The 139,066-nt window shown below is 58.5% G+C and overlaps 4 protein-coding genes and 5 pseudogenes across 4 annotated transcripts; 2 read left to right on the forward strand and 7 right to left on the reverse strand.

Annotated features, from left to right (window-relative positions):
- Nucleotides 1-18,653: 18,653 nt before the first annotated feature.
- Nucleotides 18,654-26,179, reverse strand: LOC132084827 (Fc receptor-like protein 4; annotated as a pseudogene).
- Nucleotides 26,180-27,470: 1,291 nt separating this feature from the next.
- On the forward strand, nt 27,471-30,773 carry LOC132084828 (Fc receptor-like protein 6). The gene is made up of 12 exons (XM_059490080.1): nt 27,471-27,492; nt 27,664-27,722; nt 27,828-28,025; nt 28,454-28,541; nt 28,677-28,940; nt 29,041-29,084; nt 29,169-29,319; nt 29,554-29,856; nt 29,940-30,023; nt 30,388-30,409; nt 30,499-30,578; nt 30,664-30,773. Exons 1-12 carry the CDS (start codon nt 27,471-27,473, stop codon nt 30,771-30,773), a joined length of 1,425 nt encoding a protein of 474 aa, XP_059346063.1.
- Nucleotides 30,774-44,079: 13,306 nt separating this feature from the next.
- LOC132084829 (low affinity immunoglobulin gamma Fc region receptor II-like) lies at nt 44,080-55,154 on the reverse strand. Its single transcript, XM_059490081.1, has 14 exons — nt 55,124-55,154; nt 54,437-54,457; nt 54,118-54,348; nt 53,641-53,895; nt 52,344-52,613; nt 51,952-52,254; nt 51,781-51,864; nt 51,391-51,412; nt 51,221-51,300; nt 51,052-51,135; nt 50,436-50,458; nt 45,469-45,546; nt 44,779-44,918; nt 44,080-44,098 (listed from the first exon to the last, which is right to left on the reverse strand). The coding sequence occupies exons 1-14, from the start codon at nt 55,152-55,154 to the stop codon at nt 44,080-44,082; spliced, it is 1,641 nt and encodes a 546-aa protein (XP_059346064.1).
- A 1,044-nt stretch (nt 55,155-56,198) lies between these two features.
- LOC132084830 (Fc receptor-like protein 4) lies at nt 56,199-62,449 on the reverse strand (annotated as a pseudogene).
- Nucleotides 62,450-72,171: 9,722 nt separating this feature from the next.
- Nucleotides 72,172-83,319, reverse strand: LOC132084831 (uncharacterized; annotated as a pseudogene).
- Nucleotides 83,320-86,885: 3,566 nt separating this feature from the next.
- Nucleotides 86,886-90,121, forward strand: LOC132084832 (Fc receptor-like protein 4). The gene is made up of 12 exons (XM_059490083.1): nt 86,886-86,960; nt 87,049-87,069; nt 87,175-87,372; nt 87,801-87,888; nt 88,024-88,287; nt 88,388-88,431; nt 88,517-88,667; nt 88,902-89,204; nt 89,288-89,371; nt 89,736-89,757; nt 89,847-89,926; nt 90,012-90,121. Exons 1-12 carry the CDS (start codon nt 86,886-86,888, stop codon nt 90,119-90,121), a joined length of 1,440 nt encoding a protein of 479 aa, XP_059346066.1.
- A 14,434-nt stretch (nt 90,122-104,555) lies between these two features.
- On the reverse strand, nt 104,556-110,838 carry LOC132084833 (Fc receptor-like protein 4). The gene is made up of 11 exons (XM_059490084.1): nt 110,788-110,838; nt 109,946-110,000; nt 108,522-108,542; nt 108,203-108,433; nt 107,707-107,971; nt 106,937-107,205; nt 106,573-106,860; nt 106,417-106,486; nt 105,828-105,849; nt 105,688-105,750; nt 104,556-104,567 (listed from the first exon to the last, which is right to left on the reverse strand). The coding sequence occupies exons 1-11, from the start codon at nt 110,836-110,838 to the stop codon at nt 104,556-104,558; spliced, it is 1,347 nt and encodes a 448-aa protein (XP_059346067.1).
- A 26-nt stretch (nt 110,839-110,864) lies between these two features.
- Nucleotides 110,865-116,145, reverse strand: LOC132084834 (Fc receptor-like protein 4; annotated as a pseudogene).
- Nucleotides 116,146-116,242: 97 nt separating this feature from the next.
- On the reverse strand, nt 116,243-123,165 carry LOC132084835 (Fc receptor-like protein 4; annotated as a pseudogene).
- Nucleotides 123,166-139,066: the final 15,901 nt, after the last annotated feature.

The raw sequence follows: 139,066 nt of genomic DNA on the forward strand, positions 1-139,066 counted from the left end.
CACTGAGAAAGGCAACTACACGTGTGAGAGACCCGGCACTGGGCTCAGCCCTCCTGTGACAGTCTCAGATGGTGAGGGGCATTTGGGTGTCCCTATCCTGGCACCAACATTGACCCCGGGGCTCTGGGTGGGCTCTGCTCCATGAGTCACCTCCTGTGTCACCAGAGCCTGTCCCCTACTCTGGGGGCATCCCAGAGCATCCCAGTGCTGGCAGACCCTGTTTGTGGATTTGGGGATCCAAGGTGTGCTGTGTGTGAGCCAATATGGGGGTTGCGATGGCATTGGGACCTGCCAGGTCCCTGCAGTGTAACAGGAGCCCTGTGTCCCACAGCCCCATTGGTGCTGCAGGTGCCGGCACAGGCACTGCTGGAGGGGGACACGGTGACACTGCGCTGCCGGCGATGGCGATGGCGGGACAACCCGGTCAGCTCAGTGTCCTTCTACCACGAGGAGAAGAAACTTCAGGAGCTCCGCGATGGGACTGAGCTGTCCCTGTCCCCTCTGCAGCTGCAACACAGCGGCAGCTACAGCTGCAGGGGCTGGGTGAAATCCACGGTATCACGAGGATGGGAGAAGTCGGAATCAGTGACAGTGACAGTGCATGGTGAGCATTCCACAACTGTCACTCTAACCCCCCCACAGCCCGTCCCTAGTGACTCGGGCTCACAAATCTCCCTCCCCTCTCCTTTCCAGAGCTTTTTACGGCGCCGGTGCTGGAAGTTCACTCTGAGCCCACCAATGGTTCCCCCCTGACTCTCAGCTGCCTCAGCAACCCCAGCCCCCTGCGGCCCCGAGCCCCCCTCCTGCACGTGTTCTACCGGGACGAGCAGGTGCTGGGGGGCCCACAGGGGTGCCCACAGCTGCTGGTGCCCGCCGTGGGGGTCTCCCACTCGGGGAATTACAGCTGCGAGATGCGCTCCGAGGGGGGGACCGTGCGGAAGAGCAGCGCCCGGCTCCGTGTCACGGTGCACAGTGAGTGCGGGGATGGGCACGGGGAGCCTTCACTGCCTCTTTGGGTGCCCCGCCTGGGTACCTCCATTACTGCCCCATTCCCCCCATCCCTCACTGCGTCCATTCACCCATCTCTGAGTCAACCCCACCCCTCTCTGCTGTTTCCCCACAGTCCCCGAGTCCCACCATACCCTCTCTGGGTCTCCATACCCGCACTGGGGTCCTCCCATCTCCCGCTCCATGTGTTCCCTCATTAAACCCCCCATCCTTCCTTGGGGTACCTATCCAAGCCCCTCCCCCCCTCCCCCCGCAGCTCTGAACCTCCTCTTGTCTCCCTCACCGGGATCTCCCTGCCCCTCCCTGACCTTCCCCCAAGTCCTTCAATGTCCCTGGTGTCACCCCCTCCCGCAGGGGTTCTGCCCTCGGGGGTGTCTCTGTCAGCACAGCCTTGTGCTGAGCTGCACGGTGGCCACAGGGACAGGTCACCTGTCCATTTCCTGGTACCCGGGAGGGCTCAGGGGCACCACTTGGCACGGGCTCCACCTGGAGCTGCACCACACTGGGGACAATGGCAGCGGCCACTGCCAGTGCGGGGACAGCATGGCTGAGAGTGTCCCCCTGAATGTCAGTGTCCTTTGTGAGCGGGACCCTCCGACTTGGGGTGACCCCACCCATGGCACCCCCACCCACCTCACCAGGTGCCAGCCCTGTCTGTGTCCCCACAGTGCCCGTGGCCAATTCCACCATCACCCTCAGTCCCCTGTCACACCTGGTGCGCTCAGGAGACAACGTGATGCTGCGCTGCTCGGTGCAGGTGGGCTCAGCCCCTGTCACCTTCACCTGGCTGCACAATGGGCAGGAGGTGGCCCAGGGTCCCCTCCTGGAGCTCAGGGACATCAATGTGGGACATTCGGGCACCTACCAGTGCATGGCCACCAACCAGCTGGTGGGACATGATGGGCTCCGTCTGTTCCGGGCACTCAGCCCAGAGCTGGCCCTGGAGGTGACAACTGGCTCACCCTGGGTCACAGGTGAGGTCAGAGGTAGGGTTACCAGGGAGTGCAGGGCCCCTGGGGTGATGGACGATCCTGATATGTCCCCCTCTGTTTCTTGCAGTGGCCGCAGGGGTCGGTTGGGCCCTTTTGTTCCTGCTCCTGCTTGTGGGTGTCATTGTGGCCTGGCACCAGTGGCACCGTGTGGGTGGGTGACAATGGGGGGATGAAGGTTGTGGAGAGAGGTGGGAACGTGCCCGAGAAGGGGGGCCATAGGGCGGCACACAGAGCCTGTAAACTGGGAGAGGCTGAGCCCACAATGACCATTGCTCAGAGCCCTGGGAGCTGTTGGAGGGTCCTGAAGGGTGTTGGTGATTCTGTCAAGGGTCTCCCTCTCTGCCAGGCTCATGGTTCTCGGGGCTCAGGGTGTTGGTGCATGTGGGGTGGTTCAGGGATATTAGGGGGGCATCAGGGATACTGGGGTGCCTGGGGAGAATTGTGTGTCTGGTGGTGGTTCGGCATTTCCAAGGGTGGATGGGGGCCCCTGGGTGTCCAAAGTCACCCCTCCAGTTTTCCTTTGCAGATGCCAGGAAGCACCAGCAAAGGTGAGTGCAGCCTCCAGCCATGATACACCTTTTACCCAAACTCCCAACACCTCCCATCCCCTTCCACACACCCCCTTATTCCTACAGGGCTCCCCCAGACCCCCTGGCACTCCCAGTGGAGGATCCTCAGGCGACGTACATGGAGCTGCAAAGGCAACCGTGGGAATGCAGCGACATCTATGACAATCTACACCAAAAGTTGTGATGCTCTGGGAAGTGGGAGGCACTCGGTGACACTGGGAGTGCTCCCTCCATGGCTCCTGTGATTGCCCATCCTTCCAAGGGAGGTGGTCATGGCCCAGGGGGAGGCTACACACAGGGCACCCTCTACTCCCCATTTCCTCTCCCTGTAACCCCAAGGGCTCCCCCATCCCTTTGCTCGTACCTGCAGGGGCTCCCCAGCCCCATCCAAGTGCCCAAGTACCCTCAGAGAGTGCCCCATTCTCTCCTCACAGTGCTTGCAGTTCACCCAGGGCTTCCCCATTCTGCCTCCCTCTACCCCTGTCCCATCCTGCTGTAAATGGGGGAGTCGGGGAGGATTCTTGCTAAAAGGTTTCTAAGGTGAAAATGAAGTACAAAAGTGGCAATATTATATCTGAGAAGAATTTATTGATAAAGGAGGATAAGCGTTCGTACCAAAGGGGGATAGGAGGGAGCAGAAAGGGACAAGGATAGAGAGAGAAACAGAAGACAGGACAGTGTTACCTCAAGAAGCCCAGGCGCTCTGTGGGCATCAGCTCAGCAGAAGAAGTGTGTGTGCTGCAAGCCAGGGTGAGCCCACATGGCTTTTGTGAGTGGCTGGGTGTGATTTCCAAGCGCAGGCACCTGCGTGTCTCTGGCATGGGCCAGCGATGGCTGCAGGCTGGCTGCTGCGGGCTGGCTGCGGGCTGGTGCTGCGGCACTGGTGGCTCTGGGCTGGCTGCCGCGGGCTGGGGCTGTGGTGGGCAGGTGCAGCAGGCTCGGTGCTGTGGGCAGCATGGGAAACACGGCAGAGGCAGCGGGTGGGTACAGGCAGTATCCGCTCCATCGGGGAAGCAATGAAGGAACGTCCAGGAAGAGCAGGAATGAGCTGCCTCATGGAAGTAGCACAGCAGGAAAGAATGGATAGAGGCAGGGGAGAAGGACCACTGAGAGAAAAGGCAAGGGAGGGGATTGTCAATGATATTTTTACCGGGTGTCCAGGAGGAATGATGCATCTGACCCCAACTTATCAGAAGGGTTATTAAGTGCTTTATTATACTATATAATTGTATATTATATTACATTACACCTAAACTGAATCTGCCAAGCACTCAACTTCATCCACTGCACATAATCTCATGACTGTCAGCCAACAGTCCCCTCACACACACACCTGGATTCAACTGGTCAGTGAATCAAAACTCTCACACCAGAATCTAATTAGCAATTCCCCTTCAGGTAAACAATCTTCCACAATGCATTCCACCTGTGAACAACACAGGAGCAGAAAATGAGATAAGAATTGTTTGGATCATTCTTTGCTTCTCTCACTGCTTCTCTCAGGTTCAGAGAATGTGAATCCCACAGGGGAGGAGGGCCAAACTGACCCTCCAAGCGAGCCCCTGATCCCTCCTAGAAACCCCAAGCAAAACACTCCTGTTTTGTCATAGTTACCTGCTTTTATTTGCAAAGTCACCTCCCACAGCCTGATTTCCTGGGCATTTTTTCATAGATATTTTTCCTCGGGCATCTGTCCCACCAGCCAGTGGGGGTCACTCATTGCCCGATCACTGAAGCTTTCTCTCCGCTGATCGTCTGTTGTGTGAAGCCTTGCAACGGACAGGGTTCCCAGCACATGTACAACCACAGAGTCATTATTCACCTCATGTGTAGCATATGTTGAGACATAAATCAAAATCAGATTTGATCCTCTTAACCCCAGTGTGCTTAGTGGCTCTTCAGTCCCCATCCCAGTGCTCCCAATGAGGTGGCTTACTGGTGCCCATCCCAGTTGCAAGGGGGCACAGGACTGGTTCCCAGCTCCTGGGACAAAAATGCATCTCTTTGGTTAAACTGGCAGAAATGGTGTTTCTTTGTTCAGCTCTGACAAGGAAGCTGAGCAAATGGGGAACCTCCCTTGGAATGGAAAATACCACCACCTTCTCTCTCAACTATTATAATTCTGAAAATACAGGGCTTTTAGGTAAAGATGTGGGAACAGGAATAACAGTTCTTTACTGGTATGTATTGTGAGAAACAAGTTAATGGAAGTTGACTTTTACTGGATATTATATGAATTGATATTACATTATTGATTATACTGTTGAATAAATATTGCAATGTTGTTCAGATAGTGAAAAGTATTGTGGAGTGGCTGATGTTGTTGTGGTGGCCATCCAAGGTTGGGGCCCAGCCATGGCCCAGCCCCACTGCACAGGGATGGCCATTGCCCAGCCCTGCTCTGCCCAGCCCCAGGTGGAAGCCAGCACCTGAGGGTCCCCCCTGCCTCCTTTGCTTTGATTCTGGCAGCTTTAGAGCTGCTGATGAGGTGAGAATTCTGTGGGGGAAAAAGGCCTGCCTGTGGTTTGCTCAGCCCTGCAAGAAGCACAAAACCCAAAGGGAGCCCAAGCAGTGGCTCTGAGAGGGGCCTCTAATGGTTTTCAGAGCAGGGCTGGCTGGAAATCGCCCCCGTGCAGGGGCAGCTGTGAGGAACCAGTCCAGAAATGCAGCAATTGATCATTTTGTGCCTTTGCAGCAAGGGTTTGAGATTGCCCCAAGGACCCTGCATATCCTGCAACACTCTGCTCAACAACTTGACTGGTTCCCTCCTCCTTCCTGCTTCAAACCTGCAGCCCTTTAGAATGGCCTGGGACGAGTGTTTGGCTTTTGGCTGTGGCTGCCAGACAGGAGGGAAAAGTGTGGAAATATCGAGCTGTGGCTCTGCGCCAGAGCTGTGGTACGGCTGTGGGGAGTGATCCTGTGTGGATTCCAGGTTTCCCCAAAGCTGCTCAATCCCTGCCCTCCTCACCTGAGTGAAAGGCTGTGGGTTGGCAGGAATTGTGGTTTCAAGACACCCCAGGGGCTGCTGTGGACCCAAGATGAGCCTGAGACCAGGCGCTGCCTTCCTTCTATTTGGGATCATGGAGAGCAGCAACGCGTGCTGCGCAGGGTGTGTGCCTGGCCCCGGGACACTGCTACGCTGCCAGTGTGCACTGGGATCCAAGCTGCTGCCTTGGCGGCTTCTGCCCGCTGCCGGTGGTGGTGCTGGGAGCGATTGGTGCCCGTGAGTTTGCAAAAGGAGTGATTTCCCCTCCTCCCTCCTATCCAAGGCCGCCATGTCCCCTGAGGGGATGGAGCTGGACCGGGGCGCCCCCTGCTTAGTGGGAGCGCTCCTTACAGCGCCCCCTGCTGGCTGCGGTTATAACTGCCACAGAAACCAACAGCGCTGAGCGGGAGGGAAAGTTCTGGGTTGTGTTGTTTGTTCTGTTCTGGTTTATAAATTTCCCACTACAGAGCTGCTATTCCTTTTCCTACACTTTGGCCTGGAAGCCAGATCATCTTTGAAATTAAAAAAAGTTTCTGAGATGGGTTTCTTTCCATTCCAGGAAATTTTCCCAGTTTCCTTGGCAGATATTTCTCATTTAAATGAGTCGCCAACTTCTGGGTTCCAGTGTGGATGCGACAGACACCTCATGAGCAGATAGGGTCAAGGACTTGGCCACCTCATGCTCTGCCTTTTAAGCCAGTTGTGTCACCAAGGGCCCTCTCCCAAAGTGGCTCTTCTGGTCACCTGGCTACTCAGGAGCTGGCTTTATCTAAGTGTCATGCTGTCCCCAGTATGCCATGGCTGACAGATGATTACAGCACGTTCCCATGGATATCACTGGTGTCCTGCAGTCGCCCATGGGGCCCTGGCAGCTCTGTGTGGATCACCTGGGGGTGCTTGGGGGGAACAGTAAGAGACACCTGGCTTGGGGTGATATCCATGGGTGACATGTCCATGTCCCCACCCATCCCCCATACTCACCCCCTGCCCCCTCATGTCCAGCTCCTCCCCCACCTCCAGGGGATAAGGGGGTTCTGGGGGACCCTGTGGGGATAAGGGGGTGTCTGAGGGGTGTCTGGGGAAGGGGTCAGGGAGAGTCATGGCTGGAACTCCCCACTCACCTGTCCTGGGATTTCCTGAGAGCTGCAAGAAAAAGAGGATGAGGTGATCATGGGGTCCCCTAGGTCCCAACCCCACCTGGGACATTTAAATGCCCACTGGAGCCCTGAGCCCCCACCAGACACTGATTTCTACTGGACTGCCAGGCCCCTGCACCCAAACCACTCCTGAGGAGCCCCAGAATGCTTGAGGCACCCAGGTACTCGAACTCCCTCCCCAAGAACCCTGAACCCCTGAGCACCCCTCAAGCCTCAAGGAACCCCAAGAATGGAATGCGGGGAAGACCCCAAACTGTTCCAGGATCCCTGAAGAGCTCTCAACATCCCTGCACAACTCTCCAACACTTCCCTAAAAAACCCCCAGGAGAGCCCAGTGACATCCCAATATTGCTCAAGGCCCTTCCTGGCACAGCCCAGGACCCTCCAAAATGCCCCCAAACCTGTGAGCACCCCAAGCAAAGGTCACTGGGGGCTTAGCTTCCTCCAGCTCAGGGGCTTTGGGTGATGCCCCAACTGCACCCCCAGTGTGTGGGGCTTCCCCCCAGGTCCTGTAGGACCTCATCCACCTCCTATGTCACCCACCCCGGTGGTGCCACCAGTGACAGCCCCCGACGACAGCCAGGAGCAGGAACAGGAGGGTCCCGCCAACTTTCACAGCCACTGCTGGGGACAGAGGGGACGCATTGGGGTCATCCTGAACTGCAGGAGTCCTGAACACCCTGTGTGACCTCACCTGTGACCCAGGGTGAGCCAGGTGTCACCTCCAGGACCAGCTCTGGGCTGAGTGCCTGGAACACGTGGTGCCCGTCCTGTCCCAGCTGGTTGGTGGCCATGCACTGGTAGGTGCCCCACATCGATGTCCCTGAGCTCCAGGAGGGGACCCTGGGTCACCTCGTGCCCATTGTGCAGCCAGGTGAAGGTGACAGGGGCTGAGCCCACCTGCACTGAGCAGCGCAGGGTCACGTTGTCACCTGCACGCATCTGGTGTGCCAGGGGACTGGGGGTGATGGTGGCATTGGCCACGGGCACTGTGGGGACAGAGACAGGGCTGGCACTGGGCGAGGTGGGATGGGGGTGCCATGGGAGGGGTCACCCCCAGTCCAAGGGTCCTGCTCACCCAGGACGGTGACATTCATGGAGTCACTCTCGGCCACGCTGTCCCTGTCACTGACCCGGCACCAGTACTGGCCGCTGTCATTGTCCCCAGCATGTCCCAGCTCCTGGTGGTGGCTGGTGCCCAGCAGTGCCCCCGAGCCCTCCCGGTGCCAGGAGAAGGGCAGGAGGCCTGTCCTCACAGCCACCTCAGAGCTCAGCACTAGGCTGTCCCCCAGTGCCACCTGTCCCCCCGGTGGCTGCACTGACAGGGACACCCCCGAGAGCGTGACCCCTGTGGATGGACCCAGAAGGGATTGGGGACCCAGGAAGGATGGGGGACACGGGAGGGAAAGGAAGGGATTGGAGGGAAGCAGAGAGGATCCCAGTGAGCAGAAGGGGACCCTGGGAGGCAGGTTGGGACCCAGGGACAATGGTGAGACCCCATGGAAAGGTGCAGAGACCCAGGCAGGGATGGGGAACTAAAACAGAGACTGAGGAGACTCAGGGAATGATTTGGGGTTTATAGATAGGCCGGAGGACCCATGGAAGGAAGGCAAACCAGAGGGTGGAGCAGGGATCTTGGAAAGGGTGGGGAATCCAGGGAGGGATGGGGAGGACAAAGAGAGGGATGAGGGATCAGGAGGGGGAACTGGGCAGTCATGGGGGAAACCAGGAGGGACTTGGGAAATTTTGTATGACCCAGGGAGGAGTAAAGAGAGGCATGAAGGATTCAGGCAGTGATAGGAAATCCTTGGAGGATGTTGGGCTTCCCTGTCCCCATCGTTGCACTCACTGTGTACTGTCACTGTCACCGTCTTTGACACCCTCCACTTTTACACCACTTTGCTCACCCGGCCCTCACAGTGGTAGTTGCCGCTGTGGTGCTGCTGCAGAGGGGACAGGGACAGCTCGGTGCCATCACGGAGCCCCTCCAGTTTCTTCCCCTTATGGTAAAATGACACCGAGGTGACCGTGTTGTTCCACCAGCTCCGGCAGCGCAGTGTCACTGTGTCCCCCTCCAGCAGCATCTGTGCTGGCATCTGCAGCACCAGCTCGTCTAGGGGACAGAGGGGTCCTGTCGTACCTGATTGCACTGAGACCCCCCAATTGGGTGCACCAGGGGTCCCCAGTTCCATCAGGATTCCCCCACAGTGGGATGTTCTGGGATGTCCCCAGAGCAGGGGACAGCCTCTGGCCACACAGGAGGTGACCCATGGAGCAGAGCCCACCCAGAGCCCTCGGGGTCCCTGCAGGTGCCAGCCTGGGGACACCTGAAGCCCCCTCACCATCTAAGACTCTCACAGCAGGGGTACACCCAGTGCCAGGTCTGTCACACGTGTAGGTGCACTCTTGGTGACAGTGAGGCGGTCCTGTCCCTGCTGCCCCCAGTGCTGCCCGTCCTTGTACCAGGTGGTGGCACTGGCAGTCCCTGAGCCCTGGCAGATAAGTGTCATCCGGTCCCACAGCACCGCCGGCCTCCAGGGGGGCTCCACCAGGAGCTGGGTGGTCTGGGCACCTGTGGGTGACAAGGGACACCAGCCTGCCAGGTCCAGTGTGGGGCTGGGGACAGCAGGGTGGGGACATGGCACCCCCCGAGGACTCACCAGTGAGGCTGAGGGTCTGGGCTGGAAGGGAGAAGGGACAGGGCTCAGTGGGGGTGGCACTGCAGAGAAAACAGCACAGGGGCAAGGGGTGTGGGGGCTGTCTCCAAACTGTCCCTTTGGGGAAAGCAGTTCTTGTTGGAAAGTGTGTCTGGGTGGTCCACAAAATTTTCAGAGTGGCAGGGGGACATGCATGTGTCACAGCCACCCGTGCACCACATCCCTGTGGCACAGACATCTTGGGACCATGGACACTGAGGCCACCCCAGGCTGAGGCAGAACATGGGGACAATGTGGACACCCTGGGCATGAGGACATCATAGACAGAGCCCATGCTGGCCCAGGTCACCCCCACCAGCTCATGATCCCATCCCCATGGCCACATCCTCACTGTTCTTGTCCCCTTCTGTCCCTGCATCCCAGTTCCCTTGTCCCTACCCCCAGAGCTCCCTGAGCCCAAAGGTGCCAGTCCCCACACTCCTGTCCCCACATTCCTGTCCCCACATCCCCAAATTCCTGCCTCCCTCTTCCTGTCCCCAAAGCCACCCTACATCCCCAGTCACTGTGGATGTCACAGGTCCACTGTGGGTTACATGGACTGGCTCTGCTGGCTTTGGGGACCTCAGGGGACCCTGCAGACCCCCTGTGCCCCCTCCCCTCCCCATCCCTGGGGTGTCAGGCCCGTGCCTGGGGCACTCACCCCACAGGAGCAGTGCCACCTTCCCGGCCATCCCGGTGTCCCCAGCCATGTGCACTGGCTGTCACTCGCTGCTGTGGCCACCGCTCCCCTGGCTGGCGGCTCTTCGGATGAAGGGGAAGGAAGCAAGGTCACGTCCAAATGCAGGTGGCCCTTGGTGGGGGCAGGGTGCCAACGAGCTGGGCACAGGCTGGGGACAAGGCTGCTAAATCTGGGGACATGGTGGGGGATGGTGTTGCCAGGAGTAGGGGGCTCAGGGGATGTGGGGAGCCAAGGATGGGTGTCCAGGAGAATGGGGGTCCAGGGGAATTGGGGTCTCCATGCCTGGGGGCATTCAGGGATCGGGGTGCTGTGGGAACATGGTCCCCAGGGATTTGGGGTCATGGCATGTGGGTTGGGGGTGCAGGGGGAAAATGGGGACCCTCGGGAATAAGGGTTCTGGGGGAAGAAGCAGCCCATGGGATGGGATCAAGGCAATGGTGGTGCTGGGCAATGGCAGTCCTGGGATGGGGGTCCCCAGGGAGGAGAGAAACCAAGGCAATGGGGGTCCCATGGTTGGGTTGCCAGGGGAATGGGGGTTTCTGGGATGGGCAGTGGCTGGGTGGGCACAGGGGTCACAGCTCCTTCCCTGGATGACTCAGATTTTAGGGTGACCCACAGACTAGCAAAGCCAACCTGGGGTGCTTGTTTCCTGTGCAGCCATCACATGGGGGGTCCTGGATAGCTCTGCCTCTGTGCCCTCCCCCACCCTTGAATTTTTCCTCTCTTTATTTCTCTTATTTCTTTATTTTCCTCACTTTTGTGGCAGGGGCCCTTACCCCCAGTTCTTGGCTCAGCAATCCCAGGGAGCACCTGAGCAGGGAGTTGGTTGGGGGGAGACAGGGGAGGGGAAAAATTTGGGTTAGGGCGTGCCAGGAAGGGTGGGGAGGCTGTGAGTGATGGAGGTGTTGGGCTGTGCCCTCTCAATAGTTTCACTTTCTTTTCCTTGGAAAAGAAGGAAGCGGCCGTTCGTGCTGAGAGTCAGATGGGAAAGGGAGGGGGTTCTGTCCTGGGGAGGCACATCCAGGAGGGTCTTGTCCTAGGAGCATCCTGTCCCAGGGGTGGCACATCCTGGGACCCCTGTCAATGCAAGGGTGGGGCCCAGCCATGGCCCAGCCCCACTGCACAGGGATGGCCATTGCCCAGCCCTGCTCTGCCCAGCCCCAGGGGGCAGCCAGCACCTGAGGGTCCCCCCTGCCCCATTGGCTTTGATTCTGGCAGCTTTAGAGCTGCTGCAGAGGTGAGAATTCTGTGGGTGGAAAAAGGCCTGCCTGTGGTTTGCTCAGCCCTGCAAGAAGCACAAAACCCAAAGGGAGCCCAAGCAGTGGCTCTGTGAGGGCCTTTGATGGTTTTCAGAGCAGGGCTGGCTGGAAACTCCCCCTGTAGGGACAGCTGTGGGGGAACCAGTCTGGAAATGCAGCAATTGATCATTTTGTGCCTTTGCCCTAGGGACTGGGAGAGCCCCAGAACTACTGCAAATGCCACAAAAATCTGCTCAACAACCTGACCTGGACCCTCCTCCTCCTCCCTGCCTTGCTGTGGATGGACAGTGGCCGCATGCCCCGCACCCACCACAGCTGCTCTCTCACTGCCCTCCGCACCTGGATGGGGAGAGAAAATTGAGCAAAGGGTTCCTGGGTTGAGACAAGGACCAGGAGAGATCACTCATCAAATCCTGTCATGGGTAAAACTGCTTATGATTTAGAGATATGAATTGAATTTATTGCTGACAATATCAGAGCAGGATGAGGATAAGACAAATAAACCCTTCAATACACCTTCCCCCTCTTAAGAATAACTATGTAGTCATTGGCTTTCTCTATTATATTGTTTTTTTTTCAAAAGGTTTTGGTACAATACAGTTTGTAATCACTTTTTAACTGCTTTTGATACACCACAATTTGTCTGCCCTTTTACCCTAATCCCTGTGTAGAACATATATTTTAGTGTGATAAATAATATAGTTTAGGCTCACACAAAAGATCTAGATAGAGACAATGTGCTGTGTAATATAACATTAACTGTTGCAGAAGTAGCTAATGCCTTTATTTGTGTAACTAAGTGACAATGATAAGAATAACTCAGATAATTTTATGAAATAGCTAATGTTGATTTAATGTACTGGTGGAGTATCTCATCTTTATGAGAAGAACACATTGAACAGTAGCAAGTGGAAAAACATCAAAATAGAGAGTGCAAAGAGGAATTTACCCCTGACTCTTCCATTATCAAGAACTATCATACCACAGAACAGGGGGACCTTGTGAGGACATAAAATATGTAACTTTAATCTGCACTATGGCATGTACTTTATGAAAATGAATCAAGGGTCAAACCAAGCAAAAGGATTCCTGGAACATGTGAACTGGAAGGAATGTTTGAATATGTATAACCCTCCTGAGTATGTATTTCACCAATACAATAAAAAAGGATGTAAGGAGAATTGTTGTAGTTAACCGGGTGCCTCTGGCATTTGCCGAGCACCCAGCAGGCTGTTTACTGTCCCTTTTATCCCTTATTAAACATTTAGAAATTTGAAAGAGTGAGCCTTGTTTCTCACACAGTTTGACCAAAAAATTGTATTTGGGTACAATGGGAGGGAAAAACGTTGTGTGCTCCCTCAGCACTGGAAGGGTAAATGAGGAGCCCTGTGGGGTGTTGTGAAGAGGCAGAAGAGACCCCTGAGGGGAATCGATGCCCCCAGTGCCCCCCAGTGCCCTCAGTGTCACAGCACATCATCGTAGTCCCGGGGTCCCGTTGTCCCTCGTGGGGTCCCGACAGCTCCGTGTTGGTCACTTGTGGATCCTGAGGTGGGGCAGGGCTGGGGGACACCCGTGGGGACCCTGAGAGTGACACCGGTGCAGACTTGGGTGGGGGTGACACTCGTAGGTGACATGTCCCTGTCCCCCCCTGTACCCATCCTCTGCCCACTCGGTTCACAGCCCCCTCCCCCGGGGGGGGGTGGTCTAAGGGGGATGGGGAGGGGGAAAGGCGGAGTCCCAGCCCGAGCCCCCCACTCACCTGTCCTGGAGCTTCCTGGTGGCTGCAAGGGAAAGGGCAGGAGGTGACCAGGGGGAGCCCAAGATCCCTGAACCTTCCTGGGACCTCAGCAGCTCCAACCACCCACGGGACCCCCAAATCCCCACTGCAGCCCCAATTCCCAATGGACCCCCGATTCCCCCTGAACACGCTGATCACTTCTGAATCTCCCAGAACTTCTGCATCACTGCAGTGCCCCCAGTCCCCCTGTTGCCCACAACCCTCTGTGTCCCGAGTACCCCAAGCCTGGCAGGGAGGAGGACCCCCAAAACACCACCAGGACCCAAAAAGATCCTCCAACAACCGTGCACAGCCCTCCAGCACCTCCCCAAACAGTCCAGGATCTCCCAATGCACCACAATGTTTCTATGTTCCTCAAAGTCCATCTGGGGATGGCCCTGGAACCCAACAAAGACCCGCCAAGTTCCCCCCAAATCCCCCAGGACCCCCAGCCGAGGTCACTGCAGGCTCAGTGTCCCCCAGCTCAGGGGCCCTGGGTGCTGCTGATCTCTGTCCCCACTCTGGGGGATTCCCCTCAATCCAGGACCCTCGTCCCCCATTGTCACCCACCCCGGCGGTGCCACCAGTGACAGCCCCCGATGACAACCAGGAGCAGGAGCAGGAACAGGAGGGTCCTCCCGAAATTCACAGGCACTACTGGGGACAGAGGGGGACACACTGAAGTGACCCTGAAACATGGGGGTCCAGAACACCCCGGTGACCCTGTGTGACCCCACCTGTGACCCAGGGTGAGCCAGACGTCACCTCCAGGGCCAGCTCTGGACTGAGGGCCCGGAACACGCGGTGCCCGTCCTGTCCCAGCTGGTTGGTGGCCACGCACTGGTATGTGCCCGAACGTCCCACATCGTTGTCCCTGAGCTCCAGGAGGGGACCCCGGGCCACCTCCTGCCCATTGTGCAGCCAGGTGAAGGTGACAGGGGCTAAGCCCACCTGCACTGAGCAGTGCAGGGTCATATTGTCACCCGCACGCATCTGGTGTGACAGGGGACCGGGGCTGATGGTGGCATTGGCCGCGGGCACTGCGGGGAAAGAGACGGTGCTGGCACCTGGTGAGGTGGAATGGGGTTGCTGTGGGTGGGGTCACCCCCAGCCCGAGGGTCCCACTCACCCAGGACGGTGACATTCAGGGTGTCACTCTTGGCCACGCTGTTCCCGTCACTGACCCGGCACCTGTACCGGCTGCTGTCATTGTCCCCAACGTGGTGCAGCTCCAGGCGGGGGCCGGTTCCCAGCAGTGCCCCTGAGCCCTCCCGGTGCCAGGAGAAGGTCAGAGGACCTGTCCCCACGGCCACCGCACAGCTCAGCACCAGGTGGTCCCCAAGTGCCACCTGTCCCCCAGGGGGCTTCACCAACAGGGACACCCCCAAGGGCGGGACCGCTGCATGAGAGTGGGACAGCAGGGGACAGTGAGGGACCCGGGGGGGGTATCAAGGAGGGGCAGGGGAATTCCAGTGAGGGGGAGGGGGTGCATAGAAAGGAACCCCGAGAGATGATAAGGGGGTCAGGGAGGGAACACCTGGAGAGGGAGGTGGGCAACACCAGGAAGGGTACGGGGACCATGGGAGGGGATGGTGAGACTTGGGCAATGTGCAGAGACCTGAGAGAGGGGTGGAAGGACCCAGGGATGAGGAAGGGGACCCAACGAAGGATGGAGGGAAACACAAGCCAGGAATGGGGGAACCTAAGGAGCAACCCGGGGCAGCGATGGCAAACACAGAAAATGCACCAGGGAAGGATGAGGGTACCCATGTACGGGCTAAGGGCCCCAGGGAGACACCCGAGAAAGGATGGGGGGGGCAGAGAGGGATCTGGAAAAGGTTGGGTGCCCCAGAGCAGGCGTCAGGGAGGGCTGGGAGATGCCAGGCACTGTGGGGGACCCAAGGCATCTGTGGGGTTCTCCGTGCCCATCCCCACACTCACTGCTCACCATGATGAGGAGCCGGTTGCTGCTCTTCTGCACTGACCCCTTCTGGGAGTGCACCTCACAGCCATAATTCCCTGAGGGGGAGACCCCCACGGAGGGCACCAGCAGCTGCAGGGACCCCTGTGGACCCCCACCACCTGCCCATCCCGGTAGAACACGTGCAGGAGGGGGGCTCGGGGCCGCAGGGGACTGGGGCTGCTGAGGCACCTGAGAGTCAGGGGCGAGCCCTCAGTGAGCTCACGGGGACCTCAAGCAACCGAGAAGAGCTCAGGGCAGGAGAGGAGAGGTGAGGACTGTGAGTCTGAGTGCACTGGGAAGTGGCTTTGGGGTTTTCAAGATATTGGGGTTCCAGCCGTGTGGGTGCTCACCATGCACTGTCACTGGTGCTGACCGTGACTGCCAAGACCCTACCACGCCATCACATTGGTAGCAGCCGCTGCGGTGCAGCTGCAGAGGTGAAAGGGACACCTTGGTCCTCCTGAGGGAACTCCCGAGATCCTTCTCCTTCCGGTAAAATCGCACCCTGGTGAGATGGTTTTCCTGCCGGCACTGGCAGCGCAGTGTCAAGGTGTCCCCCTCAAGCAGTGCCCGCGCTGGCACCTGCAGCACCAGTGGGTCTGTGGGACAGGAAGGTCACATCTCACTGATGAGACTGGTCTGAGGTGGGTGCCCATAGCACCGGGGATATGTGGGTGCACTGGGGTGCTCTGGGATGCACTGGGATGTCCCTGTGTGCAGGGCACAGGCTCTTGTCACACGAGGGGTGTGAGGCCACCTACGGAGTGGAGCCAACCCTGACCGCTCTGGGGCCCCCATGATCATTCAAGGTCTCCCCTCACCATCTAAGACTGTCAAGGTGGGGCTGCGCCCAGTGCCGGGTCTGTCACACCAGTAGGTGCCACTCTCAGCGACAGTGAGGCGGTCCTGTCCCTCCTGCCACCAGCGCTGCCTGTCCTTGTACCAGGTGGTGGCACCAGCAGTCCCCGAGCCCTGGCAGGTCAGTGTCACCCGGTCCCACAGCACTGCTGGCATCCAGGGGGGCTCCACCACGAGCTGGGTGGTCTGGACACCTACGGGTGACAGGGGACACCAGCCTGCCCGGGCGACGATGGAGCTGGGCACAGCAGGGTGGGGCCATGGCATCCCCTGAGGACTCACCAGCGAGGCCGAGGGTCTGGGCTGGAAGGGAGAAGGGACAGGGCTCAGTGGGGGTGTCACCATGGGGACAGAGGCACATGGGGTACAGGGTGTGGTGGCTGTCCCCAAACTGTCCTCATGGGGACAGATGCTCTTGTGGGAAAGTGTGTGGGTGGTCTCCAAAAGTCTGGACAGGCAGGGGGACATGTCTGTGTCACAGCCACCCGTGCACCACATCCATGTGGCACAGACACCTTGGGAACAGGGACATGGAGGCCACCCTGGGCTGAGGCAGAACATGGGGACACTGAGAACACCCCGGGCATGAGGACACCACAGACACAGCCCATGCTGGCCCAGGTCACCCCCACCAGCTCATGATCCCATCCCCATGATCTCATCCCCATGGCCACATCCTCACTGTTCTTGTCCCCTTCTGTCCCTGCATCCCCGAATTCCCTTGTCCCTATGTCCAGAGCTACCTGTGCCCAAAGGTGCCAGTCCCCACATTCCTGTCCTCACATCCCCATCCCCAAATTCCTGCCCCCTCTTCCTGTCCCCAAAGCCATCCTACATCCCCAGTCCCACCAAGGTCCACTGTGGGTAACATGGACTGGCTCTGCTGGCATTGGGGACCTCAGGGGACCTTACAGACCCCCTGTGCCCCCTCCCCTCCCCATCCCTGGGGTGTCAGGCCCGTGCCCGGGGCACTCACCCCACAGGAGCAGCGCCACCTTCCCGGCCATCCCGGTGTCCCCAGCCATGTGCACTGGCTGTCACTCGCTGCTGTGGCCACCGCTCCCCTGGCTGGCGGCTCTTCGGATGAAGGGGAAGGAAGCGAGGTCATGTCTGTCCCCACGTGTAGGTGGCCCTTGGTGGGGGCAGGGTGGCCACAAGCCGGGCACAGGCTGTGGGCAGGATGAGGACAGGATGGGGACAGGGTGGGGGATGGTGCTTCCAGGAGTGGGGGCCTCAGGGGATGTGGGAACCAAGGATGGGTATCCAGGAGAATGGGGGTCCAGGGGAATTGTGTTCTCCATGCCTGGGGGGATTCAGGGATGGGGGTGCTGTAAGAACATGGTCCCCAGGGATTTGGGGTAATGGCATGTTGCAGGGTTGGGGGTGCTGGGGGAAAATGGGGACCCTCAGGAACAGGGGTTCTAGGGGAAGAAGCAGCCCATGGGATGGGATCAAGGCAATGGTGGTGCTGGGCAAGGGCAGTCCTGGGATGGGGGTCCCCAGGGAGGAGAGACCAAGGCCATGGGGGTCCCATGGTTGGGTTCCCAGGTGAATGGGGGTACCAGGGATGGGCAGTGGCGCAATGGACACAGGGATCTCAGCTCCTTCCCTGGGTACTTCAGATTTTGGGTGACCAACAGCCTAGCAAAGCCAGCCTGGGGTGCTCATTCCCTGGTCAGAAACACATGGGGGTCCTGGATAGCTCTACCTCTGTGCCCTCCCCCATCCTTGAATTTTTCCTCTCTTTATTTCTCTTTGTTGCTTATTTTCCTCACTTTTGTACCATGTCTCCTCACCCCCATTCCTGACTTAGCAATCTGAGGGAGCACCTGAGCAGGGAAGGGGTTGGAGGGACCAGGGGGGACGTAAAATGGGGAGTGGGGAATGCAGGGATGGGTGGGGAGGCTGTGGGTGATGGAGGTGTTGGGCAATGCCTCCTCAACACTTTCACTTTCCTTTTCCTGGCCAAGAAAGAAGAGGCCGTTGGTGCTCAATTTCAGATGTGAAAGTGGGGGGTTCTGTCCTAGGGTAGCACATCCAGGGGCTCCTTTCCTGGGAGGATCCTGACCCAGGGGTGACACATCCTGGCATGGGGTGTCCTGTCCCCATGGGTGGCACTTCTAGAAATGTCCCTGCACATTCCTGGCTGAGTGCCTGTCCCAGGGGTGGCACATCCTGGGGACCCCTGTCAATGCAAGGCTGGGGCCCAGCCATGGCCCAGCCCCACTGCACAGGGATGGCCATTGCCCAGCCCTGCTCTGCCCAGCCCCAGGTGGCAGCCAGCACCTGAGGGTCCCCCCTGCCCCCTTGGCTTTGATTCTGCAGCTTTAGAGCTGCTGCAGAGGTGAGAATTCTGTGGGGGGAAAAGGCCTGCCTGTGGTTCGCACAGCCCTGCAAGAAGCACAAAACCCAAAGGGAGCCCAAGCAGTGGCTCTGTGAGGGCCTTTGATGGTTTTCAGAGCAGGGCTGGCTGGAAACTCCCCCTGCAGGGGCAGCTGAAAGGGAACCAGTCTGGAAATGCAGCAATTGATCATTTTGTGCCTGTGCCCAAGGGACTGAGAGAGCCCCAGAACTACTGCAAATCCCACATCAATCTGCTCAACAACCTGACCTGGACCCTCCTCCTCCTCCCTGCCTTGCCATGCATGGACAGGGGCCGCATGCCCTGCACCCACCACAGCCACTCTCTCACTGCCCTCCACACCTGGGTGGGGAGAGAAAATTGAGCAAAGGGTTCCTGGGTTGAAACAAGGACCAGGAGAGATCACTCATCAGATCCTGTCACAGTTAAAACTGCTTATGATTTAGAGATATGAATTGAATTTATTGCTGACAGAATCAGAGCAAGATAAGGATAGGTCAAATAAACCCTTCAATACTCCTTCCCCCTATTATGAATAACTTTGTAGTCATTGGCTTTCACTATTATATTGGTTTTTCCAAAATATTTTAATGTAATATAGTTTGTAATCAGTTCTTAACTGCTTTTGATACACTACAGTTTGTTTGCCTTTTTACTGTAATCCCTGTGTAGAACATATTTTTTAGTGTGATAAACATATTATAATTTAGGCTCTCCCAAAAGATCAAGATAGAGACAATGAGCTGTGTGTTACAACATTAACTGTTGCAGAAGTAGCTAAAGCCTTTATTTGCGTAACTAAGTGACAATGATGAGAATAAGTAAAATAATTTTGTGAAATAGCTAATGGTGATTTAATGTACTGGTGGAGTATCTCATCTGTATGATAGCAACACGTTGAAAAGTAGCAGGTAAATAAACATCAAAAGAGAGAATGTAAAGAGGAATTTACCACTGACCGTTCAGTTATCAAGAACTGTCAAACCACAGAACAGGGGGGCCTTGTGAGGACATAAAATATATAAATTTAATCTGCAGGATGACATGTACTTTATGAAAATGAATCAAGGGTCAAACCAAGCAAAAGAATTCACAGAACATTTGAACTGGAAGGAATTTGAATTTGTGTAATCCTCCTGAGTATGTATTTCACCAATACATTGCAAAGCTATGTAAAGAGAATTGCTATAGTTATCCATGGTCCTCTGGCAGTTTCCAAGCACCCAGCAGGCTGTTTACTGTTCCTTTTATCCCTTATTAAACATTTACAAATTTTAAATAGTGAGCCTTGTTTCTCACGCAGTTTGACCAAAAAAATGAATTTTGAGTACAATAAGAGGGAAAAATGTCGTGTTCTCCCCCAGCACTGGTAGGGGGAATGAGGAGCCCTGTGGGGTGCTGTGAAGCAGAAGAAGAGACCCCTGAGGGGAATCAATGCCCCCGAGTACCCCCATGCACCCCAGAGTCACAGCACATCATCGTAGTCACGGGGGTCCCGCTGTCCCCCGTGGGGTCCCGACAGCTCTGTGTTGGTCACTTGTGGATCTCGAGGTGGGGCAGGGCTGGGGGACACCCATTGGTACCCTGAGAGTGACACCGGTTGTGGGGACCTGGGTGGGGGTAACACATGTTGGTGATGTGTCCCTGTCCCCCCCTGTACTCACCCTCTGCCCACTCAGTGCCCATGATGTGGGTGTTGAGCACAGCCCCCTCCTCTATGGGGGGTTCCTGTGGGGATAAGGGGGGTCTGGGTGGTGTCGGGGGAGGGGGAAAGGGGAGTCCCAGCCTGAGCTCTCCACTCACCTGTCCTGGAGCTTCCTGGCAGCTGGAAGGGAAAGGGGAAGGGGTGACCATGGGGACCCCAGGACCCCTGAACCTTCCTGGGACCTTGGCAGCTCCAACCACCGACTGGACCCCTAAATCCCCACTGCATCCCCGAATCCCAATGGACCCCTGATTCCCCCCAGACACTCTGAGCACCCCTGAACCCCCCCAGAACTTCTGCACCACCACAGTGCCCCCAACTCCCCTGATGCCCCCAACCCTCTGAGTCCCCAGAACCCCAAGTCTGGCAGGGAGGGGCACCCCCAAACTCCCCCACATCCCCAGAAAGATCCCCCAACATTCCTGCACATCCCTCCAGGACCTCCACAAACCCTCCAGGATCTCCCTGTGCCATGCTAATGTTCCTTAAAGCCCACTCAGGGAAGGCCCTGGAGCCCAACCAAGACCCTCCAAATTCCCCCCAAATCCCTCAGGACCTCCAGCTGAGGTCACTGCAGGCTCAGTGTCCCCCAGCTCAGGGGCCCTGGGAGCTGATCTCTGACCCCACTCTGGGGTCTCCCCCTCACTCCAGGACCCCCATCCCCCCCCATTGTCACCCACCCCTGTTGTGCCACCAGTGACAGCCCCTGATGACAGCCATGAGCAGGTGGAGGAACAGGAGGGTCCTGCCGACATTCACAGCAACTGCTGGGGACAGAGGGGACACATCGGAGTCACCTAAACCCTGGGGGTCCTGAACCCCTGGTGACCCTGTGTGACCCCACCTGTAATTCCTGATTCCTCCCAGGACGAGCCAGGTGTCACCTCCAGGGCCAGCTCAGGGCTGAGTGCCTGGAACACGCGGTGCCCGTCCTGTCCCAGCTGGTTGGTGGCCATGCACTGGTAGGTGCCCGAATGTTCCACATTGATGTCCCCGAGCTCCAGGAGGGGACTCCGGGCCACCTCCTGCCTGTTGTGCAGCCAGGTGAAGGTGACAGGGGTTGAGCCCACCTGCACTGAGCAGCACAGGGTCACGTTGTCACCTGCACGCACCTGGTCTGACAGGGGATGATGGCTGATGGTGGCATTGGCCACGGGCACTGTGGGGACACAGATAGGGCTGGCACCAGGCGAGGTGGGATGGGGGAGCCGTGGGTGGGGTCATCCCCAGCCCGAGGGTCCTGCTCACCCAGGACGGTGACATTCAGGGTGTCACTCTCGGCCACGCCGTTCCCAACACTGACCCGGCACCGGTACTGGCCGCTGTCATTGTCCCCAACGTGGCGCAGCTCCAGGCGGGAGCTGGTGCCTAGCAGTGCCCCCGAGCCCTCCCGGTGCCAGGAGAAGGACAGGGGACCTGTCCCCACAGGCACTGTGCAGTTCAGCACCAGGCGGTCCCCGAGTGCCACCTGTCCCCCGGGGGGCTGCACTGACAGGGACACCCCCGAGGGCGGGACCCCCGCGGGAGAGTGGGACACCAGGGGACAGTGAGGAACCCGGGGGGGGTGTCAAGGAGGGGCAGGGGAATTCCAGTGAGGGAGAGGGGGTGCAGAGATTGGGGAGGGGGACTTAGGAACCCCGAGAGATGATAAGGGGGTCAGGGAGGGAACAACTGGAGAGGGAGGTGGGCAACACCAGGAAGGTTACGGGGACCATGGGAGGGGATGGTGAGACTTGGGCAATGTGCAGAGACCTGAGAGAGGGGTGGAGGTACCCAGGGATGGGGGAGGGGACCCAATGAAGGATGGAGGGAAACACAAGCCAGGAATGGGGGAACCTAAGGAGCAACCCGGGGCAGCGATGGCAGGACACAGAAAATGCACCAGGGAAGGATGAGGGTACCCATGTACGGGCTGGGGGTCCCGGGGAGACACCCGAGAGAGGATGGGGGGAGCCTGGGGGGGATCTGGAAAAGGTTGGGTACCCCAGAGCAGGCGTCAGGAAAGTCTGGGGAGTGCCAGGCAGTGTGGGGGACCCGAGGCATCTGTGGGGGCTCCCCGTGCCAATCCCCACACTCACTGCACACCATGACAAGGAGGCAGTTGCTGCTCTTCTGCATGGAACCCCCCTGGGAGTGCACCTCACAGCCATAATTCCCTGAGTGGGAGACCCCCACAGTGGGCAGCAGCAGCTGCGGGGACCCCTGGGGGCCCCCCACCACCTGCCCATCCCGGTAGAACACGTGCAGGAGGGGGGCTCGGGGCCGCAGGGGCTGGGGGTGCTGAGGCACCTGAGAGTCAGGGGGGACCCCTCAGTGAGCTCACAGGGACCCTCCAGCACCGGCAGAGAAAAGAGCTTTGGGAAGGAGAGGAGAGTCTGAGTGCACTGGGAAGTGGCTTTGGGGTTGTCAAGATATTGGAGTTCCAGCCGTGTGGGTGCTCACCATGCACTGTCACTGGTGCTGACCGTGACTGCCAGGACCCCACCAAGCCCTCACATCGGTAGTGGCCGCTGCAGGTGAGGTGGTGCAGCTGCAGGGGGACAGGAACAGCGCAGTCCTCCTGAGGGACCCCCTGACATCGTTCTCCTCACGGTAAAATTGCACCCTGGTGAGATGGTTGTCCTGCCGGCACCGGCAGCGCAGTGTCAAGGTGTCCCCCTCCAGCAGTGCCCACGCTGGCACCTGCAGCACCCGCTGGCCTGTGGGACAGGAAGGTCACATCTCACTGATGAGACTGTTCTGGGGTGGGTGCCCATAGCATGGGGACATGCGGGTGCTCTGGGGTGCTCCGGGGTGCACTGGGATGTCCCTGTGTGCAGGGCACAGGCTCTTGTCACACGAGGGGTGTGAGGCCATCCACGGAATGGAGCCCACCCTGACTGCTCTGGGGCCCCCATGATCATTCAAGGTCTCCCCTCACCATCTAAGACTGTCAAGGTGGGGCTGCGCCCAGTGCCGAGTCTGTCACGTGTAGGTGCCACTCTCGGTGACAATGAGGCGGTTGTGTCCCTCCTGCCACCAACGCTGCCCGACCTTGTACCAGGTGGTGGCACCGGCAGTCCCCGAGCCCTGGCAGGTCAGTGTCACCCGGTCCCACAGCACCGCTGGCCTCCAGGGGGGCTGCACCAGGAGCTGGGTGGTCTGGGCACCTGTGGGTGACAGGGGACACCAGCCTGCCAGGGCCAGTGTGGGGCTGGGGACAGCGGGATGGGGCCATGGCATCCCCCGAGGACTCACCAGTGGGGCTGGAAGGGAGAAGGGACAGGGCTTAGTGGGGGTGTCACCATTGGGACAGAGGCACATGGGGTACAGGGTGTGGTGGCTGTCCCCAAACTGTCCTCATGGGGAGAGATGCTCTTGTGGGAAAGTGTGTGGGTGGTCCCAAATGTAAGGACAGGCAAGGGGATATGTCTTTGTCACAGCCACCCGTGTACCACATCCCTGTGGCACAGACACCTTGGGAACAGGGACATGGAGGCCACCCTGGGCTGAGGCAGAACATGGGGACACTGTGGACACCCCGGGCACAATGACACCAAAGACACAGCCCATGCTGACCCAGGGGACCTCCACCAGCTCATGATCCCCTCCACGTGATCCCATCCCCGTGGCCATATCCTCACAGTTCTTGTCCCTGCATCCCAGTTCCCTTGTCCCTATCCCCAGAGCTCCCTGAGCCCAAAGGTACCAGTCCCCACATTCCTGTCCCCACATCCCCATCCCCAAATTCCTGCCCCTCTTCCTGTCTCCAAAGCCACCCTACATCCCCAGCCCTACCCAGGTCCACTGTGGGTAACATGGACTGGCTCTGCTGGCATTGAGGACGTCAGGAGACCCCACAGCCCCCCTGTGCCCCCTCCCCTCCCCATCCCTGGGGTATCATGCCTGTGCCTGGGGCACTCACCCCACAGGAGCAGCGCCACCTTCCCGGCCATCCCGGTGTCCCCAGCCATGTGCACTGGCTGTCACTCGCTGCTGTGGCCACCGCTCCCCTGGCTGGCGGCTCTTCGGATGAAGGGGAAGGAAGCGAGGTCACGTCTCACCCTCATGCGTAGGTGGCCCTTGGTGGGGGCAGGCTGGGGAGAGGCTGGGGACATGGGTGGGTGGGACAAAATGGGACGTGGGGTTCCCAGGAGTGGGGAACTTGGTGGTTTTGGGGGAGGCAGGAATGGGGTCACTGGTAAATGGGGTCCTGAGGAGGGGGAATATCCAGCAATGGGGGTGCCATTGGAATGAGCGTCTCCATATCTGGAGGGACTGAGGGATGGGAGTCCCAGGGGAATGTGGGCTCCAAGGATTTGAGTTCATGGGATGGGAGAATGGAGGGTTCTAGGAAGATTTCAGGGGATGGAATGAACGGGAAGGGGTTCCTTGGGAATGGGGTACTGGGCCATGGAGATCCTGGGGAATGTCAGTACCAGGATGGGGGCTGCAGAGAGAGTGGGACATAAGGAATGGAGGTCCGATGTTTCCATTCCCGGGGGAATGGGGGTGCCAGGGATGGGCAGTGGCTGGGTGAGCCCATGGGTTGCAGCTCCTTCCCTGGGTACTTCAGATTTTGGGGTGACCCAGAGCCAGAACCACCACCACTCGGTGCCGGTGTCCAGGGGGTCACCCCAGAGAGATTCTGAGCTGCTCTGGGTCTGTGTCCCCCTGCCTCCAGTGATTTTTCCCTCTCTTTATTCCATTTCCATCATTTTACCCCTCAATTTCACAGCCCCCCAGTTCGTGCCTTGATGGTCCTTGGGGGCACCTGGAGCAGGGAACAGGCTGGGGGAAGCCCAGGCTGGGGGAAGCCCAGGGTGGGGGAAGCAGGGGTGAGGTGTGTGCAGGGAGGGCTGGGGAGGCTGTGGGGGGTGGGGGAGTGCAGCTTTCACCCCCCAACACTTTCACTTTCTGTCTCCCACAGAAGAAGGAAAAGGCCATTTGACACCTTTCTCACATGGGGGGGAGGGTTCTGTCCTTAGGGGGCACATCCAGGGGGCTCCTGTCCCGGGGGGATCCTGTCCCAGGGGGGACACAGGCTGGGGAAGAGGTTCCTGTCCTGGAGCTTGGCAGCTTCTGAGGGGTCCAGACTTCTCCATTCTTGCTCGTCCCCTGCTGGATCTGAGCCAGCAAGAGCAGCTGGGGAACGGAGCCCAGAGCAGGAAGGAGCTCCCAAACTCCTGCTCCTGGAAGCCAGTGGCCATCCAAGGGTGGGGCCCAGCCATGGCCCAGCCCCACTGCACAGGGATGGCCATTGCCCAGCCCTGCTTTGGCCAGCCCCAGGTGGCAGCCAGCACCTGAGGGTCCCCCCTGCCCCCTTGGCTTTGATTCTGGCAGCTTTAGAGCTGCAGCAGAGCTGAGAATTCTGTGTTGGCAGAAAAGGCCTGCCTGTGGTTTGCTCAGCCCTGCAAGAAGCACAAACCACAAAGAGAGCCCAAGCAGTGGCTCTGTGAGGGTTTTTGATGGTTTTCAGAGCAGGGCTGGCTGGAAACCGCCCTCTGCAGGGGCAGCTGTGACGCAACCAGTCTGGAAATGCAACAATTGATCATTTCATGCCTTTGCCCAAGGGACTGAGAGAGTCCCATAACTACTGCAAAGACAACAACAATTGGGCTCCTTTTGGGTTTTTGTGCTGCTGTAAGGGCAGAGGAAACCGCAGGCAGGCCCTTTCCGCCCACGCAGAATTCTCACCTCTGCAGCAGCTCTAAAGCTGCCAGAATCAAAGCCAAGGGGGCAGGGGGGACCCTCAGGTGCTGGCTGCCACCTGGGGCTGGGCAGAGCAGGGCTGGGCAATGGCCATCCCTGTGCAGTGGGGCTGGGCCATGGCTGGGCCCCACCCTTGCATTGACGGGGGTTCCCAGGATGTGCCACCCCTGGGACAGGCACCCAGCCAGGAATGTGCAGGGACATTTCTGGAACTGCCACCACCTGGGACAGGACCCCCCCATGCCAGGATGTGTCACCCCCTGGGACAGGATCTCCCCAGGACAGGACCCTCCTGGATGTGCCCCCCAGGACAGAAACTCCCCCTTTTCCCATCTGACTCTTAGCACAAATGGCCTCTTCCTTCTTGTCCAGGAAAAAGAAAGTGTAGAGAGGACACAGCCCAACACCTCCATCCCCAAAATCTCCCCCTCCCTCCCTGAAGCCACTGCTCCGCATTTTCGCTCTCCCCTGGGTGCCCCCAACCCCTTCCTTGCTCAGGTGCTCCCCGGGATTGCTGAGCCAGGAACCTGGGCTGAGGGGACATGGCACAAAAGTGAAGAAAAAAAGGAAAAAAGAGAAATAAAGAGAGGAAAATTCAAAGGCAGGGGAGGGCGCAGAAGCAGAGGTACCTAAGACCCCCATGTGATGCCTGCCCAGAAAAGGAGTACCCCAGGAGGGGCAGTGCTGGGCCCTCGGTCACCCCAAAATCTGAGGGATTCAGGGAAGGAGCTGAGACCCCTGTGGCCATCCAGAAACTGCTCATCCCTGGCAGCCCCCATTGTCCTGGAAACCAACCATGGGCGCCCCATTCCTTAAGTCCCACCTTGACTGGGACCCCCATCCCAGTACTGATATTCCCCAGGATCTCCATGGCCCAGCACCCCATTTCCAAGGAACCATCTCCACTTCTTTCCATTCCCCGAAATCCTCTGTCCTCCAGGACCTTGATTCTCCCAGGACGCCCATTCCCACGGGACTCCCATTCCCCAGCGTCCCCGTCTCATGGCCCCAAACCCCTGGAGCTCACGTTCCCCCAGGACTCCCATCCCTGAGTCCCCCCAGCCCTGGGCAACCCATTCCCTTGGCCCCTCCATCCCCAGTGATTCCCCCTCCTCAGGACCTCCATTCCCCAGGACACCCATCCCCACGTCCTCAAACCCACCAAGCCCCCCACTCCTGGGAACCCATATCGCACCTTGCCCCACCCAGCCTTGTCCCCATCCTGTCCCCAGCTTGTGGCCACCCTGCCCCCACCAAGGGCCACCTACACATGGGGACGGACATGACCTCGCTTCCTTCCCCTTCATCCAAAGAGCCGCCAGCCAGGGGAGCGGTGGCCACAGCAGCGAGTGACAGCCAGTGCACATGGCTGGGGACACCGTGATGGCCGGGAAGGTGGCGCTGCTCCTGTGGGGTGAGTGCCCCAGGCATGGGCCTGACACCCTGGGGATGGGGAGGGGAGGGGGCACAGGGGGCTGTGAGGTCCCCTGACGTCCCCAATGCCAGCAGAGCACAGAGCCCAGTGTGACCAGAGTTGTGGGGTGGCTTTGGGGACAGGAACACAGAACAGGAACAAAGAACTCAGATGTGGGGACAGGGGGATGGAATGTGGGGACAAGGATGTGGCAGAAGGAACCTTGGAGCTTGAGCAGCTGTGGGGACAGGGACACAAAGATGTTGGGACAGGGACAACAGGACCGGTACCATGTGCTTGGGCCATGAGTCCAGGTGCCATTGGAATGCGACGATGGGCACAGGGCCATGGGGATGTGGGTATGGGGCTGGCAGGGGTAACCTGTGCCAGAATGGCGCCCCATGCATGAGCATGGCTTGACTGCTGTGTCCCTGTCCTTGAGATATCTGTGCCATGCCAGTGCCCCCACTCAGACTGTTTGGCAACAGCCCCTAAACCCCATGCCTCTGTGCCTCTGTCCCTGTAGTGCCACCCCCAACCAGCCCTGTCCCTTCTCCCTTCCAGCCCAGACCCTCGGCCTCGCTGGTGAGTCCTCGGGGGATGCCATGGCCCCACCCCACTGTCCCCAGCTACCTGGTGGTCCAGGCAGGCTGGTGTCCCCTGTCACCCGCAGGTGCCCAGACCACCCAGCTCCTGGTGGAGCCCCCCTGGAGGCCAGCGGTGCTGTGGGACGGGGTGACACTGACCTGCCAGGGCTCGGGGACTGCTGGTGCCACCATCTGGTACAAGGATGGGCAGCGTTGGTGGCAGGAAAGGCGTGATCACTTCACTGTCACTGAGATTGGCACCTACACGTGTGAAAGACCCGGCACCGGGCTCAGTTCTCCCGTGAGAGTCTCAGACGGTGAGGGGGATTTGGGAGTCCCAAGCCTGGCATCCATGGGGTGTCTGAGGGCTCTGAGTGGTCTCTGCTCCATGGGTCACCTGCTGTGTGACCAGAGCCCGTCCCCTGCTCTTGGGAAATCCCAGAGCATCCCAGTGTAGAGGGACCCCCATGTTAGAACTGGGGACCCCTGATGCTCTGGGTGTGACATAATGGGAGGGTTCTGGTGCCATTGGGTGTGACAGGACCCCTCTGTCCCCCAGACTGGCTGGTGCTGCAGGTGCCGGCGTGGGTGCTGCTGGAGGGGGACACACTGACACTGCGCTGCCGGGGCTGGTGGAACAACACGGTCACCTCGGTGTCCTTCTACCGCAAAGGGAAGGAACTGAGGGAACTCCGTGATAGTATAAAGCTGTCCCTGTCCCCCCTGCAGCTGAGCCAAAGCGGCAACTACAGCTGCAGGGGCTGGGTGGGATTCTGGGGGCTGCAGGAGTCACCGCAGGTGACAGTGACAGTGCAAGGTGAGCATCCATGAGCATCCCAGTGTGGGGGAACCCGTGTTGGAATTGGGGATCCCTTGTACACTGGGTGTGACCCAATGGGGGGATCCCCATTCAAACGGGACCCTGTTGTGACAGGACCCCCCTGTCCTGCAGCCCGGTTAGAGTTGCGGGTGTCAGCACGGGAGCTGCTGGAGGGGGACACGGTGACACTGCATTGCCAGCGCTGGCGGGACTATCCTGTCACCAAGGTGCGATTCTTCCATGGAGACAAGGAGGTGGAGGCGTCCCGTAGTGGGACCAAGCTGTTGTTGTCCCCTCTGCAGCTGCACCACAGTGGAAACTACAGCTGCAGGGGCTTGGTGGATTCCAAAATGTCATTGTGGGCACAGTCAGCACCAGTGACAGTGACAGTGCACGGTGAGAACCCCCATGGCTGGAACTCCAATATCCTGACACCCAAAAAGCCACTTCCCAGCACACTCAGAGTCACAGTCCTCACCTTCCCTCTCCCATCCAGAGCTCTTCTCAGTGCCTGTGCTGGAGGGTCCCCTCGAGCCCATCGTGGGGTCCCCCCTGACTCTCAGCTGCATCAGCATCCCCAGCCCCCTGCGGCCCCGAGCCCCCCTCCTTCACGTGTTCTACCAGGATGGGCAGGTGGTGGGGGGCCCTCAGGGGTCCCCGCAGCTGCTGGTGCCCGCCATGGGGGGCTCCCACTCAGGGAATTACAGCTGCCAGGTGCGCTCCGAGGGTGGGGCCGTGCAAAAGAGCAGCGCCTGGATCCACATCACAGTGCACAGTGAGTGTGGGGATGGGCACAGGGAGCCCCCAGAGACGCCCCGAGTGCCTCCAGGTTGGAGGAGACCTCCAGGTCTTCCTGACACCTTTCTTGGGTCCCCCCACCTCTCTCCTGTGTCCTTCACCCCTCCCTGATGTGACCTCATCCCCAACATCCCCCATCCCCTTGTCCCTATACCCCCATACCAGGTGCCAGCCCCTCCCTGTGGCCTCAGCCCTGTCTTTGTCCCTGCAGTGCCTGTGGCCAATGCCACCATCACCCCTGGTCACCTGTCACACCAGATACATGCAGGTGACAACGTGACCCTGCAATGCTTGGTGCAGGTGGGCTCAGCCCCTGTCACTTTCACCTGGCTGCACAACGGGCAGCAGGTGGCCTGGGGTCCCCTCCTGGAGCTCAGGGACATCGATGTGGGACATTCAGGCACCTACCAGTGTGTGGCCACCAACCAGCTGGGACAGGACGGGCACCGCGTGTTCCAGGCCTTCAGCCCTGAGCTGGCCCTGGAGGTGACAACTGGCTCACCCTGGGTGACAGGTGGGTTCACACAGGGTCACCAGGGAGTGCAGGACCCCTGGGGTGATGGGTGACACTGATGTGTCCCACTCTGTTTCTTGCAGTGGCTGCAGGGGTCGGTGGGGCCCTTTTGTTCCTGCTCCCGCTTGTGGCTGTCATTGTGACCTGGCACCGGAGGCACCGTGTGGGTGGGTGACAATGGGGGGACAGGGGGTCCCAGGAAGCAGTAGAGGCCCCCAGAGTTGGGGAGCGATAGGGAAGCACGCACAGCCTAAAAATTGTGATCTTGCCTGGGCATCCTGTATAGTATGGTTAGGTGCTGGAGAGTCCTGCATGGATGTTGGGGTTCTTTCAGGGGTCCTGAGGGTGATGGGTTTTCCTGTCCCTGAACAGCCTCACGTTCTTGAGGCTGACTTGGCTGGGGGGTTTGGAGAGGTCCATGATTTCTGGGGGTCTTTGGGGATGATTGCAGGTCCCATGGGAGTTCAGGAATACTGAGAGGGTTCAGGGTCCTGGGACCCCACAGTCACCTGTCCACTTCTTCCTTTGAAGCTGCCAGGAAGAACCAAGAAAGGTGAGTGGGGAGCTCAAACCACAGTCTTCCATTGTACCCCAATCCCCAAGACTCGCATTCCCTCCCCCACATTCCATTTATTCCCTCAGGGCCCCCCCGGATCCCCTGGCCCCCCCAGAGGAGGGAGAGGTGCTGTACACACACGTCGTGGTCACCAAGAGGGCAGGGGGTGAGTACAGGGGGGACACACACAGAGGGACACGTCACCCACGAGTGTCACCCCACCCAGATCCCACAGCCCGTGTCTCTCGCAGCGTCCCCCCATGCCACCACCCTCCAGGATCCCCAGGTGACCTACGTGGAGCTGCGGGGACCCCAGGGGCGACTGCAAGAACCCGGTGACATCTACGGGAATGTGCTGTGACACTGGGGGTAACTGGGGGGCACTGGGGGTCCCCACCCATGGGCACCCACTCGTCTGTGTGCTGTCACCAAAACTACCCCTCTCCCTCCTTGTGGAAGCACAAGGATCCCAAAGGGCTGAGAGAAGAACAATTTCATGAAACAGAAACAAGAGAGAATAAAACCAACAGCAACAGCAACAAGGTTCAGAGTCAAAATGGTCACACAAGGAACGATTACCAGGGAAAGCCACAACAAGGAACAAACCCCAGATATTTCCCTCAGCATGGCCTGGACCTTCCTTGCTCTGAGGGCCAAAGTGGCCTTCAGGAGGCTCTGGATTCTCTTGTTCCCTGTCCCAAACCCCTTCTCTGCCATGTTCCCCTACACGATGATGCCACGAAAGTCCTGCGGGGGTTGCGGAGCCTTGCCCTTTTCCCAGGGCAGTCAGGATCAGGCCATGGCACAGGGTGGGCTGTCAGAGACAGGAAAAGTTTCATGTCTGAAGACATTTTGGAACAGCTGTGTGTGGTAGGGGTGGGTCAGGCTTTGCTTTCGGTGAGATAGGGCCCCGTCCGTCCATCAGTCTGTCAGCCATGGCACACTGGGGACAGTGTGACGCTCTGCCAAAGCCAGCCCCTGAGTGGCCGTGTGACCAAAAGTGCCACCTGTGGAGAGGGCTCTTGGTGGCCCAACTGGCTTAAAAGGCAGAGTGTGAGGTGACCAAGTCCCTGACCCTGTCTTCTCTTGAGGGGTCAGTCCCATCCACACTGGAACTCAGGTTTTGGCAACTCGTTTAAATGAGAAATATCTACCAAGGAAAGTGGGAACGTTCCTGGAATGGATAGAACACCCATCTCTAAAATTTTTTTTGTTTCATTTCAAAAATGATTTGGCTTTCAGACCAAAAGTGTAGGAAAAGGACTACCAGCTCTTCACAGGGAAATTTATAAACCAGAACAGAACAAACAACACAAACCCAGAACTTCCCTCCCTCTCAGCGCTGTTGGTTTTTGTGGCAGTTATAACCGCAGCCAGCAGGGGGCGCTGCAGGGAGCACTCCCGGCCAGCAGGGGGCGCCCCTCCAGCTCCATCCCCTCAGGGGCCATGGCGGCCTCGGACGGGAGGCAGGAGGGGAAATCGCTCCTTTTGCAAACTCACGGGCACCAATCGGTCCCAGCACCACCACCGCCAATGGCCAGAAGCCGCCAAGGCAGCAGGTTGGATCCCAGTGCCCACTGGCAGCGTAGCAGTGTCCCAGGGCCTGGAACATGCCCTGCAAAACGGCCCGCAACCACTGTCTATGATCCCGAATGGAAGGAAGGAAACACCTGACCCCAGGCAGGTCTCGGGTCCACAGCAGAACCTCTGGTGGCTTTACACCACTATTCCTGCAGATCCTCAGCCTTTCACCCCCTTTTCCTCTTTCAGCCCTGTCACATCCACTCTGGAAATGTTGAATTGCCCTGGAATATTGAGGAAAGCTGGTGCTCTGTGCTGGCTCTGCCCGGGCTCCTCAGGGGGCTCCAGAGCACATTTGGCGTTCCTGCTCATCCTGGGCCACTGCTGGTTCTGACACACCATCTGCAGGGGGAGGAAGAGGAGATGGAGAGCAGAGCCGCAGCTCCAAGGGCTCTGCAGCTGCTGCTGGAGTGCAGGGACAGCCTTGGCTGGGAGCTGTGCCTTGGGAGGGAAAAATGGGAAGAAAACTGGAGCTGGTTGCACTAATGCCCCTGTTCTGCTCTGGGACCTGCAGGCCATTAAGGAGGTGCTATAATTGGTGCTGGGGTTCCTCAAGTTCAGCCATGCTTCTAAAACATCCCTGTGCACAAACACAGGGTTCTGCTGCCTCTCCCAGGCATTTTGGGATCCTGCAGCTGAGGCAGCAGCAGCTGGAGCAAGTAGGCCACTGGAACAGCACCTGGCCATGGAGAGGAGCAGGAGTGCCGGGAATTCCACAGGGTGCTCAGAAGAGGGCCAAAGGGCACCGCTTGCCATGCCTGCTTCCCCCAGATTTTGGGACAGAGCAGTGACACCCATCTGGCTCCCAAACCCCTCCGGGCTTGGGCACAGCCTCACAGGAGGTCCCGGCCAGGCCTTGGGGGATGATTTGGGTGCTCCAGGGATTGTTCCCAACAAAGGGCAGCGCTCCAGGAGCAGTGGGCACATCCCGAAGGAGCAGCCCGGGGCTGCTGGAGCCCGAGTGCTGTGGGCAAGGACGGTTTGAGGGAGCCGGGCCCCGCTCAGCCAGCGCTGCCCCAGGAACGTCTCATCCTGCTGGAGCTCGGCAGCCTCTGCCAGTGCCGGCCCCGGGGCTGTCGGGGAGCGCGGCCGGAGGGGCCGCAGGGCAGCGGGTGGGAGGGGCCGGGATGGAGGGACCGGGACCCCACTGGGGAACCCCGAGCATGGAGGGAGCGAAACGGCGGAGGGGAGACCCCGGGACAGGGGGGAGCAGAGACCCTGCGGTGGGGTCTGCGGAAAGGAGGGACCGCAATGGTGGTCCCGGAGCACTGGGAAGGGGCTCAGGTGCCATCGCACTGACAGTGCCAGGATGGTCACGGGGTGTCAGAATCGACTGTGACAGCATGTCCAAAGCCACTGTCGCGATGTGTCGGGACCGAGCGTAGCCAGGGTAAGGCCCTCACAGCTCTGGGAAGTGGAGGGGTACCCTGAAAGGAGTGCAGCCGGGGATGGGGCAGAGCCCTGTCTATTCTCCGTGCCCTGTGCACGTGAGGAGGGCAGGGATGGAGCAGCTTTGGGAACACCTGGAATCAAGACACGGTCACTCCCCACAGCTCCACAACAGCAGCAGGGCACAACCACTGCTGGATATTTCCACACTTTTCCCTCTTGTCTGGCAGCTGACCCAGAACTCTGTGGCAGCCACTCTCTGGTCACAGAGAGCAGCAAGCACAACTTTCCCAGGCCTTGTCCTGGTGAAGGCCATGAGAAGATCAGTGAAAAGAATGAGAAACAATTCTTATCTTCACTTGCTGCACCTATTGTTTTGAACATGTGAAATGTGTTATGGAGATTTGTTTACCAACAGGTGATTTCTTAATTGGCCCCTGGTTATGGTGTTTTAATTACAATGACCAATTAGGTTAAAGCTGTATTGGACTGTCTGCAAGGGCAATGAGTTTCTTAATAAGTATAGTACATTAAAGTGATTGATCAGCCTTCTGGAATCATGGAGTCAGTGCTAATTATTAATTGGCAGGGACCCAAGCTACAACAGAGCTGAAACATTCTTTCTGGGATGTTCCAAAAGGCTGCTGCTTTTGTTCAAGAAGGAGGTCCAGGTCAGGTTTTTGAGGAGATTACTGTGGGATTTGCAGTAGTTCTGGATTTCACTCAGCCCCTTGGGAAAAGGGACAAGATAATCAACTGCTGCATTTCTAGACTGGGTCCCCCACAGCTGCCCCTGCAGAGGCAGCTTCCAGCCAGCCCTGCTCTGAAAACCATCAGAGGCCCTCACAGAGCCACTGCTTGGGCTCCCTTAGGGTTTTGTGCTTCTTGCCGGGCTGAGCAAACCACAGGCAGCCCTTTTTCCACCCACAGAATTCTCACCTCTGCAGCAGCTCTAAAGCTGTCAGAATCAAAACCAAGGGGGCAGGAGGGATCCTCAGGTGCTGGCTGCCACCTGGGGCTGGGCAGAGCAGGGCTGGGCAATGGCCATCCCTGTGCAGTGGGGCTGGGCCATGGCTGGGCCCCACCCTTGGATGGCCACTGTTTCAAGGAGCAGGAGTTTGGGACCTCCATTCCAGGGCTCCATTCCTCAGCAGCTCTTTCTGGCTCAGATCCTGCAGGGGATGAGCAGGAATGGAGAAGTCTGGACCTGCCCAGAACTGCCAAGCTCCAGGACAGGACCCTCTTCCCCAGCATGTGTCTGCCCTGGGACAGGATCCCCCCAGGACAGGAGCCCCCTGGATGTGCCCCCCCAGAACAGAGCGCAACCCACCCCCCCCCATCCCCATGTGACACACAGCACAAACAGCCTCTTTCTTCTTCTGCAGGACAGAGAAAGTGTTGGGGGGGCACAGCCAGACACCCCCATCCCCCACAGCCTCCCCAGCCCTCCCTGCAGACCCCTCACCCTTGCTTGCCCCACCCTGGGCTTCCCCCAGCCCATTCCCTGCTGAGTTGTTTCCCAGAATCATCAAGGAACAAACTGGGGTGTTTTGAAATTGAGGGATCAAAGGAAGGAAATGGAAATGAAGAGACAAAAAAGCCCCTGGGAGCTGGGGGCACACACCCAGAGCACCTTGGACTCTCCCTGGGGTGATCCCCAGGCCATCGGAACACTTTGGGAGCTGTGCTGGGCTGTGGGTCACCTAAAGATCTGAGGCCCTTAGCGAAAGTGGCTCCAGCCCATGGGCCCACCCAGCCACTGCCCATCCCTGGCACCACATTCCCCTGGGAACCCAACCATGGGAACCCCATTCCTTCGGTCCCCCTGTCCCGGGGACCCCCGTCCCAGTATTCGCATTCCCCAGGATCTCCATGGCCCAGGACGTCATTCTCCAGGAACCCTCTCCCATTCATTACATCCCCTTAAATCCTCCTTCCTCCAGAACCTTGATTCTCCCAGGACCCCTCATGCCCACGGGATGCCCCACTCCACTGGTACCCTCATCCCAAGGAGAACCATCCATCACCTGACCCCAAATCCCTGGAACCCTCATTGTTCTGGGACTACCATCCTTGAGTTCCCCCAGCCCTGGACAGCCCACTTCCCATGGCATCTCCATCCCTGGTGACTCCCCCTCTTCAGGACCACAATTCCCAGGGACCCCATCCCTTGGGACCCGTCCCTGGCCCTCCAAATACCCTGTGCCACTCAGTCCTGGGATCCCCATGTCCCACTGTGTCCCACCCAGCCTTGTCCCCAGCCTGTCCCCACCCTCCCACAGCCTGTGCCCAGCTTGTGACCACCCTGCCCCCACCAGGTGCCACCTATGCATGAGGATGAGACCTGACCTCTCTTCCTTCCCCTTTGGCCAAAGAGCCACCACTCAGGGGACAGCCACCCCTGGCAGCGAGTGACAACCAGTGCACATGGCTGGGGACACCGGGATGGCTGGGAAGGTGGCACTGCTCCTGTGGGGTGAGTGCCCCGGGCACGGGCCTGACACACTGGGCATTGACCCCAGTGAGGCAGAGACCAGTGGGGAGGGGGCATAGAGGGATTGCAGGGTCCCCTGGGTCCCCAGTGTCAGCAGGGCATGGAGCCCAGTGTGACCAGACTTGTGGGATGGCTACGGGGCCAGGAACAGGGGAACTGGGATGTGGGGACAGAAAGAGGGGAATAGAGATGTGGGGACAAGGAAGTGGCAAAAGGAACCTTGGGGCCGGGACAGCTGTGAGGACAGGGACACAGGGATGCAGGGACAGGGACAAGGGCCACATATCATGTAATGGGCCATGGGGAGAGGTGCCATTGAGATGGGGTCATGGGCACAGGGCCATGGGGATGTGGCCATGATGACAGGTGCTTTAAGTCTGGTGGAGGTGACCTGTGCAAACATGGGGTGTCCACAGTGTCCCCATTTCCTCTGTCAGCCCATGGTGACCAAGATGTCTCTGTGCTCAAGATGTCTGTGCCACAGCAGTGTTCCTGTGGGGACAGTTTGGGGACAAACACCTCACCTTGTCCCCTGGGTGGTGCTGTCCCTGCAGTGCCACCCCCACCCAGCCCTGTCCCTTCTCCCTTCCAGCCCAGACCCTCGGCCTTGCCGGTGAGTCCTCGGGGGATGCCAGGTCCCTACCCCACTGTCCCCAGCCCAGAGCTGGCCCTGGCAGGCTGGTGTTCCCTGTCACCCACAGGTGCCCAGACCAGCCAGCTCCTGGTGGAGCTGGCGGTGCTGTGGGACCGGGTGACACTGACCTGCCAGGTCTCGGTGACCAGTGGTGCCACAACCTGGTACCAGGATGGGCAGCTATGGTAGCAGGAGGGACCTGCCAACTTCACTGTCACCGAGGGTGGCACCTACATGTGTGACAGACCTGGCACCGGGCTCAGCTCCCCCATGAGAGTCTTAAATGGTGAGGGGGGTTTGGGTGTCCCCAGCCTGGCACTGTGGGGATCCTGATGGCTCTGGGTGGGCTCCGCTCCATGGGTCACCTCCTGTGTGACCAGAGCCTGTCCCCTGCTCTGGGGATGTCCCAGAGCATCCCAGTGTGGGGGAAACTGTGCTGGAATTGGGGATCCCTGGTGCGCTGGGTGAGACCCAATGGAGGGATCCCCATGAAAAGGGGATATTCCGGTGTGACAGGACCCCTCTCTCCCAAAGCTTGCTTGGTGCTGCATGTGCTGGCAGAGGAGCTGCTGGAGGGGGACACGGTGACACTACGCTGCCAGAGCTGGCAGGACATGTCGGTCACTGAGGTGTGATTCTACCATGAGGACAAGGAGGTGGAGAGGTCCCTCACTGGGACAGAGCTGTCCCTGTCCCCTCTGCAGCTGAACCACAGTGGCTGCTACAGCTGCGTGGGCTTGGTGAGCTCCAACGTGTCATAGTGAGTGCTCTCGGCAGCAGTGACAGTGACAGTGCACAGTGAGCACCCCCACGGCTGGAACTCCAATCTCCTGACACTCCCAAAGCCACTTCCCCGCAGATTCAGAGTCACAGTCCTCACCGCCCCTCCCCTTCCCAGAGCTCTTCTCGGTGCCGGTCCTGGAGGGTCCCCCAGAGCCCACCGAGGGGTCCCCCCTGACTCTCAGCTGCATCAGCACCCCCAACCCCCTGCTGCCCCTAGCCCCCCTCCTGCACGTGTTCTACCAGGACGTGCAGGAGATGGGGGGCCCATAGGGGTCCCCACAGCTGCTGGTGCCCACTGTGGAGGTCTCCCACTCGGGGAATTACAGCTGCCATGTATGCTCCAAGGGTGGAGTTGTGTGGAAGAGCAGTGCCTGGCTCCGCATCACGGTGCGCAGTGAGTGCAGGGATGGGCATGGGGACCCCCTAGAGCCTCCGTGGGTCCCCTGCCTGGGGACATCAATGTCATCCACACACCTTTCTTGTGTACCTCTGTCTCTTCCCTGTGTCCCCTCAGCTCTCCATGGTGTGACCCCATCCCTGATATCCCCCATCACACCCATCTCCCCCATCCTTATCCCCCCACACAGGCTGCCAGACCCTCCCTGTGGCCTCAGCCCTGTCTCTGTCCCCACAGAGCCTGTGGCCAATGCCACCATCATCTCCGGTCCCCTGGCACACCAGGTTTGTGCAGGTGACAACGTTACCCTGCGCTGCTGGGTGCAGGTGGGCTCAGCCCCTGTCACTTTCATCTGGCTGCACAAGGGGCAGGAGGTGGCCCAGGGTCCCCTCCTGGAGCTCAGGGACATCAATGTGGGACATCTGGGCACCTACCAGTGCATGGCCACCAACCAGCTGGGACAGGACGGGCACCGCATGTTCCGGGCACTCAGCCCAGAGCCAGCCCTGGAGGTGACACCTGGCTCACCTTGGGTCACACAGGGTCTCCGGGGTGTTCAGGTCCCCCAGAGTTCAGGGTAACCCCAATGTGTCCCCTTCTGTCCCCAGCAATGGCTGTAAATGTTGGCAGGACCCTTCTTTTCCTTCTCCTGCTCCTGGCTGTCATCAGGTGCTGTCACTGGTGGCACCACTGGGGTGGGTGACAATGGGGGGGATGGGGGTCCTAGAGTGAGGGGGAGCCCCCAGAGTGGAGGCAGAAATAGGGATCTGGTGGGAACCAGGGCTGCAGTGGGGATTTGGGGATCCCGTGAGTGGTTGCAGCTGCCGAGGTCCCAGGAAGGTTCAGGGGTCCCAGTGTCCCCACGGTCACCCCCTCCCCTTTCCCTTGCAGCTGCCAGGAAGCCCCAGGACAGGTGAGTGGGGGGCTCGGGCTGGGACTCCCCTTTCCCCCTCCCCAAGCACCATGCAGATGCCCCCCTCCCCACCGGATCCCCCCGGAGCAGGGGGCTGTGCTCAACACCCACATCATGGGCACTGAGCGGGCAGTGGGAGAATTCCAGGGCGGGACAGGGACACATCACCAACATGTGTCACCCCCCAACCAGGTCCCCACAACCAGTGTCTCTCTCAGGGTCCCCACAGGTGTCCCCCAGCCCTGCCCCACCTCGGGATCCACAAGTGACGAAGGTGAAGCTGTCGGGACCCCAGGAGGGGCAGCGGGACCCCTGTGACTACGAGAGCGTGCTGTGACACTGGGGGCACTGGGGGCCATTGGGGGCATCGATTCCCCTCAGGGGTCTCTTCTTCCTTTTCACTGCACCCCATGGGGCTCCTCATTCCCCCTACCAGTTTTGGAGGAGCACACAACGTTTTTCCGTCTTATTGTACTCAAAATTCAGCTTTTTGGTCAAACTGTGTGAGAAACAAGGCTCACTCTGTAAATTTCTTAAATGGTTAATAAGGGATAAAAGAGTCAGTAAACAGCATGCTGGGTGCTTGGCAACTGCCAAAGGCACATGGATAACTACAGCAATTCTTCTTACATACCTTTTTATTGTATTGGCGAAATACATACTCAGGAGGGTTATACATATTCAAACATTCTTTCCAGTTCACATGATCTGGGAATTCTTATGCTTGGTTTGAGCCTTGATTCATTTTCATGAAGTACATGCCAAACTGCAGATTAAATTTGTGTATTTCATGTCCTCACAAGGCCCCCCTGTTCTGTGGTTTGACAGTTCTTGATAGCCCAAGAGTCAATGGCAAGTTCCTCTTTGCATTCTCTTTTTTGATGTTTATTTATTTGATACTTTTCAATGTGTTCTCATACAGATGAGATACTCCAGCAGTACATTAAATGAACAATACCTATTTCAAAAATTATCTGAGTTATTCTCACCGTTGTCACTTAGTTACACAAATAAAGGCATTAGCTACTTCTCCAACAGTTAATGTTGCAATGCACATTGTCTCTGTCTTGATATTCTGGGAGAGCCTAAACTATAATGTATTTATCACACTAAAATATATGTTCTACACAGGGATTAGGGTAAACAGGCTGACAAATTGTCAAATCAAAAGCAGTGAAAAACTGATTACAATCTGTATTATATCAAAATAATTTGGAAAAACCAATAGAATAGGGAAAGCTTATGACTACATTGTTATTCACAACAGGCAGAATGTGTATTGAAGGGTTTATCTGACTTCTCCTTATCCTGCTCTGATTTTGTCAGCAATAAATTCAATTCATATCTCTAATTCCAAGGCAGTTTTGCCCATGACAGGATTTGATGAGTGATCTCTCCTGGTCCTTGTGTCAACCCAGGAACCCTTTGCTCAATTTTCTCTCCCCATCCAGGTGTGGAGGGCAGTGAGAGAGCGGCTGTGGTGCGTGTGGGGCATGCGGCCACTGTCCATTCACGGCAAGGCAGGGAGGAGGAGGAGGGTCCAGGTCAGGATGTTGAGAAGATTGGTGTGGGATTTGCAGTAGTTTTGTGGTTCTCTTAGTCCTCTACCAAGAGGAGCAAATGATCAATTGCTGTATTTCCAGACTGGTTCCCCACAGCTGCACTTGCAGGGGGTGGTTTCCAGCCAGCCCTGCTTTGAAAACCATCAAAGGCCCTCACAGAGCCACTGCTTGGGCTCCCTTTGGGGTTTGTGCTTCTTGCAGGGCTGAGCAAACCACAGGCAGGCCTTTTTCCACCACAGAATTCTCACCTCTGCAGCAGCTCCACACACCCAGAGCCCCTCAGAATATGTCTGGGGTGACCCCCAGGCCACCAGCGTCTGGTGGAGGCTGTGCTCAGCCCTGGGTCACCCCAAAATCTGAGGAACTCAGGGAAGGAGCTGGGACCTATGGGTCCACCCAGCCACTGCTCATCCCCGGCACCACCATCCTCCTTAAAATCAAATCATGAGTACCCCATTTCTTATATCCCTACCCTCTCTGAAACCCATATTCCAGTAGAGATATTCCCCAGGAACTCCATGGCCCAGGAGCCCTAATTCCCATGGAACCCTCACCTACTCATTCCATCCCCTGAAATCCTCCTTTCCCCAGGACCTTGATTCTCTCCGGAACCTCCCATTCCCACGGGAACTCCCATTCCCCCAGCATCGCCGTCCCATGACCCCAAATCCCTGGAGCCCAAGTCCCCCTGGGACTCCCATCCCTGAGTCCCCTCAGCCATGGCAACCCCATCCCCAGTGACTCCTCCTCCTCAGCTCCCCCATTCCCAAGGACCACAATTTCTTAGGGACCCCCCATTCCCCTGGACACCCATTTCTGGGACCCCAAACCCCCTGAGCCCCACCCTCCTGGGAACCACATGTCCCACTGTGTCACCTCCAACATTGTCCCCATCCTCTCCCCTCCCTGCCCACAGCCTGTGCCCAGCTTGTGGCCACCCTGCCCCACCAATGGCCGCCTATGCATGACGTGACCTCGCTTCCTTCCCCTTTGGCCAAAGAGCCACGACCCAGGGCACAGGCACCCCTGGCAGTGTGTGACAGCCAGTGCACATGGCTGGGGACACCGGGATGGCTGGGAAGGTGGCACTGCTCCTGTGAGGTGAGTGCCCTGGGAACGGGCCTGACACCCTGGGCATGGGGAGGGAAGGGGGCACAGGGGGTTGTGGGGTCTCCTGAGGTCCCCAATGCCAGCAGTGCCAGTCCATGATACCCACAGTGGACCTGAGTGGGAACAGGGATGTAGGGTGGCTTTGGAGACAGGAACAGGGAGGCAGGAATTTGGGGATGGGGATGTGAGGACAGGAATTTGGGGACTGGCATCTATCGGCTGAGGTATCTCTGTGGATAGTGAGAAGTAAACGGGAATACAGGGACTGGAGGGGACAAGAACGGTGAGGATGTGGCCATGGAGATGGAATCATGAGCTGGTGGGGGTGACCTGGGCCTGCATGGGCTGTGTGTGCGGTGTCCTCAGGCCCAGGGTGTACACAGTGTCCCCATGTTCTGCCTCAGCCCAGAGTGGCCTCAGTGTCCCTGCTCCCAAGGTGTCTGTGCCTCATGGATGTGGTGCATGGGTGACTGTGACACAGACAAGTCCCCCTGCCTCTCAAAATCTTTTAGGGAGCACTCCCATACACTTTCTCAAAAGAACTGCTGTCCCCATGGGGACTGTCCTCACACCCTGTAACCCTGTCTGCTGTCTCCCTTGTTCCACCCTCACCCAGCCCTGTCCCTTCTGCCTTCCAGCCCAGACCCTCGGCTTTGCTGGTGAGTCCTTGGGGGATGTCATGGCCACACCATGCTGTCCCCAGCACCCTGCTGGCCCTGGCAGGCTGGTGTCCCCTTTCACCCACAGGTGCCCAGACCACCCAGCTCCTGGTGGAGCCCCCCTGGAGGCCGGCGGTGCTGTGGGACTGGGTGACACTGACCTGCCAGGGCTCGGTGGTCGCTGGTGCCACCACCTGGTACAAGGACGGACAGCACTGGTGACAGGGACAGAACACCGTCCGTGTCACCGAGACTAGCCACTACACGTGTGACAGACCCGGCAGTGGGCTCAGCCTCCCCGTGAGAGCCTCAAACGATGAGGGGATGTTTGGGTGTCCCCAGGCTGGCACACGCAGGCACCCCGAGGGCTCTGGGTTGGCTTCGCTCCATGGGTCACCTCCTCTGTAACCAGATCCTGTCCCCTGCTCAGGAGACATCTCAGAGCATCCAAGTGTGGGTGGAACTCGTTTTGGAATCGGGGAGCCCTGTGCACAGGGTGTGACCAAATGGGGGTGTCCCAGTGCTCTCCACCAGACTGGCTGGTGCTGCAGGTGCTGGCACAGGCACTACTGGAGGGGGACACGGTGACACTGCGCTGCCGGGTCTGGCGGGACAGCACGTTTGCCTCGACGTCCTTCCACCGAGAGGAGATGGAATTGGGGGTGCTCCGTGGTGGGACCGAGCTGTTCCTGTTCCCTCTGCAGCTGCACCACAGTGGCCACTAAAGGTTCAGGGCCTGGGTGGGATCCTGGGGGTGGCAGGAGTCAGCGCCAGTGACAGTGACAGTGCAGGGTGAGCACCCTACAGCCACCACCCTGACACCCCCACAGCCCCTCCCCAGAGACTCGGGTTCTCAAATTCCCCTCTCCTCCCCTTCCCAGAGCTCTTCTCGGTGCCGGTGCTGGATGGTCTCCCTGAGCCCACCGTCGAGTCCCCCCTGACTCTCAGCTGCCTCAGCACCCCCAGCCCCCTGTGGCCCCGAGCCCCCCTCCTGCATGTGTTCTGCCAGGATGGGCAGGTGGTGGGGGGCCCGCAGGTGTCCTTGCAGCTGCTGGTGCCCACTATGGGGGGCTTCTCCTCGAAGAATTCCATCTCCGAGGGTGGGGCCATGCCGAACAGCAGCGCTCGACTCTGCATCACGGTGCCCAGTGAGTGCGGGGATGGGCATGAGGAGTGCCCAGAGAGCCCCCAGGTCCTCTGGTTGGGCACCTCCATGTCACCCTGAAATATTTCTTTTGTCTCCCCACATCTGCCCTGGGTCCCCTCACTCCTCCGCGATATGACCCCATCTCCAACATCCACCACCACACCCATCCTCCTGTCCCTATCCCCCCACATCAGCTGCCAGCCCCTCCCTGTGCTCTCAGCCCTTTCTGTGTCCCCGCAGTGCCCGTGGACAATGCCATCATCACCCCCAGTATCCTGGAGGTGACACCGCCAGACACAGGGACACACAGGGACACAGGTGGGGTCACTCAGGGTCACCAGGGAGCACAGGACCCTTGGGGTGATGGGTGATCCTGATGTGTCCCCCTCTGTTTCTTGCAGTGGCCGCAGGGGCCAGTGGGGCCATTTTGTTCCTGCTCCTGCTCGTGGGTGTCATTGTGGCCTAGCACCGGTGGCACTGTGTGGGTGGGTGACAATGAGGGATGGGGGTCATGGAGAGGGGTGTGAAGGCCCCCAGAGAAGGGGGGCCCTAGGGCGGCAACCACAGCCCCTGGCTTGGGAGGGGCTGAGCCCCCAGTGACCATGGCTCAGAGCTGTTGGAGGGTCCTGCAGGGATGTTGGGGATTCTATCAGGGGTCCCCTCCTGCCAGGCTCGTGGTTCTGGGGGCTCAGGGTGTTGGTGCAAGTGGGGTGGGTCAGGGATATTGGGAGGGCATCAGGGATACTGGGGTGCCTGGGGAGAATTGTGTGTCTGGTGGTGGTTCAGCAATGCCAAGGGTGGATGGGAGCCCCTGGGTCTCCAAAGTCACCCCTCCAATTTTCCTTTGCAGATGCCAGGAAGCACCAGGAAAGGTGAGTGCAGCCTCCAGTCATGATACACCTTTTACCCAAACTCCCAGCACCTTCCATCCTCTTTCCCACACCCCCTTATTCCCACAGGGCCCCCCCAGACCCACTGGCACTCCCAGTGGAGGATCCTCAGGCGACGTACGTGGAGCTGCAAAGACAACCGTGGGAACCCAGTGACATCTATGACAATCTACACCAAAATTTGTGATGCTCTGGGAAGCGGGAGGCACTGGGTGACACTGGGAGTGCTTCCTCCATTGCTCCCGTGATTACCCATCCTTCCAAGGGAGGTGGTCATGGGTCAGGGGAAGGCTTCACAGGGCACCCTGTGCTCCCCATTTCCTCTCCCAGTACCCCCCAGTACTCCTCCATCCCTTTGATGGTACCTGCAGGGGCTCCCCAGCCCCATCCAAGTGCCCAAGTACCCTCAGGGTCTGCCCCATTCTCTCCCCACTACTGTGCTTGCAGCGCACCCAGGGCTTTCCCATTCCCCCTCCCACTACCCCTGTCCCATCCCACTGGAAAAGTGGGAGTCAGGGAAGATTCTTGCTGAAAGGTTTCTCATATGAAAATGAAGCACAAAGATGGCAATATTATATCAGAGAACTGTTTATTGATAAAGGACGGTAAGGGTTTTTATCGAAGGGGGAGAGAAGAGAGTAGAAAGGGACAAGGGTAGAGAGAGAAACAGAAGACAGGACAGCATTACCGCAAGAAGCTCGGGCGCTCTGTGGGCATCAGCTGGGCAGATGGAGTGTGTGTGCTGCAAGCCAGGGCGAGCCCACATGGCCTTTGTGAGTGGCTGGGCGTGATTCCCAAGGACGGCACCTGCGTGTCTCTGGCATGGGCGAGCGATGGCTGCAGGCTGGCTGCTGCGGGCTGGCTGCGGGCTGGTGCTGCGGCACTGGTGGCTCTGGGCTGGCTGCCGCGGGCTGGGGCTGCGGTAGGCAGGTGCAGCAGGCTCGGTGCTGTGGGCAGCACGGGAAACACGGCAGAGGTGGTGGGGGGTGCAGGCAGCATCCGCTCCATTGGGGAAAGCAATGAAGGAATGTCCAGGAGGAGCAGGAATGAGCTGCCTCATGGAAGCAGCGAAGCAGGGAAGAATGGGTGTGGACAGGGAAGAACGAGCACCTGGAGGAAAAGGCAAGTGGGGAAGTATCAGTGATATTTTTGCCCAACAGCTGGGAGGAATGATGCATCTGACTTCATCTTATCAGAAGGCTAATTAAGTACTTTATGATACTGCATTATTCTATATTATATTACATTACATCTAAACTGAATCTGCCAAGCACTCAACTGCATCCACTGCACACAATCTCATGACTGTCAGCCAACAGTCCCCCCACACACACATACACCTGGATTCAGCTGGTCAGTGAATCAAAACACTCACACCAGAATCCAATCACCAATTCCCTTCAGGTAAACAATCTTCCACCATGCATTCCACGTGTGTACAACACAGGAGCAGAAAATGAGATGATAATTGTTTGGATCATTCTTTGCTTCTCTCACTGCTTCTCTCAGGTTCAGAGAATGTGAATCCCACAGGGGAGGAGGGCCAAACTGGCCCTCCGAGCGAGCCCCTGATCCCTGCAAGAAACCCAAAGCAAAACACTCCTGTTGTGACACAGCTAGCTGCTTTTATTGGCAAAGGCTCCTCCCACAGCCTGATTTCTGGGGCATTTTTTCATAGATATTTTTCCTCGGGCATCTGTCCCACCAGCCAGTGGGGGTCACTCATAGCCTGATGTCCTGGTTTAGGACAAATTAGGGGAAATCTCCAAAAGGGAGTCCCCCAAAACAAAACAAACCTCCAACCACCCCTCCCCCAATACCGGGTTCGGGAAGGAATTTCTCGGAGGAGCAAAGTGGAAAACAAAACCTATTTATTTACAAGTAACAAAAGAACACTCCCCAACACAAGAAAAGCAAAGAAACCAGGCTGTGTTGTGAAGGGCGCTGAGCTTCTCTCGCAAACTCCGGGGAGGGTCCTGGACGTCTCAGGTCAGGTCCGGAGCCGGTCCAGTATCTTCAGGGGAGGGTAAGAAAAGAGGGAACGAAAGAAAAGGAAAAAAAAAACAGCGCAGAAAGCAGGAAGCAAGCAAGCAAGCAGCTAGCCAAGCCAAGCAGCCAAAAGCCAAAAGCAAAAGTGCCCGGTCACACTCCCTCCTCTCTTCCCCGCCCCGCCGCAGCAAGACGGCCGGGGTGGGGGGAAGAGAGAAAAGGCACAGCTGCCAGACACAACACACGATATTGGGATAAAGGCTGTCACCCCATGACACCCGATCACTGAAGCTTTCTCTCCCCTGATCGTCTGTTGTGTGAAGCCTTGCAAGGGACAGGGTTCCCAGCACTTGTACAACCACAGAGACATTTTTCACATCATGTGTAGCGTATGTTGAGACATAAATCCAAATCAGATTTGATCTTCTTAACCCTAGTGTGCTTAGTGGCTCTGCAGTCCCCCTCCTAGTGCTCCCAATGAGGTGGCTTACTGGTGCCCTTCCCAGTTCCAAGGGGGCACAGGACCTGGTACCCTGCTCCTGGGACAAAAATGCAGCTCTTTGGTTAAACTGGCAGAAATGGTGTTTCTTTGTTCAGCTCTGACAAGGAAGCTGAACAAGGGGGGAACCTCCCTTGGAATGGAAAATACCACCCCATTCTCTCTGAACTATTATAATTCTGAAATTACAGGGCTTTTAGGTAAAGATGTGGGAACAGGAATAACAGTTCTTTACTGGTATGTATTATGAGAAACAAGTTAATGGAAGTTGACTTTTACTGGATATTATATGAATTGATATTACATTATTTATTATACTGTTGAATAAATATTGCGATGTTGTTCAGATAGTGGAAAGTATTGTGGAGTGGCTGATGTTGTTGGGGTGGCCATCCAAGGCTGGGGCCCAGCCATGGCCCAGCTCCACTGCACAGGGATGGCCATTGCCCAGCCCTGCTCTGACCAGCCCCAGGTGGCAGCCAGCACCTGAGGGTCCCTCCTTGCCTTCTTGGCTTTGATTCTGGCAGCTTTAGAGCTGCTGCAGAGGTGAGAATTCTGTGGGAGAAAAAGGCCTGTCTGTGGTTTGCTCAGCTCTGCAAGAAGCACAAAACCAAGAAGGAGCCCAAGCAGTGGCTCTGGGAGGGTCTTTGATGGTTTTCAGAGCAGGACTAGCTGGCAAAACCCCCTCTAACTGCAGCTGTAAGAGAACCAGTCCAGAAATGCAGCAATTGATAATTTTGTCCCTTGCAGCAAGGGTCTGAGATAGCCCCAAAAGCCTTGCATATCCCGCAAGAATCTGCTCAACAACCTGACCAGTTCCCTCCTACTTCCTGCTTCAAACATGAAGCCTTTTAGAATGGCCTGGGAAGAGTGTTTGGCTTTTGGCTGTGGTTGCCAGACAAGAGGGAAAAGTGTGGAAATATCAAGCTGTGGCTCTGGCTACAGCTGTGGTGGGGCTGTAGGGAGTGATCCTGTGTGGATTCCAGGTTTCCCCAAAGCTGCTCCATCCCTGCCCTCCTCACCTTAGTGAAAGCCTGAGGGATTACAGGAATTGGGGTGTAAAGCTACCAGAGGTGCTACTGTGGACCCGAGATGAGCCTGAGATCAGGCGCTGCCTTCCTTCCATTCAGGATCATGGAGAGCGCTCATGGGTGTTGGGTAGGGCATGTGCCTGACCCTGGGACACTGCTACACTGCCAGTGGGCACTGGGATCCAACCTGCTGCCTTGGCAGCTTCTGCCCGCTGCCGGTGGTGGTGCCGGGAGCGATTGGTGGTTGTGAGTTTGCAAAAGGAGTGCAGGTCTTGGCTGGAAGGGAGAAGGGGCAGGGCTGGGTGAGGGTGACACTCCAGGGACAGTAGCACGGGGGCATGGAGTGTGGGGCTGTTCCCGAAAGGTCTCAGTGGGGGCAATGGTGTGGCACAGATGTCTTGAGGACAGGGACACAGCAGCCAACCCTTGCTCAGGCATGGAGACCCTGTGCTGGGACAGGTCACCCCTGCCAGCCTCACAGCCACATCCCCATGGCCCTGTGCCCATGGTCCATTTCTGAGGGCACGTGTCCCCATGGCCCACCAACATGGTGTTTTTCCCCTTATCCCTGTCCCTGCATTCCTGTGTTCCTGTCCTGGTCCCCACAGCTGCCCCAGCCCCAAGGTTCCTTCTGCCATATCCTTGTTCCCACATCTTCATCTCCCTGTCCCCACATTCCTGTCTCCTGTTTCTGTCCCCAAAGCTACCCCAAAACTCTGGTCACACTGGGCTCCATGCCCAGCTGGCATTGGGGACCTCAGGGGACCCCACAGCCCCCTCTGTCCCCTCACCTCCCCATCCCTGGGATGTCAGGCCCTTGCCCGGGGCACTCACCCCACAGGAGCAGCGCCACCTTCCCAGTCATCCTGGTGTCCCCAGCCATGTGCACTGGCTGTCACTCACTCCTGAGGTGGCTGTCCCCTGGCTGGTGGCTCTATGGCCAAAGGGGAAGGAAGCAAGGTCAGGTCTCACCCTCATGCGTAGGTGGCACCTGGTGGGATTAGGGTTGCCACAAGCTGGGGACATGCTGTGGGCAGGGTGGGGACAGGATGGGGACAAAGCTGGGTGGGACACAGTGGGACATGGGGTCTCCAGGAATGAGGTCTCAGGGGGTTTGTGGATGTGGGGATGTGTGTCCAGGGGAATGGGGGGTCCCAGGGATGGGGTCCCTGGGAACGGGGGTGCTGAGGAGTTAGAGTCACTGGGAATGGGGGTCCCCACAGCTGAGGGGTCACAGGGATGGGAGTGCCAGAGGAACATGAGTTCCGGGGATTTGGGGTGATGGTATGTGGATGCTGGGGGAATGGGGGATCCTGTGGGAATGGGGGTCCTGTGAAAATCAAGGTCCTGTGGGAAGGGAATTTTAGGGATGGGATGAACAACAGAGGGTTCCTTGGGAATGAGGTATCCTGGGCCATGAAGATCCTGGGGAATGTGAGTACTGGGATATGGGTTCCAGAGAGGGGGAGACATAAGAAATGGGGTACCCATGATTTGATTTCCAGGGGAATGGAGGTGCCAGGGACGGGCAGTGGCTGGGTGGGCCCATGGGTCTCAGCTCCTTCCCTGGGAGCCTCAGATTTTGGGGTGATCCAGAGCCCAGCACAGCCCCCACAAGGCGTCGGCAGCCTGAGGGTCACCCAAAACAGATTCCGAGGGGTTCTGGGTCTGTGAAGCTCCTGGAGCAGAGGTGAGAATTCTGTGTGGGGACAAAGGCCTGCCAGTGGTTTGCCCAGCACTGCAAGAAGCACAAACTGCAAAGGCAGCCCAAGCATTGGCTCTGGGAGGGCCTTTGATGGTTTTCAGAGCAGGGCTGGCTGGAAACCACCCCCTGGGAGGGGCAGCTGTGAGGGAACCAGCCCGGAAATGTGGCAATTGATCATTTGTTCCTCTTCGTAAGGGGCAGAGGGAACCACAAAACTACTGCACAATCCACAACATTCTGCTCAACATCCTGACCTGGACCCTACTTCTTTAACAAAACCTGCAGCCTTCTGGAACCTCATGGAAAGAATGTTTGGGTTTGGGATGTGTCTGCCAGATAAGAGGATGAAGTGTGGAAATACCAAGCAGGGGCCATGCCCACAGCTGTGTTGGACCTCTGTGGAGTGACCCGTGTGGATTCCAGGTTTCCCCAAAGCTTCTCCATCCCTGGCCTCCTCACCTGAGTGAAAGGCTCAGGGTTTGCAGGAATTGTGGTGTAAAGCCACCAGAGGTGCTGCTGTGGACCTGAGACCTGCCTGGGGTCAGGTGCTGACTTCCTTCCATTCGGGATCATGGAGAGCAGTCTCAGGTGTTGCTCAGGGCATGTGCCTGACTCCGGTGGTGGTGCCGGGAGTGATTGGTGGCCGTGAGTTTGCAAAAGGAGCGATTTCCCCTCCTGCCTCCCGTCCGAGGCTTCCATGGCCCCTGAGGGGATGGAGCTGGGCCGGGGCGCCCCCTGCTGGCCGGGAGTGCTCCCTGCAGCGCCCCCTGCTGGCCGCGGTTATAACTGCAAAAAAAAACAACAGCGCTGAGCGGGAGGGAAAGTTCTGGGTTTGTGTTGTTTGTTCTATTCTGGTTTATAAATTTCCCAGTAAAAAGCTGTTATTCATTCTCCAACACTTTGGTATCCCCATAATCTTGGAAATTAAAAGAAATTTAGAGATGGGTCTTCTTTCCATTCCAGGTACATTCTCACTTTCCTTGGCAAATATTTCTCATTTAAATGCGTTGCCAACTCCTGGGTTCCCGCTTGGATGCGACAGACACCCCAAGAAGGGACAGGATCAGGGACTTGGGCACCTCATGCTCTGCCTTTTAAGCCAGTTGGGCCACCAAGGGCCTTCTCATCAGATGGCACTTCTGGTCACCTGGCCACTCCGGAGCTGGCTTTGGTAGAGCATCACACTGTCCCCAGAGTGCCACAGCTGACAGACTGATGGAAAGATGGAGCCCTGTCTCACCAAATGCAGGACCTGACCCACCCCTGCAACACATAGGGGTGCAAGACAGAGGTGTGAAGACATTTTATGTGTGCAACACATAAAATGTCTTCAGACATGAAACTTTTCCTGTCTCTGACACCCCACCATGTACCATGGCCTGAACCCGACTGCCCTGGCAAAAGGGGAGGCTCTGGAACCCCCACAGGGCCTTTGTGACATCCTCGTGTGGGGAACACAGCAGAGGAGGGGTTTGGGACAAGGGACAAGAGAATCCAGAACCTCCTGAAGGCCACTTTGGCCATCAGAGCAAGGAAGGTCCAGAGCCCTGCCAGGTTCTTCTGGTGGAGGAAACGTGCTTGGACGAGTGTTTGGGGTTTGTCCCTTTTTGGGTGCTTTCCCTGGAAATATTTCCTTGTGTGACCATTTGGAGTCTGAACCTTGTTGCTGTTGCTGTTGGTTTTATTCTCTCTCGTTGCTGTTTCAGGAAATTGTTCTTTCAGCCCTTTGGGATCCTTGTGCCCCCAGAGGGAGGCAGAGGGGCAGTTTTTACTGGCAGCACACACACGAGTGGGTGCCCATGGGTGGGGGCCCACAGTGTCCTCCCAGTGTCACAGCACATTCCCACAGATGTCACCGGGTTCCCGTGGTCGCCCCTGGGGTCCCTGCAGCTCCGTGTAGGTCACCTGGGGATCCTGGAGTGTGGTGGCACGGGGCGACACTGCGAGAGACACGGGCTATGGGATCTGGGTGGGGTGGCACTCGTGGGTGATGTGTCCCTCTGCGTTTGTCGCCCCCGTACTCACCCCCTGCCCTCTTGGTGACCATGACCTGGGTGTACAGCACCTCCCACTCCTCTGGGGGAGCCGGGGGATCCGGGAGGGCCCTGAGGGAATAAAGGGGATGTGGGGGAGGGGATGGGAGGTCTTGGGGGTTGGGGTAAAATGGGAGAATATGGTTTGAGCCCCCCACTCACCTTTCCTGCTGCTTCCTGGTGGCTGCAATGGAAGCAGGGGAGGAGTGACTGTGGGGTGCAAGGGCCCTGAACCCTCTCAGGCTTCCTGGACCCCTTCAAGACCTCCAAGTATCCCTGAAGCCCCCCAGAATCTATGAGCCTCCCCAGTGTCCCCAGACAACTCACACTCAAGAACCCAAATCCCAGGAGGGACAGAGACTTCCCCAAAAACTCCCAGGGCCTTAGAAAGAATCCCCAACATCCCTGCAGGACCATCCAGCACCTCCTAAAACCCTACAAGACCTCTAGCCAAAGTCACAATTGTCGTGCTGTGGGTATTTCCCTATGGTTTCTCCAATTCTGTGGGCCTCTACAGCACGCTGGAACCCCCATGCCCCCATTGTCACCCACCCACACTGTGCCATCGGTGCCAGGTCACAATGACACCCACGAGCAGGAGCAGGAACAAAAGGGCCCCACTGACCCCTGCGGCCACTGCAAGAAACAGAGGGGGACACATCAGGGTCACCCATCACCCCAGGGGTCCTGTACTCCCTGGTGACCTCACTTGTGTCACCCCACCTGTGACCCAGGGTGAGCCAGCTGTCACCTCCAGGGCCAGCTCCTGACTGAGTGCCCGGAACACGCGGTGCCTGTCCTGTCCCAGCTGGTTGGTGGCCACGCACTGGTATGTGCCCGAATGTCGCACATCGATGTCCCTGAGCTCCAGGAGGGGACTCCGGGACACCTCCTGCCCGTGGTGCAGCCAGGTGAAGGTGACAGGGGCTGAGCCCACCTGCAGTGAGCAGCACAGGGTCACGTTGTCCCCTGCATGCACCTGGTGTTCCAGGGGGCCGGGAGTGATGGTGGCATTGGCCACGGGGACTGCGGGGACAGAGACAAGGCTGGCACTGGGCGAGGTGGGATGGGGGTGCTGTGGGTGGGGTTATACCCAGCCCGAGGGTCCTGCTCACCCAGAACGGTGACATTCAGGGGGTCACTCTCAGCCACGCTGTTCCCGTCACTGACCCGGCACCGGTACTGGCCGTTGTCATTGTCCCCAATGTGGCGCAGCTCCAGGCGGGGGCCAGTGCCCAGCAGTGCCCCCGAGCCCTCCCGTTGCCAGGAGAAAGTTAGAGGACCTGTCCCTATGGCCACCTCACAGCTCAGCACCAGTCGGTCCCCGAGTGCCACCTGTCCCCCAGGGGGCTGTGCTGACAGGGACACCCCTGAGGGCGGGACCCCTGCAGGAGAGTGGGACAGCAAGGGACAGTGAGGGACCCGGGGGTTGTCAAGGAGGGGCAGGGGAATTCCAGTGAGGGAGAGGGGGTGCCGAGATTGGGGGAGGGGGGCTTAGAAAGGAACCCCGAGAGATGATAAGGGGGTCAGGGAGGGAACACCTGGAGAGGGAGATGGGCAACACCAGGAAGGGTACTGGGAACTTGGGAGGGGATGGTGAGACTTGGGCAATGTGCAGAGACCTCAGAGAGGGGTGGAGGGACCCAGGGATGAGGGAGGGGACCCAACGAAGGATGGAGGGAAACACAAGCCAGGAACGGGGGGACCTTAGGAGCAACCCGGGGCAGGGATGGCAGGACACAGAAAATGCACCAGGGAAGGATGAGGGTACCCATGTACGGGCTGGGGGTCCTGGGGAGACACCCGAGAGAGGATGGGGGGAGCCAGGGGAGGATCTGGAAAAGTTTGGGTGCCCCAGAGCAGGCGTCAGGGAGGGCTGGAGGGTGCCAGTCAGTGTGGGGGATCTGAGGCCTCTGTGGGGTATGGGGAGGGATGTGAGAATGGGGATGGGGAGAATAGGGTAGTAATGGAGGTACCCAGGCGGGACACCCGAGGAGGCAGTGAGGGCTCCCCGTGCCCATCCCCACACTCACTGCACACCGTGACGAAGAGCCGGTTGCTGCTCTTCCGCACGGTCCCCCCCTGGGAGTGCACCTCACAGCCATAATTCCCCGAGTGGGAGACCCCCACAGCGGGCACCAGCAGCTGCGGGGACCCCTGTTGGCCCCCCACCACCTGCCCATCCCGATAGAACACGTACAGGAGGGGGGCTCCGGGCCGCAGGGGGCTGGGGGTGCTGAGGCAGCTGAGAGTCAGGGGGGACCCCACAGAGAGCTCGCGGGGACCCTCCAGCTCTGGGACCGAGAAGAGCTCTGGGAAGGAGAGGAGAGGTGAGGACTCTGAGTCTGAGTGCACTGGGAATGGGCTTTGGGGGTGTCAAGATATTGGAGTTCCAGCCGTGGGGCTGCTCACCATGCACTGTCACTGTCACTGCTGCTGACCGTGACTGCCAGGACCCCACCAAGCCCTCACATCTGTAGTGGCCACTGTGGTGCAGCTGCAGAGGTGAAAGGGACAGCACAGTCCCCTTGAGGGACCTCCTGAGATCCTTCTTGTCCTGATAAAATTGCACCCTGGTGAGATGGTTTTCCTGCCGGCACCGGCAGCGCAGTGTCAAGGTGTCCCCCTCCAGCAGTTCCTGTGCTGGCACCTGCAGCACCAGCTGGTCTGTGGGACAGGAAGGTCACATCTCACTGATGAGACTGTTCTGAGGTGGGTGCCCATAGCACCGGGGACATGCGGGTGCTCTGGGGTGCTCTGGGGTGCACTGGGATGTCCCTGTGTGCAGGGCACAGGCTCTTGTCACACGAGGGGTGTGAGGCCATCCACGGAATGGAGCCCACCTTTAATGCTCTGGGGCCCCCATGATAATTAAAAGTCTCCCCTCACCATCTAAGACTGTCAAGGGGGGGCTGTGCCCAGTTCTGGGTCTGTCACATGTGTAGGTGCCACTCTTGCTGACAGTGAGGCGGTCCTGTCCCTCCTGCCTCCAACGCTTCCGGTCCTTGTACCAGGTGGTGGCACCGGCAGTCCCCGAGCCCTGGCAGGTCAGTGTCACCCAGTCCCACACTACTGCTGGCCTCCAGGAGGGTTCCACCAGGAGCTGGGTGGTCTGGGCACCTGCGGGTGACAGAGGACACCAGCCTGCCAGGGCCAGTGTGGGGCTGGGGACAGCGGGGTGGGGCCATGGCATCCCCTGAGGACTCACCAGCGAGGCCGAGGGTCTGGACTGGAAGGGAGAAGGGATAGGGCTCAGTGGGGGTGTCACCATGGGGACCGAGGCACACGGGGCACAGAGTGTGGTGACTGTCCCTAAAGTGTTCCCGTCAGGACAGATGCTCTTGTGGGAAAGTGTGTGGGTGGTCTCCAAAAGTCTGGACAGGCAGGGGGACATGTCTGTGTCACAGCCACCCGTGTACCACATCTATGTGGCACAGACACCTTGGGAACAGGGACGCCGAGGCCACCCCGGGTTGAGGCAGAACATGGGGACACTGAGAACACCTCAGGCATGAGGACACCATGGACTCAGCCCATGCTGGCCCACGTCGGCCCCACCAACTCATGATCCCATCCCCATGATCCCATGCCCATGGCCACATCCTCATGGTTCTTGTCCCTGCATCCCAGTTCCCTTGTCCTTATCCCCGGATCTGCCTGAGCCTAAAGGTGCCACTTCCCACATTCCTGTCTCCCCATCCCCATCCCCATCACCAAATTCCTGCCCCCTCTTCCTGTCCCCAAAGCCACCCTACATCCCGAGTCACACCCAGTTCCACTGTGGGTAACATGGACTGGCTCTTCTGGCAATGGGGGCCTCAGGGGACCCCACAGACCCCTGTGCCCCCTTCCCTCCCCATCCCCAGGGTGTCAGGCCTGTGCCCAGGGCACTCACCCCACAGGAGCAGCGCCACCTTCCCGGCCATCCCGGTGTCCCCAGCCATGTGCACTGGCTGTCACTCGCTGCTGTGGCCACCGCTCCCCTGGCTGGCGGCTCTTCGGATGAAGGGGAAGGAAGCGAGGTCACTTCTTGACCTCGTGCGTAGGTGGCCCTTGGTGGGGGCAGGGTGGGGACAGGCTGGGGACACGGGTGGGTGGGACAAAATGGGTCATGGGGTTCCCTGGAATTGGGAATTTGGTGGTTTTGGGGAGGCAGGAATGGGGTCACTTGTAAATGGGGTCCTGAGGAGGGGGAATATCCGGCAATGGGGGTTCCATTGGAATGAGCGTCTCCATACCTGGGGGGACTGAGGGATGGGAGTCCCGGGGGAATGTGGGCTCCAAGGATTTCAGTTCATTTGATGGGAGATTCGTGGGTCCTAGGAAGATTTCAGGGGCTGGAATGAAGAAGAAGGGGTTCTTTGGGAATGGGGTGCTGGGCCATGTAGATCATAGGGAATGTCAGTGTTGGGATGGGGGCTGCAGAGAGAGTGGGACATAAGGAATGGAGGTCCCATGTTTCCGTTCCCAGGGGAATGGGGGTGGCAGGGATGGGCAGTGACTGGGTGAGCCCATGGGTTGCAGCTCCTTCCCTGGGTGCTTCAGATTTTGGGGTGATCCAGAGCCAGCATCACCCCCACATGGTGCCGGTGTCCAGGGTGTCACCCCAGAGAGATTCTGAGCTGCTCTGGGTCTGTGTTCCCCAGCCTCCAGTGATTTTTCCCTCTCTTTATTCCATTTCCATCATTTTACCCCTCAATTTCACAACCGCCCAGTTCGTGCCTTGATGGTCCTTGGGGGCACCAGGAGCAGGGAACAGGCTGGGGGAAGGCCAGAGTGGGGGAAGCCCAGGCTGGGGGAAGGCCAGAGTGGGGGAAGCAGGGATGAGGGGACTGCAGGGAGGGCTGGGGAGGCTGTGGGGGTTGGGGGAGTGCAGCTTTTACCCCCCAACACTTTCACTTTCTGTCTCCTGCAGAAGAAGGAAAAGGCCATTTGAAATCTTTCTCACATGGGGGGGAAGGGTCCTGTCCTTAGGGGGCACATCCAGGGGGCTCCTGTCCTGGGGGGATCCTGTCCCAGGGGGGACACATGCTGGAGAAGAGAGTCTGGTCATGCAGCTTGACAGCTTTGGGGGGGTCCAGACTTCTCCTTCTTGCTCGTCCCCTGCTGGATCTGAGCCAGCAAGAGCAGCTGGGGAATGGAACCCAGAGCAGGAAGGAGCTCCCAAACTCCTGCTCCTTGAAGCCAGTGACCATCCAAATGGTGGGGCCCAGCCATGGCCCAGCCCCACTGCACAGGGATGGCCATTGCCCAGTCCTGCTCTAGCCAGCCCCAGGTGGCAGCCAGGACCTGAGGGTCCCCATTGTCCCCTTGGCTTTGATTCTGGCAGCTTTAGAGCTGCTGCAGAGGTGAGAATTCTGTGGGGGCGGAAAAGGGCTGCCTGTGGTTTGCACAGCTCTGCATGAAGGACAAAACTCAAAGACAGCTCAAGCAGTGGCTCTGTGAGGGTCTTTGATGGTTTTCAGAGCAGGGCTGGCTGGAAACCCCCCCGGCAGGGGCAGCTGTGGGGGAACCAGCCTGGAAATTCAGCAATTGATCATGTGTTGCTCTTGGTAAGGGACTGAGAGAACGTCAAAATTACTGAAAATCGCACAACAATATGCCAACAACCTTCCTGGGAACCTCCTTCTTGAACAAAATCTGCAGCCTTGAGGAACCTCATGGAAAGAATGCTTAGATTCTGACTTTGTCCACAAAAATAGAGAGAAAAGTGTGGAAGTATCGGTCAGTGGCTCTACCCGTGGCCGTGGTGGGGCTGTGGGGAGTGATCCTGTGTGGATTCCAGGGGTCTCCAAAGCTGCTCCATCCGTGCCCACCTCACCTGAGGAAAAGGCTGAGGGTTTGCAGGAATTGTGGTGTAAAGCCACCAGAGGTTCTGCTGTGGACCCGAGACCTGCCTGGGGTCAGGTGCTGCCTTCCTTCCATTGGGGATCATGGGGAGCAGTCTCAGGTGTTGTGCAGGGCGTGTGCCTGGCCCCAGGACACTGCTACACTGCCAGTGGGCACTGGGATCCAACCTGCTGCCTTGGCGGCTTCTGCCTGCTGCTGGTGGTGATGCTGGGAGCGATTGGTGCCCGTGAGTTTGCAAAAGGAGCGATTTCCCCTCCTGCCTCCCATCCGAGGCCGCCATGGCCCCTGAGGGGATGGAGCTGGACCGGGGCGCCCCCTGCTGGCCGGGAATGCTCCATGCAGCGCCCCCTGCTGGCCTGGAGTTCTCACTGCGGCGCCCCTGCTGGCCACGGTTGTAACTGCCAGAAAAATTAACAGCGCTGAGCGGGAGGGAAATTTCTGGGTTTGTGTTGTTTGTTCTTTTCTGCTTCATTAATTTCCCAGAAAAGAGCTGTTATTTCTTTTCCTACACTTTGGCCTGGAAGCCAGAACACATTTGAAATTAAAAAGAGTTTCTGAGATGGGTTTCTTTCCATTCCAGGAAGTTTTCCCAGTTTCCTTGGCAGATATTTCTCATTTAAATGAGTTGCCAACTACTGTGTTCCAGCGTGGATGCAACAGACACCCCATGAGCAGATAGGGTCAGGTTCTTGGCTACCTCATGCTCTGCCTTTTAAGCCAGTTGTGTCACCAAGGATCCTCTCCCCAGGTGACACTTCTGGTCACCTGGCTACTGAGGAGCTGGATTTGTCAAAGTGTCACGCTGTCCCCAGTGTGCCATGGCTGACAGATGATGGAAAGACGGGGCTCTGTCTCACTGAAAGCAAGGTCTGACCCACCCCTGCCACACAGATCTGTTCCAAAATGTCTCCAGACTTCAAATTTTTCCTGTCTTTGGCACCTCACCCTTTGCCATGGCCTGATCCCAAATGCCCTGGGCAAATGGGAGGCTCAGGAACATCCTCAAGGCCTTTGTTAGATCCTGGTGTCGGGAACATGGCAGAGGAGGGGTTTGGGACAGGGGACAAGAGAATCCAGAGCGTCCTGAAGGCCACTTTGGCCATCAGAGCAAGGAAGGTCCAGGGCTCTGCCAGATTCCTCTGGTGGAGGAAACGTGATGGGGGGGGAAGTGTTCGGGGATTGTTCTTTGTTGGTGGCTTTCCCTGGAAATCGTTCCTTGTGTGACAATTTTGAGTCTGAACCTTGTTGCTGTTGGTTTTGTTCTTTCATTGCTGATTCAGGAACTGTAAGACTTTTGGGATCTTTGTGCCTCCATGGGGAGCGGTAGGGAAAGGGGCAGCAGCCCCTTGCTTTTAGTGGCAATCCAGAACTGGAGAATCCCATTCCTAAAGCCCCACTAAGCTGAACAAACACCATCGCTGCCAGTTTAACCAAAAAGATGCATTTTGGACTAAATAAGAAGGAAATGGGTCCAGCGTCCCCTGGCACTGGGAGGAGCCTGGGGAGCCTTGGGTGTACTGGGATCAGTGGGAGGGGGAAAGGGGAGCACTGGGTGCCCTGGGCAGCCCCCCCTGACTCATGGTCATCACCCCAGGCAGGATGGGCCACCACGGGAGCCATGGGACGGGGACTCCCAGTGTCCCACATTGTCACAGCACGTTCCCATGGATGCCACTGGTGTCCTACAGTCGCCTGTGTGGTCCTGGCAGCTCTGCGTGGGTCACCTGGGGATCCTTGGGGGGGACAGGAAGAGACACCTAGCTTAGTGTGACACCCATGGATGACATGCCCATGTCCCCACCCATCCCCCATAGTCACACCCTGCCCCCGCATGTCCAGCCCCTTTCCTCACCTCCAGGGGATAAGGGGGTTTTGGTGGGTCCTATGGGAATAGGGGGCGTCTGAGGGGTGTCTGGGGAGGGGGTCAGGCAGAGTCATGGCTGGAACTCCCCACTCACCTGTACTGGGATTTCCTGCGAGCTGCAACAAAAAGAGGATGGGGGGATCGTGGTGTCCCATGGGCCCCAACCCCACCTGGGACCTTTAAATGCCCACTGGAGCCCTGAGCCCCCACCAGACACTGATTTCTACTGGATATCCCGGCCCCTGCACCTCAAAGCACCCCTGAGGAGCCTCAGAACACCTGAGCCACCCAGGTACTCCAACGCCCTCCCCAGGAACCCTTAACCCCTGAGCACCCCTCAAGCCTCAAGGAACCCCAAGAATGGAATGCAGGGAAGCCTCCAAACTGCTCCAGGATCCCTGAGGAGCTCTCAACATCCCTGCACAACTCTCCAACGCCTCCCTAAATGCCCCCAGGAGATCACAGTTCCTCAAGGCCCTTCCTGGGACAGACCAGAACCCTCCAAAAAGCCCCTAAACCTGTGAGCACCCTAAGCAAAGGTCATTGGGGGCTCAGTTTCCACCAGCTCAGGGGCTTTGGGTGATGCCCCAACGACCCCCCCAGTGTGTGGGGCTTTCCCCCCAGTTCCTGTAGGACCTCGTTCCCCTCCCATTGTCACTCACCCCGGTGGTGCCACCAGTGACAGCCCCCGATGACAGCCAGGAGCAGGAGCAGGAACAGGAGAGTCCTGCCGACATTCACAGCCACTGATGGGGACAGAAGGGGACACATTGGGGTCACCCTGAACTGCAGGGGCCTTGAACGCCCCAGTAACCCTGTGTGACCCCACCTGTGACCCAGGGCAAGCCAAGTGTCACCTCCAGGGCCCGCTCTTGGCTGAGTGCCTGGAACACACGGTGCCTGTCCTGTCCCAGCTGGTTGGGGGCCACGCACTGGTAGGTGCCTGAATGTCCCACATCGACGGCTCTGAGCTCCAGGAGCGGATCCTGGGCCACCTCCTGCCCATTGTGCAGCCAGGTGAAGGTGACAGGGGCTGAACCCACCTGCAGTGAGCAGCGCAGGGTCACATTGTCACCTGCACGCACCTGGTGTGACAGGGGACTGAGGGTGATGGTGACATTGGCGACAGGCACTGTGGGGACAGAGACAGGGCTGGCATCTCGCTAGGTGAGAAGGGGGTGCTGTGGGTGGGGTCATCCCCAACCCGAGGGTCCCGCTCACCCAGGACGGTGACATTCAGGGGATCACTCTCGGCCACGCTGTCCCCGTCGCTGACCCAGCACCGGTACTGGTCGCTGTCATTGTCCCCAACGTGGTGCAGCTCCAGGTGGGTGCTGATGCCCAGCAGTGCTCCTGAGCCCTCCCGGTGCCAGGAGAAGGACAGGGGACCTGTCCTCACAGCCACCTCACAGCTCAGCACCAGGCTGTCCCCCAGTGTCACCTGTCCCCCGCGTGGCTGCACTGACAGGGATACCCCTGGGAGTGGGACATCTGTGGATGGGCACAGAAGGGATTGGGGACCCAGGAAGGATGGGAGACACGGGAGGGAAAGGAAAGGATTGGAGGGAAGCAGAGAGGATTCCAGTGAGCAGAAGGGGACCCTGGGAGGCAGGTTGGGACCTAGGGACAATGGTGAGACCCCATGGAAAGGTGCAGAGAGCCAGGCAGGAACCACAAGAGAGACTGAGGAGCCTCAGGGAATGATTTGGGGTTTATAGATAGGCCGGAGGACCCATGGAAGGAAGGGAGAGCAGAGGGTGGAGCAGGGACCTTGGAAAGGGTGGGGAATCCAGGGAGGGATGGGGAGGACAAAGAGAGGGATGAGGGATCAGGAGGGGGAACTGGGCAGTCATGGGGGAAACCAAGAGAGACTTTTTGGGTGACCCAGGGAGGAGTAAAGAGAGGGATGAAGGATTCAGGCAGTGTTAGGAAATCCTTGGAGGATGTTGGGCTTCCCTGTCCCCATCGTTGCACTCACTGTGTACTGTCACTGTAACCTTCTTTGACACCCTCCACTTTGACACCACTTTGCTTACCCGGCCCTCACAGTGCTAGTTGCTGCTGAGGTGCTGCTGCAGAGGGGACAGGGACAGCTCGGTGCCATCATGGAGCCCCTCCAGTTTCTTTCCCTCATGGTAAAATGACACCGAGGTGACCGTGTTGTTCTGCCAGCTTCTGCAGCGCAGTGTCACCGTGTCCCCCTGCAGCAGCGTCCGTGCTGGCACCTGCAACACCAGCCCTTCTAGGGGACAGAGGGGTCCTGTCGTACCTTATGGCACTGAGACCCCCTATTGGGTGCACGAGGGGTCCCCAATTCCAAAAGGGTTCCCCCACAGTGGGATATTCTGGGTTGTCACCAGAGCAGGGGACAGGCTCTGGCCACACAGGAGGTGACCCATGGAGCGGAGACCATCCAGAGCCCTTGGGGTCCCCGCTGGTTCCTGCCTGGGGACACCTGAAGCCCTCTCACCATCTAAGACTCTCACAGCAGGGCTACGCCCGGTGCTGGGTCTGTCACAGGTGTAGGTGCCACTCTCGGTGACAGTGAGGCAGTCAGGTCCCTCCTGCCCCCAGCGCCGTCCATCCTTCTACCAGGTGGTGGCAATGGCGGTCCAAAAGCCCTGGCAGGTGAGTGTCACCCGGTCCCACCACAGAGCCGGCCTCCAGGGGAGCTCCACCAGGAGCTGGGTGGTCTGGGCACCTGTGGGTGACAGGGGACACCAGCCTGCCAGGGCCAGCGTGGGGCTGGGACAGCAGGGTGGGGCCATGGCATCCCCCGAGGACTCACCAGCAAGGCTGAGGGTCTGGGCTGGAAGGGAGAAGGGACAGGGCTCAGTGAGGGTGGCACTGCAGGGAAAACAGCACAGGGGCAAGGGGTGTGGGGGCTGTCCCCAAACTGCCCCTCTGGGGAAAGCAGTTCTTGTAGGAAAGTGTGTCAGAGTGGTCCCCAAAAGATTTGGAGAGGCAGGGGAACATGTCTGTGTCACAGCCACCTGTGCACCACATCCCTGTGGCACAGACACCTTGGGACCATGGACACTGAGGCCATCGTGGGCTGAGGCAGAACATGGGGACACAGTGGACACCCCGAGTAAGAGGACACCGCGGACACAGAACATGCTGGCCCAGGGGCTGCCCACCAGCTCATGATCCCATCGCCATGATCCCATCCCCATGGCCACATCCTCACTGTTCTTGTCCCTTTCTGTCCCTGCATCCCAGTTCCCTTGTCCCTATTCCCAAAGCTACCTGAGCCCAAAGGTGCCAGTCCCCACATTCCTGTCCCCCCATCCCAGAATTCCTTCTCCCTCTTCCTGTCCCCAAAGCCACCCTACATCCCCAGTCACACCAAGGTCCACTGTGGGTAACATGGACTGGCTCTGCTGGCATTGGGGACCTCAGGGTACCCTGCAGCCCCCCTGTGCCCCCTCCCCTCCTCATCCCAGGGGTGTCAGGCCCGTGCCCAGGGCACTCACCCCACAGGAGCAGTGCCACCTTCCCGGCCATCTGGGTGTCCCCAGCCATGTGCACTGGCTGTCACTCGCTGCTGTGGCCACCGCTCCCCTGGCTGGCAGCGTTTCGGATGAAGGGGAATAAAGCAAGGTCATGTCCGTCCCCAAGTGTAGGTGGCCTTTGGTGGGGGCAGGGTGGCCAAAAGCTGGGCACCGGCTGGAGATAAGGTTGCATAATCTGGGGACATGGTGGCGGATGCTTTTGCCAGGAGTGGGGGGCTCAGGGGATGTGGGGAACCAAGGATGGGTGTCCAGGAGAATGGGGGTCAAGGGGAATTGTGGTCTCCATGCCTGGGGGCATTCAGGGATGGGCGTGCTGTGGGATCAGGGTCCCCAGTGATTTGGGGTCATGGCATGTGGGTGCCAGGGTTGGGGGTGCAGGGGGAAAAAGGGGACCCTCGGGAATAGGGGTTGTGGGGGAAGAAGCAGCCCATGGGATGGGATCAAGGCAATGGTGGTGCTGGGCAATGGCAGTCCTGGGATGGTGGTCCCTGGGGCGGAGAGACCAAGGCAATTTTGATCTCATGTTTAGGGTTCCCAGGAGAATGGGGATGTCAGGGATGGGGAATGGCTGGGTGGGCACAGGGGTCACAGATCCTTCCCTGGCTTCCTCAGATTGTGGGGTGGCTCAGAGCCTAGCACAGCCCCCACCCTGGGGCACCCCAGGGCTGTCTGGGGATGCTCTGGGGCTCTGCCCAACTCATCCCTGGGTCAGGTTCCCAGTTTCCTGACTCAGCCATCCCAGGCAACACCTGATGCCCTATTGGTTCAGAAAAAATTACACATCTGTAGAATAAAAGCAAAGATCTTTCCCACACAATTTTCCCCCTAATATAGAACATACTCAGCAAAAATCAAACCGACAAGGTATAAAATGCTCAGGTTTGTAGAATTCTTTTAAAAGTTTCTCACTCAACAAGTCACTCACAGTAAAAACACAAAAAAATCACAATGAAATGAGTCTTTTTGGTTCCCTGTAGGAGCCCATTGGTGCATTTCCCAGCAGTGTTTGCTTGTGGATAAAACAGGGTGTGGAATCTCCCTGACTGTCCAACAGCTCCATGTGATTGTTCCCTGCCTGCTGGGCAGCAACCCAGCCCTGAAGGAAGCCTTTTCTTGGGCCATATTTAGGAACTCTCCCCATTTTGCTCATTCCCACCCTGAAACTTGATTGACTTCCCTTAAAGGAAGGGAGGAAGCTCTGTCCATCCTTGGGACAGTGCACAGGAATCTGTGGAAATGCCTGTGTGTGCCTCAGGGTCTGATTACCTGGTAAATCCACTCCAGCCTGCCCTGAATTCCCCTGCCTGGGCACTCCCCGCTCCTGCTGCGACACTCCTGCTCCCCAGCCCCTCGTGTGCAGCCCCTGCACAATATTTCCACACTTTTCCCTCTCCTCTGGTGTGCACATCCAGAACCCAAAAATTCTTTCTGGGAAGTTCCAAATAGCTGCAGGTTTTGTTCAAGAAGGTGGGTCCAGGTCAGGTTGTTGAGCAGATTGTTGTCATTTTTGCAGTAGTGCTGGGTCTCTTTCAGTTCCTTAGGGAGAGGGACAAAATAATTAATTGCTGCATTTCTGGACTGGTTCGCTTGCAGCTGCCCCTGCAGGGGGGGTTTCCAGCCAGCCCTGCTCTGAAAACCATCAAAGGCCCTCACAGAGCCACTGCTTGGGCTCCCTTTGGGGTTTTGTACTTCTTGCAGCAGCAAACCACAGCTCAGCTCATCGTGTGGGGGGGCCTTTTTCCACCCACAGAATTCTCACCTCTGCAGCAGCTCTAAAGCTGCCAGAATGAAAGCCAAGGGGGCAGGGGGGACCCTCAGGTGCTGGCTGCACCCTGGGGCTGGCTAGAGCAGGGCTGGGCAATGGCCATCCCTGTGCAGTGGGGCTGGGCCATGGCTGGGCCCCAGCCTTGCATTGACAGGGGTCCCCAGGATGTGCCACCCCTGGGACAGGCACCCAGCCAGGAATGTTCTGGGACATTTCTGGAACTGCCACCCCTGGGAACAGGACCCCCCATTATATGACGTGTCACCCCCTGCGACAGGATCCCCCAGCTGAACTCCAGAGGAGAGACCTTAGAGCACAGAAGCCCCCTGTATGTGCCCCCCCAGAAACAGAGAATGCCCCCTTTTCCCATCTGACTCTCAGCACAAACAGCCTCTTCCCTCTCCTCCAGGACAAAGGAAGTGAAAGTGTTGAGCAGGCACAGCCCAGCACCTCCATCCCCCAAATACTCCTCACCCTTCCCTGCACCCCCTGCTCCCCATTTCCCCCCTCTCCTGGGTCCCCCAACCCGTTCCCTGCTCAGGTGCACCCCAGGATTTCTGATCCAGGAACCGGGGGTGAGGGAATATGGCAAAAAGTAAGAAGAATAAGGAAAAAAGAGAAATAAGGAGAGGAAAAAGTCAGGGGCAGGTGAGGGCACAGAGGTCGAACTACCCAGGACCCCCATGCAATGCCTGGCCAGGAAACAAACACCCCAGGGGTGATTATGCGGGGCCTAGCCTCACCCCAAAATCTGAGGCACCCAGGGCAGGAGCTGTGACCCCCATGTTCCCTCCCACACTGCCCAACCCTGGCACCCCCATTCTTCTGGGACCCCAACCTTGGAACCCAATTTCCTTCAGCCACCCCTTCCCTGAGACCCCCATCCCTGGACTGCAATTCCCCAGGATCTCCAATCCCAAGGAACACCATCCCAGTAATTCCAGTCCCTGGGACACCACTGCCCTTGGGGACCTTGATTCCCCCAGGACCACCATTCTCACAGGGTCCCCCTTTCCCCTGGCACCCCCATTTCATGATCACAAATCCCAGGAGGCCACATTGTTCTGGGACCCTCATCCCCAAGTCTGAGTCTACCCAACCCTTGGGACCCCCGTTTACCTGGGACCCCATCCCTGGGCACCCCATTCTCCTGGACACTCATCCCTGGCTCCCTACACAGCCTTAGACTCCAAATTGTGGCAACACAATGTCCCCACCATGTCCCACCATCCCCCACCATGTCCCCAGATTATGCAGCCTTGTCTCCAGCCTGTCCCCATCCTGTTCCCACCCTGCCCCCACCAAGGGCCACCTACACGTGGGGACAGACGTGACCTCGCTTCCTTCCCCTTCATCCGAAGAGCCGCCAGCCAGGGGAGCAGTGGCCACAGCAGCGAGTGACAGCCAGTGCACATGGCTGGGGACACCGGGATGGCCGGGAAGGTGGTGCTGCTCCTGTGGGGTGAGTGCCCCGGGCATGGGCCTGACACCTGTGGAATGGGCTGTGGTGAGGCAGAGAGTGGTAGGGAGGGGGCACAGGGGGGCTGTGAGGTCCCCTGAGGTCCCCAATGGCAGCAGAGGCAGAGCAGGGCATGGAGCTCAGTGTGAGCAGAGATTAAGGGTGGCTTTAGGGACAGAAATAGGGGAACTGGGATGTGGAGACAGGAGAAGGGGGATAGAGATGTGGGGACAAGTATGTGGCAGAAGGATCCTTGGGGCTTGGGAACTGTGGGGATAGGGAGAGGGGAACAGGGATACATGGACATGCAATGGGGCCATGTAACATGCAGATGTCACCTGGCCATGGGGAAAGGTGCCATTGGAATGGGATCATGGGCATATGGCCATGGGACTTGGCCGTGGGGACAGGTGCTGTAGGGGTGGTGGAGGTGGGCAGTGCAAACATAGGGTTTCCACAGTGTCCCCATGACCCTCACCCAGCCCTGTCCCTTCTCCCTTCCAGCCCAGACCCTCAGCCTCACTGGTGAGTCCTCGGGGGATACCAGGTCCCCACCCTGCTGTCCCCAACCCTGCAATGGCCCTGGCAGGCTGGTGTCCCCTGTCACCCACAGGTGCCCAGACCACCCAGCTCCTGGTGGATCCCCCCTGGAGGCCGGCGGTGCTGTGGGACCGGGTGACACTGACCTGTCAGGGCTCGGGGACTGCTGGTGACACCACCTGGTACAAGGATGGGCAGCGCTGGTGGCAGGAGGGAGGCAACAACTTCACTGTCACTGAGAGTGGCACCTACACTTGTGAGATACCTGGAAGTGGGTGCAGCCCACCCGTGAACGTCTCAGATGGTGAGGGTAGTTTTTGTCCCCAGCTTGGCACCCACGGGAACCCCGAGGATGCTGGATGAGCTCTATTCCATGGGTCACCCTCTGGTGTGACCAGAGAGTTTCCCCTATACAGGGGGACATCCCAGAGCATCCCACTATGGGTGGACCCTCGTGTTGAAATTGGGGAAACCTGGTGTGCTGGCTTTGACCCAATATTGGGGTCCTGATGATGTGATGGCATCAGGAGACCTCCTGTGATATGACGGTACCCCTCTGCCCCCCAGACCAGGTGGTGCTGCAGGTGCCAGCGCGGGCACTGCTGGAGGGGGAAACGTTGACACTGCGTTGCCGGTACAGGCAGGAAAAGTCGGCCCCTCCGGTGTTCTACCACGAGGAGACGGAACTGAGACTGCTCCACAATGGGACCGAGCTGTCCCTGTCCCCTCTGCAGCTGAAACACAGCGGCCGCTACCGCTGCAAGGCCTGGGTGAACAAAGGGGTATCACAGGGATGGGAGGAGTCAGTGCCGGTGACAGTGACAGTGCATGGTGAGTACCTCACAGCCGCCACCCCGACAGCCCCATAGCACCTCCCCAGGGATTCGGGGTCACTGTTTCCAAAGGCCCCCATTTCCTTTCCTGAGCTTGTCTTGGGACCAGTGCTGGAGGGTCCCCCCGAGCCCCCCCAGGGGTCCCCCCTCACTCTGAGCTGCCTCAGCACCCCCAGCCCCCTACGGCCCCGAGCCCCTCTTCCTGTACCTGTTCTACCAGGACGGGCAGGTGGTTGGGAGCACACAGGGGTCCCCGCAGCTGCTGGTGCCCGCCGTGGGGGTCTCCCACTCAGGGAATTCCAGCTGCCATGTGCACTCCGAGGGTGGGGCCGCGCGGAAGGGCAGCACCCGGCTCCGCGTCACAGTGCACAGTGAGTGCGGGGATGGGCACAGGGAGCCCTCACAGCCTCCTCTAGTCCCCTTTCCTGGGCATCTCCATGTCCCCCGGACACCATGCTTGTGTCCCCCGCCTCTGCCCTGAGTCCCTTCACCCCTCTCTGGTGCGACCCCGTCCCCAACATCCCCCATCACACCCACCCCCCTTGTCCCGACCCACCCACACCAGCTGCCAGCCCCTTCTGTGCTCTCAGCCCCATCTCTGTCCCCACAGTGCCTGTGGCCAATGCCACCATCACCCTTGGTACCCTATCACACCAGGTGCGTGCAGGTGACCCTGTGACCCTGCGCTGCTTGGTGCAGGTGGGCTCAGCCCCTGTCACCTTCACCTGGCTGCACAATGGGCAGGAGGTGGCCCAGGGTCCCCTCCTGGAGCTCAGGGCAGTCGATGTGGGACATTCGGGCACCTACCAGTGCATGGCCACCAACCAGCTGGGACAGGACAGGCACCGCATGTTCCGGGCACACAGCCCTGAGCTGGCCCTGGTGGTGACAACTGGCTCACCCTGGATCACAGGTGAGGTCAGAGGTGGGGTCACCAGTGAGTGCAGGACCCTTGGGGTGATGGGTGATCCTGATGTGTCCCCCTCTGTTTCTTGCAGTGGCCGCAGGGGTCGGTTGGGGCCTTTTGTTCCTGCTCCTGCTCGTGGGTGTCATTGTGGCCTGGCACCAGTGGCACTGTGTTGGTGGGTGACAATGGGGGGATGAAGGTCGTGGAGAGAGGTGGGAACGCGCTTGAGAAGGGGGGCCATAGGGTGGCACACACAGCCCCTAAACTGGGAGAGGCTGAGCCCCGAATGACCATTGCTCAGAGCCCTGGGAGCTGTTGGAGGGTCCTGCAGGGATGTTGGTGATTCTATCAGGGGTCTCCCTCTCTGCCAGGCTCAGGGTTCTCGGGGCTCAGGGTGTTGGTGCATGTGGGGTGGTTCAGGGATATTCGTGGGGGCATCAGGGATACTGGGGGGCCCTGGGGAGAATTGTGTGTCTGGTGGTGGTTCAGCATTCCCAAGGGTGGATGGGGGCCCCTGGGTCTCCAAAGTCACCCCTCCAGTTTTCCTTTGCAGATGCCAGGAAGCACCAGGAAAGGTGAGTGCAGCCTCCAGCCATCATACACCTTTTACCCAAACCCCCAGCACCTCCCATCCCCTTCCACACACCCCCTTATTCCCACAGGGCCCCCCCAGACCCCCTGGCACTCCCAGTGGAGGATCCTCAGGCAACATACATGGAGCTGCAAAGGCAACCATGGGAATGCAGCGACATCTATGACAATCTACACCAAAAGTTGTGATGCTCTGGGAAGTAGGAGGCACCTGGTGACATGGGGGGTGCTCCCTCCATGGCTCCTGTGGTTGCCCATCCTTCCAAGGGAGGTGGTCATGGCCCAGGGGGAGGCTACACAGGGCACCCTGTGCTCCCCATTTCCGCTCCCAGTACCCCCAAGGGCTCCCCCATCCCTTTGCTCGTACCTGCAGGGGCTACCCAGCCCCATCCAAGTGCCCAAGTACCCTCAGGGACTGCCCCATTCTCTCCCCACAGTGCTTGCAGTACACCCAGGCCTTCCCCATTCTGCCTCCCTCTACCCCTGTCCCATCCCACTGGAAAAGGGGGAGTTGGGGAGGATTCTTGCTGAAGGGTTTCTCAGATGGAAATGAAGCAAAAAAGTGGCAACATTATATCTGAGAACTGTTTATTGATAAAGGATGGTAAGGGTTATTATCGAAGGGGGAGAGAAGAGAGTAGAAAGGAAAAAGGATAGAGAGAGAAACAGAAGACAGGGACAGCGTTACCTCAAGAATCCCGGGCGCTCTGTGACCATCAGCTCGGCAGATGGAGTGTGTGTGCTGCAAGCCAGGGCGAGCCCACATGGCTTTTGTGAGTGGCTGGGCATGATTTCCAAGGACGACACCTGCGTGTCTCTGGCATGGGCGAGCGATGGCTGCAGGCTGGCTGCTGCGGGCCGGCTGCGGGCTGGTGCTGCGGCACTGATGGCTCTGGGCTGGCTGCCGCGGGCCGCGGCTGCGGTGGGCAGGTGCAGCAGGCTCGGTGCTGTGGGCAGCATGGGAAATGCAGCAGAGGCGGCGGGTGGGTACAGGCAGCATCTGCTCCATCAGGGAAGCAATGAAGGAACGTCCAGGATGAGCAGGAATGAGCTGCCTCATGGAAGCAGCAAAGCAGGAAAGAATGGATAGAGGCAGGGGAGAAGGACCATTGAAAGAAAAGGCAAGGGAGGGGATTGTCGATGATATTTTTACCAGATGTCCAGGAGGAATGATGCATCTGACCCCATCTTATCAGAAGGGTTATTAAGTATTTTATTATACTATATTATTCTATATTAGATAACATTACATCTAAACTGAATCTGCCAAGCACTCAGCTGCACTCCACTGCACACAATCTCATGACTGTCAGCCCACAGTCCCCACACACACACACCTGGATTCAAATGGTCAGTGAATCAAAACTCTCACATCAGAATCCAATCACCAATTCCCTTCAGGTAAACAATCTTCCACAATGCATTCCACGTGTGAACAACACAGGAGCTGAAAATGAGATAAGAATTGTTTGGATCATTCTTTGCCTCTCCCGCTGCTTCTCTCAGGTTCAAATAATGTGAATCCCACAGTGGAGGACGGCCAAACTGACCCTCTGAGTGAGCCCCTGACCCCTGTATGAAACCTAAAGCAAAACACTCGTGTTTTCTCAGTTATCTGCTTTTATTGGCAAAGTATCCTCCCACAGCCTGATTTCCCGGGCGTTTTTTCATAGATATTTTTCCTCGGGCATATGTCCCACTAGCCAGTGAGGGTCACTCACATCCCGATCACTGATGCATTCTCTCCCCTGATTCTCGGTTGTGTGAAGCCTTGCCAGGGACAGGGTTCCCAGCACATGTACAACCCACAGAGTCATTTTTCACCTCATGTGTAGCATATGTTGAGACATAAATCAAAATCAGATTTGATTCTCTTAACCCCAGTGTGCTTAGTGGCTCTGCAGTCCCCATCCCAGTGCTCCCAATGAGGTGGCTTACTCGTGCCCATCCCAGTTCCAAGGGGGCACAGGACCTGGTTCCCTGCTCCTGGGACAAAAATGCATCTCTTTGGTTAAACTGGCAGAAATGGTGTTTCTTTATTCAGCTCTGTCAAGGAAGCTGAACACGGTGGGAACCTCCCTTGGAGTGGAATATACGACCCCCTTCTCTCTGAACTATTATAACTTTGAAATTACAGGGCTTTTAGGTGGGAACACTAATAACAGTTCTTTACTGGTATATATTGACAGAAACAAGTTAATGGAAGTTGACTTTCACTGGATATTATATGAATTGATATTACATTATTGATTATACTGTTGATTAAATATTGCGATGTTGTTCAGATCGTGAAAAGTATTGTGGAGTGGCTGATGTTGTTGTGGTGGCCGGGAGTGCTCCCTGCAGCGCCCCCTGCTGGCTGCGGTTAGAACTGCCACAAAAACCAACAGCGCTGAGCGGGAGGGAAAGTTCTGGGTTTGTGTTGTTTGTTCTGTTCTGGTTTATCAATTTCCCAGCAAAGAGGTGTTATTCCTTTTCCTACACTTTGGCCTGGAAGCCAGATCATTTTTGAAATTAAAAAAGATTTCTGAGATGGGTTTCTTTCCATTCCAGGAATTTTCCCAGTTTCCTTGGCAGATATTTCTCATTTAAATGAGTTGCCAACTTCTGGGTTCCAGCGTGGAGGGGACAGGCACCCCATGAGCAGATAGGGCCAGGGACTTGGCTACCTCATGCTCTGCCTTTTAAGCCAGTTGGGTCACCAAGGGCCCTCTCCCAAGCTGGCACTTCTGGTCACCTGGTTACTCAGGACCTGACTTGGGCAGAGCGTCACACTGTCCCCAGCGTGCCATGGCTGACAGATGATGGACATTTGGGGCCCTGTCTCAGCAAAAGCCAGGTCCGGCCCACCTCTGCCACACACAGCTTTTCCAAAATGTCTCCAGACTTCAAATTTTTCCTGTCTTTGACGCCTCACCCTGTGCCATGTCCTGATTCTGACTGCCCGGGAAAGGGGGAGGCTCAGGAACCTCCTCAGTGCCTTTGTGAGATCCTGGTGTGGGGAACATGGCAGAGGAGGGGTTTGGGACAGGGGACAAGAGAATCCAGAGCCTCCTGAAGGCCACTTTGGCCATCAGAGCAAGGAAGGTCCAGGGCTCTGCCAGATTCCTCTGGTGGAGGAAACGTGATGCGGGGGATGTGTTCGGGGATTGTTCTTTGTTGGTGGCTTTCCCTGGAAATCGTTCCTTGTGTGACAATTTTGAGTCTGAACCTTGTTGCTGTTGGTTTTGTTCTTTCATTGCTGATTCAGGAATTGCCAGACTTTTTGGATCTTTGTGCCTCCATGGGGAGCGGTAGGGAAAGGGGCAGCAGCCCCTGGGTTTTAGTGGCAATCCAGAACTGGAGAATCCCATTCCTAAAGCCCCACTAAGCTGAACAAACACCATCGCTGCCAGTTTAACCAAACAGCTGCATTTTGGACTAAATAAGAAGGAAATGGGTCCTGTGTCCCCTGGCACTGGGAGGAGCCTGGCAAGCCATGGGTGTACTGGGAGCACTGGGATGGGGAAAGGGGAGCACTGGGTGCCCTGTGCAGCCCCCCCTGACTCATGGTCATCACCCCAGGCAGGATGGGCCAAAACGGGAGCCATGGGACAGGGACTCCCAGTGTCCCACATTGTCACAGCACGTTCCCATGGATGTCACTGGTGTCCTGCAGTCGCCTATCTAGTTCTGGCAGCTCTGCGTGGGTCACCTGGGGGTCCTTGGGGGGGACAGTAAGAGACACCTGGCTTGGGGTGACATCCATGGATGACATGCCCATGTCCCCACCCATCCCCCATACTCACTCCCCGCCCCCTCATGTCCAGCCCCTCCCCCACCTGCAGAGGATAAGGGGGCCCTGTGGGGATAAGGGGGGGTCTGAGGGGTGTCTGGGGAGGGGATCAGGGAACATCCATGGCCGGAACTCCCCACTCACCTGTCCTGGGATTTCCTGAGAGCTGCAAGAAAATGAGGATGGGGTGATCATGGGGTGTCCTGGGCCCCTACCCCACCGGCGACCTTTAAATGCCCACTGGAGCCCTGAGCCTCCACCAGACACTCCACCAGATTTCTACTGGACTGCCAGGTCTTGGCACCCCAAAGCACGCCTGAGGAGCCCCAGGACACCTGAGCCACCCAGGTACTCCAACCCCCTCCCCAGGAACCCTGAACCCCTGAGCACCCCTCAAGCCTCAAGGAACCCCAAGAATGGAATGCAGGGAAGCCTCCAAACTGCTCGAGAATCCCTGAAGAGCTCTCAACATCCCTGCACAACTCTCCAACACCTGCCTAAAAGCTCCCAGGAGATCCTAGTGACACCCCAATATTCCTCAAGGCCCTTCCTGGCACCGCCCAGGACCTTCCAAAAGGCCCCCAAAGCTGTGAGCACCCTAAGCAAAGGTCACTGGGGGCTCAGCTTCCTCTAGGTCAGGGGCTTTGGGTGATGCCCCAACAGCCCCCCCAGTGTGTGGGGCTTCCCTCCAGTTCCTCTAGGACCTCATCTTACTCCATTGTCACCCACCCTGGTGGTACCACAAGTGACAGCACCCGGTGACAGCACCCGATGACAGCCAGGAGCTGGAACAGGAGGGTCCTGCTGACATTCACAGCCATTGCTGGTGACAGAGGGGATACATTGGAGTCACCCTGAAATACAGGCGCCCAGAACCCCCCAGCAACCCTGTGTGACCCTACCTGTGACCCAGGGCCAGCTCAGGGCTGAGTGCCAGGAACACGCGGTGCCCTTCCTGTCCCAGCTGGCTGGTGGCCACGCACTGGTAGGTGCCCGAATGTCCCATACGGATGGCCCTGAGCTCCAGGAGGGGCCCGCGGGCCACCTCCTGCCCGTTGTGCAGCCAGGTGAAGGTGACAGGGGCTAAGCCCACCTGCACTGAGCAGTGCAGGGTCATATTGTCACCCGCACGCATCTGGTGTGACAGGGGACCGGGGCTGATGGTGGCATTGGCCGCGGGCACTGCGGGGAAAGAGACGGTGCTGGCACCTGGTGAGGTGGAATGGGGTTGCTGTGGGTGGGGTCACCCCCAGCCCGAGGGTCCCACTCACCCAGGACGGTGACATTCAGGGTGTCACTCTCGGCCACGCTGTTCCCATCACTGACCCGGCACCTGTACCGGCCGCTGTCATTGTCCCCAACGTGGTGCAGCTCCAGGCGGGGGCCGGTTCCCAGCAGTGCCCCTGAGCCCTCCCGGTGCCAGGAGAAGGTCAGAGGACCTGTCCCCACGGCCACCGCACAGCTCAGCACCAGGTGGTCCCCAAGTGCAACCTGTCCCCCAGGGGGCTCCACCAACAGGGACACCCCCAAGGGCGGGACCCCTGCATGAGAGTGGGACAGCAGGGGACAGTGAGGGACCCAGGGGGGTGTCAAGGAGGGGCAGGGGAATTCCAGTGAGGGGGAGGGGGTGCATAGAAAGGAACCCCGAGAGATGATAAGGGGGTCAGGGAGGGAACACCTGGAGAGGGAGGTGGGCAACACCAGGAAGGGTACGGGGACCATGGGAGGGGATGGTGAGACTTGGGCAATGTGCAGAGACCTGAGAGAGGGGTGGAAGGACCCAGGGATGAGGAAGGGGACCCAACGAAGGATGGAGGGAAACACAAGCCAGGAATGGGGGAACCTAAGGAGCAACCCGGGGCAGCGATGGCAAACACAGAAAATGCACCAGGGAAGGATGAGGGTACCCATGTACAGGCTAAGGGTCCCAGGGAGACACCCGAGAAAGGATGGGGGGGGCAGAGAGGGATCTGGAAAAGGTTGGGTGCCCCAGAGCAGGCGTCAGGGAGGGCTGGGAGATGCCAGGCACTGTGGGGGACCCAAGGCATCTGTGGGGTTCTCCGTGCCCATCCCCACACTCACTGCTCACCATGATGAGGAGCCGGTTGCTGCTCTTCTGCACTGACCCCTTCTGGGAGTGCACCTCACAGCTGAAATTCCCCGAGGGGGAGACCCCCAGGGAGGGCACCAGCAGCTGCAGGGACCCCTGTGGACCCCCACCACCTGCCCATCCCGGTAGAACACGTGCAGGAGGGGGGCTTGGGGCCGCAGGGGACTGGGGCTGCTGAGGCACCTGAGAGTCAGGGGCGAGCCCTCAGTGAGCTCACGGGGACCTCAAGCAACCGAGAAGAGCTCAGGGCAGGAGAGGAGAGGTGAGGACTGTGAGTCTGAGTGCACTGGGAAGTGGCTTTGGGGTTTTCAAGATATTGGGGTTCCAGCCGTGTGGGTGCTCACCATGCACTGTCACTGGTGCTGACCGTGACTGCCAAGACCCTACCACGCCATCACATTGGTAGCAGACGCTGTGGTGCAGCTGCAGAGGTGAAAGGGACACCTTGGTCCACCTGAGGGAACTCCCGAGATCCTTCTCCTTCCGGTAAAATCGCACCCTGGTGAGACGGTTGTCCTGCCGGCACCAGCAGCGCAGTGTCAAGGTGTCCCCCTCAAGCAGTGCCCGCGCTGGCACCTGCAGCACCAGTGGGTCTGTGGGACAGGAAGGTCACATCTCACTGATGAGACTGGTCTGAGGTGGGTGCCCATAGCACCGGGGATATGTGGGTGCACTGGGGTGCTCTGGGATGCACTGGGATGTCCCTGTGTGCAGGGCACAGGCTCTTGTCACACGAGGGGTGTGAGGCCACCTACGGAGTGGAGCCAACCCTGACCGCTCTGGGGCCCCCATGATCATTCAAGGTCTCCCCTCACCATCTAAGACTGTCAAGGTGGGGCTGCGCCCAGTGCCGGGTCTGTCACACCAGTAGGTGTCACTCTCGGCGACAGTGAGGCGGTCCTGTCCCTCCTGCCACCAGCGCTGCCTGTCCTTGTACCAGGTGGTGGCACCAGCAGTCCCCGAGCCCTGGCAGGTCAGTGTCACCCGGTCCCACAGCACTGCTGGCATCCAGGGGGGCTCCACCACGAGCTGGGTGGTCTGGACACCTACGGGTGACAGGGGACACCAGCCTGCCCGGGCGACGATGGAGCTGGGCACAGCAGGGTGGTGCCATGGCATCCCCCAAGGACTCACCAGCGAGGCCGAGGGTCTGGGCTGGAAGGGAGAAGGGACAGGGCTCAGTGGGGGTGTCACCATGGGGACAGAGGCACATGGGGTACAGGGTGTGGTGGCTGTCCCCAAACTGTCCTCATGGGGACAGATGCTCTTGTGGGAAAGTGTGTGGGTGGTCCCCAAAAGTCTGGACAGGCAGGGGGACATGTCTGTGTCACAGCCACCCGTGCACCACATCCATGTGGCACAGACACCTTGGGAACAGGGACATGGAGGCCACCCTGGGCTGAGGCAGAACATGGGGACACTGAGAACACCCCGGGCATGAGGACACCACAGACACAGCCCATGCTGGCCCAGGTCACCCCCACCAGCTCATGATCCCATCCCCATGATCTCATCCCCATGGCCACATCCTCACTGTTCTTGTCCCCTTCTGTCCCTGCATCCCAGTTCCCTTGTCCCTATGTCCAGAGCTACCTGTGCCCAAAGGTGCCAGTCCCCACATTCCTGTCCTCACATCCCCATCCCCAAATTCCTGCCCCCTCTTCCTGTCCCCAAAGCCATCCTACATCCCCAGTCCCACCAAGGTCCACTGTGGGTAACATGGACTGGCTCTGCTGGCATTGGGGACCTCAGGGGACCTTACAGACCCCCTGTGCCCCCTCCCCTCCCCATCCCTGGGGTGTCAGGCCCGTGCCCAGGGCACTCACCCCACAGGAGCAGCGCCACCTTCTCGGCCATCCCGGTGTCCCCAGCCATGTGCACTGGCTGTCACTCGCTGCTGTGGCCACCGCTCCCCTGGCTGGCGGCTCTTCGGATGAAGGGGAAGGAAGCGAGGTCACATCTTGTCCCCACGTGTAGGTGGCCCTTGGTGGGGGCAGGGTGGCCACAAGCCGGGCACAGGCTGTGGGCAGGATGAGGACAGGATGGGGACAGGGTGGGGGATGGTGCTTCCAGGAGTGGGGGGCTCAGGGGATGTGGGAACCAAGGATGGGTGTCCAGGAGAATGGGGGTCCAGGGGAATTGGGGTCTCCATGCCTGGGGGGATTCAGGGATGGGGGTGCTGTAAGAACATGGTCCCCAGGGATTTGGGGTAATGGCATGTGCGTTGCAGGGTTGGGGGTGCTGGGGGAAAATGGGGACCCTCAGGAACAGGGGTTCTAGGGGAAGAAGCAGCCCATGGGATGGGATCAAGGCAATGGTGGTGCTGGGCAAGGGCAGTCCTGGGATGGGGGTCCCCAGGGAGGAGAGACCAAGGCCATGGGGGTCCCATGGTTGGGTTGCCAGGTGAATGGGGGTACCAGGGATGGGCAGTGGCGCAATGGACACAGGGATCTCAGCTCCTTCCCTGGGTACTTCAGATTTTGGGTGACCAACAGCCTAGCAAAGCCAGCCTGGGGTGCTCATTCCCTGGTCAGAAACACATGGGGGTCCTGGATAGCTCTACCTCTGTGCCCTCCCCCATCCTTGAATTTTTCCTCTCTTTATTTCTCTTTGTTGCTTATTTTCCTCACTTTTGTACCATGTCTCCTCACCCCCATTCCTGACTTAGCAATCTGAGGGAGCACCTGAGCAGGGAAGGGGTTGGAGGGACCAGGGGGGACGTAAAATGGGGAGTGGGGAATGCAGGGATGGGTGGGGAGGCTGTGGGTGATGGAGGTGTTGGGCAATGCCTCCTCAACACTTTCACTTTCCTTTTCCTGGCCAAGAAAGAAGAGGCCGTTGGTGCTCAATTTCAGATGTGAAAGTGGGGGGTTCTGTCCTAGGGTAGCACATCCAGGGGCTCCTTTCCTGGGAGGATCCTGACCCAGGGGTGACACATCCTGGCATAGGGGGTCCTGTCCCCATGGGTGGCACTTCTAGAAATGTCCCTGCACATTCCTGGCTGAGTGCCTGTCCCAGGGGTGGCACACCCTGGGGACCCCTGTCAATGCAAGGCTGGGGCCCAGCCATGGCCCAGCCCCACTGCACAGGGATGGCCATTGCCCAGCCCTGCTCTGCCCAGCCCCAGGTGGCAGCCAGCACCTGAGGGTCCCCCCTGCCCCCTTGGCTTTGATTCTGCAGCTTTAGAGCTGCTGCAGAGGTGAGAATTCTGTGGGTGGAAAAGGCCTGCCTGTGGTTCGCACAGCCCTGCAAGAAGCACAAAACCCAAAAGGAGCCCAAGCAGTGGCTCTGTGAGGGCCTTTGATGGTTTTCAGAGCAGGGCTGGCTGGAAACTCCCCCTGCAGGGGCAGCTGAAAGGGAACCAGTCTGGAAATGCAGCAATTGATCATTTTGTGCCTGTGCCCAAGGGACTGAGAGAGCCCCAGAATTACTGCAAATGCCACATCAATCTGCTCAACAACCTGACCTGGACCCTCCTCCTCCTCCCTGCCTTGCCGTGCATGGACAGTGGCCGCATGCCCCGCACCCACCACAGCCACTCTCTCACTGCCCTCCACACCTGGGTGGGGAGAGAAAATTGAGCAAAGGGTTCCTGGGTTGAAACAAGGACCAGGAGAGATCACTCATCAGATCCTGTCACAGTTAAAACTGCTTATGATTTAGAGATATGAATTGAATTTATTGCTGACAGAATCAGAGCAAGATAAGGATAGGTCAAATAAACCCTTCAATACTCCTTCCCCCTATTATGAATAACTTTGTAGTCATTGGCTTTCACTATTATATTGGTTTTTCCAAAATATTTTAATGTAATATAGTTTGTAATCAGTTCTTAACTGCTTTTGATACACTACAGTTTGTTTGCCTTTTTACTGTAATCCCTGTGTAGAACATATTTTTTAGTGTGATAAACATATTATAATTTAGGCTCTCCCAAAAGATCAAGATAGAGACAATGAGCTGTGTGTTACAACATTAACTGTTGCAGAAGTAGCTAAAGCCTTTATTTGCGTAACTAAGTGACAATGATGAGAATAAGTAAAATAATTTTGTGAAATAGCTAATGGTGATTTAATGTACTGGTGGAGTATCTCATCTGTATGATAGCAACACGTTGAAAAGTAGCAGGTAAATAAACATCAAAAGAGAGAATGTAAAGAGGAATTTACCACTGACCGTTCAGTTATCAAGAACTGTCAAACCACAGAACAGGGGGGCCTTGTGAGGACATAAAATATATAAATTTAATCTGCAGGATGACATGTACTTTATGAAAATGAATCAAGGGTCAAACCAAGCAAAAGAATTCACAGAACATTTGAACTGGAAGGAATTTGAATTTGTGTAATCCTCCTGAGTATGTATTTCACCAATACATTGCAAAGCTATGTAAAGAGAATTGCTGTAGTTATCCATGGTCCTCTGGCAGTTTCCAAGCACCCAGCAGGCTGTTTACTGTTCCTTTTATCCCTTATTAAACATTTACAAATTTTAAATAGTGAGCCTTGTTTCTCACGCAGTTTGACCAAAAAAATGAATTTTGAGTACAATAAGAGGGAAAAATGTCGTGTTCTCCCCCAGCACTGGTAGGGGGAATGAGGAGCCCTGTGGGGTGCTGTGAAGCAGAAGAAGAGACCCCTGAGGGGAATCAATGCCCCCGAGTACCCCCATGCACCCCAGAGTCACAGCACGTCATCGTAGTCACGGGGGTCCCGCTGTCCCCCATGGGGTCCCGACAGCTCTGTGTTGGTCACTTGTGGATCTCGAGGTGGGGCAGGGCTGGGGGACACCCATTGGTACCCTGAGAGTGACACCGGTTGTGGGGACCTGGGTGGGGGTAACACATGTTGGTGATGTGTCCCTGTCCCCCCCTGTACTCACCCTCTGCCCACTCAGTGCCCATGATGTGGGTGTTGAGCACAGCCCCCTCCTCTATGGGGGGTTCCTGTGGGGATAAGGGGGGTCTGGGTGGTGTCGGGGGAGGGGGAAAGGGGAGTCCCAGCCTGAGCTCTCCACTCACCTGTCCTGCAGCTTCCTGGCAGCTGGAAGGGAAAGGGGAAGGGGTGACCATGGGGACCCCAGGACCCCTGAACCTTCCTGGGACCTTGGCAGCTCCAACCACCGACTGGACCCCTAAATCCCCACTGCATCCCCGAATCCCAATGGACCCCTGATTCCCCCCAGACACTCTGAGCACCCCTGAACCCCCCCAGAACTTCTGCACCACCACAGTGCCCCCAACTCCCCTGATGCCCCCAACCCTCTGAGTCCCCAGAACCCCAAGTCTGGCAGGGAGGGGCACCCCCAAACTCCCCCACATCCCCAGAAAGATCCCCCAACATTCCTGCACATCCCTCCAGGACCTCCACAAACCCTCCAGGATCTCCCTGTGCCATGCTAATGTTCCTTAAAGCCCACTCAGGGAAGGCCCTGGAGCCCAACCAAGACCCTCCAAATTCCCCCCAAATCCCTCAGGACCTCCAGCTGAGGTCACTGCAGGCTCAGTGTCCCCCAGCTCAGGGGCCCTGGGTGCTGCTGATCTCTGACCCCACTCTGGGGTCTCCCCCTCACTCCAGGACCCCCATCCCCCCCTATTGTCACCCACCCCTGTTGTGCCACCAGTGACAGCCCCCGATGACAGCCATGAGCAGGTGGAGGAACAGGAGGGTCCTGCCGACATTCACAGCAACTGCTGGGGACAGAGGGGACACATCGGAGTCACCTAAACCCTGGGGGTCCTGAACCCCTGGTGACCCTGTGTGACCCCACCTGTAATTCCTGATTCCTCCCAGGATGAGCCAGGTGTCACCTCCAGGGCCAGCTCAGGGCTGAGTGCCTGGAACACGCGGTGCCCGTCCTGTCCCAGCTGGTTGGTGGCCATGCACTGGTAGGTGCCCGAATGTTCCACATTGATGTCCCCGAGCTCCAGGAGGGGACTCCGGGCCACCTCCTGCCTGTTGTGCAGCCAGGTGAAGGTGACAGGGGTTGAGCCCACCTGCACTGAGCAGCACAGGGTCACGTTGTCACCTGCACGCACCTGGTCTGACAGGGGATGATGGCTGATGGTGGCATTGGCCACGGGCACTGTGGGGACACAGATAGGGCTGGCACCAGGCGAGGTGGGATGGGGGAGCCGTGGGTGGGGTCATCCCCAGCCCGAGGGTCCTGCTCACCCAGGACGGTGACATTCAGGGGGTCACTCTCGGCCACGCCGTTCCCAACACTGACCCGGCACCGGTACTGGCCGGTGACACCGCTGTCATTGTCCCCAACGTGGCGCAGCTCCAGGCGGGAGCTGGTGCCTAGCAGTGCCCCCGAGCCCTCCCGGTGCCAGGAGAAGGACAGGGGACCTGTCCCCACAGGCACTGTGCAGTTCAGCACCAGGCGGTCCCCGAGTGCCACCTGTCCCCCGGGGGGCTGCACTGACAGGGACACCCCCGAGGGCGGGACCCCCGCGGGAGAGTGGGACACCAGGGGACAGTGAGGGACCCGGGGGGGGTGTCAAGGAGGGGCAGGGGAATTCCAGTGAGGGAGAGGGGGTGCAGAGATTGGGGAGGGGGACTTAGGAACCCCGAGAGATGATAAGGGGGTCAGGGAGGGAACACCTGGAGAGGGAGGTGGGCAACACCAGGAAGGTTACGGGGACCATGGGAGGGGATGGTGAGACTTGGGCAATGTGCAGAGACCTGAGAGAGGGGTGGAGGTACCCAGGGATGGGGGAGGGGACCCAATGAAGGATGGAGGGAAACACAAGCCAGGAATGGGGGAACCTAAGGAGCAACCTGGGGCAGCGATGGCAGGACACAGAAAATGCACCAGGGAAGGATGAGGGTACCCATGTACGGGCTGGGGGTCCCGGGGAGACACCCGAGAGAGGATGGGGGGAGCCTGGGGGGGATCTGGAAAAGGTTGGGTACCCCAGAGCAGGCGTCAGGAAAGTCTGGGGAGTGCCAGGCAGTGTGGGGGACCCGAGGCATCTGTGGGGGCTCCCCGTGCCAATCCCCACACTCACTGCACACCATGACAAGGAGGCAGTTGCTGCTCTTCTGCATGGAACCCCCCTGGGAGTGCACCTCACAGCCATAATTCCCTGAGTGGGAGACCCCCACAGTGGGCAGCAGCAGCTGCGGGGACCCCTGGGGGCCCCCCACCACCTGCCCATCCCGGTAGAACACGTGCAGGAGGGGGGCTCGGGGCTGCAGGGGCTGGGGGTGCTGAGGCACCTGAGAGTCAGGGGGGACCCCTCAGTGAGCTCACAGGGACCCTCCAGCACCGGCAGAGAAAAGAGCTTTGGGAAGGAGAGGAGAGTCTGAGTGCACTGGGAAGTGGCTTTGGGGTTGTCAAGATATTGGAGTTCCAGCCGTGTGGGTGCTCACCATGCACTGTCACTGGTGCTGACCGTGACTGCCAGGACCCCACCAAGCCCTCACATCGGTAGTGGCCGCTGCAGGTGAGGTGGTGCAGCTGCAGGGGGACAGGAACAGTGCAGTCCTCCTGAGGGACCCCCTGACATCGTTCTCCTCACGGTAAAATCGCACCCTGGTGAGATGGTTGTCCTGCCGGCACCGGCAGCGCAGTGTCAAGGTGTCCCCCTCCAGCAGTGCCCACGCTGGCACCTGCAGCACTAGCTGGCCTGTGGGACAGGAAGGTCACATCTCACTGATGAGACTGGTCTGGGGTGGGTGCCCATAGCATGGGGACATGCGGGTGCTCTGGGGTGCTCCGGGGTGCACTGGGATGTCCCTGTGTGCAGGGCACAGGCTCTTGTCACACGAGGGGTGTGAGGCCATCCACGGACTGGAGCCCACCCTGACTGCTCTGGGGCCCCCATGATCATTCAAGGTCTCCCCTCACCATCTAAGACTGTCAAGGTGGGGCTGCGCCCAGTGCCGAGTCTGTCACGTGTAGGTGCCACTCTCGGTGACAATGAGGCGGTTGTGTCCCTCCTGCCACCAACGCTGCCCGACCTTGTACCAGGTGGTGGCACCGGCAGTCCCCGAGCCCTGGCAGGTCAGTGTCACCCGGTCCCACAGCACCGCTGGCCTCCAGGGGGGCTGCACCAGGAGCTGGGTGGTCTGGGCACCTGTGGGTGACAGGGGACACCAGCCTGCCAGGGCCAGTGTGGGGCTGGGGACAGCGGGATGGGGCCATGGCATCCCCCGAGGACTCACCAGTGAGGCCGAGGGTCTGGGCTGGAAGGGAGAAGGGACAGGGCTTAGTGGGGGTGTCACCATTGGGACAGAGGCACATGGGGTACAGGGTGTGGTGGCTGTCCCCAAACTGTCCTCATGGGGAGAGATGCTCTTGTGGGAAAGTGTGTGGGTGGTCCCAAATGTAAGGACAGGCAAGGGGATATGTCTTTGTCACAGCCACCCGTGTACCACATCCCTGTGGCACACACACCTTGGGAACAGGGACATGGAGGCCACCCTGGGCTGAGGCAGAACATGGGGACACTGTGGACACCCCGGGCACAAGGACACCAAAGACACAGCCCATGCTGACCCAGGGGACCTCCACCAGCTCATGATCCCCTCCACGTGATCCCATCCCCGTGGCCATATCCTCACAGTTCTTGTCCCTGCATCCCAGTTCCCTTGTCCCTATCCCCAGAGCTCCCTGAGCCCAAAGGTACCAGTCCCCACATTCCTGTCCCCACATCCCCATCCCCAAATTCCTGCCCCTCTTCCTGTCTCCAAAGCCACCCTACATCCCCAGCCCTACCCAGGTCCACTGTGGGTAACATGGACTGGCTCTGCTGGCATTGAGGACGTCAGGAGACCCCACAGCCCCCCTGTGCCCCCTCCCCTCCCCATCCCTGGGGTATCATGCCCGTGCCTGGGGCACTCACCCCACAGGAGCAGCGCCACCTTCCCGGCCATCCCGGTGTCCCCAGCCATGTGCACTGGCTGTCACTCGCTGCTGTGGCCACCGCTCCCCTGGCTGGCGGCTCTTCGGATGAAGGGGAAGGAAGCGAGGTCAGGTCTCACCCTCATGCGTTGGTGGCCCTTGGTGGGGGCAGGCTGGGGAGAGGCTGGGGACATGGGTGGGTGGGACAAAATGGGACGTGGGGTTCCCAGGAGTGGGGAACTTGGTGGTTTTGGGGGAGGCAGGAATGGGGTCACTGGTAAATGGGGTCCTGAGGAGGGGGAATATCCGGCAATGGGGGTGCCATTGGAATGAGCGTCTCCATATCTGGAGGGACTGAGGGATGGGAGTCCCAGGGGAATGTGGGCTCCAAGCATTTGAGTTCATGGGATGGGAGAATGGAGGGTTCTAGGAAGATTTCAGGGGATGAAATGAACGGGAAGGGGTTCCTTGGGAATGGGGTACTGGGCCATGGAGATCCTGGGGAATGTCAGTACCAGGATGGGGGCTGCAGAGAGAGTGGGACATAAGGAATGGAGGTCCGATGTTTCCATTCCCGGGGGAATGGGGGTGCCAGGGATGGGCAGTGGCTGGGTGAGCCCGTGGGTTGCAGCTCCTTCCCTGGGTACTTCAGATTTTGGGGTGACCCAGAGCCAGAACCACCACCACTCGGTGCCGGTGTCCAGGGGGTCACCCCAGAGAGATTCTGAGCTGCTCTGGGTCTGTGTCCCCCTGCCTCCAGTGATTTTTCCCTCTCTTTATTCCATTTCCATCATTTTACCCCTCAATTTCACAGCCCCCCAGTTCGTGCCTTGATGGTCCTTGGGGGCACCTGGAGCAGGGAACTGGCTGGGGGAAGCCCAGGGTGGGGGAAGCCCAGGGTGGGGGAAGCAGGGGTGAGGGGTCTGCAGGGAGGGCTGGGGAGGCTGTGGGGGGTGGGGGAGTGCAGCTTTCACCCCCCAACACTTTCACTTTCTGTCTCCCGCAGAAGAAGGAAAAGGCCATTTGACACCTTTCTCACATGGGGGGGAGGGTTCTGTCCTTAGGGGGCACATCCAGGAGGCTCCTGTCCCGGGGGGATCCTGTCCCAGGGGGGACACAGGCTGGGGAAGAGGTTCCTGTCCTGGAGCTTGGCAGCTTCTGAGGGGTCCAGACTTCTCCATCCTTGCTCGTCCCCTGCTGGATCTGAGCCGGCAAGAGCAGCTGGGGAATGGAGCCCCGGGCAGGAAGGAGCTCCCAAACTCCTGCTCCTTGAAGCCAGTGGCCATCCAAGGGTGGGGCCCAGCCATGGCCCAGCCCCACTGCACAGGGATGGCCATTGCCCAGCCCTGCTTTGGCCAGCCCCAGGGGGCAGCCAGCACCTGAGGGTCCCCCCTGCCCCCTTGGCTTTGATTCTGGCAGCTTTAGAGCTGCAGCAGAGCTGAGAATTCTGTGTTGGCAGAAAAGGCCTGCCTGTGGTTTGCTCAGCCCTGCAAGAAGCACAAACTACAAAGAGAGCCCAAGCAGTGGCTCTGTGAGGGTTTTTGATGGTTTTCAGAGCAGGGCTGGCTGGAAACCGCCCTCTGCAGGGGCAGCTGTGACGCAACCAGTCTGGAAATGCAACAATTGATCATTTCATGCCTTTGCCCAAGGGACTGAGAGAGTCCCATAACTACTGCAAAGACAACAACAATTGGGCTCCTTTTGGGTTTTTGTGCTGCTGTAAGGGCAGAGGAAACCGCAGGCAGGCCCTTTCCGCCCACACAGAATTCTCACCTCTGCAGCAGCTCTAAAGCTGCCAGAATCAAAGCCAAGGGGGCAGGGGGGACCCTCAGGTGCTGGCTGCCACCTGGGGCTGGCCAGAGCAGGGCTGGGCAATGGCCATCCCTGTGCAGTGGGGCTGGGCCATGGCTGGGCCCCACCCTTGCATTGACAGGGGTTCCCAGGATGTGCCACTCCTGGGACAGGCACCCGGCCAGGAATGTGCAGGGACATTTCTGGAACTGCCACCACCTGGGACAGGACCCCCCCATGCCAGGATGTGTCACCCCCTGGGACAGGATCTCCCCAGGACAGGACCCTCCTGGATGTGCCCCCCAGGACAGAAACTCCCCCTTTTCCCATCTGACTCTTAGCACAAATGGCCTCTTCCTTCTTGTCCAGGAAAAAGAAAGTGTAGAGAGGACACAGCCCAACACCTCCATCCCCAAAATCTCCCCCTCCCTCCCTGAAGCCACTGCTCCGCATTTTCGCTCTCCCCTGGGTGCCCCCAACCCCTTCCTTGCTCAGGTGCTCCCCGGGATTGCTGAGCCAGGAACCTGGGCTGAGGGGACATGGCACAAAAGTGAAGAAAAAAAGGAAAAAAGAGAAATAAAGAGAGGAAAATTCAAAGGCAGGGGAGGGCGCAGAAGCAGAGGTACCTAAGACCCCCATGTGATGCCTGCCCAGAAAAGGAGTACCCCAGGAGGGGCAGTGCTGGGCCCTCGGTCACCCCAAAATCTGAGGGATTCAGGGAAGGAGCTGAGACCCCTGTGGCCATCCAGAAACTGCTCATCCCTGGCAGCCCCCATTGTCCTGGAAACCAACCATGGGCGCCCCATTCCTTAAGTCCCACCTTGACTGGGACCCACATCCCAGTACTGATATTCCCCAGGATCTCCATGGCCCAGCACCCCATTTCAAAGGAACCATCTCCACTTCTTTCCATTCCCCGAAATCCTCTGTCCTCCAGGACCTTGATTCTCCCAGGACGCCCATTCCCACGGGACTCCCATTCCCCAGCGTCCCCGTCTCATGGCCCCAAACCCCTGGAGCTCACGTTCCCCCAGGACTCCCATCCCTGAGTCCCCCCAGCCCTGGGCAACCCATTCCCTTGGCCCCCCCATCCCCAGTGATTCCCCCTCCTCAGGACCTCCATTCCCCAGGACACCCATCCCCACGTCCTCAAACCCACCAAGCCCCCCCCTCCTGGGAACCCATATCACACCTTGCCCCATCCAGCCTTGTCCCCATCCTGTCCCCAGCTTGTGGCCACCCTGCCCCCACCAAGGGCCACCTACACATGGGGACGGACATGACCTCGCTTCCTTCCCCTTCATCCGAAGAGCCGCCAGCCAGGGGAGCGGTGGCCACAGCAGCGAGTGACAGCCAGTGCACATGGCTGGGGACACCGGGATGGCCGGGAAGGTGGTGCTGCTCCTGTGGGGTGAGTGCCCCAGGCATGGGCCTGACACCCTGGGGATGGGGAGGGGGCACAGGGGGCTGTGAGGTCCCCTGACGTCCCCAATGCCAGCAGAGCGCAGAGCCAAGTGTGACCAGAGTTATGGGGTGGCTTTGGGGACAGGAACACAGAACAGGAACAAAGAACTCAGATGTGGGGACAGGGGGATGAAATGTGGGGACAAGGATGTGGCAGAAGGAACCTTGGAGCTTGAGCACTTGTGGGGACAGGGACACAAAGATGTTGGGACAGGGACAACAGGACCGGTACCATGTGCTTGGGCCATGAGTCCAGGTGCCATTGGAATGCGACGATGGGCACAGGGCCATGGGGATGTGGGGATGGGGCTGGCAGGGGTAACCTGTGCCAGAATGGCGCCCCATGCATGAGCATGGCTTGACTGCTGTGTCCCTGTCCTTGAGACATCTGTGCCATGCCAGTGCCCCCACTCAGACTGTTTGGCAACAGCCCCTAAACCCCATGCCTCTGTGCCTCTGTCCCTGCAGTGCCACCCCCACCCAGCCCTGTCCCTTCTCCCTTCCAGCCCAGACCCTCGGCCTCGCTGGTGAGTCCTCGGGGGATGCCATGGCCCCACCCCGCTGTCCCCAGCTACCTGGTGGCCCTGGCAGGCTGGTGTCCCCTGTCACCCACAGGTGCCCAGACCACCCAGCTCCTGGTGGAGCCCCCCTGGACCCCAGCGGTGCTGTGGGACCGGGTGACACTGACCTGCCAGGGCTCAGGGACTGCTGGTGCCACCATCTGGTACAAGGATGGGCAGCGGTGGGGGCAGGAAAGGCGCGATCACTTCACTGTCACTGAGATTGGCACCTACACGTGTGAAAGACCCGGCACCGGGCTCAGTTCTCCCGTGAGAGTCTCAAATGGTGAGGGGGATTTGGGTGTCTCCAGCCTGGCACCCACGGGCTGTCTGAGGGCTCTGAGTGGTCTGTGCTCCATGGGTCACCTGCTGTGTGACCAGAGCCCATCCCCTGCTCTTGGGAAATCCCAGAGCATCCCAGTGTAGAGGGACCCCCATGTTAGAACTGGGGACCCCTGGTGCTCTGGGTGTGACATAATGGGGGGATCCTGGATCCATTGGGTGTGACAGGACCCCTCTGTCCCCCAGACTGGCTGGTGCTGCAGGTGCCGGCGTGGGTGCTGCTGGAGGGGGACACACTGACACTGCGCTGCCGGGGCCGGTGGAACAACACGGTCACCTCGGTGTCCTTCTACCGCAAAGGGAAGGAACTGAGGGAACTCCGTGATAGTATAAAGCTGTCCCTGTCCCCCCTGCAGCTGAGCCAAAGCGGCAACTACAGCTGCAGGGGCTGGGTGGGATTCTGGGGGCTGCAGGAGTCACCGCAGGTGACAGTGACAGTGCAAGGTGAGCATCCATGAGCATCCCAGTGTGGGGGAACCCGTGTTGGAATTGGGGATCCCTTGTACACTGGGTGTGACCCAATGGGGGGATCCCCATTCAAACGGGACCCTGTTGTGACAGGACCCCCCTGTCCTGCAGCCCGGTTAGAGTTGCGGGTGTCAGCACGGGAGCTGCTGGAGGGGGACACGGTGACACTGCATTGCCAGCGCTGGCGGGACTATCCTGTCACCAAGGTGCGATTCTTCCATGGAGACAAGGAGGTGGAGGCGTCCCGTAGTGGGACCAAGCTGTTGTTGTCCCCTCTGCAGCTGCACCACAGTGGAAACTACAGCTGCAGGGGCTTGGTGGATTCCAAAATGTCATTGTGGGCACAGTCAGCACCAGTGACAGTGACAGTGCACGGTGAGAACCCCCATGGCTGGAACTCCAATATCCTGACACCCAAAAAGCCACTTCCCAGCACACTCAGAGTCACAGTCCTCACCTTCCCTCTCCCATCCAGAGCTCTTCTCAGTGCCTGTGCTGGAGGGTCCCCTCGAGCCCATCGTGGGGTCCCCCCCTGACTCTCAGCTGCATCAGCATCCCCAGCCCCCTGCGGCCCCGAGCCCCCCTCCTTCACGTGTTCTACCAGGATGGGCAGGTGGTGGGGGGCCCTCAGGGGTCCCCGCAGCTGCTGGTGCCCGCCATGGGGGGCTCCCACTCAGGGAATTACAGCTGCCAGGTGCGCTCCGAGGGTGGGGCCGTGCAAAAGAGCAGCGCCTGGATCCACATCACAGTGCACAGTGAGTGTGGGGATGGGCACAGGGAGCCCCCAGAGACGCCCCAAGTGCCTCCAGGTTGGAGGAGACCTCCAGGTCTTCCTGACACCTTTCTTGGGTCCCCCCACCTCTCTCCTGTGTCCTTCACCCCTCCCTGATGTGACCTCATCCCCAACATCCCCCATCCCCTTGTCCCTATACCCCCATACCAGGTGCCAGCCCCTCCCTGTGGCCTCAGCCCTGTCTTTGTCCCTGCAGTGCCTGTGGCCAATGCCACCATCACCCCTGGTCACCTGTCACACCAGATACATGCAGGTGACAACGTGACCCTGCAATGCTTGGTGCAGGTGGGCTCAGCCCCTGTCACTTTCACCTGGCTGCACAACGGGCAGCAGGTGGCCCGGGGTCCCCTCCTGGAGCTCAGGGACATCGATGTGGGACATTCAGGCACCTACCAGTGTGTGGCCACCAACCAGCTGGGACAGGACGGGCACCGCGTGTTCCAGGCCTTCAGCCCTGAGCTGGCCCTGGAGGTGACAACTGGCTCACCCTGGGTGACAGGTGGGTTCACACAGGGTCACCAGGGAGTGCAGGACCCCTGGGGTGATGGGTGACACTGATGTGTCCCACTCTGTTTCTTGCAGTGGCTGCAGGGGTCGGTGGGGCCCTTTTGTTCCTGCTCCCGCTTGTGGCTGTCATTGTGACCTGGCACCGGAGGCACCGTGTGGGTGGGTGACAATGGGGGGACAGGGGGTCCCAGGGAGCAGTAGAGGCCCCCAGAGTTGGGGAGCGATAGGGAAGCACGCACAGCCTAAAAATTGTGACCTTGCCTGGGCATCCTGTATAGTATGGTTAGGTGTTGGAGAGTCCTGCATGGATGTTGGGGTTCTTTCAGGGGTCCTGAGGGTGATGGGTTTTCCTGTCCCTGAACAGCCTCACGTTCTTGAGGCTGACTTGGCTGGGGGGTTTGGAGAGGTCCATGATTTCTGGGGGTCTTTGGGGATGATTGCGGGTTCCATGGGAGTTCAGGAATCCTGAGAGGGTTCAGGGTCCTGGGACCCCACAGTCACCTGTCCACTTCTTCCTTTGAAGCTGCCAGGAAGAACCAAGAAAGGTGAGTGGGGAGCTCAAACCACAGTCTTCCATTGTACCCCAATCCCCAAGACTCGCATTCCCTCCCCCACATTCCATTTATTCCCTCAGGGCCCCCCCGGATCCCCTGGCCCCCCCAGAGGAGGGAGAGGTGCTGTACACACACGTCGTGGTCACCAAGAGGGCAGGGGGTGAGTACAGGGGGGACACACACAGAGGGACACGTCACCCACGAGTGTCACCCCACCCAGATCCCACAGCCCGTGTCTCTCGCAGCGTCCCCCCGTGCCACCACCCTCCAGGATCCCCAGGTGACCTACGTGGAGCTGCGGGGACCCCAGGGGCGACTGCAGGAACCCGGTGACATCTACGGGAATGTGCTGTGACACTGGGGGTAACTGGGGGGCACTGGGGGTCCCCACCCATGGGCACCCACTCATCTGTGTGCTGTCACCAAAACTGCCCCTCTCCCTCCTTGTGGAAGCACAAGGATCCCAAAGGGCTGAGAGAAGAACAATTTCATGAAACAGAAACAAGAGAGAATAAAACCAACAGCAACAGCAACAAGGTTCAGAGTCCAAATGGTCACACAAGGAACGATTACCAGGGAAAGCCACAACAAGGAACAAACCCCAGATATTTCCCTCAGCATGGCCTGGACCTTCCTTGCTCTGAGGGCCAAAGTGGCCTTCAGGAGGCTCTGGATTCTCTTGTTCCCTGTCCCAAACCCCTTCTCTGCCATGTTCCCCTACACGATGATGCCACGAAAGTCCTGCGGGGGTTGCGGAGCCTTGCCCTTTTCCCAGGGCAGTCAGGATCAGGCCATGGCACAGGGTGGGCTGTCAGAGACAGGAAAAGTTTCATGTCTGAAGACATTTTGGAACAGCTGTGTGTGGTAGGGGTGGGTCAGGCTTTGCTTTCGGTGAGATAGGGCCCCGTCTGTCCATCAGTCTGTCAGCCATGGCACACTGGGGACAGTGTGATGCTCTGCCAAAGCCAGCCCCTGAGTGGCTGTGTGACCAAAAGTGCCACCTGTGGAGAGGGCTCTTGGTGGCCCAACTGGCTTAAAAGGCAGAGTGTGAGGTGACCAAGTCCCTGACCCTGTCTTCTCTTGAGGGGTCAGTCCCATCCACACTGGAACTCAGGTTTTGGCAACTCGTTTAAATGAGAAATATCTACCAAGGAAAGTGGGAACGTTCCTGGAATGGATAGAACACCCATCTCTAAAATTTTTTTTCATTTCAAAAATGATTTGGCTTTCAGACCAAAAGCGTAGGAAAAGGACTACCAGCTCTTCACGGGGAAATTTATAAACCAGAACAGAACAAACAACACAAACCCAGAACTTTCCCTCCCGCTCAGTACTGTTGGTTTTTGTGGCAGTTATAACCGCAGCCAGCAGGGGATGCTGCAGGGAGCACTCCCGGCCAGCAGGGGATGCTGCAGGGAGCACTCCCGGCCAGCAGGGGGCGCCCCTCCAGCTCCATCCCCTCAGGGGCCATGGCGGCCCCGGACGCGAGGCAGGAGGGGAAATCGCTCCTTTGGCAAACTCACGGGCACCAATCGGTCCCGGCACCACCACCGGCAATGGCCAGAAGCCGCCAAGGCAGCAGGTTGGATCCCAGTGCCCACTGGCAGCGTAGCAGTGTCCCGGGGCCTGGAACATGCCCTGCAAAACAGCAACCACTGTCTATGATCCCGAATGGAAGGAAGGAAACACCTGACCCCAGGCAGGTCTCGGGTCCACAGCAGAACCTCTGGTGGCTTTACACCACTATTCCTGCAGATCCTCAGCCTTTCACTCCCTTTTCCTCTTTCAGCCCTGTCACATCCACTCTGGAAATGTTGAATTGCCCTGGAATATTGAGGAAAGCTGGTGCTCAGTGCTGGCTCTGCCCGGGCTCCTCAGGGGGCTCCAGAGCACATTTGGCGTTCCTGCTCATCCTGGGCCACTGCTGGTCCCAACACAGCATCTGCAGGGGGAGGAAGAGGAGATGGAGAGCAGACCCGCAGCTCCAAGGGCTCTGCAGCTGCCGCTGGAGTGCAGGGACAGCCTTGGCTGGGAGCTGTGCCTTGGGAGGGAAAAATGGGAAGAAAACTGGAGCTGGTTGCGCTAATGCCCCTGTTCTGCTCTGGGACCTGCAGGCCATTAAGGAGGTGCTATAATTGGTGCTGGGGTTCCTCAAGTTCAGCCATGCTTCTAAAACATCCCTGTGCACAAACACAGGGTTCTGCTGCCTCTCCCAGGGATTTTGGGATCCTGCAGCTGAGGCAGCAGCAGCTGGAGCAAGTGGGCCACTGGAACAGCACCTGGCCATGGAGAGGAGCAGGAGTGCCGGGAATTCCACAGGGTGCTCAGAAGAGGGCCAAAGGGCACCGCTTGCCATGCCTGCTTCCCCCAGATTTTGGGACAGAGCAGTGACACCCATCTGGCTCCCAAACCCCTCCGGGCTTGGGCACAGCCTCACAGGAGGTCCCGGCCAGGCCTTGGGGGATGATTTGGGTGCTCCAGGGATTGTTCCCAACAAAGGGCAGCGCTCCAGGAGCAGTGGGCACATCCCGAAGGAGCAGCCCGGGGCTGCTGGAGCCCGAGTGCTGTGGGCAAGGACGGTGTGAGGGAGCCGGGCCCCACTCAGCCGGCGCTGCCCCAGGAACATCTCATCCTGCAGGGGCTCGGCAGCCTCTGCCGGTGCCGGCCCCGGGGCTGTCGGGGGGCGCGGCCGGAGGGGCCGGGGGGCAGCGGGTGGGAGGGGCCGGGATGGAGGGACCGGGACCCCACTGGGGAACCCCGAGCATGGAGGGAGCGAAACGGCGGAGGGGAGACCCCGGGACAGGGGGGAGCAGAGACCCTGCGGTGGGGTCTGCGGAAAGGAGGGACCGCAATGGTGGTCCCGGAGCACCGGGAAGGGGCTCAGGTGCCATCGCGCTGTGAGTGCCGGGATGGTCACGGGGTGTCAGAATCGACTGTGACAGCGTGTCCAAAGCCACTGTCGCGATGTGTCGGGACCGAGCGTAGCCAGGGTAAGGCCCTCACAGCTCTGGGAAGTGGAGGGGTACCCTGAAAGGAGTGCAGCCGGGGTGGGGCAGAGCCCTGTCTATTCTCCGTGCCCTGTGCACGTGAGGAGGGCAGGGATGGAGCAGCTTTGGGAGCACCTGGAATCAAGACACGGTCACTCCCCACAGCTCCACAACAGCAGCAGGGCACAACCACTGCTGGATATTTCCACACTTTTCCCTCTTGTCAGGCAGCTGACCCAGAACTCTGTGGCAGCCACTCTCTGGTCACAGAGAGCAGCAAGCACAACTTTCCCAGGCCTTGTCCTGGTGAAGGCCACGAGAAGATCAGTGAAAAGAATGAGAAACAATTCTTATCTTCACTTGCTGCACCTATTGTTTTGAACATGTGAAATGTGTTATGGAGATTTGTTTACCAACAGGTGATTTCTTAATTGGCCCCTGGTTATGGTGTTTTAATTACAATGACCAATTAGGTTAAAGCTGTATTGGACTGTCTGCAAGGGCAATGAGTTTCTTAATAAGTATAGTACATTAAAGTGATTGATCAGCCTTCTGGAATCATGGAGTCAGTGCTAATGATTAATTGGCAGGGACCCAAGCTACAACAGAGCTGAAACATTCTTTCTGGGATGTTCCAAAAGGCTGCTGCTTTTGTTCAAGAAGGAGGTCCAGGTCAGGTTTTTGAGGAGATCACTGTGGGATTTGCAGTAGTTCTGGATTTCACTCAGCCCCTTGGGAAAAGGGACAAGAGAATCAACTGCTGTATTTCTAGACTGGGTCCCCCACAGCTGCCCCTGCAGAGGCAGCTTCCAGCCAGCCCTGCTCTGAAAACCATCAAAGACCCTCACAGAGCCACTGCTTGGGCTCCCTTTGAGCTTTGTGCTTCTTGCAGGGCTGAGGAAACCACAGGCAGGCCTTTTTCCATCCACAGAATTCTCACCTCTGCAGCAGCTCTAAAGCTGCCAGAATCAAAGCCAATGGGGCAGGGGGGACCCTCAGGTGCTGGCTGCCACCTGGGGCTGGGCAGAGCAGGGCTGTGTAATGGCCATCCCTTTGCAGTGGGGCTGGGCCCCACACTTGGATGGCCACTGTTTCAAGGAGCAGGAGTTTGGGACCTCCATTCCAGGGCTCCATTCCCCAGCAGCTCTTTCTGGCTCAGATCCTGCAGGGGATGAGCAGGAATGGAGAAGTCTGGACCTGCCCAGAACTGCCAAGCTCCAGGACAGGACCCTCTTCCCCAGCATGTGTCTGCCCTGGGACAGGATCGCCCCAGGACAGGAGCCCCCTGGATGTGCCCCCCCAGAACAGAGCCCAACACCCCCCCCCCCCCATCCCCGTGTGACACACAGCACAAACAGCCTCTTTCTTCTTCTGCAGGAGAGAGAAAGTGTTGGGGGGGCACAGCCAGACACCCCCATCCCCCACAGCCTCCCCAGCCCTCCCTGCAGACCCCTCACCCTTGCTTGCCCCACCCTGGGCTTCCCCCAGCCCATTCCCTGCTCAGTTGTTTCCCAGAATCAAGGAACAAACTGGGGTGTTTTGAAATTGAGGGATCAAAGGAAGGAAATGGAAATGAAGAGACAAAAAAGCCCCTGGGAGCTGGGGGCACACACCCAGAGCACCTTGGACTCTCCCTGGGGTGATCCCCAGGCCATCGGAACACTTTGGGAGCTGTGCTGGGCTGTGGGTCACCTAAAGATCTGAGGCCCTTAGCGAAAGTGGCTCCAGCCCATGCACCCACCCAGCCACTGCCCATCCCTGGCACCACATTCCCCTGGGAACCCAACCATGGGAACCCCATTCCTTTGGTCCCCCTGTCCCGGGGACCCCTGTCCCAGTATTCACATTCCCCAGGATCTCCATGGCCCAGGACGTCATTCTCCAGGAACCCTCTCCCATTCATTACATCCCCTTAAATCCTCCTTCCTCCAGAACCTTGATTCTCCCAGGACCCCTCATGCCCACGGGATGCCCCACTCCACTGGTACCTTCATCCCAAGGAGAACCATCCATCACCTGACCCCAAATCCCTGGAACCCTCATTGTTCTGGGACTACCATCTTTGAGTTCCCCCAGCCCTGGGCACCCCACTACCCATGGCATCTCCATCCCTGGTGACTCCCCCTCTTCAGGACCCCCATTCCCAGGGACCCCATCCCTGGGACCCATCCCTGGCTCTCCAAACACCCTGTGCCACTCAGTCCTGGGAACCCCATGTCCCACTGTGTCCCACCCAGCCTTGTCCCCAGCCTGTCCCCACCCTCCCACAGCCTGTGCCCAGCTTGTGACCACCCTGCCCCCACCAGGTGCCACCTATGCATGAGGATGAGACCTGACCTCTCTTCCTTCCCCTTTGGCCAAAGAGCCACCGCCCAGGGGACAGCCACCCCTGGCAGCGAGTGACAACCAGTGCACATGGCTGGGGACACCGGGATGGCCGGGAAGATGGCACTGCTCCTGTGGGGTGAGTGCCCCGGGCACGGGCCTGACACCCTGGGGATTGACCCCAGGGAGGCAGAGACCAGTGGGGAGGGGGCATAGGGGGATTGCAGGGTCCCCTGGGTCCCCAGTGTCAGCAGGGCATGGAGCCCAGTGTCACCAGACTTGTGGGATGGCTACGGGGCCAGGAACAGGGGAACTGGGATGTGGGGACAGAAAGAGGGGAATAGAGATGTGGGGACAAGGAAGTGGCAAAAGGAACCTTGGGGCTGGGGCAGCTGTGAGGACAGGGACACAGGGATGCAGGGACAGGGACAAGGGCCACATATCATGTAATGGGCCATGGGGAGAGGTGCCATTGAGATGGGGTCATGGGCACAGGGCCATGGGGATGTGGCCATGATGACAGGTGCTTTAAGTCTGGTGGAGGTGACCTGTGCAACATGGGGTGTCCACAGTGTCCCTATTTCCTCTGTCAGCCCATGGTGACCAAGATGTCTCTGTGCTCAAGATGTCTGTGCCACTGCAGTGTTCCTGTGGGGACAGTTTGGGGACAAACACCTCACCTTGTCCCCTGGGTGGTGCTGTCCCTGCAGTGCCACCCCCACCCAGCCCTGTCCCTTCTCCCTTCCAGCCCAGACCCTCGGCCTCGCCGGTGAGTCCTCGGGGGATGCCAGGTCCCTACCCCACTGTCCCCAGCCCAGAGCTGGCCCTGGCAGGCTGGTGTTCCCTGTCACCCACAGGTGTCCAGACCAGCCAGCTCCTGGTGGAGCTGGCGGTGCTGTGGGACCGGGTGACACTGACCTGCGAGGTCTCGGTGACCACTGGTGCCACAACCTGGTACCAGGATGGGCAGCTGTGGTAGCAGGAGGGACCTGCCAACTTCACTGTCACCGAGGGTGGCACCTACATGTGTGACAGACCTGGCAGCATGCTCAGCTTCCCCATGAGAGTCTGAAATGGTGAGGGGGGTTTGGGTGTCCCCAGCCTGGCACTGTGGGGACCCTGATGACTCTGGGTGGGCTCCGCTCCATGGGTCACCTCCTGTGTGACCAGAGCCTCTCCCCTGCTCTGGGGATGTCCCAGAGCATCCCAGTGTGGGGGAAACTGTGCTGGAATTGGGGATCCCTGGTGCGCTGGGTGAGACCCAATGGAGGGATCCCCATCAAAAGGGGATATTCCGGTGTGACAGGACCCCTCTCTCCCAAAGCTTGCTTGGTGCTGCATCTGCTGGCAGAGGAGCTGCTGGAGGGGGACACGGTGACACTACGCTGCCAGAGCTGGCAGGACAGGTCAGTCACTGAGGTGCGATTCTACCATGAGGACAAGGAGGTGGAGAGGTCCCTCACTGGGACTGAGCTGTCCCTGTCCTCTCTGCAGCTGAACCACAGTGGCCGCTACAGCTGCGTGGGCTTGGTGAGCTCCAATGTGTCATCGTGAGTGCTCTCGGCAGCAGTGACAGTGACAGTGCACAGTGAGCACCCCCACGGCTGGAACTCCAATCTCCTGACACCCCCAAAGTCACTTCCCAGCACACTCAGAGTCACAGTCCTCACCGCCCCTCCCCTTCCCAGAGCTCTTCTCGGTGCCGGTCCTGGAGGGTCCCCCAGAGCCCACCCAGGGGTCCCCCCTGACTCTCAGCTGCATCAGCACCCCCAGCCCCCTGCAGCCCTGAGCTGCCCTCCTGCACGTGTTCCACCAGGACGTGCAGGTGGTGGCGGGCCCACAGGGGTCCCCACAGCTGCTGGTGCCCGCTGTGGGGGTCTCCCACTCAGGAAATTACAGCTGACAGGTGCAATCCGAGGGTGCAGTTGTGTGGAAGAGCAGTGCTTGGCTCCGCATAACAGCGCGCAGTGAGTGTGTGGATGGGCATGGGGACCCCCTAGAGCCTCCTTGTCCCTGCCTGGGGACATCAATGTCATCCACACACCTTTCTTGTGTACCTCCGTCTCTGCCCTGTGTACCCTCACCCCTCCATGGCGTGAACCCATCCCCGATATCCCCCATCACCCCCATTGCCCCCATCCTTATCCCCCCACACTGGCTGCCAGACCCTCCCTGTGGCCTCAGCCCTGTCTCTGTCCCCAGAGAGCCTGTGGCCAATGCCACCATCATCTCTGGTCCCCTGGCACACCAGGTTCGTGCAGGTGACAATGTGACCCTGCGCTGCTGGGTGCAGGTGGGCTCAGCCCCTGTCATTTTCATCTGGCTGCACAACAGGCAGGATGTGGCCCAGGGTCCCCTCCTGGAGCTCAGGGACATCAATGTTGGACATTCGGGCACCTACCTGTGCGTGGCCACCAACCAGCTGGGACAGGACGGGCACCGCGTGTTCCGGGCACTCAGCCCAGAGCCAGCCCTGGAGGTGACACCTGGCTCACCCTGGGTCACAGGTGGGGTCACACAGGGTCTCCGGGGTGTTCAGGTCCCCCAGAGTTCAGGGTAACCCCAATGTGTCCCCTCTGTCCCCAGCAATGGCTGTAAATGTTGGCAGGACCCTCCTTTCCCTGCTCCTGCTCCTGGCTGTCATCAGGTGCTGTCACTGGTGGCACCACCGGGGTGGTTGACAATGGGGGGGATGGGGGTCCTAGAGTGAGGGGGAGACCCCAGAGTGGAGGCAGAAATAAGGATCTGGTGGGAATTGGGGCTGCAGTGGGGATTTGGGGATCTCGTGATTGGTTGCAGCTGCCGAGGTCCCAGGAAGGTTCAGGGGTCCCAGTGTCCCCACGGTCACCCCCTCCCCTTTCCCTTGCAGCCGCCAGGAAGCCCCAGGACAGGTGAGTGGGGGGCTCGGGCTGGGACTCCCCTTTCCCCCTCCCCAAACACCACCCAGACCCCCCCATCCCCACAGGACCCCCGGAGCAGGGGGCTGTGCTCAACACCCACATCATGGGCACTGAGCGGGCAGTGGGAGAATTCCAGGGCGGGACAGGGACACATCACCAACATGTGTCACCCCCCACCCAGGTCTCCACAACCAGTATCTCTCTCAGGGCCCCCACAGGTGTCCCCCAGCCCTGCCCCACCTCGGGATCCACAAGTGACGAAGGTGAAGCTGTTGGGACCCCAGGAGGGACAGTGGGACCCCCTGTGACTATGAGAGCGTGCTGTGACATTGGGGGCACTGGGGGCCATTGGGGGCATCGATTCCCCTCAGGGGTCTCTTCTTCCTTTTCACTGCACCCCATGGGGCTCCTCATTCCCCCTACCAGTTTTGGAGGAGCACACAACGTTTTTCCATCTTATTGTACTCAAAATTCAGTTTTTTGGTCAAACTGTGTGAGAAACAAGGCTCACTCTGTAAATTTCTTAAATGGTTAATAAGGGATAAAAGAGTCAGTAAACAGCGTGCTGGGTGCTTGGCAACTGCCAGAGGCACATGGATAACTACAGCAATTCTTCTTACATACCTTTTCATTGTATTGGTGAAATACATACTCAGGAGTGTTATACATATTCAAACATTCTTTTCAGTTCACATGTTCTGGGAATTCTTATGCTTGGTTTGATCCTTGATTCATTTTCAAAAAGTACATGTCATCCTGCAGATTAAATTTATATATTTCATGTCCTCACAAGGCCCCCCTGTTCTGTGGTTTGACAGTTCTTGATAGCCCAAGAGTCAGTGGTAAGTTCCTCTTTGCATTCTCTTTTTTGATGTTTATTTATTTGATACTTTTCAATGTGTTCTTCTCATACAGATGAGATACTCCACCAGTACATTAAATCAACATTAGCTATTTCACAAAATTATTTTACTTATTCTCACCATTGTCACTTAGTTACACAAATAAAGGCATTAGCTACTTATGCAACAGTTAGTGTTTCAATGCACATTGTCTCTATCTTGATATTTTGGGAGAGCCTAAACTATAATGTGTTTATCACACTAAAATATATGTTCTACACAGGGATTAGGGTAAACAGGCTGACAAATTGTCAAATCAAAAGCAGTGAAAAACTGATTACAATCTGTATTATATCAAAATAATTTGGAAAAAACTATAGAAAAGGAAAGCCAATGACTACATTGTTATTCATAAGAGGCAGAAGGTGTATTGAAGGGTTTATCTGACTTCTCCTTATCCTGCTCTGACTTTGTCAGCAATAAATTCAATTCATATCTCTAATTCTGAGGCAGTTTTGCCCGTGACAGGATTTGATGAGTGATCTCTCCTGGTCCTTGTCTAAACCCAGGAACCCTTTGCTCAATTTTCTCTCCCCATCCAGGTGTGGAGGGCAGTGAGAGAGCGGCTGTGGTGGGTGCGGGGCATGCGGCCACTGTCCATTCACGGCAAGGCAGGGAGGAGGAGGAGGGTCCAGGTCAGGATGTTGAGAAGATTGGTGTGGGATTTGCAGTAGTTTTGTGGTTCTCTTAGTCCTCTACCAAGAGGAGCAAATGATCAATTGCTGTATTTCCAGACTGGTTCCCCACAGCTGCACCTGCAGGGGGTGGTTTCCAGCCAGCCCTGCTTTGAAAACCATCAAAGGCCCTCACAGAGCCACTGCTTGGGCTCCCTTTGGGGTTTGTGCTTCTTGCAGGGCTGAGCAAACCACAGGCAGGCCTTTTTCCCCCACAGAATTCTCACCTCTGCAGCAGCTCCACACACACACAGCCCCTCAGAATATGTCTGGGGTGACCCCCAGGCCACCAGCGCCTGGTGGAGGCTGTGCTCAGCCCTGGGTCACCCCAAAATCTGAGGAACTCAGGGAAGGAGCTGGGACCTATGGGTCCACCCAGCCACTGCTCATCCCCGGCACCACCATCCTCCTTAAAATCAAATCATGAGTACCCCATTTCTTATATCCCTACCCTCTCTGAAACCCATATTCCAGTAGAGATATTCCCCAGGAACTCCATGGCCCAGGAGCCCTAATTCCCATGGAACCCTCACCTACTCATTCCATCCCCTGAAATCCTCCTTTCCCCAGGACCTTGATTCTCTCCGGAACCTCCCATTCCCACGGGAACTCCCATTCCCCCAGCATCGCCATCCCATGACCCAAAATCCCTGGAGCCCACGTCCCCCTGGGACTCCCATCCATGAGTCCCCTCAGCCATGGCAACCCCATCCCCAGTGACTCCTCCTCCTCAGCACCCCCATTTCCAAGGAACACAATTCCTTAGGGACCCCCCATTGCCCTGGACACCCATTCCTGGGACCCCAAACCCCCTGAGCCCCACACTCCTGGGAACCACATGTCCCACTGTGTCACCTCCAGCATTGTCCCCATCCTCTCCCCTCCCTGCCCACAGCCTGTGCCCAGCTTGTGGCCACTCTGCCCCCACCAGGTGCCACCTACCCATGAGGACAAGACCTGACCTCGCTTCCTTCCCCTTTTGCCAAAGAGCCACCACCCAGGGGACAGCCACCCCTGGCAGTGAGTGACAGCCAGTGCACATGGCTGGGGACATCGGGATGGCCGGGAAGGTGGCGCTGCTCCTGTGGGGTGAGTGCCCTGGGCATGGGCCTGACACCCTGGGGATGGGGAGGGGAGAGGGCACAGGGGGGCTGTGGGGTCCACTGAGGTCCCCAATGCCGACATTCCAGTCCATGTTACCCACAGTGGACCTGAGTGGGAACAGGGATATAGAGTGGCTTTGGAGACAGGAACAGGGAGGCAGGAATTTGAGGATGGGGGGACAGGAATGTGGGCCTGGCAACTTTTGGCTGATGTAGCTCTGTGGATAGTGAGAAGTGAACGGGAATGCAGGGACTGGAGGGGACAAGAACGGTGAGGATGTGGCCATGGGGATGGGATCATGAACTGGTGATGGTGACCTGGGCCAGCGTGGGCTGTGTCTGTGGTGTCCTCAGGCCCAGGGTGTCCACAGTGTCCCCATGTTCAGCCTCAGCCCAGAGCGGCCTCAGTGTCCCTGCTCCCAAGGTGTCTGTGCCTCATGGATGTTGTGCACGGGTGGCAGTGAAGCAGACATATCCCCGTGCTTCACTAACTCTTTTGGGGAGCACCCCCAGGCACTTTCTCAAAAGAACTGCTGTCCCAATGGGGACTGTCCTCACACCCTGTACCCCTGTGCTGCTGTCTCCCTGGTTCCACCCTCACCCAGCCCTGTCCCTTCTCCCTTCCAGCCCAGAACCTCAGCCTTGCTGGTGAGTCCTTGGGGGATGCCATGGCTCCACCCCTCTGTCCCCAGCCCCACACGGGCCCTGGCAGGCTGGTGTCCCCTGTCACCCACAGGTTCCCAGACCACCCAGCTCCTGGTGGAGCCCCCCTGGAGGCCGGCAGTGCTGTGGGACCAGGCGACACTGACCTGCCAAAGCTCAGGTACTGCCGGTGCCACCACCTGGTACAAGGACAGGCAGCACTGGTGGCAGGGACAGAACACCGTCAGTGTCACCGAGACTAGCCACTACACGTGTGACAGACCTGGCAGTGGGCTCAGCCTCCCTGTGAGAGCCTCAAACGATGAGGGGATGTTTGGGTGTCCCCAGGCTGGCACACGCAAGGATCCCGAGGGCTCTGAGTGGGCTTCGCTCCATGGGTCACCTCCTCTGTAACCAGATCCTGTCCCCTGCTCAGGGGACATCCCAGAGCATCCAAGTGTGGGTGGAAATCGTTTTGGAATCGGGGAGCCCTGTGCACAGGGTGTGACCCAATGGGGGTGTCGTGGTGCTCTCCCCCAGACTGGCTGGTGCTGCAGGTGCTGGCACAGGCACTACTGGAGGGGGACATGGTGACACTGCGCTGCCAGCGCTGGCGGGACAGCACGTTTACCTCGGTGTCCTTCCACCGAGAGCAGATGGAATTGGGGGGTGCTCTGCGGTGGGACCGAGCTGTCCCTGTCCCCTCTCCAGCTGCACCACAGTGGCCACTAAAGGTGCAGGGGCTGGGTGGGATCCTGGGGGTGGCAGGAGTCAGCGCCAGTGACAGTGACAGTGCAGGGTGAGCACCCTACAGTCACCACCCTGACACCCCCACAGCCCCTCCCCAGACACTCGGGTTCTCAAATTCCCCTCTCCTCCCCTTCCCAGAGCTCTTCTCGGTGCTGGTGCTGGACGGTCTCCTTGATCCCACCGTCGGGTCCCTCCTGACTCTCATCTGCCTCAGCAGCCCCTGCCCCCTTTGGCCCCGAGCCCCCCTCCTGCACGTGTTCTACCGGGACGGGCAGGTGGTGGGCGATCCGCAGGTGTCCCTGCAGCTGCTGGTGCCCGCTATGGGGGGCTTCTCCTCAAAGAATTACATCTCCGAGGGTGGGGCCATGCCGAACAGCAGCGCTTGGCTCTGAATCACGGGGCCTTTTATTTTATCAGGCTGTGGGAGGAGCCTTTTATTTGCTAAGGCTCCTCCCACAGCCTGATTTCCGGGGCATTTTTTCATAGATATTTTTCCTTGGGCATCTGTCCCACCAGCCAGTGGGGGTCACTCACAGCCCGATCACTGACGCTTTCTCACCCCTGATTCTCTGTTGTGTGAAGCCTTGCAAGGGACAGGTTCCCCAGCACATGTACAACGACAGAGTCATTTTTCACCTCAGGTGTAGCATATGTTGAGACATAAATCAAAATCAGATTTGATCCTCTTAAGCCCAGTGTGCTTAGTGGCTCTGCAATCCCCCTCCCAGTGCTCCCAATGAGATGGCTTACTGGTACCCATCCCAGTTCCAAGAGGGTACAGGACCTGGTTCCCTGCTCCTGGGACAAAAATGCAGCTCTTTGGTTAAACTGGCAGAAATGGTGTTTCTTTTTTCAGCTCTGACAAGGAAGCTGAACAAGGGGGGAACCTGCCTTGGAATGGAAAATACAATCCCCTTCTCTCTGAACTATTATAATTTTGAAATTACAGGGCTTTTAGGTAAAGATGTGGGAACAGGAATAACAGTTCTTTACTGGTATGTATTGTGAGAAACAAGTTAATGGAAGTTGACTTTTACTGGATATTATATAAATTGATATTACATTATTGATTATACTGTTGAATAAATATTGTGATGTTGTTCAGATAGTGAAAAGTATTGTGGAGTGGCTGATGTTGTTGGGGTGGCCATCCAAGGTTGGGGCCCAGCCATGGCCCAGCCCCACTGCACAGGGATGGCCATTGCCCAGCCCTGCTCTGGCCAGTCCCAGGTGGCCGCCTGCACCTGAGGGTCCCCCCTGCCCCCTTGGCTTTGATTCCGGCAGCTTCAGAGCTGCTGCAAAGGTGAGAATTCTGTGGGTGGAAAAAGGCCTCCCTGTGGTTTGCCCAGCCCTGCAAGAAGCACAAAACCCAAAGGGAGCCCAATTGTTGTGGCTCTGTGAGGGCCTCTGATGGTTTTCAGGGCAGGGCCGGCTGGAAATCTGCTCCTGCAGAGGTAGCTGTGCAAGAAACCAGTCCACAAATGCAGCAATTGATCATTTTGTCCCTTGCAGCAAGGGTCTGAGATAGCCCCAAAAGTCTTGCATATCCCGCAACAAACTGCTCAACAACCGGACCGGATCCCTTCTCCTTCCTGTCTCAAACCTGCAGCCCTTTAGAATGGCCTGGGAAGAATGTTTGGATTCTGGGGGTGGCTGCCAGACAAGAGGGAAAAGTGTGGAAATATGGAGCTGTGGCTCTGGCTGCAGCTGTAGTGGGGCTGTGGGGAGTGATCCTGTGTGGATTCCAGGTTTCCCCAAAGCTGCTCCATCCCTGCTCTCCTCACCTGAGCGAGAGGTTGAGCGTTTGCAGGATTTGTGGTATAAAGCCACCTGAGGTGCTGCTGTGGACCTGAGATGAGCCTGAGATCAGGCGCTGCCTTCTTTCCATTCAGGATCATGGAGAGCGCTCGTGGGTGTTGGGTAGGGCATGTTCCAGGCCCCGGGACACTGCTACACTGCCAGTGGGCACTGGGATCCAACCTGCTGCCTTGGCGGCTTCTGCCCGGTGCCGGTGGTGGTGCCGGGACCGATTGGTGCCCGTGAGTTTGCAAAAGGAGCGATTTCCCCTCCTGCCTCCTGTCCGAGGCCGCCATGGCCCCTGAGGGGATGGAGCTGGACCGGGGCGCCCCCTGCTGGCCGGGAGTGCTCCCTGTAGCGCCCCCTGCTGGGCGGGAGTGCTCCCTGCAGGTCTCCCTGCTGGCCGCGGTTATAACTGCCACAAAAACCAACAGCGCTGAGCGGGAGGGAAAGTTCTGGGTTTGTCTTGTTTGTTCTGTTCTGGTTTATCAATTTCCCAGGAAAGAGAAGTTATTCATTTCCCTTCACTTTGGCCTGGAAGCCAGAACATATTTGAAATTAAAAAAAATTTTGGGGATGGGTTTCTTTCCATTCTAGGATTTTTCCCAGTTTCTTTTGCAGATAATTCTCATTTAAATGAGTTGCAAACTTCTGGGTTCCAGCGTGGAGGCGACAGTTACCCCATGAGCAGATAGGGTCAGGGACTTGGCTACCTCATGCTCTGCCATTTAAGCCAGTTGCGTCACCAAGGGCCCTCTCCCCAGCTGGCACTTCTGGTCACCTGGCTACTCAGGAGCTGGCTTTGTCAAAGTGTCACACTGTCCCCAGTGTGCCATGGCTGACAGATGGTGGACAGACGGGGCCCTGTCTCAACAAAAGCAAAGCCTGACCCACCCCTGCCACACACAGCTGTTCCAAAATGTCTCCAGACTTCAAATTTTTCCTGTCTTTGACACCTCACCCTGTGCCATGGCCTGATGCCAAATGCCCTGGGCAAATGGGAGGCTCAGGAACATCCTCAGGGCCTTTGTGACATCCTGGTGTGGGGAACATGGCAGAGGAGGGGTTTGGGACAGGGGACAAGAGAATCCAGAGCCTCCTGAAGGCCACTTTGGCCATCAGAGCAAGGAAGGTCCATGGCTCTGCCACATTCCTCTGGTGGAGGAAACGTGATAGGCGGGAAGTGTTCGGGGATTGTTCTTTGTTGGTGGCTTTCCCTGGAAATCATTCCTTGTGTGACAATTTGGGCTCTAGACCTTGTTGCTGTTGCTATTGGTTTTGTTCTTTCATTACTGATGCAGGAACTCTCAGACTTTTGGGATCTTTGTGCCTCCATGGGGAGCGGGAGGGAAAGGGGGAGCAGCCTGTGGTTTTTAGTGGCAACCCAGAACTGGAGAATCCCATTCCTAAAGCCCCACTAAGCTGAACAAACACCATCTCTGCCAGTTTAACCAAAAAACTGCATTTTGGACTAAATAAGAAGGAAATGGGGCCAGTGTCCCCTGGCACTGGGAGGAGCCTGGCAAGCCATGGATGTACTGGGAGCACTGGGAAGGGGAAAGGGGAGCACTGGGTGCCCTGTGCAGCCCCCCCTGACTCATGGTCATCACCCCAGGCAGGATGGGCCAAAACGGGAGCCATGGGATGGGGACTCCCAGTGTCCCCCATATTGTCACCGCACGTTCCCATGGATGTCACTGGTGTCCTGCAGTCACCCATGTGGTCCTGGCAGCTCTGCGTGGGTCACCTGGGGGTCCTTGGGGGGAACACTAAGAGACACCTGGCTTGGGGTGACATCCATGGGTGACATGTCCATGTCCCCACCCATCCCCCATACTCACCCCCTGCCCCCTCATGTCCAGCCCCTCCCCCACCTCCAGGGGATAAGGGGGTTCTGGGGGGCCCTGTGGGGATAAGGGGGGGTCTGAGGGGTGTCTGGGGAGGGGGTCAGGGAGAGCCATGGCTGGAACTCCCCACTCACCTGTCCTGGGATTTCCTGAGAGCTGCAAGAAAATGAGGATGGGGTGATCATGGGGTGTCCTGGGCCCCAACCCCACCTGGGACATTTAAATGCCCACTGGAGCCCTGAGCCCCCACCAGACACTGATTTCTACAGAACTCCCATGCCCCTGCACCCCAAAGCATCCCTGAGGAGCCCCAGAACACCTGAGCCACCCAGGTACTCCAACGCCCTCCCCAGGAACCCTGAACCCCTGAGCACCCCTCAAGCCTCAAGGAACCCCAAGAATGGAATGCAGAGAAGCCTCCAAACTGCTCAGGATCCCTGAGGAGCTCTCAACATCCCTGCACAACTCTCCAACACCTGCCTAAAAGCTCCCAGGAGATCCTAGTGACACCCCAATATTCCTCAAGGCCCTTCCTGGCACCGCCCAGGACCTTCCAAAAGGCCCCCAAAGCTGTGAGCACCCTAAGCAAAGGTCACTGGGGGCTCAGCTTCCTCTAGGTCAGGGGCTTTGGGTGATGCCCCAACAGCCCCCCCAGTGTGTGGGGCTTCCCTCCAGTTCCTCTAGGACCTCATCTTACTCCATTGTCACCCACCCTGGTGGTACCACAAGTGACAGCACCCGATGACAGCCAGGAGCTGGAACAGGAGGGTCCTGCTGACATTCACAGCCATTGCTGGTGACAGAGGGGATACATTGGGGTCACCCTGAAATACAGGCGCCCAGAACCCCCCAGCAACCCTGTGTGACCCTACCTGTGACCCAGGGCCAGCTCAGGGCTGAGTGCCAGGAACACGCGGTGCCCTTCCTGTCCCAGCTGGTTGGTGGCCACGCACTGGTAGGTGCCTGAATGTCCCATACGGATGGCCCTGAGCTCCAGGAGGGGCCCGCGGGCCACCTCCTGCCCGTTGTGCAGCCAGGTGAAGGTGACAGGGGCTGAGCCCACCTGCACTGAGCAGCATAGGGTCACGTTGTCACCTGAACACACCTGGTGTGTCAGGGGACTGGGGGTGATGGTGGCATTGGCCACGGGCAATGTGGGGACACAGACTGGGCGCTGGCACCTGGAGAAGTGGGATGGGGGTGCCGTGAGTAGGGTCACCCCCAGCCCGAAGGTCCCGCTCACCCAGGACAGTGACATTCAGGGGGTCACTCTCGGCCACGCTGTTCCCATCACTGACCCGGCACCAGTACTGGCCGCTGTCATTGTCCCCAATGTGTCCCAGCTTCAGGTGGGAGCCAGTGCCCAGCAGTGCCCCTGAGCCCTCCTGGTGCCAGGAGAAGGACACAGGACCTGTCCTCACGGCCACTGTACAGCTCAGCAGCAGGCTATCCCCGAGTGCCACCTGTCCCCTGGGGGGATGCACAGACAGGGACACCCCTGAGAGTGGGACCTGTGTGGATGGACCCAGAAGGGATTGGGGACCCAGGAAGGGTGAGAGACAAAGGAGGGAAAGGAAGGGATTGGAGGGGCACAGACAGGGTCCCAGTGAGCAGAAGGGGACCCTGGGAGGCAGGTTGGGACCTAGGGACTATGTTGAGACCCCCTGGAAAGGTGCAGAGAAGCAGGCAGGGATGGGGAACCACAAGAGAGACTGAGGAGACTCAGGGAATGATTTGGGGTTTATAGATAGGCTGGAGGACCCACGGAAGGAAGGGAGAGCAGAGGGTGGAGCAGGGACCTTGGAAAGGGTGGGGAATCCAGGGAGGGATGGGGAGGACAAAGAGAGGGATGAGGGATCAGGAGGGGGAACTGGGCAGTCATGGGGGAAACCAAGAGGGACTTGGGAAATTTTGTATGACCCGGGGAGGAGTAAAGGGAGGGATAAAGGATTCAGGCAGTGATAGGAAACCCTTGAAGGATGTTGGGCTTCCCTGTCCCCATCATTGCACTCACTGTGTACTGTCACTGTAACCCTCTTCGACACGCTCCACTTTGACACCACTTTGCTCACCCAGCCCTCACAGTGGTAGTTGCCACTGTGGTGCTGCTGCAGAGGGGACAGGGACAGCTTGGTGCCATCACAAAGCCCCTGCAGTTTCTTCCCCTCATGGTAAAATGACACCAAGATGACCGTGTTGTTCTGCCAGCTCCGGCAGTGCAGTGTCACCGTGTCCCCCTCCACCACCGTCCGTGCTGGCACCTGCAGCATCAGCCCCTCTAGGGGACAAAGGGTCCTGTCGTACCTGATGGCACTGGGATCCCCCCATTGGGTGCACCAGGGGTCCTCAATTCCAACAAAGGGTTCCCCCACAGTGGGATGCTCTGGGATGTCCCCAGAGCAGGGGACAGGCTCTGGCCACACAGGAGGTGACCCATGGAGCGGAGCCCACCCAGAGCCCTTGGGGTCCCTGCAGGCGCCAGCCTGGGGACACCTGACGCCCCCATCACCATCTAAGACTCTCACAGCAGGGCTACACCCGGTGCCGGGTCTGTCACAGGTGTAGGTGGCACTCTCGGTGACAGTGAGGCAGTCAGGTCCCTCCTGCCCCCAGCGCCATCCGTCCTTGTACCAGGTGGTGGCACTGGCGGTCCAAAAGCCCTGGCAGGTCAGTGTCACCCGGTCCCACCACACTGCCGGCCTCCAGGGGGGCTCCACCAGGAGCTGGGTGGTCTGGGCACCTGAGGGTGTCAGGGGACACCAGACTGCCAGGGCTGGCGTGGGGCTGGGGACAGCGGGGTGGGGCCATGGCATCCCCCGAGGACTCACCAGCAAGGCTGAGGGTCTGGGCTGGAAGGGAGAAGGGACAGGGCTCAGTGGGGGTGGCACTGCAGGAAAAACAGCACAGGGGCAAGGGGTGTGGGGGCTGTCCCCAAACTGTCCCTCTGGGGACAGCAGTTCTTGTAGGAAAGTGTGTCAGAGTGGTCCCCAAAAGATTTGGAGAGGCAGGGGGACATGTCTGTGTCACAGCCACCTGTGCACCACTCCCTGTGGCACAGACACCTTGGGACCATGGACACTGAGGACACCCTGGGCTGAGGCAGAACATGGGGACAGTTTGGACACCCTGGGCATGAGGACACCTCAGACACAGCCCATGCTGGCCCAGGTCACCCCCGCCAGCTCATGATCCCATCCCCATGATCCCATCGCCATGGCCACATCCTCACTGTTCTTGTCCCCTTCTGTCCCTGAATCCCAGTTCCCTTGTCCCTATGCCCAGAGCTACCTGTGCCCAAAGGTGCCAGTCCCCACAGTCCTGTCCCCCCATCCCCAAATTCCTTCTCCCTCTTCCTGTCCCCAAAGCCACCCTACATCCCCAGTCCCACCAAGGTCCACTGTGGGTAACATGTACAGGCAATGCTGGCATTGGGGACCTCAGGGGACCCCACAGCCCCTCTGTGCCTCCTCCCCTCCCAATCCCTGGGGTGTCAGGCCCGTGTCCGGGGCACTCACCCCACAGGAGCAGCGCCCTGGCTGGCGGCTCTTCGGATGAAGGGGAGGGGAGCGAGGTCACGTCTGTCCCCACGTGTAGGTGGCCCTTGGTGGGGGTAGAGTGGCCACAAGCTGGGCACAGGCTGGGGACAAGGCTGCACAGTCTGGGGCCATGGTGGGGGATGGTGTTGCCAGGAGTGGGGGGCTCAGGGGATGTGGGGAACCAAGGATGGATGTCCAGCATAATGGGGGTCCAGGGGAATTGTGTTCTCCATGCCTGCAGGGATTCAGGGATGGGCGTGCTGTGGGAACATGGTCCTCAGGGATTTGGGGTCATGGCATGAGGGTGTCAGGGTTGGGGGTGCAGGGGGAAAAAGGGGACCCTTGGGAATAGGGGTTGTGGGGGAAGAAGCAGCCCATGGGATGGGATCAAGGCAATGGTGGTGCTAGGCAATGGCAGTTATGGGATGGGGGTCCCCAGGGAGGAGAGAAACCAAGGCAATGGGGGTCCCATGGTTGGGTTGCCAGGGGAATGGGGGTTTCAGGGATGGGCAGTAGCTGGATGGGCACAGGGGTCACAGCTCGTTTCCAGGGTGTCTCAGATTTTGGGGTGACCCACAGCCTAGCAAAGCCAACCTGGGGTGCTTGTTTCCTGTGCAGCCATCACATGGGGGGTCCTGGATAGCTCTGCCTCTGTGCCCTCCCCTGCCCTTGAATTTTTCCTCTCTTTATTTCTCTTATTTCCTTATTTGCCTCACCTTTGTGGCAGGGGCCATCATCCCCAGTTCCTGGCTCAGCAATCCCAGGGAGCACCTGAGCAGGGAGTTGGTTGGGGGGAGATAGGGGAGGGGAAAAATTTGGTTTAGGGCATGCCAGGAAGGATGGGGAGGCTGTGAGTGATGGAGGTGTTGGGCTGTGCCCTCTCAACAGTTTCACTTTCTTTTCCTTGGAAAAGAAGGAAGCGGCCGTTCGTGCTGAGAGTCAGATGGGAAAGGGAGGGGTTTCTGTCCTGAGGGGGCACATCCAGGAGGGTCTTGTCCTAGGAGGATCCTGTCCCAGGGGTGGCACATCCTGGCATGGGGGGTGTCCTGCCCCAGGGGTGTCAGTCCCAGAAATGTCCCTGCACATTCCTGGCCGGGTGCCTGTCCCAGGGGTGGCACATCCTGGGGACCCCTGTCAATGCAAGGGTGGGGCCCAGCCATGGCCCAGCCCCACTGCACAGGGATGGCCATTGCCCAGCCCTGCTCTGCCCAGCCCCAGGGGGCAGCCAGCACCTGAGGGTCCCCCCTGCCCCGTTGGCTTTGATTCTGGCAGCTTTAGAGCTGCTGCAGAGGTGAGAATTCTGTGGGGGGAAAAGGCCTGCCTGTGGTTTGCTCAACTCTGTAAGAAGCACAAAACCCAAAGGGAGCCCAAGCAGTGGCTCTGTGAGGGCCTTTGATGGTTTTCAGAGCAGGGCTGGCTGGAAACTCCCCCTGTAGGGACAGCTGTGGGGGAACCAGTCTGGAAATGCAGCAATTGATCATTTTGTGCCTTTGCCCTAGGGACTGGGAGAGCCCCAGAACTACTGCAAATGCCACAAAAATCTGCTCAACAACCTGACCTGGACCCTCCTCCTCCTCCCTGCCTTGCTGTGGATGGACAGTGGCCGCATGCCCCGCACCCACCACAGCTGCTCTCTCACTGCCCTCCGCACCTGGATGGGGAGAGAAAATTGAGCAAAGGGTTCCTGGGTTGAGACAAGGACCAGGAGAGATCACTCATCAAATCCTGTCATGGGTAAAACTGCTTATGATTTAGAGATATGAATTGAATTTATTGCTGACAATATCAGAGCAGGATGAGGATAAGACAAATAAACCCTTCAATACACCTTCCCCCTCTTAAGAATAACTATGTAGTCATTGGCTTTCTCTATTATATTGTTTTTTTTTCAAAAGGTTTTGGTACAATACAGTTTGTAATCACTTTTTAACTGCTTTTGATACACCACAATTTGTCTGCCCTTTTACCCTAATCCCTGTGTAGAACATATATTTTAGTGTGATAAATAATATAGTTTAGGCTCACACAAAAGATCTAGATAGAGACAATGTGCTGTGTAATATAACATTAACTGTTGCAGAAGTAGCTAATGCCTTTATTTGTGTAACTAAGTGACAATGATAAGAATAACTCAGATAATTTTGTGAAAAAGCTAATGTTGATTTAATGTACTGGTGGAGTATCTCATCTTTATGAGAAGAACACATTGAACAGTAGCAAGTGGAAAAACATCAAAATAGAGAGTGCAAAGAGGAATTTACCCCTGACTCTTCCATTATCAAGAACTATCATACCACAGAACAGGGGGACCTTGTGAGGACATAAAATATGTAACTTTAATCTGCACTATGGCATGTACTTTATGAAAATGAATCAAGGGTCAAACCAAGCAAAAGGATTCCTGGAACATGTGAACTGGAAGGAATGTTTGAATATGTATAACCCTCCTGAGTATGTATTTCACCAATACAATAAAAAGGTATGTAAGGAGAATTGTTATAGTTAACCGGGTGCCTCTGGCATTTGCCGAGCACCCAGCAGGCTGTTTACTGTCCCTTTTATCCCTTATTAAACATTTAGAAATTTGAAAGAGTGAGCCTTGTTTCTCACACAGTTTGACCAAAAAATTGTATTTGGGTACAATGGGAGGGAAAAACGTTGTGTGCTCCCTCAGCATTGGAAGGGTAAATGAGGAGCCCTGTGGGGTGCTGTGAAGAGGAAGAAGAGACCCCTGAGGGGAATTGATGCCCCCAGTGCCCCCCAGTGCCCTCAGTGTCACAGCACATCATCGTAGTCCCGGGGTCCCGTTGTCCCTCGTGGGGTCCCGACAGCTCCGTGTTGGTCACTTGTGGATCCTGAGGTGGGGCAGGGCTGGGGGACACCCGTGGGGACCCTGAGAGTGACACCGGTGCAGACTTGGGTGGGGGTGACACTCGTAGGTGACATGTCCCTGTCCCCCCCTGTACCCATCCTCTGCCCACTCGGTTCACAGCCCCCTCCCCCGGGGGGGGGTGGTCTAAGGGGGATGGGGAGGGGGAAAGGCGGAGTCCCAGCCCGAGCCCCCCACTCACCTGTCCTGGAGCTTCCTGGTGGCTGCAAGGGAAAGGGCAGGAGGTGACCAGGGGGAGCCCAAGATCCCTGAACCTTCCTGGGACCTCAGCAGCTCCAACCACCCACGGGACCCCCAAATCCCCACTGCAGCCCCAATTCCCAATGGACCCCTGATTCCCCCTGAACACGCTGATCACTTCTGAATCTCCCAGAACTTCTGCATCACTGCAGTGCCCCCAGTCCCCCTGTTGCCCACAACCCTCTGTGTCCCGAGTACCCCAAGCCTGGCAGGGAGGAGGACCCCCAAAACACCACCAGGACCCAAAAAGATCCTCCAACAACCGTGCACAGCCCTCCAGCACCTCCCCAAACAGTCCAGGATCTCCCAATGCACCACAATGTTTCTATGTTCCTCAAAGTCCATCTGGGGATGGCCCTGGAACCCAACAAAGACCCGCCAAGTTCCCCCCAAATCCCCCAGGACCCCCAGCCGAGGTCACTGCAGGCTCAGTGTCCCCCAGCTCAGGAGCCCTGGGTGCTGCTGATCTCTGTCCCCACTCTGGGGGATTCCCCTCAATCCAGGACCCTCGTCCCCCATTGTCACCCACCCCGGCGGTGCCACCAGTGACAGCCCCCGATGACAACCAGGAGCAGGAGCAGGAACAGGAGGGTCCTCCCGACATTCACAGGCACTACTGGGGACAGAGGGGGACACACTGAAGTGACCCTGAAACATGGGGGTCCAGAACACCCCGGTGACCCTGTGTGACCCCACCTGTGACCCAGGGGGAGCCAGACGTCACCTCCAGGGCCAACTCTGGACTGAGGGCCCGGAACACGTGGTGCCTGTCCTGTCCCAGCTGGTTGGTGGCCACGCACTGGTATGTGCCTGAACGTCCCACATCGTTGTCCCTGAGCTCCAGGAGGGGACCCCGGGCCACCTCCTGCCCATTGTGCAGCCAGGTGAAGGTGACAGGGGCTAAGCCCACCTGCACTGAGCAGCGCAGGGTCATATTGTCACCCGCACGCATCTGGTGTGACAGGGGACCGGGGCTGATGGTGGCATTGGCCGCGGGCACTGCGGGGAAAGAGACGGTGCTGGCACCTGGTGAGGTGGAATGGGGTTGCTGTGGGTGGGGTCACCCCCAGCCCGAGGGTCCCACTCACCCAGGACGGTGACATTCAGGGTGTCACTCTTGGCCACGCTGTTCCCGTCACTGACCCGGCACCTGTACCGGCCGCTGTCATTGTCCCCAACGTGGTGCAGCTCCAGGCGGGGGCCGGTTCCCAGCAGTGCCCCTGAGCCCTCCCGGTGCCAGGAGAAGGTCAGAGGACCTGTCCCCACGGCCACCGCACAGCTCAGCACCAGGTGGTCCCCAAGTGCCACCTGTCCATCAGGGGGCTCCACCAACAGGGACACCCCCAAGGGCGGGACCCCTGCATGAGAGTGGGACAGCAGGGGACAGTGAGGGACCCGGGGGGGTGTCAAGGAGGGGCAGGGGAATTCCAGTGAGGGGGAGGGGGTGCATAGAAAGGAACCCCGAGAGATGATAAGGGGGTCAGGGAGGGAACACCTGGAGAGGGAGGTGAGCAACACCAGGAAGGGTACGGGGACCATGGGAGGGGATGGTGAGACTTGGGCAATGTGCAGAGACCTGAGAGAGGGGTGGAAGGACCCAGGGATGAGGAAGGGGACCCAACGAAGGATGGAGGGAAACACAAGCCAGGAATGGGGGAACCTAAGGAGCAACCCGGGGCAGCGATGGCAAACACAGAAAATGCACCAGGGAAGGATGAGGGTACCCATGTACGGGCTAAGGGTCCCAGGGAGACACCCGAGAAAGGATGGGGGGGGCAGAGAGGGATCTGGAAAAGGTTGGGTGCCCCAGAGCAGGCGTCAGGGAGGGCTGGGAGATGCCAGGCACTGTGGGGGACCCAAGGCATCTGTGGGGTTCTCCGTGCCCATCCCCACACTCACTGCTCACCATGATGAGGAGCCGGTTGCTGCTCTTCTGCACTGACCCCTTCTGGGAGTGCACCTCACAGCCATAATTCCCCGAGGGGGAGACCCCCACGGAGGGCACCAGCAGCTGCAGGGACCCCTGTGGACCCCCACCACCTGCCCATCCCGGTAGAACACGTGCAGGAGGGGGGCTCGGGGCCGCAGGGGACTGGGGCTGCTGAGGCACCTGAGAGTCAGGGGCGAGCCCTCAGTGAGCTCACGGGGACCTCAAGCAACCGAGAAGAGCTCAGGGCAGGAGAGGAGAGGTGAGGACTGTGAGTCTGAGTGCACTGGGAAGTGGCTTTGGGGTTTTCAAGATATTGGGGTTCCAGCCGTGTGGGTGCTCACCATGCACTGTCACTGGTGCTGACCGTGACTGCCAAGACCCTACCACGCCATCACATTGGTAGCAGCCGCTGTGGTGCAGCTGCAGAGGTGAAAGGGACACCTTGGTCCTCCTGAGGGAACTCCCGAGATCCTTCTCCTTCCGGTAAAATCGCACCCTGGTGAGATGGTTTTCCTGCCGGCACTGGCAGCGCAGTGTCAAGGTGTCCCCCTCAAGCAGTGCCCGCGCTGGCACCTGCAGCACCAGTGGGTCTGTGGGACAGGAAGGTCACATCTCACTGATGAGACTGGTCTGAGGTGGGTGCCCATAGCACCGGGGATATGTGGGTGCACTGGGGTGCTCTGGGATGCACTGGGATGTCCCTGTGTGCAGGGCACAGGCTCTTGTCACACGAGGGGTGTGAGGCCACCTACGGAGAGGAGCCAACCCTGACCGCTCTGGGGCCCCCATGATCATTCAAGGTCTCCCCTCACCATCTAAGACTGTCAAGGTGGGGCTGCGCCCAGTGCCGGGTCTGTCACACCAGTAGGTGCCACTCTCAGCGACAGTGAGGCGGTCCTGTCCCTCCTGCCACCAGCGCTGCCTGTCCTTGTACCAGGTGGTGGCACCAGCAGTCCCCGAGCCCTGGCAGGTCAGTGTCACCCGGTCCCACAGCACTGCTGGCCTCCAGGGGGGCTCCACCACGAGCTGGGTGGTCTGGACACCTACGGGTGACAGGGGACACCAGCCTGCCCCGGCGACGATGGAGCTGGGCACAGCAGGGTGGGGCCATGGCATCCCCCAAGGACTCACCAGCGAGGCCGAGGGTCTGGGCTGGAAGGGAGAAGGGACAGGGCTCAGTGGGGGTGTCACCATGGGGACAGAGGCACATGGGGTACAGGGTGTGGTGGCTGTCCCCAAACTGTCCTCATGGGGACAGATGCTCTTGTGGGAAAGTGTGTGGGTGGTCTCCAAAAGTCTGGACAGGCAGGGGGACATGTCTGTGTCACAGCCACCCGTGCACCACATCCATGTGGCACAGACACCTTGGGAACAGGGACATGGAGGCCACCCTGGGCTGAGGCAGAACATGGGGACACTGAGAACACCCCGGGCATGAGGACACCACAGACACAGCCCATGCTGGCCCAGGTCACCCCCACCAGCTCATGATCCCATCCCCATGATCTCATCCCCATGGCCACATCCTCACTGTTCTTGTCCCCTTCTGTCCCTGCATCCCCGAATTCCCTTGTCCCTATGTCCAGAGCTACCTGTGCCCAAAGGTGCCAGTCCCCACATTCCTGTCCTCACATCCCCATCCCCAAATTCCTGCCCCCTCTTCCTGTCCCCAAAGCCATCCTACATCCCCAGTCCCACCAAGGTCCACTGTGGGTAACATGGACTGGCTCTGCTGGCATTGGGGACCTCAGGGGACCTTACAGACCCCCTGTGCCCCCTCCCCTCCCCATCCCTGGGGTGTCAGGCCCGTGCCCAGGGCACTCACCCCACAGGAGCAGCGCCACCTTCCCGGCCATCCCGGTGTCCCCAGCCATGTGCACTGGCTGTCACTCGCTGCTGTGGCCACCGCTCCCCTGGCTGGCGGCTCTTCGGATGAAGGGGAAGGAAGCGAGGTCACGTCTGTCCCCACGTGTAGGTGGCCCTTGGTGGGGGCAGGGTGGCCGCAAGCCGGGCACAGGCTGTGGGCAGGATGAGGACAGGATGGGGCCATGGTGGGGGATGGTGCTTCCAGGAGTGGGGGGCTCAGGGGATGTGGGGAACCAAGGATGGGTGTCCAGGAGAATGGGGGTCCAGGGGAATTGGGGTCTCCATGCCTGGGGGGATTCAGGGATGGGGGTGCTGTAAGAACATGGTCCCCAGGGATTTGGGGTAATGGCATGTGCGTTGCAGGGTTGGGGGTGCTGGGGGAAAATGGGGACCCTCAGGAACAGGGGTTCTAGGGGAAGAAGCAGCCCATGGGATGGGATCAAGGCAATGGTGGTGCTGGGCAAGGGCAGTCCTGGGATGGGGGTCCCCAGGGAGGAGAGACCAAGGCCATGGGGGTCCCATGGTTGGGTTGCCAGGTGAATGGGGGTACCAGGGATGGGCAGTGGCGCAATGGACACAGGGATCTCAGCTCCTTCCCTGGGTACTTCAGATTTTGGGTGACCAACAGCCTAGCAAAGCCAGCCTGGGGTGCTCATTCCCTGGTCAGAAACACATGGGGGTCCTGGATAGCTCTACCTCTGTGCCCTCCCCCATCCTTGAATTTTTCCTCTCTTTATTTCTCTTTGTTGCTTATTTTCCTCACTTTTGTACCATGTCTCCTCACCCCCATTCCTGACTTAGCAATCTGAGGGAGCACCTGAGCAGGGAAGGGGTTGGAGGGACCAGGGGGGACGTAAAATGGGGAGTGGGGAATGCAGGGATGGGTGGGGAGGCTGTGGGTGATGGAGGTGTTGGGCAATGCCTCCTCAACACTTTCACTTTCCTTTTCCTGGCCAAGAAAGAAGAGGCCGTTGGTGCTCAATTTCAGATGTGAAAGTGGGGGGTTCTGTCCTAGGGTAGCACATCCAGGGGCTCCTTTCCTGGGAGGATCCTGACCCAGGGGTGACACATCCTGGCATGGGGTGTCCTGTCCCCATGGGTGGCACTTCTAGAAATGTCCCTGCACATTCCTGGCTGAGTGCCTGTCCCAGGGGTGGCACATCCTGGGGACCCCTGTCAATGCAAGGCTGGGGCCCAGCCATGGCCCAGCCCCACTGCACAGGGATGGCCATTGCCCAGCCCTGCTCTGCCCAGCCCCAGGGGGCAGCCAGCACCTGAGGGTCCCCCCTGCCCCCTTGGCTTTGATTCTGCAGCTTTAGAGCTGCTGCAGAGGTGAGAATTCTGTGGGGGGAAAAGGCCTGCCTGTGGTTCGCACAGCCCTGCAAGAAGCACAAAACCCAAAGGGAGCCCAAGCAGTGGCTCTGTGAGGGCCTTTGATGGTTTTCAGAGCAGGGCTGGCTGGAAACTCCCCCTGCAGGGGCAGCTGAAAGGGAACCAGTCTGGAAATGCAGCAATTGATCATTTTGTGCCTGTGCCCAAGGGACTGAGAGAGCCCCAGAACTACTGCAAATGCCACATCAATCTGCTCAACAACCTGACCTGGACCCTCCTCCTCCTCCCTGCCTTGCCATGCATGGACAGGGGCCGCATGCCCTGCACCCACCACAGCCACTCTCTCACTGCCCTCCACACCTGGGTGGGGAGAGAAAATTGAGCAAAGGGTTCCTGGGTTGAAACAAGGACCAGGAGAGATCACTCGTCAGATCCTGTCACAGTTAAAACTGCTTATGATTTAGAGATATGAATTGAATTTATTGCTGACAGAATCAGAGCAAGATAAGGATAGGTCAAATAAACCCTTCAATACTCCTTCCCCCTATTATGAATAACTTTGTAGTCATTGGCTTTCACTATTATATTGGTTTTTCCAAAATATTTTAATGTAATATAGTTTGTAATCAGTTCTTAACTGCTTTTGATACACTACAGTTTGTTTGCCTTTTTACTGTAATCCCTGTGTAGAACATATTTTTTAGTGTGATAAACATATTATAATTTAGGCTCTCCCAAAAGATCAAGATAGAGACAATGAGCTGTGTGTTACAACATTAACTGTTGCAGAAGTAGCTAAAGCCTTTATTTGCGTAACTAAGTGACAATGATGAGAATAAGTAAAATAATTTTGTGAAATAGCTAATGGTGATTTAATGTACTGGTGGAGTATCTCATCTGTATGATAGCAACACGTTGAAAAGTAGCAGGTAAATAAACATCAAAAGAGAGAATGTAAAGAGGAATTTACCACTGACCGTTCAGTTATCAAGAACTGTCAAACCACAGAACAGGGGGGCCTTGTGAAGACATAAAATATATAAATTTAATCTGCAGGATGACATGTACTTTATGAAAATGAATCAAGGGTCAAACCAAGCAAAAGAATTCACAGAACATTTGAACTGGAAGGAATTTGAATTTGTGTAATCCTCCTGAGTATGTATTTCACCAATACATTGCAAAGCTATGTAAAGAGAATTGCTATAGTTATCCATGGTCCTCTGGCAGTTTCCAAGCACCCAGCAGGCTGTTTACTGTTCCTTTTATCCCTTATTAAACATTTACAAATTTTAAATAGTGAGCCTTGTTTCTCACGCAGTTTGACCAAAAAAATGAATTTTGAGTACAATAAGAGGGAAAAATGTCGTGTTCTCCCCCAGCACTGGTAGGGGGAATGAGGAGCCCTGTGGGGTGCTGTGAAGCAGAAGAAGAGACCCCTGAGGGGAATCAATGCCCCCGAGTACCCCCATGCACCCCAGAGTCACAGCACGTCATCGTAGTCACGGGGGTCCCGCTGTCCCCCGTGGGGTCCCGACAGCTCTGTGTTGGTCACTTGTGGATCTCGAGGTGGGGCAGGGCTGGGGGACACCCATTGGTACCCTGAGAGTGACACCGGTTGTGGGGACCTGGGTGGGGGTAACACATGTTGGTGATGTGTCCCTGTCCCCCCTGTACTCACCCTCTGCCCACTCAGTGCCCATGATGTGGGTGTTGAGCACAGCCCCCTCCTCTATGGGGGGTTCCTGTGGGGATAAGGGGGGTCTGGGTGGTGTCGGGGGAGGGGGAAAGGGGAGTCCCAGCCTGAGCTCTCCACTCACCTGTCCTGGAGCTTCCTGGCAGCTGGAAGGGAAAGGGGAAGGGGTGACCATGGGGACCCCAGGACCCCTGAACCTTCCTGGGACCTTGGCAGCTCCAACCACCGACTGGACCCCTAAATCCCCACTGCATCCCCGAATCCCAATGGACCCCTGATTCCCCCCAGACACTCTGAGCACCCCTGAACCCCCCCAGAACTTCTGCACCACCACAGTGCCCCCAACTCCCCTGGTGCCCCCAACCCTCTGAGTCCCCAGAACCCCAAGTCTGGCAGGGAGGGGCACCCCCAAACTCCCCCACATCCCCAGAAAGATCCCCCAACATTCCTGCACATCCCTCCAGGACCTCCAAAAACCCTCCAGGATCTCCCTGTGCCATGCTAATGTTCCTTAAAGCCCACTCAGGGAAGGCCCTGGAGCCCAACCAAGACCCTCCAAATTCCCCCCAAATCCCTCAGGACCTCCAGCTGAGGTCACTGCAGGCTCAGTGTCCCCCAGCTCAGGGGCCCTGGGTGCTGCTGATCTCTGACCCCACTCTGGGGTCTCCCCCTCACTCCAGGACCCCCATCCCCCCCCATTGTCACCCACACCTGTTGTGCCACCAGTGACAGCCCCCGATGACAGCCATGAGCAGGTGGAGGAACAGGAGGGTCCTGCCGACATTCACAGCAACTGCTGGGGACAGAGGGGACACATCGGAGTCACCTAAACCCTGGGGGTCCTGAACCCCTGGTGACCCTGTGTGACCCCACCTGTAATTCCTGATTCCTCCCAGGACGAGCCAGGTGTCACCTCCAGGGCCAGCTCAGGGCTGAGTGCCTGGAACACGCGGTGCCTGTCCTGTCCCAGCTGGTTGGTGGCCATGCACTGGTAGGTGCCCGAATGTTCCACATTGATGTCCCCGAGCTCCAGGAGGGGACCCCGGGCCACCTCCTGCCTGTTGTGCAGCCAGGTGAAGGTGACAGGGGTTGAGCCCACCTGCACTGAGCAGCACAGGGTCACGTTGTCACCTGCACGCACCTGGTCTGACAGGGGATGATGGCTGATGGTGGCATTGGCCACGGGCACTGTGGGGACACAGATAGGGCTGGCACCAGGCGAGGTGGGATGGGGGAGCCGTGGGTGGGGTCATCCCCAGCCCGAGGGTCCTGCTCACCCAGGACGGTGACATTCAGGGGGTCACTCTCGGCCACGCCGTTCCCAACACTGACCCGGCACCGGTACTGGCCGCTGTCATTGTCCCCAACGTGGCGCAGCTCCAGGCGGGAGCTGGTGCCTAGCAGTGCCCCCGAGCCCTCCCGGTGCCAGGAGAAGGACAGGGGACCTGTCCCCACAGGCACTGTGCAGTTCAGCACCAGGCGGTCCCCGAGTGCCACCTGTCCCCCGGGGGGCTGCACTGACAGGGACACCCCCGAGGGCGGGACCCCCGCGGGAGAGTGGGACAGCAGGGGACAGTGAGGAACCCGGGGGGGGTGTCAAGGAGGGGCAGGGGAATTCCAGTGAGGGAGAGGGGGTGCAGAGATTGGGGAGGGGGACTTAGGAACCCCGAGAGATGATAAGGGGGTCAGGGAGGGAACACCTGGAGAGGGAGGTGGGCAACACCAGGAAGGTTACGGGGACCATGGGAGGGGATGGTGAGACTTGGGCAATGTGCAGAGACCTGAGAGAGGGGTGGAGGTACCCAGGGATGGGGGAGGGGACCCAATGAAGGATGGAGGGAAACACAAGCCAGGAATGGGGGAACCTAAGGAGCAACCCGGGGCAGCGATGGCAAACACAGAAAATGCACCAGGGAAGGATGAGGGTACCCATGTACGGGCTGGGGGTCCCGGGGAGACACCCGAGAGAGGATGGGGGGAGCCTGGGGGGGATCTGGAAAAGGTTGGGTACCCCAGAGCAGGCGTCAGGAAAGTCTGGAGAGTGCCAGGCAGTGTGGGGGACCCGAGGCATCTGTGGGGGCTCCCCGTGCCAATCCCCACACTCACTGCACACCATGACAAGGAGGCAGTTGCTGCTCTTCTGCATGGAACCCCCCTGGGAGTGCACCTCACAGCCATAATTCCCTGAGTGGGAGACTCCCACAGTGGGCAGCAGCAGCTGCGGGGACCCCTGGGGGCCCCCCACCACCTGCCCATCCCGGTAGAACACGTGCAGGAGGGGGGCTCGGGGCCGCAGGGGCTGGGGGTGCTGAGGCACCTGAGAGTCAGGGGGGACCCCTCAGTGAGCTCACAGGGACCCTCCAGCACCGGCAGAGAAAAGAGCTTTGGGAAGGAGAGGAGAGTCTGAGTGCACTGGGAAGTGGCTTTGGGGTTGTCAAGATATTGGAGTTCCAGCCGTGTGGGTGCTCACCATGCACTGTCACTGGTGCTGACCGTGACTGCCAGGACCCCACCAAGCCCTCACATCGGTAGTGGCCGCTGCAGGTGAGGTGGTGCAGCTGCAGGGGGACAGGAACAGTGCAGTCCTCCTGAGGGACCCCCTGACATCGTTCTCCTCACGGTAAAATTGCACCCTGGTGAGATGGTTGTCCTGCCGGCACCGGCAGCGCAGTGTCAAGGTGTCCCCCTCCAGCAGTGCCCACGCTGGCACCTGCAGCACCAGCCTGCCTGTGGGACAGGAAGGTCACATCTCACTGATGAGACTGGTCTGGGGTGGGTGCCCATAGCATGGGGACATGCGGGTGCTCTGGGGTGCTCCGGGGTGCACTGGGATGTCCCTGTGTGCAGGGCACAGGCTCTTGTCACACGAGGGGTGTGAGGCCATCCACGGACTGGAGCCCACCCTGACTGCTCTGGGGCCCCCATGATCATTATCATTCAAGGTCTCCCCTCACCATCTAAGACTGTCAAGGTGGGGCTGCGCCCAGTGCCGAGTCTGTAACGTGTAGGTGCCACACTCGGTGACAATGAGGCGGTTGTGTCCCTCCTGCCACCAACGCTGCCCGACCTTGTACCAGGTGGTGGCACCGGCAGTCCCCGAGCCCTGGCAGGTCAGTGTCACCCGGTCCCACAGCACCGCTGGCCTCCAGGGGGGCTGCACCAGGAGCTGGGTGGTCTGGGCACCTGTGGGTGACAGGGGACACCAGCCTGCCAGGGCCAGTGTGGGGCTGGGGACAGCGGGATGGGGCCATGGCATCCCCCGAGGACTCACCAGTGAGGCCGAGGGTCTGGGCTGGAAGGGAGAAGGGACAGGGCTTAGTGGGGGTGTCACCATTGGGACAGAGGCACATGGGGTACAGGGTGTGGTGGCTGTCCCCAAACTGTCCTCATGGGGAGAGATGCTCTTGTGGGAAAGTGTGTGGGTGGTCCCAAATGTAAGGACAGGCAAGGGGATATGTCTTTGTCACAGCCACCCGTGTACCACATCCCTGTGGCACACACACCTTGGGAACAGGGACATGGAGGCCACCCTGGGCTGAGGCAGAACATGGGGACACTGTGGACACCCCGGGCACAATGACACCAAAGACACAGCCCATGCTGACCCAGGGGACCTCCACCAGCTCATGATCCCCTCCACGTGATCCCATCCCCATGGCCATATCCTCACAGTTCTTGTCCCTGCATCCCAATTCCCTTGTCCCTATCCCCAGAGCTCCCTGAGCCCAAAGGTACCAGTCCCCACATTCCTGTCCCCACATCCCCATCCCCAAATTCCTGCCCCTCTTCCTGTCTCCAAAGCCACCCTACATCCCCAGCCCTACCCAGGTCCACTGTGGGTAACATGGACTGGCTCTGCTGGCATTGAGGACGTCAGGAGACCCCACAGCCCCCCTGTGCCCCCTCCCCTCCCCATCCCTGGGGTTTCATGCCCGTGCCTGGGGCACTCACCCCACAGGAGCAGCGCCACCTTCCCGGCCATCCCGGTGTCCCCAGCCATGTGCACTGGCTGTCACTCGCTGCTGTGGCCACCGCTCCCCTGGCTGGCGGCTCTTCGGATGAAGGGGAAGGAAGCGAGGTCACGTCTCACCCTCATGCGTAGGTGGCCCTTGGTGGGGGCAGGCTGGGGAGAGGCTGGGGACATGGGTGGGTGGGACAAAATGGGACGTGGGGTTCCCAGGAGTGGGGAACTTGGTGGTTTTGGGGGAGGCAGGAATGGGGTCACTGGTAAATGGGGTCCTGAGGAGGGGGAATATCCGGCAATGGGGGTGCCATTGGAATGAGCGTCTCCATATCTGGAGGGACTGAGGGATGGGAGTCCCAGGGGAATGTGGGCTCCAAGCATTTGAGTTCATGGGATGGGAGAATGGAGGGTTCTAGGAAGATTTCAGGGGATGGAATGAACGGGAAGGGGTTCCTTGGGAATGGGGTACTGGGCCATGGAGATCCTGGGGAATGTCAGTACCAGGATGGGGGCTGCAGAGAGAGTGGGACATAAGGAATGGAGGTCCGATGTTTCCATTCCCGGGGGAATGGGGGTGCCAGGGATGGGCAGTGGCTGGGTGAGCCCATGGGTTGCAGCTCCTTCCCTGGGTGCTTCAGATTTTGGGGTGACCCAGAGCCAGAACCACCACCACTCGGTGCCGGTGTCCAGGGGGTCACCCCAGAGAGATTCTGAGCTGCTCTGGGTCTGTGTCCCCCTGCCTCCAGTGATTTTTCCCTCTCTTTATTCCATTTCCATCATTTTACCCCTCAATTTCACAGCCCCCCAGTTCGTGCCTTGATGGTCCTTGGGGGCACCTGGAGCAGGGAACAGATTAGGGGAAGCCCAGGGTGGGGGAAGCCCAGGGTGGGGGAAGCAGGGGTGAGGGGTCTGCAGGGAGGGCTGGGGAGGCTGTGGGGGGTGGGGGAGTGCAGCTTTCACTTTCTGTCTCCCGCAGAAGAAGGAAAAGGCCATTTGACACCTTTCTCACATGGGGGGGAGGGTTCTGTCCTTAGGGGGCACATCCAGGGGGCTCCTGTCCCGGGGGGATCCTGTCCCAGGGGGGACACAGGCTGGGGAAGAGGTTCCTGTCCTGGAGCTTGGCAGCTTCTGAGGGGTCCAGACTTCTCCATCCTTGCTCGTCCCCTGCTGGATCTGAGCCGGCAAGAGCAGCTGGGGAATGGAGCCCCGGGCAGGAAGGAGCTCCCAAACTCCTGCTCCTTGAAGCCAGTGGCCATCCAAGGGTGGGGCCCAGCCATGGCCCAGCCCCACTGCACAGGGATGGCCATTGCCCAGCCCTGCTTTGGCCAGCCCCAGGGGGCAGCCAGCACCTGAGGGTCCCCCCTGCCCCCTTGGCTTTGATTCTGGCAGCTTTAGAGCTGCAGCAGAGCTGAGAATTCTGTGTTGGCAGAAAAGGCCTGCCTGTGGTTTGCTCAGCCCTGCAAGAAGCACAAACTACAAAGAGAGCCCAAGCAGTGGCTCTGTGAGGGTTTTTGATGGTTTTCAGAGCAGGGCTGGCTGGAAACCGCCCTCTGCAGGGGCAGCTGTGACGCAACCAGTCTGGAAATGCAACAATTGATCATTTCATGCCTTTGCCCAAGGGACTGAGAGAGTCCCATAACTACTGCAAAGACAACAACAATTGGGCTCCTTTTGGGTTTTTGTGCTGCTGTAAGGGCAGAGGAAACCGCAGGCAGGCCCTTTCCGCTCACGCAGAATTCTCACCTCTGCAGCAGCTCTAAAGCTGCCAGAATCAAAGCCAAGGGGGCAGGGGGGACCCTCAGGTGCTGGCTGCCACCTGGGGCTGGCCAGAGCAGGGCTGGGCAATGGCCATCCCTGTGCAGTGGGGCTGGGCCATGGCTGGGCCCCACCCTTGCAGGGGTTCCCAGGATGTGCCACCCCTGGGACAGGCACCCAGCCAGGAATGTGCAGGGACATTTCTGGAACTGCCACCACCTGGGACAGGACCCCCCCATGCCAGGATGTGTCACCCCCTGGGACAGGATCTCCCCAGGACAGGACCCTCCTGGATGTGCCCCCCAGGACAGAAACTCCCCCTTTTCCCATCTGACTCTTAGCACAAATGGCCTCTTCCTTCTTGTCCAGGAAAAAGAAAGTGTAGAGAGGACACAGCCCAACACCTCCATCCCCAAAATCTCCCCCTCCCTCCCTGAAGCCACTGCTCCGCATTTTCGCTCTCCCCTGGGTGCCCCCAACCCCTTCCTTGCTCAGGTGCTCCCCGGGATTGCTGAGCCAGGAACCTGGGCTGAGGGGACATGGCACAAAAGTGAAGAAAAAAAGGAAAAAAGAGAAATAAAGAGAGGAAAATTCAAAGGCAGGGGAGGGCGCAGAAGCAGAGGTACCTAAGACCCCCATGTGATGCCTGCCCAGAAAAGGAGTACCCCAGGAGGGGCAGTGCTGGGCCCTCGGTCACCCCAAAATCTGAGGGATTCAGGGAAGGAGCTGAGACCCCTGTGGCCATCCAGAAACTGCTCATCCCTGGCAGCCCCCATTGTCCTGGAAACCAACCATGGGCGCCCCATTCCTTAAGTCCCACCTTGACTGGGACCCCCATCCCAGTACTGATATTCCCCAGGATCTCCATGGCCCAGCACCCCATTTCCAAGGAACCATCTCCACTTCTTTCCATTCCCCGAAATCCTCTGTCCTCCAGGACCTTGATTCTCCCAGGACGCCCATTCCCACGGGACTTCCATTCCCCAGCGTCCCCGTCCCATGGCCCCAAACCCCTGGAGCTCACGTTCCCCCAGGACTCCCATCCCTGAGTCCCCCCAGCCCTGGGCAACCCATTCCCTTGGCCCCTCCATCCCCAGTGATTCCCCCTCCTCAGGACCTCCATTCCCCAGGACACCCATCCCCACGTCCTCAAACCCACCAAGCCCCCCACTCCTGGGAACCCATATCGCACCTTGCCCCACCCAGCCTTGTCCCCATCCTGTCCCCAGCTTGTGGCCACCCTGCCCCCACCAAGGACCACCTACACATGGGGACAAGACGTGACCTCGCTTCCTTCCCCTTCATCCGAAGAGCCGCCAGCCAGGGGAGCGGTGGCCACAGCAGCGAGTGACAGCCAGTGCACATGGCTGGGGACACCGGGATGGCCGGGAAGGTGGCGCTGCTCCTGTGGGGTGAGTGCCCCGGGCATGGGCCTGACACCCTGGGGATGGGGAGGGGAGGGGGCACAGGGGGCTGTGAGGTCCCCTGACGTCCCCAATGCCAGCAGAGCACAGAGCCCAGTGTGACCAGAGTTGTGGGGTGGCTTTGGGGACAGGAACACAGAACAGGAACAAAGAACTCAGATGTGGGGACAGGGGGATGGAATGTGGGGACAAGGATGTGGCAGAAGGAACCTTGGAGCTTGAGCAGCTGTGGGGACAGGGACACAAAGATGTTGGGACAGGGACAACAGGACCGGTACCATGTGCTTGGGCCATGAGTCCAGGTGCCATTGGAATGCGACGATGGGCACAGGGCCATGGGGATGTGGGTATGGGGCTGGCAGGGGTAACCTGTGCCAGAATGGCGCCCCATGCATGAGCATGGCTTGACTGCTGTGTCCCTGTCCTTGAGATATCTGTGCCATGCCAGTGCCCCCACTCAGACTGTTTGGCAACAGCCCCTAAACCCCATGCCTCTGTGCCTCTGTCCCTGTAGTGCCACCCCCACCCAGCCCTGTCCCTTCTCCCTTCCAGCCCAGACCCTCGGCCTCGCTGGTGAGTCCTCGGGGGATGCCATGGACCCACCCCACTGTCCCCAGTCCCATGGTGGCCCTGGCAGGCTGGTGTCCCCTGTCACCCGCAGGTGCCCAGACCACCCAGCTCCTGGTGGAGCCCCCCTGGAGGCCAGCGGTGCTGTGGGACCGGGTGACACTGACCTGCCAGGGCTCAGGGACTGCTGGTGCCACCATCTGGTACAAGGATGGGCAGTGGTGGGGGCAGGAAAGGCGCGATCACTTCACTGTCACTGAGATTGGCACCTACACGTGTGAAAGACCCGGCACCGGGCTCAGTTCTCCCGTGAGAGTCTCAGATGGTGAGGGGGATTTGGGTGTCTCCAGCCTGGCACCCACGGGGTGTCTGAGGGCTCTGAGTGGTCTCTGCTCCATGGGTCACCTGCTGTGTGACCAGAGCCCGTCCTCTGCTCTTGGGACATCCCAGAGCATCCCAGTGTAGAGGGACCCCCATGTTAGAACTGAGGACCCCTGATGCTCTGGGTGTGACATAATGGGGGGGTTCTGGTGCCATTTGGCATGACAGGACCCCTCTGTCCCCCAGACTGGCTGGTGCTGCAGGTGCCGGCGTGGGTGCTGCTGGAGGGGGACACACTGACACTGCGCTGCCGGGGCCGGTGGAACAACACGGTCACCTCGGTGTCCTTCTACCGCAAAGGGAAGGAACTGAGGGAACTCCGTGATAGTATAAAGCTGTCCCTTTCCCCCCTGCAGCTGAGCCAAAGCGGCAAGTACAGCTGCAGGGGCTGGGTGGAATTCTGGGGGCTGCAGGAGTCAGCGCAGGTGACAGTGACAGTGCAAGGTGAGCATCCCAGAGCATCTCAGTGTGGGGGAACCCGTGTTGGAATTGGGGACCCCTTGTACACTGGGTGTGACCCAATGGGGGGATCCCCATTCAAACGGGACCCTGTTGTGACAGGACCCCCCTGTCCTGCAGCCCGGTTAGAGTTGCAGGTGTCAGCACGGGAGCTGCTGGAGGGGGACACGGTGACACTGCGCTGCCAGCGCTGGTGGGACTATCCTGTCACCAAGGTGCGATTCTTCCATGGAGACAAGGAGGTGGAGGCGTCCCGTAGTGGGACCGAGCTGTTGTTGTCCCCTCTGCAGCTGCACCACAGTGGAAACTACAGCTGCAGGGGCTTGGTGGATTCCAAAATGTCATCGTGGGCACAGTCAGCACCAGTGACAGTGACAGTGCACGGTGAGAACCCCCATGGCTGGAACTCCAATATCCTGACACCCAAAAAGCCACTTCCCAGGACACTCAGAGTCACAGTCCTCACCTTCCCTCTCCTACCCAGAGCTCTTCTCAGTGCCTGTGCTGGAGGGTCCCTTCAAGCCCATCTTGGGGTCCCCCCTTCCTCTCAGCTGCATCAGCACCCCCAGCCCCCTGCGGCCCCGAGCCCCCCTCCTGCACGTGTTCTACCGAGATGGGCAGGTGGTGGGGGGCCCTCAGGGGTCCCCACAGCTGCTGGTGCCCACTGTGGGGGTCTCCCACTCGGGGAATTACAGCTGCCAGGTGCGCTCTGAGGGTGGGGCCGTGCAAAAGAGCAGCGCATGGATCCACATCACGGTGCGCAGTGAGTGTGGGGATGGGCACAGGGAGCCCCCAGAGACGCCCCGAGTGCCTTGGTTGGAGACCTCCAGGTCTTCCGGACACCTTTCTTGGGTCCCCCCACCTCTCTCCTGTGTCCTTCACCCCTCCCTGATGTGACCCCATCCCCAACATCCCCCATCCCCTTGTCCTTATCCCCCCATACCAGGTGCCAGCCCCTCCCCTGATTGCGGGTTCCATGGGAGTTCAGGAATCCTGAGAGGGTTCAGGGTCCTGGGACCCCACAGTCACCTGTCCCCTCCTTCCTTTGAAGCTGCCAGGAAGAGCCAAGAAAGGTGAGTGGGGAGCTCAAACCACAGTCTTCCATTTTACCCCAATCCCCAAGACTCGCATTCCCTCCCCCACATTCCATTTATTCCCTCAGGGCCCCCCCGGATCCCCTGGCCCCCCCAGAGGAGGGGGAGGTGCTGTACACACACGTCGTGGTCACCAAGAGGGCAGGGGGTGAGTACAGGGGGGACACACACAGAGGGACACGTCACCCACCAGTGTCACCCCACCCAGATCCCACAGCCCATGGCTCTTGCAGCGTCCCCCCGTGCCACCACCCTCCAGGATCCCCAGGTGACCTATGCGGAGCTGCGGGGACCCCAGGGGCGACTGCAGGAACCCGGTGACATCTACGGGAATGTGCTGTGACACTGGGGGGGAACTGGGGGCACTGGGGATCCCCACCCATGGGCACCCACTCGTCTGTGTGCTGTCACCAAAACTGCCCCTCTCCCTCCTTGTGGAAGCACAAGGATCCCAAAGGGCTGAGAGAAGAACAATTTCATGAAACAGAAATGAGAGAGAATAAAACCAACAACAACAGCAACAAGGTTCAGAGTCCAAATGGTCACACAAGGAACGATTACCAGGGAAAGCCACAACAAGGAACAAACCCCAGATATTTCCCTCAGCATGGCCTGGACCTTCCTTGCTCTGAAGGCCAAAGTGGCCTTCAGGAGGCTCTGGATTCTCTTGTTCCCTGTCCCAAACCCCTTCTCTGCCATGTTCCCCTACACGATGATGCCACGAAAGTCCTGCGGGGGTTGCGGAGCCTTGCCCTTTTCCCAGGGCAGTCAGGATCAGGCCATGGCACAGGGTTGGCTGTCAGAGACAGGAAAAGTTTCATGTCTGAAGACATTTTGGAACAGCTGTGTGTGGCAGGGGTGGGTCAGGCTTTGCTTTCGGTGAGATAGGGCCCCGTCCGTCCATCAGTCTGTCAGCCATGGCACACTGGGGACAGTGTGACGCTCTGCCAAAGCCAGCCCCTGAGTGGCCGTGTGACCAAAAGTGCCACCTGTGGAGAGGGCTCTTGTTGGCCCAACTGGCTTAAAAGGCAGAGTGTGAGGTGACCAAGTCCCTGACCCTGTCTTCTCTTGAGGGGTCAGTCCCATCCACACTGGAACTCAGGTTTTGGCAACTCGTTTAAATGAGAAATATCTATCAAGGAAAGTGGGAACGTTCCTGGAATGCATAGAACACCCATCTCTAAAATTTTTTTTCATTTCAAAAATGATTTGGCTTTCAGACCAAAAGTGTAGGAAAAGGACTACCAGCTCTTCACGGGGAAATTTATAAACCAGAACAGAACAAACAACACAAACCCAGAACTTTCCCTCCCTCTCAGCGCTGTTGGTTTTTGTGGCAGTTATAACCGCAGCCAGCAGGAGGCGCTGCAGGGAGCACTCCCGGCCAGCAGGGGGCGCCCCGGTCCAGCTCCATCCCCTCAGGGGCCATGGCGGCCTCGGACGGGAGGGAGGAGGGGAAGTCGCTCCTTCGGCAAACTCACGGGCACCAATCGGTCCCGGCACCACCACCGGCAGTGGGCAGAAGCCACCAAGGCAGCAGGTTGGATCCCAGTGCCCACTGGCAGCGTAGCAGTGTCCCGGGGCCTGGAACATGCCCTGCAAAACAGCCCGCAACCACTGTCTATGATCCCGAATGGAAGGAAGGAAACACCTGACCCCAGGCAGGTCTCGGGTCCACAGCAGAACCTCTGGTGGCTTTACACCACTATTCATGCAGATCCTCAGCCTTTCACCCCCTTTTCCTCTTTCAGCCCTGTCACATCCACTCTGGAAATGTTGAATTGCCCTGGAATATTGAGGAAAGCTGGTGCTCAGTGCTGGCTCTGCCCGGGCTCCTCAGGGGGCTCCAGAGCACATTTGGCGTTCCTGCTCATCCTGGGCCACTGCTGGTCCCAACACAGCATCTGCAGGGGGAGGAAGAGGAGATGGAGAGCAGAGCTGCAGCTCCAAGGGCTCTGCAGCTGCTGCTGGAGTGCAGTGACAGCCTTGGCCGGGAGCTGTGCCTTGGGAGGGAAAAATGGGAAGAAAACTGGAGCTGGTTGCACTAATGCCCCTGTTCTGCTCTGGGACCTGCAGGCCATTAAGGAGGTGCTATAATTGGTGCTGGGGTTCCTCAAGTTCAGCCATGCTTCTAAAACATCCCTGTGCACAAACACAGGGTTCTGCTGCCTCTCCCAGGCATTTTGGGATCCTGCAGCTGAGGCAGCAGCAGCTGGAGCAAGTGGGCCACTGGAACAGCACCTGGCCATGGAGAGGAGCAGGAGTGCTGGGAATTCCACAGGGTGCTCAGAAGAGGGCTAAAGGGCACCGCTTGCCATGCCTGCTTCCCCCAGATTTTGGGACAGAGCAGTGACACCCATCTGGCTCCCAAACCCCTCCGGGCTTGGGCACAGCCTCACAGGAGGTCCCGGCCAGGCCTTGGGGGATGATTTGGGTGCTCCAGGGATTGTTCCCAACAAAGGGCAGCGCTCCAGGAGCAGTGGGCACATCCCGAAGGAGCAGCCCGGGGCTGCTGGAGCCCGAGTGCTGTAGGCAAGGACGGTGTGAGGGAGCCGGGCCCCGCTCAGCCAGCGCTGCCCCAGGAACGTCTCATCCTGCAGGAGCTCGGCAGCCTCTGCTGGTGCCGGCCCCGGGGCTGTCGGGGGGTGCGGCTGGAGGGGCTGGGGGGCAGCGGGTGGGAGGGGCCGGGATGGAGGGACCGGGACCCCACTGGGGAGCCCCGAGCATGGAGGGAGCGAAACGGCGGAGGGGAGACCCCGGGACAGGGGGGAGCAGAGACCCTGCGGTGGGGTCTGCGGAAAGGAGGGACCGCAATGGTGGTCCCGGAGCACTGGGAAGGGGCCCAGCTGCCATCGCACTGAGAGTGCCGGGACGGTCACGGGGTGTCCGAACCGCCTGTGACAGCGTGTCCGAAGCCACTGTCGCGATGTGTCGGGACCGAGCGTAGCCAGGGTAAGGCCCTCACAGCTCTGGGAAGTGGAGGGGTACCCTGAAAGGAGTGCAGCCGGGGTGGGGCAGAGCCCTGTCTATTCTCCGTGCCCTGTGCACGTGAGGAGGGCAGGGATGGAGCAGCTTTGGGAACACCTGGAATCAAGACACAGTCACTCCCCACAGCTCCACAACAGCAGCAGGGCACAACCACTGCTGGATATTTCCACACTTTTCCCTCTTGTCTGGCAGCTGACCCAGAACTCTGTGGCAGCCACTCTCTGGTCACAGAGAGAAGCAAGCACAACTTTCTCAGGCCTTGTCCTGGTGAAGGCCATGAGAAGATCAGTGAAAAGAATGAGAAACAATTCTTATCTTCACTTGCTGCACCTATTGTTTTGAACATGTGAAATGTGTTATGGAGATTTGTTTACCAACAGGTGATTTCTTAATTGGCCCCTGGTTATGGTGTTTTAATTACAATGACCAATTAAGTTAAAGCTGTATTGGACTGTCTGCAAGGGCAATGAGTTTCTTAATAAGTATAGTACATTAAAGTGATTGATCAGCCTTCTGGAATCATGGAGTCAGTGCTAATTATTAATTGGCAGGGACCCAAGCTACAACAGAGCTGAAACATTCTTTCTGGGATGTTCCAAAAGGCTGCTGCTTTTGTTCAAGAAGGAGGTCCAGGTCAGGTTTTTGAGGAGATTACTGTGGGATTTGCAGTAGTTCTGGATTTCACTCAGCCCCTTGGGAAAAGGGACAAGATAATCAACTGCTGCATTTCTAGACTGGGTCCCCCACAGCTGCCCCTGCAGAGGCAGCTTCCAGCCAGCCCTGCTCTGAAAACCATCAGAGGCCCTCACAGAGCCACTGCTTGGGCTCCCTTAGGGTTTTGTGCTTCTTGCCGGGCTGAGCAAACCACAGGCAGCCCTTTTTCCACCCACAGAATTCTCACCTCTGCAGCAGCTCTAAAGCTGTCAGAATCAAAACCAAGGGGGCAGGAGGGATCCTCAGGTGCTGGCTGCCACCTGGGGCTGGGCAGAGCAGGGCTGGGCAATGGCCATCCCTGTGCAGTGGGGCTGGGCCATGGCTGGGCCCCACCCTTGGATGGCCACTGTTTCAAGGAGCAGGAGTTTGGGACCTCCATTCCAGGGCTCCATTCCTCAGCAGCTCTTTCTGGCTCAGATCCTGCAGGGGATGAGCAGGAATGGAGAAGTCTGGACCTGCCCAGAACTGCCAAGCTCCAGGACAGGACCCTCTTCCCCAGCATGTGTCTGCCCTGGGACAGGATCCCCCCAGGACAGGAGCCCCCTGGATGTGCCCCACCAGAACAGAGCCCAACCCACCCCCCCCCATCCCCATGTGACACACAGCACAAACAGCCTCTTTCTTCTTCTGCAGGAGAGAGAAAGTGTTGGGGGGGCACAGCCAGACACCCCCATCCCCCACAGCCTCCCCAGCCCTCCCTGCAGACCCCTCACCCTTGCTTGCCCCACCCTGGGCTTCCCCCAGCCCATTCCCTGCTGAGTTGTTTCCCAGAATCATCAAGGAACAAACTGGGGTGTTTTGAAATTGAGGGATCAAAGGAAGGAAATGGAAATGAAGAGACAAAAAAGCCCCTGGGAGCTGGGGGCACACACCCAGAGCACCTTGGACTCTCCCTGGGGTGATCCCCAGGCCATCGGAACACTTTGGGAGCTGTGCTGGGCTGTGGGTCACCTAAAGATCTGAGGCCCTTAGCGAAAGTGGCTCCAGCCCATGGGCCCACCCAGCCACTGCCCATCCCTGGCACCACATTCCCCTGGGAACCCAACCATGGGAACCCCATTCCTTCGGTCCCCCTGTCCCGGGGACCCCTGTCCCAGTATTCACATTCCCCAGGATCTCCATGGCCCAGGACGTCATTCTCCAGGAACCCTCTCCCATTCATTACATCCCCTTAAATCCTCCTTCCTCCAGAACCTTGATTCTCCCAGGACCCCTCATGCCCACGGGATGCCCCACTCCACTGGTACCCTCATCCCAAGGAGAACCATCCATCACCTGACCCCAAATCCCTGGAACCCTCATTGTTCTGGGACTACCATCCTTGAGTTCCCCCAGCCCTGGACAGCCCACTTCCCATGGCATCTCCATCCCTGGTGACTCCCCCTCTTCAGGACCACAATTCCCAGGGACCCCATCCCTGGGACCCGTCCCTGGCCCTCCAAATACCCTGTGCCACTCAGTCCTGGGATCCCCATGTCCCACTGTGTCCCACCCAGCCTTGTCCCCAGCCTGTCCCCACCCTCCCACAGCCTGTGCCCAGCTTGTGACCACCCTGCCCCCACCAGGTGCCACCTATGCATGAGGATGAGACCTGACCTCTCTTCCTTCCCCTTTGGCCAAAGAGCCACCACTCAGGGGACAGCCACCCCTGGCAGCGAGTGACAGCCAGTGCACATGGCTGGGGACACCGGGATGGCTGGGAAGGTGGCGCTGCTCCTGTGGGGTGAGTGCCCCAGGCACGGGCCTGACACACTGGGCATTGACCCCAGTGAGGCAGAGACCAGTGGGGAGGGGGCATAGAGGGATTGCAGGGTCCCCTGGGTCCCCAGTGTCAGCAGGGCATGGAGCCCAGTGTGACCAGACTTGTGGGATGGCTACGGGGCCAGGAACAGGGGAACTGGGATGTGGGGACAGAAAGAGGGGAATAGAGATGTGGGGACAAGGAAGTGGCAAAAGGAACCTTGGGGCCGGGACAGCTGTGAGGACAGGGACACAGGGATGCAGGGACAGGGACAAGGGCCACATATCATGTAATGGGCCATGGGGAGAGGTGCCATTGAGATGGGGTCATGGGCACAGGGCCATGGGGATGTGGCCATGATGACAGGTGCTTTAAGTCTGGTGGAGGTGACCTGTGAAAACATGGGGTGTCCACAGTGTCCCCATTTCCTCTGTCAGCCCATGGTGACCAAGATGTCTCTGTGCTCAAGATGTCTGTGCCACTGCAGTGTTCCTGTGGGGACAGTTTGGGGACAAACACCTCACCTTGTCCCCTGGGTGGTGCTGTCCCTGCAGTGCCACCCCCACCCAGCCCTGTCCCTTCTCCCTTCCAGCCCAGACCCTCGGCCTTGCCGGTGAGTCCTCGGGGGATGCCAGGTCCCTACCCCACTGTCCCCAGCCCAGAGCTGGCCCTGGCAGGCTGGTGTTCCCTGTCACCCACAGGTGCCCAGACCAGCCAGCTCCTGGTGGAGCTGGCGGTGCTGTGGGACCGGGTGACACTGACCTGCCAGGTCTCGGTGACCAGTGGTGCCACAACCTGGTACCAGGATGGGCAGCTATGGTAGCAGGAGGGACCTGCCAACTTCACTGTCACCGAGGGTGGCACCTACATGTGTGACAGACCTGGCACCGGGCTCAGCTCCCCCATGAGAGTCTTAAATGGTGAGGGGGGTTTGGGTGTCCCCAGCCTGGCACTGTGGGGATCCTGATGGCTCTGGGTGGGCTCCGCTCCATGGGTCACCTCCTGTGTGACCAGAGCCTGTCCCCTGCTCTGGGGATGTCCCAGAGCATCCCAGTGTGGGGGAAACTGTGCTGGAATTGGGGATCCCTGGTGCGCTGGGTGAGACCCAATGGAGGGATCCCCATCAAAAGGGGATATTCCGGTGTGACAGGACCCCTCTCTCCCAAAGCTTGCTTGGTGCTGCATCTGCTGGCAGAGGAGCTGCTGGAGGGGGACACGGTGACACTACGCTGCCAGAGCTGGCAGGACATGTCGGTCACTGAGGTGTGATTCTACCATGAGGACAAGGAGGTGGAGAGGTCCCTCAGTGGGACAGAGCTGTCCCTGTCCCCTCTGCAGCTGAACCACAGTGGCCGCTACAGCTGCGTGGGCTTGGTGAGCTCCAACGTGTCATAGTGAGTGCTCTCGGCAGCAGTGACAGTGACAGTGCACAGTGAGCACCCCCACGGCTGGAACTCCAATCTCCTGACACTCCCAAAGCCACTTCCCCGCAGATTCAGAGTCACAGTCCTCACCGCCCCTCCCCTTCCCAGAGCTCTTCTCGGTGCCGGTCCTGGAGGGTCCCCCAGAGCCCACCGAGGGGTCCCCCCTGACTCTCAGCTGCATCAGCACCCCCAACCCCCTGCTGCCCCTAGCCCCCCTCCTGCACGTGTTCTACCAGGACGTGCAGGAGATGGGGGGCCCATAGGGGTCCCCACAGCTGCTGGTGCCCACTGTGGAGGTCTCCCACTCGGGGAATTACAGCTGCCATGTGTGCTCCAAGGGTGGAGTTGTGTGGAAGAGCAGTGCCTGGCTCCGCATCACGGTGCGCAGTGAGTGCAGGGATGGGCATGGGGACCCCCTAGAGCCTCCTTGGGTCCCCTGCCTGGGGACATCAATGTCCTCCACACACCTTTCTTGTGTACCTCTGTCTCTTCCCTGTGTCCCCTCAGCTCTCCATGGTGTGACCCCATCCCTGATATCCCCCATCACACCCATCTCCCCCATCCTTATCCCCCCACACAGGCTGCCAGACCCTCCCTGTGGCCTCAGCCCTGTCTCTGTCCCCACAGAGCCTGTGGCCAATGCCACCATCATCTCCGGTCCCCTGGCACACCAGGTTTGTGCAGGTGACAACGTTACCCTGCGCTGCTGGGTGCAGGTGGGCTCAGCCCCTGTCACTTTCATCTGGCTGCACAAGGGGCAGGAGGTGGCCCAGGGTCCCCTCCTGGAGCTCAGGGACATCAATGTGGGACATCCGGGCACCTACCAGTGCATGGCCACCAACCAGCTGGGACAGGACGGGCACCGCATGTTCCGGGCACTCAGCCCAGAGCCAGCCCTGGAGGTGACACCTGGCTCACCTTGGGTCACACAGGGTCTCCGGGGTGTTCAGGTCCCCCAGAGTTCAGGGTAACCCCAATGTGTCCCCTTCTGTCCCCAGCAATGGCTGTAAATGTTGGCAGGACCCTTCTTTTCCTTCTCCTGCTCCTGGCTGTCATCAGGTGCTGTCACTGGTGGCACCACTGGGGTGGGTGACAATGGGGGGGATGGGGGTCCTAGAGTGAGGGGGAGCCCCCAGAGTGGAGGCAGAAATAGGGATCTGGTGGGAACCAGGGCTGCAGTGGGGATTTGGGGATCCCGTGAGTGGTTGCAGCTGCCGAGGTCCCAGGAAGGTTCAGGGGTCCCAGTGTCCCCACGGTCACCCCCTCCCCTTTCCCTTGCAGCCGCCAGGAAGCCCCAGGACAGGTGAGTGGCGGACTCGGGCTGGGACTCCCCTTTCCCCCTCCCCAAGCACCATGCAGATGCCCCCCTCCCCACCGGATCCCCCCGGAGCAGGGGGCTGTGCTCAACACCCACATCATGGGCACTGAGCGGGCAGTGGGAGAATTCCAGGGCGGGACAGGGACACATCACCAACATGTGTCACCCCCCAACCAGATCCCCACAACCGGTGTCTCTCTCAGGGTCCCCACAGGTGTCCCCCAGCCCTGCCCCACCTTGGGATCCACAAGTGACGAAGGTGAAGGTGTCGGGACCCCAGGAGGGGCAGCGGGACCCCTGTGACTACGAGAGCGTGCTGTGACACTGGGGGCACTGGGGGCCATTGGGGGCATCGATTCCCCTCAGGGGTCTCTTCTTCCTTTTCACTGCACCCCATGGGGCTCCTCATTCCCCCTACCAGTTTTGGAGGAGCACACAACGTTTTTCCGTCTTATTGTACTCAAAATTCAGTTTTTTGGTCAAACTGTGTGAGAAACAAGGCTCACTCTGTAAATTTCTTAAATGGTTAATAAGGGATAAAAGAGTCAGTAAACAGCATGCTGGGTGCTTGGCAACTGCCAAAGGCACATGGATAACTACAGCAATTCTTCTTACATACCTTTTTATTGTATTGGCGAAATACATACTCAGGAGGGTTATACATATTCAAACATTCTTTTCAGTTCACATGTTCTGGGAATTCTTATGCTTGGTTTGATCCTTGATTCATTTTCAAAAAGTACATGTCATCCTGCAGATTAAATTTATATATTTCATGTCCTCACAAGGCCCCCTCTTCTGTGGTTTGACAGTTCTTGATAGCCCAAGAGTCAATGGTAAGTTCCTCTTTGCATTCTCTTTTTTGATGTTTATTTATTTGATACTTTTCAATGTGTTCTCATACAGATGAGATACTCCAGCAGTACATTAAATGAACAATACCTATTTCAAAAATTATCTGAGTTATTCTCACCGTTGTCACTTAGTTACACAAATAAAGGCATTAGCTACTTCTCCAACAGTTAATGTTGCAATGCACATTGTCTCTGTCTTGATATTCTGGGAGAGCCTAAACTATAATGTATTTATCACACTAAAATATATGTTCTACACAGGGATTAGGGTAAACAGGCTGACAAATTGTCAAATCAAAAGCAGTGAAAAACTGATTACAATCTGTATTATATCAAAATAATTTGGAAAAACCAATAGAATAGGGAAAGCTTATGACTACATTGCTATTCACAACAGGCAGAATGTGTATTGAAGGGTTTATCTGACTTCTCCTTATCCTGCTCTGATTTTGTCAGCAATAAATTCAATTCATATCTCTAATTCCGAGGCAGTTTTGCCCATGACAGGATTTGATGAGTGATCTCTCCTGGTCCTTGTGTCAACCCAGGAACCCTTTGCTCAATTTTCTCTCCCCATCCAGGTGTGGAGGGCAGTGAGAGAGCGGCTGTGGTGCGTGTGGGGCATGCGGCCACTGTCCATTCACGGCAAGGCAGGGAGGAGGAGGAGGGTCCAGGTCAGGATGTTTAGAAGATTGGTGTGGGATTTGCAGTAGTTTTGTGGTTCTCTTAGTCCTCTACCAAGAGGAGCAAATGATCAATTGCTGTATTTCCAGACTGGTTCCCCACAGCTGCACTTGCAGGGGGTGGTTTCCAGCCAGCCCTGCTTTGAAAACCATCAAAGGCCCTCACAGAGCCACTGCTTGGGCTCCCTTTGGGGTTTGTGCTTCTTGCAGGGCTGAGCAAACCACAGGCAGGCCTTTTTCCACCACAGAATTCTCACCTCTGCAGCAGCTCCACACACCCAGAGCCCCTCAGAATATGTCTGGGGTGACCCCCAGGCCACCAGCGTCTGGTGGAGGCTGTGCTCAGCCCTGGGTCACCCCAAAATCTGAGGAACTCAGGGAAGGAGCTGGGACCTATGGGTCCACCCAGCCACTGCTCATCCCCGGCACCACCATCCTCCTTAAAATCAAATCATGAGTACCCCATTTCTTATATCCCTACCCTCTCTGAAACCCATATTCCAGTAGAGATATTCCC

This window comes from Ammospiza nelsoni, chromosome 28 (genome assembly GCF_027579445.1).
Source record: "Ammospiza nelsoni isolate bAmmNel1 chromosome 28, bAmmNel1.pri, whole genome shotgun sequence".
Classification (NCBI taxonomy): domain Eukaryota; kingdom Metazoa; phylum Chordata; class Aves; order Passeriformes; family Passerellidae; genus Ammospiza; species Ammospiza nelsoni.

What these genes read in the sequence shown, in the direction of transcription:
- LOC132084828 (XM_059490080.1), top strand. Translation starts at nt 27,471, where the DNA reads ATGGGCACAGGGCCATGGGGAT. An exon ending in GCACCGGAGGCACCGTGTGG is followed by an intron (nt 30,024 to 30,387) that starts GTGGGTGACAAT and finishes CTTCCTTTGAAG; the next exon opens with CTGCCAGGAAGAACCAAGAA. An exon ending in GGTCACCAAGAGGGCAGGGG is followed by an intron (nt 30,579 to 30,663) that starts GTGAGTACAGGG and finishes TGTCTCTCGCAG; the next exon opens with CGTCCCCCCATGCCACCACC.
- LOC132084829 (XM_059490081.1), bottom strand. Translation starts at nt 55,154, where the DNA reads ATGGCCGGGAAGGTGGCGCTGCTCCTGTGGG. An exon ending in CCCCTTGACAGTCTTAGATG is followed by an intron (nt 53,896 to 54,117) that starts GTGAGGGGAGAC and finishes CCTGTCCCACAG; the next exon opens with ACCAGCTGGTGCTGCAGGTG. An exon ending in TGGCTCACCCTGGGTCACAG is followed by an intron (nt 51,865 to 51,951) that starts GTGGGGTGACAC and finishes TGTTTCTTGCAG; the next exon opens with TGGCCGCAGGGGTCAGTGGG.
- LOC132084832 (XM_059490083.1), top strand. Translation starts at nt 86,886, where the DNA reads ATGCATGAGCATGGCTTGACTGCTGTGTCCCTGTCCTTGAGACATCTG. An exon ending in AGGGTCCCCTCGAGCCCATC is followed by an intron (nt 88,432 to 88,516) that starts GTGGGGTCCCCC and finishes GTGTTCTACCAG; the next exon opens with GATGGGCAGGTGGTGGGGGG. An exon ending in GCCAGGAAGAACCAAGAAAG is followed by an intron (nt 89,758 to 89,846) that starts GTGAGTGGGGAG and finishes TTATTCCCTCAG; the next exon opens with GGCCCCCCCGGATCCCCTGG.
- LOC132084833 (XM_059490084.1), bottom strand. Translation starts at nt 110,838, where the DNA reads ATGCGGCCACTGTCCATCCACAGCAAGGCAGGGAGGAGGAGGAGGGTC. An exon ending in CCAGACCCTCAGCCTTGCTG is followed by an intron (nt 108,434 to 108,521) that starts GTGAGTCCTCGG and finishes TGACACCCTCAG; the next exon opens with GTGCCCAGACCACCCAGCTC. An exon ending in GTTACAGTGACAGTACACAG is followed by an intron (nt 107,206 to 107,706) that starts TGAGTGCAATGA and finishes TCCATCCACACA; the next exon opens with GGTCCCACTCTCAGGGGTGT.